This window comes from Lytechinus variegatus, chromosome 10 (assembly GCF_018143015.1).
Source record: "Lytechinus variegatus isolate NC3 chromosome 10, Lvar_3.0, whole genome shotgun sequence".
Classification (NCBI taxonomy): domain Eukaryota; kingdom Metazoa; phylum Echinodermata; class Echinoidea; order Temnopleuroida; family Toxopneustidae; genus Lytechinus; species Lytechinus variegatus.
The window spans coordinates 5,351,413-5,481,675 of NC_054749.1; the positions used below are offsets into that span (position 1 = coordinate 5,351,413).

At 36.0% G+C, this 130,263-nt stretch overlaps 1 protein-coding gene and 4 long non-coding RNA genes across 6 annotated transcripts; 2 read left to right on the forward strand and 3 right to left on the reverse strand.

Moving 5' to 3' along the window:
- Positions 1–378: 378 nt before the first annotated feature.
- LOC121422788 lies at positions 379–17,590 on the reverse strand. 2 transcript variants are annotated; one of them, XR_005971187.1, is made up of 3 exons: positions 17,495–17,590; positions 3,636–4,087; positions 379–695 (listed from the first exon to the last, which is right to left on the reverse strand). It is a non-coding gene; the product is annotated as an uncharacterized LOC121422788 (long non-coding RNA). The 2 variants fall into 2 exon arrangements; XR_005971188.1 differs by lacking the exon at positions 17,495–17,590 and adding an exon at positions 12,814–12,896.
- Positions 17,591–26,412: 8,822 nt separating this feature from the next.
- On the reverse strand, positions 26,413–61,890 carry LOC121423100 (fringe glycosyltransferase-like). The gene is made up of 10 exons (XM_041618389.1): positions 61,400–61,890; positions 53,521–53,569; positions 45,769–45,811; positions 44,867–44,926; positions 34,334–34,481; positions 33,313–33,395; positions 31,960–32,030; positions 30,704–30,798; positions 28,838–28,926; positions 26,413–26,670 (listed from the first exon to the last, which is right to left on the reverse strand). The coding sequence occupies exons 1-10, from the start codon at positions 61,709–61,711 to the stop codon at positions 26,589–26,591; spliced, it is 1,032 nt and encodes a 343-aa protein (XP_041474323.1). The 5' UTR covers positions 61,712–61,890; the 3' UTR covers positions 26,413–26,588.
- Positions 61,891–64,519: 2,629 nt separating this feature from the next.
- Positions 64,520–75,475, forward strand: LOC121423012. Its single transcript, XR_005971220.1, has 3 exons — positions 64,520–64,756; positions 74,148–74,271; positions 75,229–75,475. It is a non-coding gene; the product is annotated as an uncharacterized LOC121423012 (long non-coding RNA).
- A 411-nt stretch (positions 75,476–75,886) lies between these two features.
- On the forward strand, positions 75,887–77,952 carry LOC121422257. The gene is made up of 3 exons (XR_005971140.1): positions 75,887–75,984; positions 76,450–76,751; positions 77,593–77,952. It is a non-coding gene; the product is annotated as an uncharacterized LOC121422257 (long non-coding RNA).
- A 1,449-nt stretch (positions 77,953–79,401) lies between these two features.
- On the reverse strand, positions 79,402–84,748 carry LOC121422805. Its single transcript, XR_005971192.1, has 2 exons — positions 83,580–84,748; positions 79,402–80,490 (listed from the first exon to the last, which is right to left on the reverse strand). It is a non-coding gene; the product is annotated as an uncharacterized LOC121422805 (long non-coding RNA).
- Positions 84,749–130,263: the final 45,515 nt, after the last annotated feature.

Below are 130,263 nucleotides of genomic sequence, written 5' to 3' on the forward strand. Positions count from 1 at the left end.
TAAATACGGAAAATCAGTACTACTTGGGAGCTCTGTCTGTGGTTGTAGGATATTGCAGCGTTGTTGTCTACATGCATGCAACACTCAGAATGAAGGAGTGCATTTTCCGGTGGGGTTCAATATTAAACTTTTTAGCACCATTGTATAAGAAAATTATTCCATTAAATATTGATATATTTGAACTACAAATTCCATACACTAATTTTGTGCATTTTATAATACATCGGCCAGCTATGTTCTTTATCATGAGAGATATTTGGATCAACCAAGTTAATCACCATACATTTAAAGGACAAGTCCACCCCCAAAAAAAACTTGATTTGAATAAAAAGAGAAAAATTCAACAAGCATAACACTGAAAATTTCATCAAAATCGGATGTAAAATAAGACAGTTATGGCATTTTAAAATTTCGCTTTATTTCACAAAACAGTTATATGCACACATTACGAAAATCTCCCGTTTGATTATCGACCGCACTTCGGTCGTATACCCCATTTTTCGTTTGCAAAATCTCAACAACATTTCCAACCGCGATAAACCCATCTTGGCCAGGTAATCCCCTTGTCTCAATTTCACCACCGGTTGGCTCAGCATTGTTCTTGAGGCAGGACATCTTCTATTTGGCGAGAGGCTGCTGAATCCCATCTGGCTTTTCTTGAAGTGGATTGGTCTCGTCAAGATCGGTCCTTAGTCCTGAGATTGAAAATGGAATAGGATTAATGTAACTTCTAAAGGTTTCCATGGCGAAGAAGAATAGTTTAGTAGGTTTTACATTACACCATACATATCTTTCTTTGGGCAAGTATTGGTCCTCAAAAGGACCAACTAATCTCGACTTTTCGACAAGTGTGTTCTTGTCGTCTTCAGGAGAAGATGACGCCAAGAAAGCACACTTGTCAATACGTCAAGATTTATTGACAATCAATCGGCAATCAATTGATGATGATTGCATTTCACAATGTACAATAGGGTAATGGTTCTGACCCTAAAAAAACAGTGCTCTGCAATACAAGCAGGGTCTTTTACATGAAAACAAAGAAACTGAAAACAGCCAAAGCAAGAGATTATGAACTTTCTCTCTCCCTTCAAAGCCAGATTTTAATGAGAATGTAGCCAATGGTGAGTGTGTACGCAAATCAGATGTGCATCAATTTGGTGGATTCACAATTTCAATTTCAATTCAATTTCAATTTATCATTTTTCATTTTCAACAGAAGAACAAAGTAATGTGATCAAAATAGTTACAATGAACTTATACAGATAAAATAAATTCAGGCATGTACAGTATTTGATATTTATCTATAAAACGAAGTAAAGCAAAACAGAATATATATAAGCAAATATCATAACCATTTTAAAATAAAAATTCTGTGAAAATGGAGGGATCCACTAAAAAGCAGTGCTTGTATTGTGTGGACCCCTCTAAATAATTATTTTAGAATTGCCTACGAAGACAGACAAGTTTACAAAACAGAGAACAGCAGAACAAAGAACAAGAAACAATCAAACAATTGAAGCACACACAAAGGATATGAAAATAAAAATGAAAAGAGATAAAGAAAGATAACAGAGATACAATACAGTAAGCCATCTATCGATTACAGAGGACAGACAGAACTTTGGGCGTTGTGGCGTGCGCCTGTAATCCAAGCTACGTGGGGAAGTTACAAATTGATGCCGAGGTTCGAACCCTGGTCACGTCTTTCGGATGGTGACGTTAAAGGTCGGTCCCAGACGTAAATAATCTAATCTGATTGATACACGTCTGACAAAAACTCAAATACACTCACACACTTTGGGGTGGACATCACACGCAGGTGCATGCAGCGCACAGTGCTAGTGTCATGTAGTGTGACTGAGTCTTCAAAAATAAAAACCATATGGCAAGAATTCACCGAAATTGGTCAAAATTTCACGAAGAAATATGCAAGCATATTTTCCGCCCAACACCTGGACCCTAGCGAACAGCATTTATGCAAGTCGGTCAAGCAGCGTCTGCCAGCACTGAAATCATGCATGCACATATATTCAGATTCATTATGACGCCAATTTCATTGCAATAACTCTCTATTCAAATGACTGAGATATCTATATGAAACCGAATGAAATTTGAAAACGAACTTTTTGTGGGGCCAGCTAGTTCAAAGGTAAATGAAATTAAGTATGATACTATGAAATGCTTGCTTCCTGATGTGTGTTGAGGTCTTTTTTTCATATTGTTTCTATTGAAAAGAAATCATGAAAAATCACAATATAAACAATTATTGCACAATTAGAGTGAACTAGCACATCAATGATGTGGAGCTCATCTGGCATCTCGCAAAAAAAATTTAACACAATTTTAATTTCAGCCCAGTTGACAATGTACATAGTGAATGATATTGGTGACATAAATTGAGGATATAGAATTGAAAATGACAAAGAAGCATGTTTTGTGATCTATGAATAAATTTCATGTAAATTAGGCATGAATAACTTTCTAGTCAAAATTTCTTAACTCTGTGTAGAACCTTGGTGAACCTCGTGTAGCTCTCAGATGGAACAAAAATAATCAAAAACAATCAGATGAATATGTAATTTTTGTGAGTTTTGAAAATACATGTACATGTATATCAATAAATTAGCATATTTAATGAATTTCAAAATTCTGTGTTGAAATTTTGTATCACCACCTCGAGCTATCATATAAACAAACAAAATTGAAATTGATCAACAAATGAAGAAAAAACATTTTTGTGATTTATGAATAAATTTTGCATAAATTAGCATAAATAATTTTCCAGACAAAATTTCAAAATTTTGTGTACATGTTTGGTGAACCTCATGCAGCTCTACCAGATGGAAGAAAAAATCAAAATCTGTCAACAAAAAAGAAGAGGCATTTTCTGTGATTTATGAATAAATTTTGCACAAATTAGCATAATTTTCTACTGAAAATTTCAAAATTCTGTGAAGAAGTTTGGTGAACCTCATGAAGTTCTACCAGATGGAAGAAAAAAAAAATCAAATCCGTCAACAAATAAAGAGGCATTTTCTGGGATTTCTGAATAAATTTTGCATAAATTAGCATAAATAATTTTCTACTGAAAATTTCAAAATTCTGTGTAGAACTTTGGTGAATCTTATGAAGTTCTACCAGATGGAAGCAAAAAATTCATAATCGGTCAACAAATAATGAAAAAGAAGCATTTTTTGTGAATTTTGAAAAATGCGCATTAAATGAGCATATTTAATGAATTTCAAAATTCTGTGTAGAAGTTTTGAATCCCCCACCTAGTGCTATCATATAAAGCAAACAGAATTGAAATGGCAAAGTAGCATTTTGAAATTGTGGACGGACGACAGACGACGGACGGCACGGGCCGGGTGAGCTAAAACTCAGAGAAACAAAGAAATAAAAAATAAAAGTAATGAAAGAAAGGTAATTAAGAGAAAGACTCTCGAGTTTCGTATTTGATATTCTAGTAAACCCTAAAGAACACTTTCCTTTAATGTGGACAACCTACAGTTCTTTTATATAACGGATTATGGACTAGAACAGATGAGACAGGGTTGCATTGCAATCCAACCGCATTATAGCAATCATACATTCAACACCCCCAACCATACAGGGCATTTGTGATGTGATCTTACCTCTGCATGATCTGGTACATGGTCCTGGTCCTCGGTCCTGAGTCTCGATCCTGCTCGCAGTCCTGCTCCTTGGCCCTGAACCTTGGTCCTGCTCTCAGTCCTAATCCTTGGTCCTGATCCTCGGTCCTTATCCTTGGTCCTGATGCTCGGTCCTGATCTTCGGTCCTGCTCCTTGGTCCTGATCCTAGTCCTCTGTGCTGATCCTCGGTCCAGCTCCTCGGTCCTGAGTCTTGGACATGATCCTGGATCCTGCTCTCAGTCCTGAACCTCGGTCCTGATCCTTGGTCTGCTCTCAGTCCTAGTCCTTGGTCCTGATCTTCGATTCTGATCCTCAGTCCTGATCTTCAGTTCTGCTCCTCGGTCCTGCTCCAAGGGGCTGGTCCTTGGTCCTGACCCTGCTACTGGGTCCTTATTCTTGGTCCTGATTCTTGACCATGATCCCTGTCCTGATCCTATTCAGAAAATGAATATTAAAAAGAATGCATCCACAAAATATTGCTGAGTCAATAAAGTTTGGCTCACACAACGCGATTGTTGCGATTTGATTTTCAAAGAAATCACAACATTTGATATGAATATTTTAACCAATAAAATCTTAGTGATCCCAGGTCAAAATAGGTATGGGACTACTGAAATCGAAATTCAATGTAGGTCAAGCCTCAATGTAGAAATAAAAGCAAACTCAATTCCAAATTGTAAAGACGTCATCATCGGCTGTGACTCGAAGCCGATTTGGACTTGACTACAACAACAGGGCTTGCCGCAAAGCAAAATTATGATTTCATTATGCCGAACTTCAAATTAAGTAATTTTTCATTTTGGAACTTTCATATTTAACCCAAAATATGATTTATTAAGAAATAATGCATCGGATCTTCGCACAGTGTGAGACGGGCTTAAGACCGTGTGTTTCTCGCTATCATCTCGAGACAACAAATACTGTTTACTGCAAAACATTTACATTGCATTTTGTTGCCATTAACAAGCGGTAGGGCTCTGGCATTCTCACCTGCATTATTAAGCAATTCAGTATAGTCAACAGTGTTGACTTTGAAAAACAACTATTGAATAGTCATTTTTAAAAACACCATTCATATGATAATAAACTACTATGTACATTGGCCCTAAATGACCTTTGACCTTGGTCATGTTCATGAAACTTAGATATAGAGTAATTAAGTTTCACTAAACATCCTGCAATAGTTTCAGGTCACATGAGTCATGTGACCTGAAACTAATGCAGGATGTTTAGTGAAACTTAATTACTCTTATATCTAAGTTTCATGAACTAGATCTATAAACTTTCAAAGTTATGATGGCAATTCAGCAGATACCCCCAACATTGCCAAAGTTTGTAGACCACAAATGATGTTTGACCTTCGTCATGTGACGTGAAACTCAGGCTTGCAAAGGATGTTTGGTGATACTTAATTGCTCTTAAAGGAGAATGAAACCATTGGAAGATAGCTTGTGTGAAAACAGAAAAATCAAAGAAACAGATCAACAAAAGTTTGAGAAAAATCGGACAAATAATGAGAAAGTTATTTGAATATTGCGATCACTAATGCTATGGAGATAGCAAATTGGCAATGCGACAAAGATGTGTGATGTCACTTGTGAACAACTCTCCCCATTACTTTAATAGATATTTCACTTGAATTGCCTCTTTTATCACATCTATCCATAGATCATGTGTTCTTTCTACATGAGGGCATGTATTAAATATTTTTTAAGAATACATCATGGATAAAGAGTTCATATCATCATTAGAAAAAGCAAAAAGAGACATTTTGAGGGTATTTATAGTCCACCAAAGGGAAAGTTGTTCATCAGTGACATCACACATCCTTGTCGCATTGCCAATGGGAGGATCTCCATAGCATTAGTGATTGCAATATTCAAATGCTCATAACTTTCTCATTATTTGTCCGATTTTTCTCAAACTTTCTTTATTCTTATTCTTTGATTTTTCTGTTTCTACACAAGTCTATTTATTCCAAAGGTTTCATTCCCCTTTAAGTCCTTGTTTTATGAACTAGATCTATAAACTTTGAAAGTTATGAATTTCAGAAGCTTAACCCTTGTTAAGATACCAATGTTGATTCCCCCCCAAAGTTCACTGACCAAACTCGGGCAGGATGTTCAGTAATACATGTACTTGATTATCCTTATGTCCAAGTTTCATGAACTGATCATTCAATTTACTTCCTTTGACATTTCAAAAACTTAACCTTGGTTAAGATTTCAATGTTGACGACGCCGCCATTAGAAATGCGGCACCGCGCCTATAGTCTTGCTCTGCTATGCAGCCCGGGGGGGGCCACTTCCATTCATGAGTGGATACCATGCGCGACCATGGAGTCTCGAAAAGCACCCTAAACACGTAATTTCCATATTCTGAAAATGCACCCCTTAACAAGTACTGGCGTGTGAAACCCTACCCTTCATGGGTGTCGATCGGTATTCTTGGTTGGGGGGGATGATTGACACAAATGTTCTTGTGGATGGGGATATTTCAACATTACCCCCACTTAAATCACAAGTTAGGACATTTGGGAGTGGTTGATATGCATGGTGTTCTTGGAAATTTCTTCATTGTTGTAGTGTACTATGTATAATTTTTTTTGAAAATTCAATTTGTGTTACAAGTAAGCCTATTCTAAACTCATACCGAGAAAAAAATGACAAAAATTGACTGGACCATGTACATAGTGATCTGTTTATTGAGCATGATGTATACACAGGGGCGTCGATCCATTTTTCAGATGGGGGGGGGGGCAAAATTATGAATCAACGTTCCAAAGGCGCTCGATCACAAATATATATATATATATATATAAAACTCATGAGAAAGAGACACATATCTCACCTTCACCAACAATGCGAGCGCGAAGCGCGAGCTAAATTTGTTTAGTATGTCATGAAAACAGGAAAAATGTAGCTGTTTAGGTTTGTTTGTAGTAACTCATGAGGGAGGATAAATACATGTATCTCACTAGAGAGCGAGCTGAAATTTCTTTATATTCTGACCTGAAAGCTTGATATTCTAAGTATTTTTGGTACCAATGATTAAGATGGGTATCTAGAAGAAAATTTTGATATTTTGATCTGGAAAAAAGGACACTTTAATGGAAGATACATATCCAACAAAAGATTATTGCGAAATCAAAGTTCTTTTGAGGTTTGGAATTAAAAACGGGACATTATATTCACCTATATAATCATTAAAAGTATGGGTTTTTGGTACATGATGCGAGCGCGAAGCGCGAGCTGAAAATTTTTATATTCCAATCTGAAGAGCAGACATTTTGAGCACGATTTAAAATCAAAATCGAGTTGGTATCTCAATCTCGCTTGCTGATTTCATTGTAGCATTACAATCTTATTTTATTTTTTAGTTGCACATGCGGAATTATGGGGGGGGGGAAATGATATGTTTGCCCCCAATATTTTCATTGGTGGGGCGATCGCCCCCTGCCCCCCCCCCACCCAGGATCGACGCCTCTGTGTATACAACTTCTCTCGTAAATCTAACCTGACTGGCAATATCTTTATTCTTCTTAATGCATGATGATAAAATGCAGATTCGGACCAATTAAGACTAGCACAAATTACAACCTGTGTGGCTTCTCGTGCGCCATCGGGCTTTCCGTCATTCCTTTATTTATCTTGCCACCCTTTTACTCCCGTTTATTTTTCCACCCTTTTGAGTTAATGATTTATTTGAATTAATTTATTCACCACTGGTGGGATGGAACACCCTATCAACAAAAGTTGATTTTCGTTGGGGTCCTTTTATGTCATGTGTTAAAAAATATCAGATACATAAACATTTCATTCTTTTTCATCTTGAACCTCCACCCATCTGTTTAATAGTCCTGAAAAAGAATATTTTTATTTAATAACAATATACACAAATTGCGAGGGAAACAAACTGATTGATGGCATACTATTATCATCATGATCAAACTTTTCATTTTTTCATCATCATTATTATAATTTTTCTACCCTAAATTATTGGGGGGGATGATAATACAGGCCATCCCCCCACTTGAAATATTGGGGGGATATATCCCCCCCATCCCCCCCGTGATCGACACCCATGCTACCCTTAACAAGTATTGGAAACAAAACGATACTCTTGGCAAATATTACCTGAAATGAACTCCTATAAACAAGTACAGGAATGTTTTATTGTTACGGGTCCTTCGGTCGTCGGCTTTTTTTTGGTTTAGTACGACCCCACGTCCTTCTACACCTCGCGCAAATCGGACTCTAAACACGAAGTGTTGGGGCAAAAAGGACATCCTTTATAAAACATTTTAATTTTGTTTTATCATCCCTCCAAATTCGACCCTAAACACGTAATCTTCCTAGCGAAATAACCCTTTTTTCATTATTTTTGTGTTTTTTACACCCTTATCACGTTATGTATGTAACATGCCCTATCGTGAAAAAGACATGATCCTTTTTACGTGTTTTTTTGGTCGCGCATGGTATCCACTCGTCAATGTAAGTGGCCCCCCGGGCTATGCAGGCAAAACAAAAATGAGGTAAACATAATACAGTAGGAAATAGGGGTCCTCTTGCATTATGGGAGAACAATTTTTAATGAAAATATTTATATTGCCTGAAGTGTCTAGTTAATAAGTCTCGATTTCACATTGTCAAATCAGGTTTCAAAATTGCCAATTTTGGCAGACACCTTGAAATGTTCATGAAAAGAAAAACATTTGAAATTTTGTAGTTAATTCATTTGGATGCACCTGGCTCATTCACATAAACTATTTGTTAAAAAGAAGCAAAACTTTGAATATGTCATGACTTTCTTATTTTACATCCGATTTTGATGAAATTTTCAGCATTGTGCTTGTCTGATTTTTCTATATTGATTTAATTCAACATTTTTCTGAGGTGGACTTGACCTTTAAGTGTACTATAAAGTTAAGATTTTGCCTGACACACTTTAAATAGCTAGTAGAATGTTATTTTTCAGTGAAAATACTAATTTTGACATTTCTAATAAATATCTTTTTTAAACACCAAAAAATAATCAATTTCCTATGCATTTAATTGTTTTGTGAATTTGTTTAATATATTTAAATTTAATCTATTGTTTTTTCTATGAACTTTGTCTGGGACCCTTTTGTGATCATGGATGGCATAAATCAAATCCATTTAACCAGCAAAAATAAAAACTATGATTTTTAGTTGAGAACACAATTTGCAATGACTTTGTATATGAAATCACATTTTGAGCAATTTTGTAATTGTTTACACCAGCTCGAAATGGATGTGGATTTGGCCTGAGATAGGATCTCAAAAAGTTGAATTGAAATACACATTTGTTTCTCAGATGGTATCGTCAGAGGGCTTTATATGATCCGGGCTAATAGAATAATAAATGTCAGGAGGGATAAAATGCCTTGACATCAACTCACATTGATCTGCAAAAGGCATAGATCTGCTCTTCCACTTGGGTTTCATGATCCTCTTCTAAGCTCCTTCAGTTTAATAATAATAATCCGCTTTTATAGAGCTTAATACATCGGAACGACGTGTCTAAGCGCTTTACAGATATATTATTACCCCTGTCATCGGATTCAATCAGTCGTTCCCGCACACAACGTGTGCACATCCTCCACTCCCTGGGGAGTATTCCAGTCAGTCGCCGGTGAGGCGCACACAGTACTGGACAAGCTACAATGACTTTCACATCCTACCGGGAACCCATTTAGCACCTGGGTCGAGAGTGGCAAAGTGTGGATTAACGCCTTGCCAAAGGACGCCAGACCGCGGTGGGATTCGAACACACGACCCTCTGTTTACAAGGTGAAAGTCAGAACCACTACACCACGGCTCCTCCTCCTCCACAGTTTCTAGGTACCATACAAAGAAGAAGGAATGGCAAGCAAATCGAACAGATTTTAACCCACTATTAATAACTTATCTTGTTTTTCTACAAAACACTCCATCACTTTAAATGCATTCATGTGTACGTTTAAAAAAAAACGTTTGAAGCGTTTATTTCCAAACCTTATCATTTACTTTTCTTACAGTTATTTCTGTCATATTCATACTCAAATTCACATTCCACTATAATTTCTGTCTAATGTCTTCAAAGCATTCATTTTCCTTGATGCCAAGTCAAGCAGACCTACATGTATACTTAAGCCCTTGTTAGTCCCATTTCTTGTGTTCTGACTGGGATATGCTATAATGTTAGTGAATGGGTTCTCAAACTACGGCCTGTGGGCCAGATCAGGCCCTTGGAACTTCTCGATCCGGCCCGCGAGACTCTGCTGGGTTTTTCAGATAATTTTTAGTCACAACATGAAACATAGCTCAATATGATTACATTGTGTATCCATGTTAGACCTAACCGTAATAAAAGTAATGAAAGTCAAAACATATGAAACTGTTATAAATTTGTTGGATTAAATGCTCCCAAAATAAGGGCAAGATTGCACAAGAGAGCATCTAGGACCCCGACCGCAAGGGTCTTTGCACTTCGCGCACATTTTTTATTTCTAAGTATCCACTTCACCCTGGCCCTTTCAGGTTTACTTGTAGTCTAATCTGGCCCTTCAAAGAAAATGTTTGAGAACCCCTGTGCTAGTGAATGGGTTGACTGATCTCTATTCTACTCTGTATCATTATCAGGGTTCCCACAGAAATTTGAAAACACAATTCCATGACTTTTCCATGACTAAATTGCTGCTTTCCATGACTTGCTTTCTGGCACGGTTTCCAAAATCAGACACGTTATGATGGCCTCCATAACCTCCCCTCACAGCAATCCATTCCACCCACTACCTTACTCATGACATGTACATCTACATGTATTTTCATTGGTATATGGTCTGTTTCTGACCAAGGGTACAGTACCATTTTCGTTTCACCAACATCAAGATTCGAAATTGTCTTGAACACAAACTCATGTAATTTCTTGAACTGACAGATTTCCATGAACTACAGGTGTATTTCCAAATTTTCAGAGCATAGCATGCAGATCTTGTCACAAAAGTGAACTATACAATACATGTAGATGTAAATGTCAAATTTTCTAGGCATATTGAAATTATGATCCTGAATTCACCTTTAAAACTTCCACATAAAAGTCATGGAATTCTGTTTTCAAATTTCTAGAGAAACCCTGAATTATATGAAGATGAAACACTTTACATATGTCACACATGAGCCAACTATTACAAAAGAGTGACATTTAAATTTTGCAATAAAGGTGACATGAAAAAAAGGCTAACAAAGACATCCTCATCCTAAAATTCTCAATATAGTGCTGCATTTCACTCTACATTACAAAAAATGAGGCCATTTGTGATACAACTTGAGGACACCAGCTAAATTAACAAGTGTATTTCTCTATATGCTCCAAAAATAATGAGGATATCTTGAAAATGGACATTTGATGCCTATTTTGGTATTTCATTAAACTTCATTTTCAAGTAATTTTTCCAGAGGACTCATTATTTGATGCTAAAATAGCAAAATTTTGAAACATCTTGTGTAACTAAGAGATTCAGAACCTTTTGAATGTTTGTGTTCTGATAGCCATGCTGGTAGTGCTTGATCAGTTGTGACTTAAATTTATATGTCAACTAATTGCCATGAATGTTGATTAAAATTGTACAAAACTTGAAATTTAAATTCTCTAAAAACAACTAAGAGCGCAAAACTGGTTACAAAATGTTATATATTAACAAGTGGAATGCCTCTGGCCGTCTCACCTGCATCACGCGGTTCAATATAGCAGCAATGCTGACTTTGAATACTACTCTAACTCGCACAAGATGTTCAGTGATACATGGTTACTCTTATGTCCACTTTTTATGAACTAGACCAATAAACTTACAGAGATATGATGGTTATTCACCAAAAAACCCCAACATGGCCAAAGTTCATTGACCTTACATGACCTTTGACCATGATCATGTGACCTGAAACTCAAACAGGATATTCAGTGATACTTGATTACTCTTATGTACAAGTTTCATGAATCAGATCCATAAACTTTCAAAGTTATGATGGTAATTCAACAGATACACCCAATTCGGCCAAAGTTCATTGACCTTTGACCTTGGTCATGTAACCTGAAACGTGCACAGGATGTTCAGTGATACTTGATTACTCTAATGTCCAAGTTTAATGAACTAGCCCAATAAACTTCCAAAGTTATGATGGTAATTCAACTGATACCCCGATTCGGCCAAAGTTCATTGACCCTAATGACCTTTGACCTTAATCATGAGACCTGAAACTTGCACAAAATTTTCAGTGATGCTTGATTACTATTATGTCCAAGTTTCATGAATCAGATCCATAAACTTTCAAAGTTATGATGGGAATTCAACAGATATCCCCAATTCGGCCAAAGTTCATTGACCCTAAATGACCTTTGACCTTGGTCATGTGACGTGAAACTCATGCAGGATGTTCAGTGATACTTGATTAACCTTATGTCCAAGTTTCATGAACTAGGTCCATATATTTTCTAAGTTATGATGACATTTCAAAAACTTAACCACAGGTTAAGATTTCGATGTTGATTCCTCCAACATGGTCTAAGTTCATTGACCCTAAATGACCTTTGACCTTGGTCATGTGACATGAAACTCTAATAGGATGTTCAGTAATACTTGATTAACCTTATGGCCAAGTTTCATGAACTAGGTCCATATACTTTCTAAGTTATGATGTCATTTCAAAAACTTAACCTCAGGTTAAGATTTGATGTTGACGCCGCCGCCGCCGCCGTCGGAAAAGCGGCGCCTATAGTCTCACTTTGCTTCGCAGGTGAGACAAAAATACATTGAAGTATGAGAGAACTTTGTAAGACACGACAAAACGGAAAGCTGCCATAGCCATGAGGTAAATGCAATTCCATGACTTTTCCATGAGTCTTCACAAATTTTCCAAATTCCCTGACTTTCCAGGACCACAAATTTTTCCAGGATTTTCCATGACAGTGGGAACCCTGATTATCAAAAGATCCCCTTTTTCATTTGTTTACCAGTAGCCTGGCAGTTTACTCTGCAGAAAATATGGTCCTTTCTATTCAACATGAGTGTGTATAAATTTTGTTCTTATTTCATTTTGTCACTTGAGACAAACATTAATATTGATCTTGTGGTATAATCATGGGAAAGACTCAACTTACCGTTCCTCCTAATTTAGTAGAAGCCACAACTATCTCCACTTTGGCCTCGTTGAGAGAAGGCTTTGCATTAGTTGTCTTATTTTTTATTTGTCTGAGCGCTATCCCGGCAAAGCATGCCGCCATTTTTTATTCACTTACTTTCCTTATTTCGAGGTCGATTTTCTACGTTCGAAATTGAAAATGGACTAACATTGAATTTCTGAATACAATATGCCTTTAAAAACGTGATTAAATATCGAATACAATAATTTCATTCTGAAGGTCCTACTACAGGCAGAGAAGTCTTACGTGATAGCACAGCTGTTGTTTATCATTTCGTCCCTGGCTCAACGCTCATAATCTGGCCTGTGGAGGTGAAATTGAGACAGCGGGAATTACCTGGCCAAGCGGGGTTGATCAGGCGGGTGTTTCATAAAGCTGTTTGTAAGTTAAGAGCGACTGGTGATCCTGTCTTGCGGTAAATGGTACACACCATTGGCGATGATCACCAGTCGTTTTAAAGCCGCTTTTAACTTACGAACAGCTTTATGAAACGGCCTTTAGGGCTTGGAAATGATCTAAAACACAATTTGGGGTCTAATACCGCAGTTTGCAGTCAGAAAGTGCGCTCTTTCTCAAAACGGGGGTTTGACGTAATGAAATATTTTGATCACTTGAAAATGGAAAAGTTTGAAAATTGACATAATCACTGATCATCCATTAAGACCATATTTTGTTCTTTTGAGAAAATGAAGAATTTGAAAATTGTTTTTGATCCTTTTTCATCATTTTTCTATACAAATTACCTTTGAAAGGATGTAGCAAATTTTTAGGAGTATTAACATTATTTTCTGATGTTAAATTAAATGCCCACGTTCGGTGAAACAAGGCCAGTCGGTAATACCATCACTCACTAAAGGCTCTAAGGCCAGCCTCCTATTCTAGTACAATTCAATGCAATACTAGAGGGCATTGCAACAATGTTTGTCAGGTATTTCTATGTCTCGTTTAAACAATATCAATTTTTACCTCGATGCAGTTAACAATGAAGGCCAAGCTCGAAAAAGTCTGAGAAGGTCCGCTGTACCTAATTTCTCGCCTTTTAGTTATGCCCTATATAATAACAGCACGCAACACTGGTGCCGGTACGACGGTCCCAGACAGTAATAATCGCTGTTGGGCCAGTAACTTTTAAGAAAAAGCCAGATTTACTGGTCTTACATGACCAGTAAAAAAAACTGATACAAATGATACTTTATCCTGTTTTTTAAATTATAAAAATGACTCTGACATCTTAAAAAATGGCTCTCCAAAAGTGAGAAATGGATCACATGAATAATGTTGTGTGTCATGTGTATGTGTGTGTGTGTAAGGGGCCCGGGGAGAAATGGGATACTCACACTCTTGTAACCTGAAAATAATCAGCCAATCAGCAAGCCGTTTTTTTCAGTAAAAATGTGTGCCTAGGCATGCTAGACTTAGCTCAAAACAGATATATCAGCTACTCTAGAGCTCTACAGGTAAGTTATAAACAAGTTTCTTTTTTTTATACCCGTTTAGATACTTTTTCATCGTTTCTTGTGAGTAAAATATTAAGTATATCACATTAGATCTGGTGGGTGTGCAAACTTCTGAAGATGAAATTCTTTGATAAAATACAGGTTAGAAACAGTGACTGCCATTTTAATTTTTTTGTTACTAAGGGGGAGAAATGGGACACACTGTCCCATTTCTCCCCAGCATGTGTAAGTTAATTGTGCAAGTACTGTGAAATAGACATCCTTATTTTAACATCTTTATTGCACACTAAATGATTTTATCAAGTGTATAGTGCTACAAGTTGACCTCATTTTTCTCCCAGAATTTTTAAAGAGCAAACCAGTAAATGATTTCCACACGTAATTTTGTTTTGTTTTTCCTAAAAATAACAGACAATCGAAATGGTAATATTGTCATGGTTGTACACCTGGTTTCTATTACTCTAGACTTTCTCTATTTACAATTTGTAGGTGGACAAGTTGCCTAGAACTTACCTATGAAAAACAAATAAAGGACTAACACCTCTCATGAACAAATGCATTAAGAGTGGTATTGAGGAAGGAAAGTCAATTCGCCATGCTGCGGATGGCAAGTGAAAATCGTGAAGCTCATCTAGCACTTGACTACCAACATCCATGCGTGTTACCCCAAAACATGGAGGATGCACCAGAAACCTATCTACAAAAATATCTTCAAAGATGTTCTACGGTTTGACACCAGCAAGTGTAAAGAATATCGCCTAGGAAATGGCACAGGCAAACAGAGTAGACATGCTGAATTCATGGAAGATTAAAAAGAGTGCAGGTCTTGACTGGTTCACCAACGTCACGCAGGATTAGCCGTTTGCACTCCTGAAGCTACTTGGATCACAAGATCGGCTGTCTTCAATCACCACACTGTAGGGGTGTTTTTTAATAACCTCTAGAGAACCATCAAAGAACATCGCTGCACAGGTCCATGAATCTTCAACCTTGACGAGACAGGTTTCACCACTCTTCAGAAGGTACCAAAGGTGGTGGCTGTTAGGGGAGCAAAGCAAGTCGGCCAAGTTACATCACAAGAGAGAGGAGAACTGGTGAGTTTGTGCCATTGTCTCAGCCACTGCTCAGGCTCTGCCTCCTGTAATTGTGTTCCCAAGGAAGCTCTTTGTGGAGAGAATGCTAAATGGTGGATCCAAGAGATCTTTGGGCAGGAGCAGGGCTTGCCAACTTTTGGGTGGATGTCATCTGACTAACTTGTTTCCTTCTATCATTGATCATATCATCGAACACACCCACCCAACAAAAGAGGATCCAATACTCTTGCTGCAAGATAATCATACAAGCCACATCTCTTTCAAGGCAATGCAACATGCGAAGGAGAATATACCCTTCCACCTCACACCTAACATCGTCTACAACCCCTCAGCTGCAGACAGCTGGATGATGCAACCTACACAAAACCTCTCCTAATTCTTTCAAAATTCATAACAAAATGGCAGACCGACGCTGGGGTAGCAGGGGAGAACTTTTCGTTTTTTGAGGTTCCAGTCTGTGGCTCGATGTCAGGATACTGCCCTCAGTACTCAGTATATAATGCACAGTGGGTATGTGTTGCGGAGGGGACCCCCATTTTTACACTCAAATTTCTGTTCCAAGGCATAGCATTTTTGTCTTAGTGAGGAAAAGAACAAAGAAAGCCGCTCCAAAGCATAGCATTTTCTTCTTATCGAGAAAAAAGAAGAAATCCGCTCCAATGCTTCACATATTTTTCGTTACGCCGTTCCGGTCGCATTGATCTGCTACAGTGAGCTGCAATTTTGCGACCTGTACGACCATCGCCTCTGTGCGAGCACACCCGACGACTGTGCAGCCGGGCTAGCTGCATCATACACGCATGCCTGTTCCATGCATAGGGATGCATACGCACTCACACACTGGCGATCCATTCCAAGGACCCCCGTTTTCACAAACATTTGTAGTTACGAAGCCCGTTCCGATGACCCTCCTTTTCACAATAGCCCGCTCCAAGGCCCCCGTTTGTTGTCTAGCCCGTGGCACACCCTTACCACTTTTTTGGTCGAGTGCCCCCCCCGCCGCGGATACTGCCACTTGTTGGACATTCATCCATATAATCGTGGTAAGTACATAATTTCTGTTTTCACAATTTATTTTGCTAGATATTTTGACCATAATCTACCCTAGTCTCGTGAGTATGGTAAATACACGGTGAGCTCCTGGGCGCCAGCCCCCTTCGCGGGCCGGCGCTCCTAACTGGGTTAATAAAAATGTGTTCGCTTTGCTATGAATTGTTTCGAAGGCAGTTTGTCTAATTTCATGAAAAATGCATCAAAATAAAATTAAAAAACTCTGTCAGGATCCTAGATCTAATCATCAGTAGATATGAAGTTCCTATTCAGGTATATAAGCTAGATGTATATTTATTATGAATAAAAGTGACAGATCTTCTTAGTAAGTTAGCTTTGTCTGACTCTGCTCAGCCTCAATCTTGGCTTAATTGGGCAGTTCTTTGAGCATGATTTTATATAGACCAAAAGCTTCAGTCTCTGTATTTTGGTTGTTCCGCTGAACTGCATTGGCTTATACTATAGTAAAATGTCAGAAATTGTTAAATCCCCAAAAACGACGGTCTTAGATTTTATCTTGAGCAAATGCTTCTAGCTGTTTCGTTGGATCCCCCTCCCCTCCTCCCCAAAAAGTAAAAATAAAAAAATGACACACAAAAAAGAGATTTTTACTAATTTTTTAGCTGTTTCACTCTCACTCAGCTAACTTTTAAGTAATTGAGAGACAAAATAATTGAATACCGTACCGTATATCATGCCCCTATGCAAAACAATTCAAACCCTGTGCCATGGTATACAACTTGTTAGGTAATATAGATCTAGAATCTACATAAAGACGCACTGCATTTTAAAAGCAATGTCAAATTCAGCTTTTCTCTTTCAAGATGTTAAAAAAAATCCTACAGCCAACTTTTGACAAACACTGCCCTCTACGTTGCACATACACTCGCCTACGAAAAAAATGCGGTCCATTCAAAACCCAAAATGGCCAAATCAACCTGCTACATACGACACATTTTGTACTCAAAATATTTCAGCTTACTACACAAATTCATACTTCAGAATCTAAATAGTAAACATCTTGTGACTTGAACTCACTCTGAGGGCAGCGCAATTACTCAATGGGTCATACGTTTGGGGCATTTTCTCAATATCTGTCCACTGAGCGAATTCCTTGACTTCTTCGAAATGAAGAATTGCGGCATATGATATGGTATCTTCAAGATGTGAAATTATATTGGAAAGAAAAATCTATAATAAAAATACAGATTCTGTTTCAATGAGAGTTATGAAACATTGACAAAATGTTTAAAACCACTCATTAAACTCTTACAAAAGAACCAAATTCAATTAGAGAATTTCACCCTGACATTAAGTTTATTGTAAAAATAGCCGAGAAAAAAAAACCTGAAAAATATTTGGTGAAGGTTTGAGGAAAATCCATCAAGATCTATGAAATATTTAGAATTTCAATTTTTCGATTTGAGACATCATATGCGAGCTTCTCGTTCCCAATACATCATGAGGTATATCTATATCGTGTAGTATAAAAAATATATTGATAAACTGTCTTATTCTCAGCAAAAAATCAAAATGGTTTACGCTTTACCTTCAGAAAAATGACCCCTGAAAAAAACAAGTAGATTGTCATCATAAACTATCAAAAATAGAAATTTATGGATTTTGTACTAAGGGTAGCTGTTCATACTATGGCGTCAAAAAAAGGTAAAAATTCTAATAACTGATTCTAATAATAATTTAATCTAATAATCTTTGATGGATTTTTCTCAAACCTTTACCATTTTTTTTAAATCATTTTTTTTCTGGTATTTTTAAAACAAATATTTCTTCAGGGTGAACTTCCTTTTATCCAAAGCCCAAGAAATGTCTTCGGTTGATATTTAGTTTTAGTAAATTTTATCAATAAAAAAAGATATTCAATGATTCACACCCTCACAAAACACATCCCAGTTTCCAGTGGTGTAACTAAATACGGGAGGGGGTGCCCGCACCCCCCCCCCCCCATCCCGGCTCCGGGGAAAAAAGGGAGGGGGACAGAAAGAAAAACATAGTGGGCCGTAGCCACGATTTGCTATGAGGGGTGCGAATTCTAAAGAGTGGACTGGCCGGCCCCGATGGCTTTCCATCGGTTCCGTTACTCCACGGGGGCTGATCCAGCTTTCTACAATACGGGGGGTGGCTTAATTCATCTACATTTTCCCTGATCGGCCGCTTAAAGGACAAGTCCACCCGAACTAAATGTTGATTTTAATAAAAAGAGAAAAATCCATCAAGCATAACATTGAAAATTTCATTAAATTCTGATGTAAAATAAGAAAGTTATGACATTTTAAAGTTTCGCTTAATTTCACAAAACATTTGTAAGCACATCCTGGCTGGTATGCAAATGAGGGAACTGATAACATCATCCACTCACTATTCATTTCGTATTTTATTATATCAAATATGAAATATTCAAATTTTCTCCTTATTGTCAAGTGATACAAAGATTAATTCCTCCCTGAACATGTGGAGTTAGCATTGTTTAACAGGGGCGGATCCAGCCTTCGCCAATAGGGGGGGGGGACAGATTTTTTTCATCCATATTTTCCCCGATCGGCCGCTCAAAGATAATTTTTTTCCTTGTTTCTCTGAAGGCGGTAGTCCTTTAAGTCACTTCATAGCTTTATTCTTTAAATCAACATGAATATATAAATATCATAATCCTTATTTTATAATGCGAGCGCGAAGCGCGAGCAAATTTTTTTGAAATTGTATGCATATTTTTCTAACATGTGAACATTCTAAAAAAAGATGTGCCTGCAATAATTACTACGAACGCGAAGCGCGAGCAGAAATTCATGATTCACGTTTTGAACTGATCGGAAAGGTAGGCCTACCTGTTATTAGGGTGCCAGGTAGAAATGGCAGATGTAAAAATGGCAGAGGTAATAATGGCAAACGTAAAAATGGCAGAGGTAAAAATGGCAGAGGTAAAAATGGCAGAGGTAAAAATGGCAGAAGTAAAAATGGCAGAGGTAAGAACAGCAGAGATATTTTTTTATTTTTAGTATAAATTTTCTAACAGTGTAAAAAATGGCGGAGTTGAAAATGGCAAAGGTAAAGATGGCATAAGCAAAAATGAAAAAGATATGGGGTGCTGGTTTGTTAAAAAGCCGAGAAGAAAAAAGTTTTCACTCTAAAATCAAAGGGGATTTGGTTAAGGGGGAAAATGACTCAAAAAATCATTTCAACTAGGTGAAGTTCTTTTTGGTCAGAAAAAGAATTACAACAAAAATAATAACAATCAGATAATAAACAATGTTTTTTTTAGCATACCAAGAGGGTGCTGCTTATGGTGTACAAAATACCCAACAGCACTTCCGCTTCCAAGGGTTATGACCGCCGTCTTTATCATATTGGATGCAGTGGTAAAGAAGGTTCAGGGTCTTCTTTTATGCAAAGAATCTAAATCAGACGGTCCCCCTCGATCGACCCCAAATTGGTTTACCAGTCAAAGCAAGATCATTATTGATTTTCATAATCAGTTACATATTCAGTGCCAAGCCTGGGAACGCATGCTTATTGTCATTTAAATATTTAAAAAGAATAGTACAGACGACAATCATTCATCACAATTTCAACGTTTAAGCTTTCCTCGCTATGTTCTCTATGTTTTTTCCCATCCCTAACCCTCTCTGTGTCTCCACCTCTCTTATGTCTACTCTTCCCCCTTTTTGTATCGGTAAACCTGGCAAAACTTTAGATATGAAAAAAAAACAGCCAGACGAAAAAAAATATTTGAAAATGATGAATGAGAATAATGCAGTTTCATTTTGCTCCTGATGAATTGAATGAAAAAAATATTTGTCGTTTGATTTCTTTTTAAAAAGCCTTCACGGTACACCTCCAACGAATTCGTAAATAGCATTGTTAGGCCGATAATGACATAATGATATGATGAAATGTCTAACCGTGACACGCACTTCTAATTTGTCGTTTGATTTCTTTTTGAAAAGCTTTCACGGTACACCTCCAACGAATTCGTAAATAGCATTGTTAGGCCAATAATGACATAATGATATGATGAAATGCTTAACCGTGACATGCACTTCTAATTTAATCTATGTACATGCAGGGGCTTTTTGACAATTCATTGCATCGGGGTTTAAGGCTGGCAATATTTTACCTCGAGCTGTCATTTTTACCTCTCCCATTATAAACTCTGCCATTTTACCTCTGCCATTTTACCTCTGCCATTTTTACCTCTGCCATTTTTACCTCTGCCATTATTACCTCTGCCATTTTTACACCGAGCCGTTATTAGGACTGCTTGCAGTTAGCCATTGAAGACGTTACATATTTCAACAATCAAATATAATGCCAGCGCGAAGCGAGAGCTGAAAATTTTTGACATTTACATAAAGAATGGAAAATTTTAATCATTTTTGTAATCATGAACAGGATAGCTATATAACTAAACAACTGATGCGATCGCGAAGCGCGAGCGGAAAAATTCTAGTTTTAGACCTATAGAACGGGACATTCTGTTCATATTTTGTAAATCATGGAAAGGATGAGCAATAGGGGATCTTCCTACATTAATAATGCGAGCGCAAAGCGCGAGCAGAAAATGTTTGTATACGTTTTGAACCGATCGAAAAGTGCCTTTTCAGGACTGCTTGCACTGGTAGCCATGAAGACGTTACACATTTCAACAATCAAATAATGCGAGCGCGAAGCGCGAGCGGAAAAAAACGAGATTTAGACCTGGAACGGGACACTCTATTCATGTTTTGTAAATCATGAAAGGGATGAGAAAGGGGGGATGTTCCAACATTAATAATTCGAGCACAAAGGGCGAGAAGAAAATTTTTGATATTCTGATCTGAAACTGGATAACTGAATGAACATGCGCGCTCGTGTTTCACATTTAGATCTAGAATCTAGGCATTCTAAATACATCTTTTATCATGAAAATAAAAGCGAGCGCGAATCGCGAGCTTAAAATATTTGATATTCCGATCTGAAAAAGGGGGTCAATTTCAGCTTTATATTTCAAACACTATGTAGGAAAATTGTAAGGTGGATATAAATCGCACTTGATAAAGAGCTGATATTTCTCATTATTACTTTGAGTTTGAGACATAGGACCGTGACATCCTTAGGACATGTTATCATATGCAGGCGCGGATTCAGGAGGGGGCCGAGCCGGCCCCGCCCCCCCCCCATTTTTTGGCAACCTGCATAAAATAGTGTACTCTTTAACTTGATAGAAACGATGAAAAACAGAAAGAAAAGTAAGAAAGAGGTATTATACCCATGATGTGTATTTTACAGCCTCGTAACTTTATGGAACACATAAAAATAATAGGTACCTGATATATAAAAAAAATCGCGAGCGCGCAGCGCGAGCGGAAAATGTTAATATACAGACCATAAAACTGACATTCTTACAGGGCACTTATTAATAAATTTGTAAATCACAAAAATTCATGAAAGTTCGATTCCGAGGAGAAATATGATTTGTATATTGACATCCAAGCTGGATAGTCAAGCTCCATGTTGAACAAGATATGTGAATCACCTAACAGACCATTCTCTGCGATTGAGGTATCAAATTAAAGAGTAGGTATTGAACCTTTAAAAAATTTGGTTTTGTTTTTTAAACCCAGAACCCCCCGCCAAATGAGTTTTTTGTATCCTCTTTCTTCAAATTGTTTTTGCTCACTCATGCGTGAATGGGGAATAATCTAAGTAATTCTAAGCTAAGATTCTAAGCTTTACATCGGTAGGTCATTTGTCTATTGTATTTGTGATTAAGTTATGATAAATCATCGCTTAAACTCGGTATCGTTTTTTTCTGGGACACACTTTATAAAATTCCAGCTCGCGCTCAGATTCCATTGAGAGATGGGAAGAGAGAGAGGGGGGGGGGGGGGGAAAAGCAAAAGGAAAGAGTTGTGAAGAGAGATGTACACAATTTTAATTATTTTTTTGGAATGATTTACATTTATATTCTATGTCTTATTGTAAGCGCTGTGATTCTTTTGTGTATAACTCGTATATAAATAACCATTATTATTATTATTATCAAGAAAGAGAAAGGGGGAGATCTAAAGAAGGAAAAGAAAAAATAAGGAGAATGAGAATCACAATCAAGTAGCATTGTTACTGCTCTTTCAAGAAAAAAAATAAACAAACAAAGAAACCGAATAACTTATACAATGGAATAGGCAATTTTATTCATGTCCAAACGGTGACAAATCAAATAATCATGGGATTTGGTATGTTACATTTCATTCTGAAATGGAATGAAAAAAAGGCCATTGAAATACACTGTTCAGTGAAATGAGATTAATCACACATTGAGATTACTAACAGTTTTATCAATATTCGGCAGAAAAGTATAAGATTGCACACAACACAATAAACCAAAATATAAATAGAAGAATCATTCAACAACACGACATTTTTTTTTTTTGGGGGGGGGGCTTTTTAATATGGGAAGATATGTTATGTTATTTGCAAGATACATTGTCTTGGCAAGTCGACTTATTTTCTTTTTAATTTGACTTATACAAATGCCTAGTTTCTGTATCATTTATCTTCAAAATATTTTATGTATATATCATTGAACTTTCTGTGATATTTTTAATATTATACTATTCATTTGATTGTATTTTGTTTATTTTGTTGAACGGAAATAAATAAATCCTAAATCTATAAATCTAGTTACATTTCGTCATGGCAGGTTACGTATACATCATAGAATTCAATTCGATTTTATCAGCAATAGAAAACACTGATTCAAATTATCTAAATAATAATTAGCACATCTTGTCATGACAACATGTAGCCTACAGGGGCTGCAGAACGGTTTTCAAAGTGGGGGGGGGGGGCTGACCATGCAAAACAATAACAATCATATGGTCATTTCTACGTTTTTGCACACAGTTTTGGAAAAAAGTGTAGGGGCTGAAGCCCCCCCCCCCCCGCTTCCGCGGCCCCTGGCCTATGTCCCCTATAATATATAACGTGTCTCACTATGTTGATGCAACAAATTCTTTAAAAGGCAAGATTCAAAATATATTGTAATTTCCTTTAAAAAATAGCACATTAAAGCTACAACGACTGCTGGACATATTCACGAGGAAAGTCACATTATATGTGACATTATCAGTCGGCCGATCTGCCTGATGAGGTGAGAAACACATTTAAAAGTCTGCGGGATAGACCACTCACGAACACACACCCACCATCACACGTCGTCGTCCTACACCCTGTACACGGGCGTTACTGTGAAAAAACAAGTTTTGCCTACACCGTAAAAACTGTGGTGTTAAAACTGACACCAGTTGGTGTTAATAGAGGACCACACCCTGAGGTGTTAAAATTACACCCTAGAGATTGAACATAACACCAAAGAGTGTAAATGTAACAACCATAGGTGTTGTAATAACATAGGTGTAAACCTAACACCACCAATTTAACACCGGTGTAAAAGAACTGGTGTGGTCCTCTATGTACACCGGTTAACACCACAGTTTTTGCTGTGTATTTACATTTGCATGGCGACAGAAACCTATTGCCTACTTATTTATACAAAATGATTATTGCAGTTAATTTATTGAAATGATATTCGCTTAGATTGTTACATAATCTAATTGGTCCACAATACAGATATAATTTTGCAGGCATATTTTTGTATGAAATAAATGTTTGATGACAAAATCTCACTCAAATAAAGAACATCATGATCAAGATCAACGTCTGTTTTTTCCCCTTTAACTTTAAACTAAATCGGCCATTGCATACACGTATCATAAAAGTGGTCCTGTTTTCATTTCAGTAATAATGACTTGCATGAAAAAAGTGACATGAGCAAAATAATACTAAAAAAATTATTACAAAGCAAAAGTAAAATAACAAACCCTTTCACATAGTTATGAATAATTATATTTAGGCCTATATACCAGTATAAAATAAAGGTTTAGACAAGTTCAAGCCCATATGAATGTAAAATATGATATTTAAGTACAAAAAGTAGAATCATAGTTCTTTAAACCATCCCTTAAAAAATTAAAGGCACAACATGAGCAGAATATTCACACTAAGATCTGCAATCCATAAAGGTATTGTTTAACTTTGTGAGCAGCAGATTTAAAAAATTCTCAAATCAAGATGAAACATGTGTACAAGTGCATGTATTAGAACTAATAAACGCTGAAAACAACCATTATTGATAATGAAAAGCTAAAACTACAAGGCAAGCCCGATTTCATAAACAGGCGTCTTATAGATGCCTAAATAGTACACATAAGTGTCTGGGATGAAATTAAGATGGTCTTTCTGGTCACTTTATACTTCAATTTTTAAAGCACTTCATAATTATTTTTGAACGCAATTTTATCTGGGCTTCATTTTTGTAACAAATCATAGACACAGGTGACAAGTGTGACCTTCTAGCTGAGATTTTTTAAAAGTCAAACCAATGTTAACCAATCACTTTAAGAAAACCAAGGGCTTGTTTCGTTAGGCAATTCGAAAATGAATTATTGATTTTTTTTATGGATACCCTGTATAAAACTCGTCTGATCATTGGCTGATATTATCATTCATACACAGTAAAAAACGCTGTTTAAGATTTTTATACAATGCTGTTTACTATATGAACCTTACAGTAATTGTTTTAATAGTTTAAACAAGTGTTTAAATCTTAAACAAAAAATTTAATTTTAATATCTTATCTTCAAGAAATTAAACATGATTGTTTAAACTGTTTAAACAACTACTGTAAGGTTCATATAGTAAACAGCGTGGTATAAAATCTTATACAGCGTTTTTACTGTGTATAATATAGTACCATTTGAGAAGATTATTAGTTTTATTTCATTCGAAGCGTTGGAAATATTGAGTTATGTCAGTGGCTTGAAGCAAAGGTTTAAATCATCGATCGGAGTATTTATAATGTCACTGGATTTAATTTCAGTAACACTATACTGGGGAAACGAATGGAAATCATTAATCATGAATTTACTATCAGTCACTTTTATACTCTTAGGCCTGTATTCCAAACTCGGGTTTAAATTAAACAATTGTGTTAAGTTGTGGTTCAACTATGTAGCATTGGTGGGATGCTAAATTGAACCTCCTTTTCTTAGATTTTTGATGTACATAAATATATTATTCATGAAGGAATTAACAAAAGGCATGGATATCACAGCCGCCAAACCGAACAATAACATTCAGTATTTTAAGAGCTGAAAACCTGTATTTTGGCGAGGAAATCATAAATGAAACAATCAGTATTTTTTCAATTTTCAGCAATGAATACTTAATGTCAGTATTCGTTGGCAGCTCTGAGATATAAATGTAAATTTAGAAGACAACGCGAAATGGATCCTCATATGGAAAGAGAAGCGTTGATAGTCTTTGTGGCTCCAGGATGTTAGCGCTGTCGGTCTGATGGATGACCGTAATGCTATACGGTCTCAAACCTTAAAGGACAAGTCTACCCCAACAAAAAATTATTTGAATAAAAAGAGAAAAATCCAACAATATAACATTGAAACTTTCATCAAAATCGGATGTAAAATAAGAAGGTTATGGCATTTCAAAGTTTCGCTTAATTTCACAAAAACAGTTGTATGCACATCCTGGTCGGTATGCAAATGAGGAGACCGATGACGTCATCCACTCACTATTTCTTTTGCATTTCATTATATGAAATATTCTAAATTTCTCCTCATTGTCAAGTAAAACAGTGATTACCTCCTCCCTATACATGTGGAACTAGCATTGTTTAATACTATATGGTTCAGTCAAGTCGGTCCCTAAAGTCAAATCTTTCAAAAAATGAAACATTGTATAATTCAAACAATAACAAACAAAATAGTGAGTGATGGACATCATCAACTGACTCATTTGCATGTCACTGAGTAGTGCACGTCGCTGTTTTGTGAAAATTAAGCGAAACTTTAAAATGCCATAACTTTCTTATTTTACATCCGATTTTGATGAAATTTTCAGTGTTATGCTAGTTTGATTTTTCTCTATTTATTCAAATCAACATTTTGCTGGGGTTGACTCGACCTTTAACGAACACCGCGCGTATACGACTTCTATAATACAGTAAGTGGTTTGAAATCGTTGGTAAACGGTGTTCGTAAAGGTACTTGTGACCATAGCATTAGTTGGCTGGTGGAGGTTCAGGAATGATTTCTGGGCAGTTTCCGTATCCACGGAAGAAGGTACAATGGAATGATTTGAGTCTATAGCATGAAAGGAAAGATAGGAGACATGCACAGATACGGATTATGAAATATGACTTCATTTGCAAAATTTGCAAATCAATTGTGTTTATTCAATTCATTTTATTAATTTACTAATGAATAAAATTTATCAATAAATAAACAAAATGAAATAAATTCAAACTAAAGTTGAGGACGAATTATTTCTTATTGATTGATGACAATGTCAAGCAATTATGAAATTACGCCAGATTGAAATTTATTTATAAACATTCGAACCTTCATTGAAATAAAGTCAAAGCTTTGTACTTAGTTCAACATGCTATATTTTTATATGGCTTTACAAAGCTTTCTCTATATCATTCTTTATGAGAAAAATCACCATTATAATCCCGCTGCGAATCAATATAGTGCCAAGTCCAAACTGAAGAGAATCCCATATAAAAGGCACTTGATAAATAAACAAGGTCTGACCATAAACCCTCAAATCTTTTTTTTATCACAATATCTTTCAGATGAAAAAAAAATCACTATAGCGAGGACTGTTACTGCCAAAAACTAGTTTATTTATCTCTGACAGTATGCTCGGTTTACCGGGGCGGGTTATATATTTTAAATACAACTAGAACGCCAAATTCTGTGGAAAATTGCAAATTGGCAGCACTGGTCTTCATGCGTTGCGTTCGCATTATTGCACATCCGTAGGCGTGTTTCGTTCGCATTTTTGCACAACCACACATTTCCCATAGACGTCCCCTGTCCCATTGTTTTTCGAACAATTGCATGCCCCAGAGCGTGGCTAGCTCCAATGTATAGCCTGGCATTTTTGTATACCGTACATGTGTACCAATCGATTGATCGCGCGTGCGACATTAGTTTAGCGTTCGAAGGATTATCGCACTTTACAAATTACAGAATCTTTGAGTTTTCCCCAAAAATCAATACATCCTGATCACAGCCGGAAGATCATTGAAAAAGGAGAGGATAAAATCAATAAAACCCTCCTCACAAACAATACCATGGCCAGGTTTATTGTTAGGAGTCTGTGACTCATGGCACGAATGTGAATGAGACCCTAAATTAATGCAACACAAAGGGGGTATACAGGTGAACGCATGAAGAGTTAATTGTGACAAATGGATGCGTGTTAAAATGGCATGAATTCGTTTTTTGAAAATTTTTAAAATTGAGATTAAGTGGGACATAATGCACAAATACATTCTATTATGTTTTAACTATCTATAGTAGATCTTAAAACAGCATGAATTTTTCGGAAGTTTTGATTACATGATTAAAAATACTTGAATTCTACCCGCTTTTCCCCAAAAATTCCTGGGCAGGTTAAGCCCGGGTAGGGTATTTTTAAACACAACTAGTACCCCCAAATTTTGCGGCATATTGCAAATTGGCAACTCAAAAGGTATGCGTGTGTGCTCGATTAATCTTTGTGTGTGACCTATAGATGTGTGTTACATGACATGGATTTCGTTTTTGATAAATGTGTCACGAACACTTTTCAAGTATGTCATAAATGTCAATGAGGTAAAGTGGGATATAATTATGCACATAATAATCCACTATCTACAGTAGATCGTAAAATAGCCTGAATTTTCCCCAAAGTATTGATTATATTACTGTAAAAGCTTGAATTCAATCCTCTATTCGACAAAATGCATTAACAAAATCCCCTAAATGATTTTAAAATCCAAAAAGTCTCAGATGTAAAAAGAAGAAAGTTGGCAATTGAAACTTTCGATTAAATTTACAAAGCAGTTAATGTATAGGCCTATTTACATTTTGGTAGGTGCGTATCTCACAGTTGATGCCCCCTGTTGATATTGCATTTTATTAAATGAAACATTATTTTTCCATTATAATGTGTGAATCACAGTTTATTTCCTCCTTAAAGATATGAAATTTTCATTGTTACAACCTACTGCGATCCAATGAAGAGTCCTACAGAGCATTGGCGTGTGGACGTCATCGAATATTTAATTTGCACATTTCATTTTGAAGGTTCGTAAAATAAGCATTTTAAATGGGATAAAAAAATTACGTGTTTTTCACTCGATTTCGGCGAAATTTTCAGCGTTACACGACTTATATTTTTTCCTTTTATTCGAATGAACTTTTGAATGGGGGTGATTCGAACTTGACCTTTGATCCGAGACCTGAATACTATTCCTACCTGGTAGGGTCATCATTTACCACAGCTGTCATATTGATCACATTGACGCCCTTAAGTCTCAGGTCCTTAAGATCGTAACCGAAGGTAACCTGTATCACATGGAACAAAAAACACAAAAAGAATGCTTTATAGGTCCTCAAAAGATATATATTACCGATGTTACATTAGCCGAAAAATATTCCGTCTGACCTTCGGAACCAGTTCAGAACTTCATTATTCGGCACGCTCACGGCCGGCAAGAGAATGAATTCTGACACTAAAAAAAGGTCTCAGTAGTCAGTACAAAATGGAGGTAGTCTGGGTGCAATTTCTACTATTTAGGATACCTACAAGAATTCCAGTGGGTGATGCCCATGGGGGGGGGGCTTACGCAGTAACACCCCCCCCCCTCTTCCCCCAGGTAAATGCTGAGGGTGGTTCAGCCAGTACCCCCGCTTCCCAGGACCATGGAGAGGGTAGATGCTCGATAAAGTTAAGGTATGTGTCTGTCGGTGTTAAGACCACAGCACACCTTACGACTGTTCGCGATCCGATTTTGGAACAAATCGCATTTTGCTCATTTTCTGAAAAAGTGAATGGAACATATCATTTTATTTCAGGTTAGAATTAATTGAAAGAAAACTAATATAACCATTTTGTAAGATTACAAGCCTTTATTTAAGAGCAAAGGCCAAATTAAATTAAAATCGTAGGCAATCGTATGACTGCTATGGCGTCAACGACTAGATATTAAATTCGCTTTTATTCTAAGAAGGAAGATAGCACAGTCACATATTTGAATACAGGTATTCGTATGATGATTAAGAACATTACACAGTATGTTATTCCAAGTCTCAATATTAGCATCAAATTCTACTACATTTTATTCTGGAATCGGGTCGCAGACCAATCGTAAGGTGTGCGGTCAACTTTAGTGTGTGAAGTGTAGGCTAGGGTGGTGGAGGGGTTGGTGTGCGCTGTGTGTGCGCGCCCTCGAGTGTTGGTATTTTTGTTATATCATTATTAGTATCGTCATTATAGGGAGCGAGATAAACTAGGCAATACGGATATTTGCTTACATGGATTTTTTTTTCGGAGAAGCAATAACAAGTTGTTGATCTAAATATTAATCGGATGCTACTTTCAATCGGCAAGGCAAATTAAAATATTTTGCTTCGATACTTTAGTATTAAAGGGATGGTCCGGGCTAAAAATATTTATATCTTAATACAAACGAGTAGAATTCACTGAGCAAAATGCCGAAAACTTCATCAAAATCGGATAACAAATAAGAAAGTTATTGATGTTTTAAAGTTTAGCAATATTTTGTGAAAATAGTCCTCATGAACATCCATTAGGTGGGCTGATGATGTCACATCTCCACTTTTCGTTTTCTTATGTTATTACATAAAATCATAATTTTTTCATTATTTCATACTTGTGTAAATAATATGTCTCCCTTACCATGCTTACAACGAAATAAGTTACAGCAATGCATATCTAATGCGCTTAATCAGTTGTCAATCCAATTTTTCTAGTTCTTGGAGGTAAACATTAATTTTGAATAAACCTGATTTCAATAAAGTACAAAAGAACAAGTGGAGATGTGACATCATCAGCCCACCTAATGAATATTCATGACGACTGTTTTCACAAAATATTGCTAAACTTTGAAATTCAATGAATTTGTTATTTGTTATCCGCTTCCGATGAAATTTTCGGCATTCCGCTCAGTGAATTCGCCCGGACCATCCCTTTCATCTACCCATTCACTTTGTTGTTAATAGCAATATATTATTTATGTTATTGATAATTATGTTAAACATTGTTATCGAGTTAATTTTTTTTTTTGAATAAACAGGTTAAGACAAAGAATGGAAGAGTTACCTGTTTTTTCTGTTCTCCCACGGGAATATCAGCCATCGTTTGTAAGTGAGAATTGAGGGTACACACTTTGGTTAGTGTCCTGTTCAATAAGGATTCTGTGATCATAAATAAAGGACGACAGAGGTAGAGATAGATAGATAGATAGATAGATAGATAGATAGATAGATAGATGGATGGATGGATGGATGGATAGATAGATAGATAGATAGATAGATAGATAGATAGAGAGGAAGAAAGATAGATAGAGATAGATAGATAGATGATGGATGATAGATAGATAGATAGATGGATGGATGGATGATGGATAGATAGATAGATAGATAGATAGATAGAAAGAAAAATGTAACGGTAAGATGGTAACATGGGAGTCAAGAACATGCAGACGAACATAATCATAGTAATAATAGAAAGTATATCAAATAAAACTTATATTCAACTGTGTAAGAATTATTTAGATCCTACAGCCTCCTTGATAGTTTGTACTAAAATGATAGTGTTCCTCTCACCAACACTGTTAAAAACTGTGGTGTTAAAACTGACACCAATAGAAATAGAAAAAAAGAATAGAAATGGTGTTAATAGAGGACCACACCCTAAGGTGTTAAAATAACACCTTAGAGGTTGAACATAACACCAAAGAGTGTAAATGTAACAACCATAGGTGTTGTAATAACATAGGTGTAAACCTAACACCACCAATTTAACACCGGTGTAAAATAACTGGTGTGGTCCTCTATGTACACCAGTTAACACCACAGTTTTGGCTGTGAAGGAGGTCATAGAAACTTCTTGCTCTACGTTTAGACATCATTTCATAGCTTCTGAACAGGAACAAAACATACGCATAATTATGACCAATGGCTATCTTCAAGAACAGTACCAGATTAATAAAACAATTGTCTTCATCGTTAAAGAATTAGAAAAGAGCACAGTAAACATAAGAAACATACCATATGAACAAATCTGGCCATGTTTAGCTTCCAATATTAATTTCAGCACATAGCTAGAATACGCGGTCCAAGTTAAGCCCGAGTTTAAAATATTCAATACAATTCAATTCAATTTATTCAAATTCCTTTCAATAAAAAAACACAAGATACAATATCAGAGAAATACATATTTGATAAGAAAGCAATCAAACATACATGAATACAAATGAAATTTGGGAGACTGCAAAAGACCGAAAGGTCTTGACGAGGCAGACCCCGAGTGCCATCATGGCCATACATAATGGGTCAGTGAGTCCTAGTACTTACCTACAATGAAGCCAATTGTGACGTCATCGGGTTGACCTATTCTGGCGCATGTTTTCTGAAAGTTTTCTTTACTATATGAGCAGAAAGAAAATCATGATTAAATGATAAATAAAAAGACAACTTTGTAGTCAATCAAAAAGAATCGAACGATATAAGTTAAAACGTGTGCGGTAGCTGGTTTAAGAAATCAGGGCCAAATAGGAAAAGTACAGTATACTACTACTACTACTACTACTACTACTACTACTACTACTACTACTACTACTACTACTACTACTACTACTACTACTACTACTACTACTACTACTACTACTACTACTCCTACTCCTACTACTACTACTACTACTACTACTCCTACTACTACTACTACTACTACTCTTACTGCTACTACTACTACTACTACTACTACTACTCCTACTACTACTACTACTCCTACTCCTACTCCTACTCCTACTACTACTACTACTACTACTACTACTACTACTACTACTACTACTACTACTACTACTACTACTACTACTACTCCTCCTACTACTACTACTACTCCTACTCCTACTACTACTACTACTACTTCTCCTCCTCCTACTACTACTACTCCTACTACTACTACTACTACTACTACTCCTACTACTACTACTACTACTACTACTACTCCTACTCCTACTACTACTACTTCTCCTCCTCCTACTACTACTACTCCTACTACTACTACTACTACTACTACTACTACTCCTACTACTACTACTACTACTACTACTACTACTACTACTACTACTACTACTACTCCTACTACTACTACTACTACTACTACTACTACTCCTACTACTACTACTATACTACTATTACTACTACTTCTACTACTACTACTACGACTACTACTATACTACTATTACTACTACTATACTACTACTACTACTACTACTATACTATTATTACTACTACTACTACTACTATACTACTATTACTACTACTACTACTTCTTCTTCTTCTTCTATTACTACTACTATTACTACTACTACTACTATTTCGACCACTACTACTTCTATTACTACTACCACTGCTGCTGGTACTACTATTCTAATACTACTACTACTACTACTATATTATGATAATGATAATAATAACATTTATCAGTATTATTATTATCATCACAAAAATGATAATGAAGATAACAATGATAATGATAGTAATAATGAATATTATTACGTTTATTATGAATTATTATGAAAAAATAAAGAATCTGGAGACACACCTCTCGAACCAGAATCTTAATGGGAGGGCGCCCCTTTTGACTAAAGCAAACGATGTGACTATGTGCATCATGGTGAATAATTATGTTTTGTTTTAGCATACCTTGCATATATCATCATCTTAGAAATCAACGCCCTGCTATAACAAACCCCTGCGCCGCCAGTTGCAAACCAAAATTGTACTTCCTGAAAATGAGACAGAATGAGAAGGCGAAATAAAATCTGACTTGAAGTAACAGATTATTTGTGCACACATAACAAAGAAGTTTAAACATCAAATATTGATGGGAAATTTGATTGTGATATTTGCGTTGAATACTTTATATTTCTTCACCAATCCTTTTGAAAAAATTATTCAAGATTTGAACAGTCCGGGACTATGGCAAAAAATATTCAACTAAAAAACACAAAAATACAGATACATTAGGTGATTTCAAATTCAGTGTTAACCTTTTGGTGTTGGTGTAAGGTCAATATTAAACGATTATAACACCAAACATAAAATGTAGATTGTCCCGAAAAGTCACTCATTAGTTGTTGAGATGTAAATAATGTGATCTGGATCAGTTTACAGACTCTGAATAAGGTTTGGAGCAAGGGGAAGCAATCCAAATTTCAACACCAACACCAAGGCCAACACCGGACTTGAAGTTCGGTGTAGGAACTTGAAGGCACATTTTGGATCGTCTTTCCTAGCTCCAAAACCTATTCTGAGTTAAAACAAATAATCCAAATCACAATATTGCCAGCTCAACACCATGTCCCTGGTAAGCGGGGGCGCTGCGTGTATCATTATCAATAGGCAACACCCCAGGAATTCTGATTGATGTTTTAAAAAATATATAAATATAAGCAAAATAACCTTTATTTTGTAGTAAAACCCTTTTTTTGCTCGTCAAATTTCTCGGGACAGAAATAACCTAATTTTGTAGTGAAAAAACTTTTTTGGTCAAATGTACATCAGCACCCCCACTAAAAAAATCAGTCCTTGGGACCTGCTCAACACATAGTGAGTGACTTTCCAGGGCCATCTTCATTTTATGTTTGAAATAATCAAGTATCACGGCCCTTTATCTGTTCGAATATATTATTTTCAATCTGGGGTACCTCCTCCAAGCTCTTACCTTCCGTATCGCCGAATCGACGACCACCTTAGGTTTAGGGAGGCTTTCTCGGCCGATGTAATGATCTTGATTATGATCATACTGCCTGAGTAAGTTTACCAAATTCGGTACATTCAAATAGTTGTCGTCATCGACGTGGCATAACCACCTGGAAAAAATGATGATGATAATAATGATGATGATATTGATGATAATAATAATTGAAATAATAATGATGAATGAATAATAAGAAGAATATACATATAATGATAATATGCATGGGCGGAAATTTCTCCTCAAAGGTGGGGGACACACACATACACCCCCAAAAGACTACACAGATATATAAACGCCTTTGAATCATTGAAGCATGTTGATTGCTCATGAACATAACGAAAAAATTGATAAAAGATCAGTTTCAGTTACCAAAATGACACAATACTTGCCTATGATATTTGAAAATCGTATTTTCTGTTTCCAATAAATGTTCATTGAACCGTGAAACGATGAATATTGTTGAAGATACTCTTCCCAAAAATAACTCGTCATATTCGATCATTTTTATTGATAAAAAAGTGTAAAAAATCAAATTATAGCAAATTTGGACTTGTGTTTATTCAACCGTGAAATTTAGCCCAAAAAGTTGTATCGTCTTTTAGAAAGTACCTTTTACAAGCCTTCTGACTATTTTACATGATGAGAATGTGGAATCAGTTCCTATAAAATGGAATCAAAGTCATGATATTTGGCTTGTGACTTTTGAAAAGTGACATTTTTGCCTTCCGACGGTGCTCACTGAAGCATGACGTAAAATACGTCCGTAACATTTACTCAGAGGGTAGCTTATAAAATTACCTACACGCTCATGTAAAAATATATCAAAAACTCGCATTGGTTCGGAAATTATTAACAAGGGGGGACTTACTTTTTTTGTTGTGTATATATATGTAAGCAAGTAAGTAGTGATATACTGCAATATCTAATAGTGCTCGACTGTGTAGGAGCTGAGTATATAAATATAATTTATTGGTTGGATGCTTAACTAAGCTGGTCGTACAGACTGTTTCACCCGAAGGATCATCAGCGACTGATAGTATGAAGAACACAATTTTCTGAGACAGAATAAAGTATATACAGAGCATGTGCATTAGGGTATAACATTGGGTTGACAGAGCATGTAAATATGAATGGGGTTACTGAAGAGGTACATGTGCTTTGTTTATTACATAATATAAGACAGCGCGATCTGAAAACATTAGACATTTCGATCTGGAAAAAATGCGAATCGAAGCATTATAGTCCAGGATAGAAGAGGCGTAACCTTGTTTTTGTATATATACAATATTTTTTGATGGTTTCTTTTCAATTCGAGGGTGCTGATTACGAATCTGAATGATGCCACTCGTGTAACCTTGAGCAATTTCCGCAAATTGGCAAAATCCAATATGGCCACAAAAATATGCAAATTACCCATAAAAATCCTAAAATTGTCCGCACATTTGCTACGAAATGCATGAAATTGTGTGGCAGGAGTGAGATACTCTCTGAAAAATTAATTTTTGACAAAATATTTATTTTCCTCATATTCAAAATGGCCGCCAAAGTCCATTGTATACTCTATTATGTACAATGTAAAGAGGGAAAACTAGCTTTCGCAAAAGTGAGCACTAAACTGCAAAAAATCGCGATGTATGAACGAAGTGATATACGCAAATCATTATTACTAACGAGATATATCATTCATTAAATCATAAATGGGAAGATTTCTGTATTTTGATATCTAAAATGGCCGCCACTGGCCCAAACAGTATTGCGTACAATGGCAATGGGGGCCAAAAAATTCACAAGAGTGATCACTAAAATGCATATTATTAAGATTACACGAGTAACTGTTAACGAAATATATCATTAATATGCCATGTATTGTGATGAATGTTGTATTTTGATTTTCAAAATGGCTGCCAAAGGCCCTAAAAGTATTATGCACACAATGAGAAAGAAGGGCAAAGAAATCACAAGAGTGATCACTAAAATGCATATATATGTGATAAATTAATGGGATACTGTTTAAAAACATATTTTCTAACGAAATATATCATTCAGGTTTAAAGTTTGTGTTAAATACTGTAGTTTTACTTTCAAAATGGCCGCCATAGACATTAACAGTATTATGCACAATGCAAAGTGGAAACCAATATGAGCACCATAAATGCAAGTATTAGTGATCTATGAGTAGAATATTGTCCGAAAGCATCATTTATATTAAGAGATATCATTTATTCTGCCAGTTAGGTGATGAATACTGTTATTGGAAAGTCAAAATGGCCGATACAGTCCCTTATGATATTATGCGCAATGTGAATGGGAACAAATTATTTCAACAGAATTTGGCTTTGCTTGGCCAAATGGTGATGTATGAGTGAAATATCGTCTGAAAACACGATTTATAACAAAATATATCATCTCCTATGTAATTTAGGTGATAAATACTGTATTTCATCATTCAAAATGGCTGCCATATGCCCTTTTTGTGAACATTATTTGTCTACACTCAAATTGTATATTATACGATAAGGGCCTATGGTGGCCATTTTCAATTTAAAAATGCAGTGTTTATCACCTTAAATACACGACATTATGATATATCTTGTTAGAAACCATGGTTTTTGACAACATTTCACCCTTGCATCAGAATTCACAATTATAGGCAATATTTAGAGTCAAACAAAGCCAAATTATGTCAAAATTATATATCCAATGTTACAATGTACATAATACTTTTAGGACCTATGGCAGCCATTTTGGATTTCAAAGTACAGCATTTATTACCTCCACAACCAATATGTGATGTATTTAGTTAGAAATCATGTTTAAGACAATATTTCTACTCGTATATCACAGTCATATGCATTTTATGATTCTCACTCTTGTGAAAATTAGTTTCTCCATTCGCATTGTACATAATAAATATAGGGATTATGGCGGCCATTTTGAATGTCAAATTACAGCATTTATAACATAAATGGCATATTAACAATGATGTTTTTAGTCAGTATTCCACTAGTTTATCTTAATTATATGCATTTTAGTGCTCACTCTTGTCACTTTTTTCCCCCGGCCATTGCCCTTGTACATAATACTCTTTATGCCACTGATCGCCATTTTGAATGTTGAAATACAGTATTTATCACCTAAATTACATAAGATATGATATATTTTGTTATAAATCATGTTTTCAGACGATATTTTACTCATACATCACCATCTGGCCGGCTCTGTGTAAAAATGGCAGAGGTAATAATGGCAGAGGTAATAATGGCAGAGGTAAAAATGGCAGAGGTAATAATGGCAGAGGTAAAAATGGCAGAGATAAAAATGGCAGAGGTAATAATGGCAGAGGTAATAATGGCAGAGGTAAAAATGGCAGAGATAAAAATGGCAGAGGTAATAATGGCAGAGGTAAAATTGGCAGAGGTAATAATGGCAGAGGTAAAAATGGCAGAGGTAATAATGGCAGAGGTAAAAGTGGCAGAGGTAAAAATGGCAGAGGTAATAATGGCAGAGGTAAAATGGCAGAGGTCATAATGGGAGAGGTAAAAATGACAGCTCTAGGTAAAATATGGCCAGCCTCAAACCCGGATGCAATGAATTGTCAAAAAGCCCCCGCATGTACATTAATTAAATTAGAAGTGCATGTCACGGTTAGGCATTTCATCATATCATTGTCTTTATCGGCCTAACAATGCTATTTACGAATTCGTTGGAGGTGTACCGTGGAGGCTTTTTAAAAAGAAATCAAACGACAAATATTTTTTCATTTAATTCATCCGGAGCAAAATGAAACTGCACTATTCTCATTCATCATTTTATAACATTCCTTTTTGTCTAGCTGTTTTTTTATGTCTAAAGTTTGGCCAGGTTTACCGTTGCAAAAAAGGAGGAAGAGTAGACATAAGAGAGGTGGAGAGACAGAGAGGGTTAGGGGTGGGAAAAGAACATAGCGGGAAAAACTTAGATCTTGAAATTGTCACGAATGATTGTGGTTTAATATTATGTCCTTATTTGTAATGTCGTCTGTACTATTCTTTTTAAATATTTGAATGACAATAAGCATGCGTTCCCAGGCTTGGCACTGAATATGTAACTAATTATGAAAATCAATAATAATCTTGACTGGTAAACCAATTTGGGGTCGATCGAGGGGGACCGTCTGGTTCAGATTCTTTGCATAAAAGAAGACCCTGAACCTTCTTTACCATTACATATAACCCTTGGAAGCGGAAGTGCTGTTGGGTATTTTTTACGCCATAAGCAGCAGCACCCTCTTGGTAATTAGCTTGGTATGCTAAAAAAACATTGTTTATTATCTGATTGTTATTATTTTTGTTGTAATTCTTTTTCTGAGTCAAAAGAACTTCACTTAGTTGAAATAATTTTTTAAGTCATTTTCCCCCTTAACCAATTCCCCTTTGATTTTAGAGTGAAAACTTTTTTCTTCTCGGCTTTTTAACAAACCAGCACCCCATATCTCTTTCATTTTTGCTTATGCCATCTTTAACTTTGCCATTTTCAACTCCGCCATTTTTTACACTGTTAGAAAATTTATGCTTAGAAATAAAAAAAAATCCTGCAACAGAGTCTGGAGAACCCCTGTAATCTTACTGCACTGTGTAATCCTACATGCATGCATTTGTATAAACTTACAGAAAATTGGTATTTTGTGCATGTACCCTTACAAATTTATTGTAATAAAACTGTTTTCCCCTATTTTTTAAACATATCTGTTCTGTAAAATTTAAGAAAACTTGTGGAAAACCATCCTGTTATTATAATCTTCAAAATTATTTGTTGTTTTTTCTGTAAAAACCTGTTTTTTTATTTTTCTTCTGTAGAATCTACTGTTTTTTCTAATAGTGTACCTCGGCCACTTTTACCTCTGCTATTGTCACGTCTTCCATTTTTACCTCTTGTCATTTATGCCTCTGCTCTGTTTATATCTGCTGTTCTTACATCTGCTATTTTTACCTCTGCCATTATTACCTCTGCCATTTTTACCTCTGTCATTTTTACCTCTGCCATTTTCTACCTCTGCCATTATTACCTCTGCCATTTTTACTTCTGCCATTTTACCTCAGTATCTGCCATTTTTACCTCTGCCATTATTACCTCTGCCATTTTTACCTGGCACCATCTGGCCAAGCAAAGCCAAATTCTGCTGAAATAATTTGTTCCCATTTACATTGTGCATAATATCTTAAGGGCCTGTAGCGGCCATTTTGACTTTCCAATAACAGTATTTATCACCTAACTGGCAGAATAAATGATATCTCTTAACTGCTTAATAGAAATTATGCTTTCAGACAATATTTTACTCATAGATCACTAATACCTGCATTTATGGTGCTCACTCCTGTGAATATTGGTTTCCCACTTTGCATTGTGCATAATACTGTTAATGTCTCTGGCGGCCATTTTGAAAGTAATAATATAGTATTTAACACACACTTTAAACCTGAATGATATATTTCGTTAGAAAATATGTTTTTAAACAGTATCTCAGTAATTTATCACATATATATGCATTTTTAGTGATTACTCTTGTGATTTCTTTGCCTCACTTTGTCATTGTGGATAATACTTTTAGGGCCTTTGGCAGCCATTTTGAATATCAAAATACAACATTCATCACATACATGACATATTGATAATATATTTCGTTAACAATTATGTTTTTATTCAATATCCCACTCGTTTAATCTTAATAATATGCATTTCTTGTGAATTTTTCGGCCCCCATTGCCATGATTGCCATTGTACGCAATACTGTTTGGGCCAGTGGCTGCCATTTTAGATATCAAAATACAGAAATGTTCCAATTTATGACATAATAAATGATATAGCTCGTTAGTAATGATGATTTGCATATATTATTTCGTTAACACATCGCATTTTTTTGCGGTTTAGTGCTCATTTTTGTGAAAATTGGTTTTCCCTATTTATATATATTGTACATAATAGAGTAGGTCGCATTTCATAAGTTGGGTATGCAAAAAGGGTGGCGTATGAACAATGTTCCACACGGTGCCATGGATAAATTGTTGCTACATCACAGCATCTTGACCAAATTTATTGAGTAAGATCTCATTTTGAAGCTAGAACTATAGGCTAAATATATTACTTTGAATTAGATTAATACAATATCAGGAACAAAAACTATAGCACATTAAGTTTGAAGTAACAGGGGTGGCGGAGCCGGTGGATGCGGTAAATGATAAAATATTAATTAAACCTAATTAACAACTTACTATAATATGTTATATGTCTGTTATCCTCATATTTCTGGGTGTTTCAAAGGAGGGAACAACTAAATGTCAAAGAAATACGATAATTTTGAAAATATGCAGCAATGAAATACATGTGTATGTCAGCTCTGATCTGCAACCTAATGAATTGGTAAACTGGAGAAATTTGGTTAATTATCTTATTTGTAATCCTAATTTTTAGTATAAATGTTGTTTATCATTGCAACAAACATTTCTACCCATGATGTTGTCATTTTGACAAGCATATAAACACAGTGACAGGTATTTTGGTGGCAAAATTGTGAAATTAAATACGGTTAATTAATTAGTATAATTAATATGCGTACAATAATAGATAATTTGGTACAGATTTAATTATTGATGTTTCAAGATTATAACTGCAAAATACTAGGGTGATCCAATGTTGCATTAACTTTTGACACTATTTTGTGTGCAGCAGGTCCAATTTGAGAAAAACGCATTTCAAAATTCACATTTACATTGACGTCTATGTAATAATTAGCTGTTAATTAGTCATTTTAAGGAAAAATAAAGGTATTTGAGATTTTAAAGTTTTCCATTATTTAGAGAATGGTAATAGCTTTAACATATCAAAAAATAAAAATTTTGACAAGTTTTACCCTGTTCGCGAAATTGGACCACCTTATGACATGCGACCAGTATACAATGGACTATGGCGGCCATTTTGAATATCAGGAAAATAAATATTTTGTCAACAATTATTTTTTCAGAGTGTATTTTACTCCTGCCACACGCTTTCATGCATTCCATAGCCAATGTGCGGACAATTTTAGGATTTTCATGGGTAATTTGCATAATTTTGGCGGCCATATTGGATTTTGCCAATTTGCGGAAAATGCTCATGGTTACACGAGTGGCATCATCCAGATTCGTAATCAGCACCCTCGAATTGACAAGAAACCATCAAAAAATATTGTATATATAAAAAAACAAGGTTTGGTCAAGTTTCTATGTGGCCTATCCTGGACTATTACATCGAGCACTGTGTAAGAAAATTCTGAAGTGGATATGGATCGCACTTAATAAATGATGCAGGCGAAAGCGCAAGCTGAATTTCTAATTACTAGTACTATTTTGACCTGCGACCGGGACATTTCAAGAACATTTTGTCATCATATGACTATGACGACTATGTTACTATTCCTCTTCCTAATCATGAGATGAAACTTGTCGAAAATACATTCTGAAAAACGGGACAATATTATTATTAGAAATTCCTGAAAATATTATCTTACTTATTTAATCTAATCAAACTTTTTTGCTCGGTCTCTTCCCTTGCTCAAGCGCTCGCTCAAAACTATACTCGTCCGACATGTTGTGCCCTCTCAAGATTTTGGGGACCATTACGCTCCACCATGGGCGGAAATCCCGGGAGGGGGGGACAAAATAGTATAGAGGACACAATATCAAATGTGCCCCCCTGGGCGATTCCACACTAGAACTTCAAAAATATCATCAACTTCAACATGCTTTCAATAAGTCATAAATAGTGTAATATTTTACCATGATACCTAAATTTTATGAAAATTATAAGTTTTAACCAAAAAGGAAGTCAGATATAGTTTTTTTGGGGGGAAAAATTGAATTTTCAATTGTCAATAATAATTATGCTAAATAAATAGTCAAGTACAAACAATGCCTGAAACGTTTATTGGCAAATCAAGAGAAGATTGTAAATATTGCGGGTCAATGGAATAATGTATCATTGATTGTTCCAAATAATGTCTACAACATTTTCATGATCCATAATAGGGGTAGCCCTGATTTTTCCGAACCTATTTTTGGCAATGTCCCGTACGACACATGAAAATGCAAAAGGATTTCCTGTTATTTAATTTTTGATGGTGCAATTTTACAATATTAGTTTCTCTATCTTTGACCAATGGGTGGTGATCGATTTATCCCGTAAGGATCTAATTACTGCCCTTCATTTTTCAATAATTGTCCTGTTAAAACTTGTCCCGTACGACACAGTATGTGTCGTATATACTGCATTTAATTGGAGGATTTGGATTTGGAAACTATAAATAGTAGGCCTATTTTTATTTAAGTAATTTATTTGACATAAAGTGAAGAGAAAAAGTACTTTTTTATCTCCATAGAAGATGGAATAGATTATTCTAACCATTTTAATTGACTTCATGTAGGTGTATTCTTTTGTGAATCCCTTCAGCTAAACTAGTGATTTTAACTGGTCAGAGCAGGTTAATTTCTTTGTCATTGAGCATGAAAAAAAACCTTTATAATTAATTCACCCTAGCCTGGAAGATGACTTTCTCTTGCATGCTAATGTGAAATTATTATAAAATGTAAAAAAATATATATATTTACCTATCAATCATCTATTTGGACTTCCCTTGATAACCACTAATTTGTTTATATACAGTATTGAAACTCCTTATTTTTTTCAAGTTGTAAACAAAAATCTGGAAAATAAGACAAACCATGTTGTTCAAAAAAAAAATCTCGAAACTAATACAAATCATATGGTTTCATGAAATGCAGAAAGGTTTGAAAATGTAAAATCGCAATTAAAAAAACATTTTGTGGAATTTCAAGTGACAGTAGTGACATATATCATGTATATATACATTTTATATGGGAAATTATAACATTTTAGCCCCATAATTTGCACAAACAAGTTCATTCATTCATTGTTTAAATAGTGTATTGGAAATCATCAATTAATAACTTCAAAATGTTGTGAACCGTTGTACATTTCCCATCATGAAAAAAATTATAATATATTGCTCCCGATTAGATACAACTTGTGGAGGTGGAAAATTGTAACAGACAACTTATGTATTTTCTGTAAAACAACAGAATCTTTTGTTCATGTTGTTTTAGAGTGCCCAAGCGTAAAGCTTTTCTGGAAACGTATTGTGGATTTGATTGATTTAATGTTTAGAAAAAAAATTATATTAAACGAAAAATCATTAATAGTTGGTTTTGATTTCACACACGAAAAGGCAACAGATATAAATATAGTCCTTGTGTATGCTCAATATGCAATCTATTTGATGTATATGATTAATTATTTTCAAGGTAAACCATACAACAGTTGTTCTATATGGCATGTGTTTAAATATGAAATTCTTTTAGACGACATCTCGGATGTTGTCTCTAAGACCCTGGATGGGCCTGGATGTTAATACATGTTAACTTGGCAATTGAATGAATAAAAAACCTCTGATACGAGGAAAAGAAAAAAAATATTGCTCCCGATTGTATATAATGAGATTATTTAATTATATTGTCCTGAATGAACTTATTAAAATAATTTTCATTAAAAGGAAGAATTTAGGGACAGTGCTTTCCTTCTGATTGATAAAAAGTTAATTGTCACTATTCAGGCTGTCCAGTACGGCACGCAAATGTCTGTTCAACACACAAGTGTCCCGTACGACACATTATTTTGTTTATGATACGTTGACACAAATATTCAGCCAAAAGCGGTTTCTAACATAATGAATGTCTTTAGTTTGATAGGATTATCATTATCATCAGCTAAATAAAGTGATCGAAGAAGTCAAAGAGACATAAAGTAAGAAAGTTTGACTTCTATTTAGAGATGTCCCGTACGACACATTTTGAGTGTGCCGTGCGTCACAATGTTCTCGAAAATTGTTATTTGCTTTATTGATTCATGAATGTTCATTTTGCTTTCTTTCACAGATGTGTTTGTTCTTGGGTAATTGAATATCGATTTGAGTTCGGTTTATGAAAATCATCTGTCCAGCTCACAGACTTTAGAGTACAAACTTGAGGTTTCTAAAAAAACCACTTTTCTGTGTCCATACGACATATTACTATTTTAAATCTGTATTATGAATTCAAGTGTTGGTTTTCCTAACACTCTGGTAGTACTTGATGATCACCTTTAGTTGCTGGAATATTTTTTGTTTTTCTTGTCAAAAAAAACCTGTCAAATGTTGTCTAAATGTCCCTTACGACACGTATGGAATCGCCCCTACTATTTTTGGTCTTTTGTGATGAAAAGTAAAGTGTATTTTGGACGAGATGACACCTTACTTTGGGGGTGAACCTTTTTTTTTACTAGTCAATTTTTCCAGCCCCTTGTCCCCCCACCTTTTGGGAGAGATTGCCGCCCCTGTGCGCCACTGACAGATAGCATGTTCCGGCATTATAAAACCATTTGAAATACATATAGCCCCCCTACTTAGTCGACACACAAAGAAAAGATTCCTACCTTTTACCGGTCTCATGGAACATACTGATTATAATTGACAATTTACAGCATAGGATCGGCCTGTTGAAACAATTGAAGAGGAATAAAACATAATTTAATATCGAGGGTGCCGAACGCTCCACAGATGCAGAAATAAAGAATGTTGTTGATTTTCAGATCCTTTGCACAAAAAGCATTACACGCTTATAGTGAGCAACAACAACGGTGAAAATAAAGGGTACTTTTATAGTGAGCTCAATTACGATTATGTGACGATGATACAATAATAATAATAAAGATGGTAATGATAATGGTGACGATATTAGTAATGATAATAATTGGCATTGGTGCACGGCCCCTCCATATTTAAAATATTGCCCATTGAACATAATAGTGACATAGCTCAATCTAAGAAACTTGTATTCTGCGCCCGCTTTATTGTCAAATTCGCTATTAGTGCACCATCTATTTCAAAATTACGAATCTGCAAATGTTTTCGTTTGTTGATTATTTGAAAAGAAGAATGAATAAACTAAACCTGCATATGAAAACAAAAAAAAGAATTATACAATATTAAGGACTAGTCTTCAATAAAGTAATTATATCAAAAGTAATGTATAAAAAGGGAACCTTATCTACAAGCATTCTGCTTCTAAGGTTTCCTCCACTTTTCCGTTTTATGTATACTTAAACATGTATTACTATGTATTGATTAAGAATGCTTGCTATTTATACTTATATAACCTACGTGTGTAATGGTTGTTCAGCTTAGTTATGCAAGATATCAAAGTTTTGTAACATAACGGATTTGTGGAAATAAAACCTAAATGAAATGAAAAATGAATAAATGGGAATTATTCAGAAAAAGATTGATACGTTCGAAATATTTTCCTAAAATATCAGAATGTTATTTTGTGTCTTACATTGCATATCCTTGTCCGCACCCAGTGTTGACTATATGACCATCTGCAAAGAAAGGAAAGCTATATATTTTTAATTGTATTTCCTAAAATTTGAACTGATTTTTTTCGCCGCAAGTTGAACACCTCTGACATTCTCCCATGCATTACGAAATTTAGCAGCAATGCTGACTTTGAACACAACAATAAAATAATAATTATTTACAGAAACACCATTAACATATAAGTTCATTGACACAAAATTATCTTTGACCTTTATCATCATAATGGAGACACATAATTTATAGACACATATATAAAACAAGAAACAATTATGAGTTCATGTAATAACATAAGAAAAAGAAAAGTGGGGATGTGACATCATCAGCCCACCTATATGAATATTCATGAAGACATGCCTAGAACTGTTTCACCGGAATAATGCCAATCCTTAAAATTCAATAACTTCGTTATTTGTTATCCGATATCAAATTTTCAGCATTTTGCTCTGTGAATTTAATTCTATTTATTTAAATATGAATAATTTCAGCCCAGACCATCCTTTTGAATGAATTTAGGGACATGCCACAATATTATGGCTTGCTTTTATTCACCCATGTGGACTGTGACACTGTGTTTTTTATCACTAAACCAATGATGGGGGACAATAGATATCCAGACGCTCTGGATAAATCGTTTTCTCTTTGTTTTTATCCACAGCAGTAGCCTCGTTTATACCTCGGTCACATTTGCTCTACGGTGGCCGTATATACGACGAGACGAAAACAGCCGTTTTACTCAATTTTATTCAAACCACGTATATGAAGCTATTACAAACAAAACAATGTTGAACGGTTTTTTCGAGTCGCCGTACGGCAGCCACAGAGCAAAAGTGACCGAGGTATAATACCTAGGTCACTTCCGGAGTAAAATTTAATTATGCATGGACTAAAATTCCACAGATCTTTCTCCGACCAAAATTAATATTGATTCATTATTATTGCTATTATTATTATTTGTATAATTGTTGTTATTATTATTGTTGTTGTTGTTATTATCATTATTGTTGTTATCATCATTATTATTATCATCATGACTATTATTATTATCATCATTATTTCAAGATACTTCTGGTCGGAGGTATACAGTGCGTATCAAAAAAAAAGTTTACACTTGCTTTACACCGAGCTCTGATTCATATGACATGCAGGCTTAGGCTTGATTTTCATTTTGTTAATCATTTTAAAGCTTGGGAAAAGTGTAGAGAAACAAGTATTAAATGAAAAATGAAAAGTAAACCTACTTTAAATAATAACAAGTGGAATGCCTCTGGCCGTCTCACCTGCATCACGCGGCTCAATATAGCAGCAGTGCTGACTTTGAATACTACTCTAACTCGCACAAGATGTTCAGTGATACATGGTTACTCTTATGTCCACTTTTTATGAACTAGACCAATAAACTTAGAGATATGATGGTTATTCAACAAAAAACCCCAACATGGCCAAAGTTCACTGACCTTACATGACCTTTGACCTTGATCATGTGACCTGAAACTCGCACAAGATGTTCATTGATACTTGATTACTCTTATGTACAAGTTTCATGAATCAGATCCATAAACTTTCAAAGTTATGATGGTAATTCAACAGATACATCCAATTCGGAGAAAGTTCATTGACCTTTGACCTTGGTCATGTGACCTGAAACGCGCACAGGATGTTCAGTGATACTTGATTACTCTAATGTCCAAGTTTAATGAACTAGACCAATAAACTTTCAACGTTATGATGGTAATTCAACAGACACCCCTGATTCGGCCAAAGTTCATTGACCCTAAATGACCTTTGACCTTAAAGGAGAATGAAACCATTGGAACAAGATAGCTTGTGAGAAAACAGAAAAATCAAAGAAACAGATCAACGAAAGTTTGAGAAAAATCGGACAAATAATGAGAAAGTTATGAGCATTTGAATATCGCGATCACTAAGGCTATGGAGATAGCAAATTGGCAATGCGACAAAGATGTGTGATGTCACTTGTGAACAACTCTCCCCATTACTTCAGTATATATTTCACTAGAATTGCCTCTTTTATCACATCTATCCATAAATCATGTGCTCTGTCTACATGAGGGCATGTAATGTAATGCATATTTTTTTAAGAATACATCATGGATAAAGAGTTTGTATCATCATAAGAAAAAGCAAAAAGAGACATTTTGAGGGTAAGCAAAAAGAGACATTTTGAGGGTATTTTATAGTCCACCAAAGGGAAAGTTGTTCATCAGTGACATCACACATCCTTTTTGCATTGCCAATATGAGGATCTCCATAGCATTAGTGATTGCAATATTCAAATGCTCATAACTTTCTCATTATTTGTCCGATTTTTCTCAAACTTTCTTTATTCTTATTCTTTGATTTTTCTGCTTCTACACAAGCCTAATTGTTCCAAAGGTTTCATTCCCCTTTAATCTTTAGACCTGAAACTCGCACAAAATGTTCAGTGATGCTTGATTACTATTATGTTCAAGTTTCATGAATCAGATCCATAAACTTTCAAAGTTATGATGGGAATTCAACAGATATCCCCAATTCGGCCAAAGTTCATTGACCCTAAATGACCTTTGACCTTGGTCATGTGACGTGAAACTCATGCAGGATATTCAGTGATACTTGATTAACCTTATGTCCAAGTTTCATGAACTAGGTCCATATATTTTCTAAGTTATGATGACATTTCAAAAACTTAACCTCAGGTTAAGATTTCGATGTTGATTCCTCCAACATGGTCTAAGTTCATTGACCCTAAATGACCTTTGACCTTGGTCATGTTTCAAAAACTTAACCTCAGGTTAAGATTTGATGTTGACGCCGCCGCCGTCGGAAAAGCGGCGCCTATAGTCTCACTCTGCTTCGCAGGTGAGACAAAAATTGCTGGAGATGTCTGATATAAAATTTTGTTCAGATTCAGTTATGTCCTCAGATCCAGCTGGCACAAAAAGGGTAAAGGTTGTTCAATTCAATTCAATGTTTTATTCAATTCCAATAAAAATCAATACAGAGTATAGAATACAGTAATAACAAATACAATGTGCAATAATAAGGCAAGAAAATGTAAGGTACATGTAAAACAAGTATGAAACAGATACAAATGAGAATAAAGAGATATAATATTGGAATTAGGAGGTCATAAAAACCTATCAAGGTTTGTCGAGATAACCACCCTTTAATACATAAAAAATAAAATAAGCCAAATTGAAATCATGAATTTAGTAAAATGCTCATTTAAAATTAAATTCAATAACTGAAATCATTTGATAATACATGTACATGTAATAATATAAACATAAGTTAAAACACGAATAACCGCACAAACCCAACACATAAACACACAAAGGCAGTAAAAATCCTTGCTTTCACACACTATTGATTAAATATAGTTTCAATTTCCTGCTAAAAGCATTCGTTGAACTGATTGATCTTATTTCTATTGGAAGATTGTTCCAAACAGCTGGAGCATGTTGTCTAAACGAAAATAATACATAATTTTTATTTACAGTCCATAAGTGATATTTATTTTTGTTTCTTGTATTATAATCATGAATATTAACGTTTAAATCAAGCATAGACGATATTGAATTATGGAGTATATTATGTTTATGTTTAAAAATTAATATTGCACAGAAGTAGGAATTGAGTTGATAGATATTTAGAACGTTGAATTTCACGAAAAGTTCTTTAGTGTGGGCCAATCTGTGAGAAAATGAACATATTCGGATAACTCTTTTTTGTAAAATAAACAATCTTTCTAGTTTTGAAGGATATGTATTTGCCCACACTACATTACAATAAGACAAGTAAGGCAAGATTAAGGTATTATACAAAGTTAAAAGAATGTGTTGAGGCAAGAAATCACTAAGTTTGCGGATGATACCGATATTCCTAGATATTTTATTTGTCACATCCATTATATGATTATTCCATGAAAGTCTTTCGTCAATTAAAACGCCTAAAAACTTTGAGCAACTTACACGTTTGATAACTTGATTATTCATTTTAATATTTAATACTTCAATATTATTTACTCTATTATGTCCATGAAATAATATATAGTTCGATTTATCCATATTTAAAGAGAGTTTGTTGTAGTAGAACCATGCGGTTACATGAGGTAATTCTTGATTCAAAACATTATTCAAAGATTGTAGTGAATTATCAGAAACCAAGATATTGGTATCATCCGCAAATAACAAAAATTTCAATTTGTCTGAACATTTTGGTAAATCATTAATAAATATTAAAAATAATAGTGGTCCGAGGATAGATCCTTGGGGCACACCACATAAAACATTTAATGGTTCAGATAAAACATTTTTATAAGATACGTATTGCACACGATTTAATAAATAATTTTGAAACCAACATAATACATGACCCCTAATTCCATAAAACTGTAATTTGTGTAAAAGTATGTTATAGTCAATGCAGTCAAAAGCCTTGCTAAGGTCTAAAAATATTCCGATAGTGTGTAATTTCTTATTTAATGAGTTGATAACATAATCATGTAAGTTAATTAGGGCCATTTCAGTGGAAACATTTTTTAAAAATCCATATTGCACGTCATTTAAAAGAGAGCTGCAGTTAAGAAAATTATATAATCGATTATAAACAATTCTTTCTAAAATCTTTGAAAAATATGGTAGTAGTGAAATGGGACGATAATTAGAGACATCATGTAGGTCACCTTTCTTATATACAGGAATAACTTTTGAGATTTTCATTTTAGAAGGAACTATGGCAGAAGATAGTGATAAATTAAAAATATGACATAAAGGATGCAGAATGAATACAATCACTTTCTTGATAACAACTGGACTTAAATCATCGATACCACAACTACTGCTACATTTTATATTTTTAACAATCTCAACTACTTCATTTTGATTCACTGGTTTAAAAAACAATGATTGCAAACATTTATTGGGCAAGAATTTGGCAAAATCTTTACTACTTGAGCAGTTACCATTTGGGCAGAGACCAATTTTAACAAAAAAATTATTAAAAGTGTTTCCAATATCCTTATTCCCATATATAGTGTTACCATTATAATTAATAAAATCAGGCAGACTCTTCTTTTTGTTACCAAGAACATCTTTAATGATATTCCATGTCTTTTTTAAGTTTCCCTTAGATTCTTGAAATTTATGTTCATAAAAATTTTTACGGGCATTTCTTAACGATTTATTAAGAAAGTTTCTAAATTTGACATACTTTGTTTTAGAAGTATTATTTGGATTCTCACGATATTTCTTGAACAATTGATTCTTTTTGCATATATTTTTCAATAAGACTGAGTCAATCCAAGGTTTCTTCCTCATACCTTTTCCTTTGCCTCTGGAGACTTTCTTAAAAACCTTAGTATACAGAGCACAAAATGTATCTAAAAACAAGTTATAAGCAATTTCAGTATTTTTACAAAACAATATTTGATTCCAATCCATAAAAGCAAGTTTTTCTTTAAATGTAGCAATAGTATTTTCATTAATATTGCAGCGTTCATAAACAATAGCATTTTTAGACAAATTATATTTGTTTGCAATTTGAAATACAGGAAAATGATCTGAGATGTCGTTTACCAGTAGACCAGATGAAACATCAGAATAAAAATTGTTTGTAAAAATATTATCAATTAAAGAAAATGATGATTCAGTAATCCTTGACGGTTTATCTATCAGGGGCAAGAAACTGTAGGCATAAATTACACTTAGAAATCTATTTACAAGTCCACAATTAGAGTATTTCATTAAATCAATGTTAAAATCACCCATAATATATACATATTTACATTCCAAATTAATAAATTTCAAACATTCTTCAAAGTCATCAATAAATTCAGTAACATTTGTAGAAGGTTTTCTATATATTATGCCAACAATTATATTTTTTCTTTGAGGTTGTATTATTTCGATAAAAAGTGATTCATAATTCAATGAGTTATTCAACAAATCAGTTCGAACTATGTAATTAAAAGAATTTGAAATGAAAAGAGCTACTCCTCCACCTTTGCCGTAGTTCCTATCAGAGTGAATAAATGTGTAACCATCCATATTAAATAATAAAGGTGTGGTGTTATTGATCCATGTTTCTGAGAATCCATATATGGAAAAGTTGAAAGACAATGTAGATAGGAAATCACATATAGTATTAAAATTCTTATTTAAACTACGAGAATTAAAATGTAATATAGAAAATCCATTATTCACATCTTTAAAATTATCAATAAAATGATTATCTGAGTAGTATTTACAATTAAAATCAATCTCCAAGTTAAAATCAGAGTTGTCTGTACTGAAATTTGTAAACAAATTATTAAAATCATCAATTCTAAAAGATTTGGGACTCCTAGTATTGCAATTTATATTAATCAGTTCTTCATCATCAATGTGCTTACGAAGTGTTGAAATTTCAATTTGGTTGGCAAAATTGTTACACAATGCTTGAATGTATCTGTTTTATTTCAATTGACTAATAGTGCAATGAAAATTTATGACATTAATGTTTCGCAGGGTAAGTTTGATTTCGCCCTTTACCCTTGAAACAGTGTGAAAACGAGCATTTCTACACAAACAGATTTCTGCGACCTTTACAATAATGGACAGTGCTCACTCAAGTGTAACATTCTGTTAAAACTTTTACATTCATTGGATAGATAAGACCCAAACCCAAGATTATATGTGAAAAAATTACCCACATGTTGTATATATTTTAATTCCCGGGGTTTTTTCAAAGTGTAAATTTTTTTTTGATACGCAGCGTATAGCAGAAACTCTGTCTAGACGGGCCCCCTACTAAAAAAAAAAAAAAAACACAGCCTACGTGTAGTACGCCTAGGTCATGTAGGTCGTGGTAAGATAAATATCTTTGGAATTTCAATCCATACATAATAACTTTGAAACATGTTTTGTATATATGTATGAATATCTTTATGTAGACAGTCATGTATATAATGTGTATATAAATATGAATGTATTTTGCCAATAAATGCTGTATTTCAGGCGCCCAAGGAGGGGGCCAAGACGGCCCCAGCCCTCCCCCTACTTTTTGACAACCTGCAGAAAAAAGTGTACTCTTTACTTTGATAGAAACTACGAAAAACAGGAAGAAAAGTAAGAAAGAGGTATTATACCCATGATGTGTTATTTACAGCCTCGTAACGACCGGCCCGACCCCGAAAGGAAACAAGAAATAGGTGAGGGGAAGAATTGGAAAATAGACTTTAAATATAAAAAAATTTCGCTCGCATTATTTAGTCCGATACTTATCTTTGTTCATGATTATAAAAACTGCTCAGAATTTTCAGTTTTAAGGACATAAATATCAAAAGAATTTAAGCTCGCGCTTCGCGCTCGCATTATAAATCAAGACCACATATTAGATACCTTATCTTGTTTATAACAATAATTAAAAACTAACGTATACTTAAAACGTTTTTAGTTAGGACTACCCCCTGAAAAACCAACCCCCCCAAAAATCAGATCAATCGAGAAAACAAATTGATGAAAATATCTTTCGCCTACCCCCTATTGGCGAAAGCTGGATCCGCCCCTGGTATTTGACTCAACTTTTAAACGGTCCACAGTGAACTTCTATAAAAGACGGAGTACCATGGAAAAATTGAGCCTAATGAAATGAGTTGACCACTTCACGGCGGTATATATACGATTTTTTTATTTCTAAAATACGGGAGAATAAAGCGAGAGTGTTTACTTACTTGTTTTTTCTTGTAAGCTTGAATCATCTACATCAGTGAAAAAATAGATCTGCAAAAGAATGAAAAAAATTATATCAGTCAACTATAACTGCAGAGTATTACACTGACTTTAGCATGGCTACACTGATCAGGAACCCGTTGCAAAAAGAGTTGCGTTAAACGCAAGTCAAAAAATCAATTGCAAGTCCAAAATGAGCGCTGTTGATTGGTTAAAAATCAAGTTGCGCGTGATTTTTAGGGTTGCGTTTGATTGCAACGCTTTCTGCAACGGGCCCCAGGTGTTGAAGAATTCGTTAAAGGACAAGTCTACCCCAACAAAATTTGATTTCAATAAAAAGCAGAATCCAAAAGACAATTGATAAAACAAATTATAAAATGAAATGTAATCCATTGATAACAATACAACGAATTACAAAGTAAAACATAGTAAAACATATACGAAAAGGGGGAATAGTTAAAAGAGGTACAACGTAATGACAATTGTAACTATACTGTGTAAAGGTCATCACTCATGAAGATGATTTCTACACGTTGTCAGAGTGAGAAGTTGACGCAAATGGGTGGGTAATTTTTTATATTCTGAAGAAGCTCTGTGCAAAAATGTTCTATACAATAATTTGAATTTGGTTTCGGTAATGAAAGCATGTTTAAATTTCGGAGGGAGTGCGGAAGAGATTTAAAACCAAACCTGTCTTTCAAATATTCTGGGGGTCATGTTATTCAACACATTATATATATGTTACAGGGGCGGATCCAGCCTTCGCCAATAGGGGGGGGGCGGATTTTTTTTTCAGCCATATTTTCCCCGATCGGCCGCTCGAAGATGATTTTTTTATTTTTTTGAAGGGGCAGTCCTATAGTCACTTCTTAGGTATATTCTTATAAATCAACATAAATATATAATATCCTATATATATATATACATATAAATATAATTTTTGGGGGAAATCTTATATATTTTTCCCTAAAATGTGAACATTCTGGACAGTGTTTGATGTCCTGAAAAAAAAATGTATGCACCTAAATAATTACTACGAACGCGATGCGCGAGCAGAAATGAGCTGATGAAAAAGGTACCTGTTAAAGACTGCATGCACTTAGCCATGAAGACGTTGCATATTTATCTTAATCAAATAACGTCCTAAAGAATTGAAATTCTAAGCACTTTTTATAACTTAAGCCGAATAGGTATATAACTAAACATGCGAGCGGAAAATTTCAAGATTTAGACCTACTGAACGAGACACTTATTCATGTTATGTAAACCATGAAAAGGATGAGTAATTGAGGATATTCCTCACATTAATAATGCGAGCGCAAAGCGCGAGCAGAATTTTTTTATATACGTTTTTAACTGATCGAAAAGGTACCTGTTAAGGACTGCTTGCACTAAGCCATGAAGACTTTACACATTCCTACAATCAAATAATGCGGGCGCGAAGCGCGAGCTGAAAAAAAATCACATTTCTACACAAAAAATTGAAATCTTTAATTATTTTTTTTAAATCGTGAACACGATAGCTATATAACTAAACAATTGATACGAGCGCGAAGCGCGAGCGGAAAAAATCGAGATTTTGACCTAAAAACGAGACACTCTATTAATGATTTGTAAATCATGAAAATGATGAGTAATAGGGGATCTTCCTACATGAATAATGCGAGCACAAAGTGTGAACAGAATTTTTTTTATATTTTTTGATCTGAAACTGGATAATGATTTAAATAGAGAACAAGTTGAGTATCTGAATAAACATGCGCACGTGTTTCATATTTAGACCTAGAATCCAGTCATTCTAAATAATCTATTTTCATTAAAATCAAAGCGAGCGCGAAGCGCGAGCTTAAACTTTTCGATATTCCGATCTGAAAAAAAGAGTCAATTTCATCTTTATATTTCAAGCACCACCTTTTTTTGTCTTGCTAAGCGTGAGATGAAACAAAAGGACAATTTGAATATTAGATTAATATTTTATTCATTAATGCCTAATAAGGGCGCGAAATCTGATGATATTATGACCTGAAAACTGGAAATTTTTGGGGTAATTATAAACAGGATGCATCAGTTTACATATTTTAACATTAATGCGAGCACAAATTGTGAGCCAATTTTTTTTATAAACTATGTAATGTAATTTATATTTTGATCAATAAAGATTGAAAGAAAAAAATAGAAATAAACTATCATGAAAAGGGGACTTTAGAGACATACATAACTCGCCAATCAAAATGCGAGCTTGCAGCGCTAGCTGATACGTTTTGACAATCAGACCTGAAAAGGGATATTTTGAAAACTTTAAGGAATACACGAAAATAATAAGTACCTGATGAATCGAAATTTGCGAGCGCGCATGTTACACAGAAAAGGTTAATATTCAGAGTATAAAACTGACATTTTTACAGAGCACCTTTTATGAATCAATTGTAAATCACATAAAATAATGAAAGTTCGTTTTCCGAGGTGAAATATGTTTTGTCTATTGACTTGACTTGATATTTAAACTCCATATTGAACAAGATATGAGAATCACCCAACAGGCAATGCTAGCACGATCTTTTATTTTACAAGTCATCTTACTCAGTCGTATTCCTCCTCTTCTTCTTTCTCCTCTCTTTTCCCTCCCTTGTTCTCCTTTTTCTTTCTTTCCCCTTTTCCCTTTTTTGCTCCGCCAATGGGGGAGGGGGAAGGCCCCCCTGGATCCGCCTATGTGTTAGGAGTGGGAGACGTACTTTTTGCCATTCATGTAAAGAGTCTGTCAGTCAAGACTGCTATGAATATGGCTCGTAGAAGTATGATCGTATGGGTTAATATCCTATTAGTCCTTTTTGGGGATTTTTCTGCTGTTGTGATAAACAATTTTTGCTGGTAGACTGCTAAATTACATATCCATTATCGAAATGGGGCAATAAAATTCATATATATTAATTTCAGTTCAGACATGTTTACATACTGTCTTCATCTACCTAAATAGCTGACCACTTTGCTAATATTGCTACACAACTTTTCAATGTGAACTATCATCTACATGAATACCAAGATATTTAAAGCTATTTACTTGAGACAGCTGCTGATTTTTAAACTTAATATTCAAAAGAGAACGCCTTTTAAGCATGTTGCCTGTTCCAAGTATACATGGTATAACATGCATACAGTTTTGTCGTAACTGATATTGAAATCATTATTCACCCACTTTACCAAACATTCGAACTCTTTATTTAGGACATTTTCCAAAACTTAAGGATTTTTATGCGAATAATGAATGGCCGTGTCATCTGCATAAAGATGATCTTTGCACTTATGAAAAGAAAAAAAATTATACCATTTATAAAAATGATGAACAACAGTGGTCCCGGTAAAGAAACTTGTGGAACACCTTTCGTATAGTCGACTTTTCGTCTGAATTCAAAGTACATTATTGATACAAGTTCTGATTTTCATGTTAGATAACTAATTTGTGAACCATTGCAATTCTTTACCCTTGTCACCAATAGACTCAAGTTTAGAGATAAGAAGTAATTGATCCACCATGTCAAACGCCGGGGTCAAACGCTTTTTGCAAATCTACGAAAATAGTGCCAACGGAGGAGCCACTTTCTAGTTGTTTACTCCAACGATGTTGTAGGACTAAGCCTGTTCATCGATCAAAGCGCTACTTATGCTGGCAGGGAGGGGTATCGTAGACAGCAAAAAATTCCATGAAAAGACACAAGAATCTAAAATCACTCAAAGTCATAGGCAATCTTCTCCCAATGCTTATACAGTCTATTCTTAAACCCCGGGTCTTAAACGCGATCACTGAACAAGCAGTAACTACATCTTCTGGGAGACTTGCACACACATCTATAACTAGGTTGGCAAAGAAAAACTTACGCACATCAAGACGCGAATATCTTTTCTCTAGCTTTAAGCAATGACTCAGAACTTGTATCATAGTAACCATGCAGATGTTTGTACATGTCATATAGATATTGTACTGCGACTGTGGCTAGTGCGGTTTCAGTGGAGTGTTTTGTGCGAAATCCCGACTGATTTTGGCCCGGATTTTGGCTAAGCAAAGAATGCATCATTAAAGGACAAGTCCACCCCCAATAAAAACTTGATTTGAATAAAAAGAGAAAAATTCAACAAGCATAACACTGAAAATTTCATCAAAATCGGATGTAAAATAAGAAAGTTATGACATTTTAAAGTTTCGCTTCATTTCACAAAACAGTTATATGCACATCTCGGTCGGTATGCAAATGAGGGAACTGATGACATCACTCACTCACTCACTATTTCTTTTGTATTTTATTATATGAATTTTTTTCTCGTCAATGTCATGTGAAATGAAGTTTCATTCCTCACTGAACACATGGAATTACATTATTTTCACATTTTGTGCTTCAGGCAAGGAGGTCATAATCTTCAAATTCGTAAAAATTGAAATATTGTATAATTCAAACAATAAAAAACAAAAGAAATAGTGAGTGAGTGACATCATCGACTCTCTCATTTGGATGTAACTGGCTCGTTCATATAGCTATTTTGTTGAAAATAAGCGAAACTTTGAAATGTCATAACTTTCCTATTTTACATCCAATTTTGATGAAATTTTCAGCATTGTGCTGGTTTGATTTTCTCGATTGATTCAACTCAATATTTTCTGCTGTGGACTTTACCTTTAAATAATTCAGTACTGTCTTTGAACTATTTTTTCCAATTTGTTAGAGCCACAAGGCAACAACAAGATCGACCTGTAATTATTATAATCGAGTTTGTCTTTTTTGTGTATAGGTATTACTTTTGCGGTTTTCCTTCATTCATTCCACAAGGATTTGTAAATCAAATAAGTAAAGGGCTCTATTATTTCAGTTATCGATTCCTTGATAATAAACATAGAAATTCCATCTAAACCAGCTGATTTTTACTTCATAGACATTACATGCGTCAAAAACTCTAGATTGGGATACATATAAAATTCAAATGCCCTATTTGGAGACCTAATATCCTGAGAATCGAGTCTAACGTTCACTTTGTTGTGAGTACTACTAAGTACAGAATAGTGCTTTTTGATTTGCTAAAACACATTTACTACATATAACACAAGGAAATTGTTGTACCGTTTTGAAAAACAGGTGGAAAAAATAACTAAACAAATCAAACGAAAAGACGTTTGAGAATTCAATACAAAGTCATCTTCTTTTCGTGTAAATAAAAACAATCTCACATTATTTTAGTCAAACTGTATATAAATGGAAACAATATTAATCAAATGACAAACAAAACATTGATCTTTCACTCGATTTGAAACACAACTCTTCAATCATGGTAGTTTTTATAATGGCCGTCTTATTTCGTATTCAGGTGCCACGAGCCTAATTACATCAGGGGGGCTAAAGATATTCGTTCGACCCAATCCATTCGAATTCTTTTTCAATTTAATGTTGCTGATTGACAAAAATGTATGAATATGATTCAAAATCTAACACTGATTCTAGAAATGGTAACTACTGAACTTCCTTCGCCCAAATTGGGAAGATAAATAAGTGACTTGGAACCATTTTTTTTTTTACTGGCGGACTAATTAGGGCTATTAGACTGTTTCAGTTGATGAATTTGATCCATTCATAGTTATCTTCATAAATGGCGATTTATTTTTAAAATGAACTGGCTACGGTACCCTTTCCTGGTCAAATATGGAATGTCAGATATATATCCTATCCAATGGTAGTAAACATTCCGCCCTCTAATTTCACATTTATTTTTTATGAATTTTTCAAAAGTGCCATTTTAACACACAAGTCTATGGGGAATGTTTTACGCGCGTGACACCTCTAGAGCCAATTTTAGTGACAATATGAACACCCATATAAAAAAGGGAAGAGTATAACCATTCTGATAATTACCGGCCAGTCTCGATCAAAAACGCTTCATAATTGGTATGAGGCGTAAAGTGGTGAGCGAATTAAGTGATGGAGCATTTTGCTTTAAACGGCGTATTATCAGATTGCCATTGTGCATTTTGCAAGCACCACCCCTATAACCATGGAGACGCGTGATTACTAAAACTTGATTACAGAGGTGTTTATTCTTTTGGGACTATAAGACATATTATGTCTTCATAATTATGGATTTATTTCAACATGTTTACCATAAAATGTCGACCACAGAGGCACATCAGTTACGGGGTTCAGGAATCAACGCCTTCCTGGGTTTCCTAGCTGCAAGTTAGAAGCCAGGTATATAGTTATGGTTATGAGTATAAGTATATCCTTATGTAGGATAGTGTATCCCACAAGGGTCAGTAATTGACCCTTGTCTGTTTGTTGCATACATTAATTCTTATACAAAAGCGTAGAAAATACCATCTGGGCCCCGTTTCACAATGTTCAGCGATGAACAGCAAATCTGAAAGAACACTTCTGATTGGTTCCTGGTTGGTATTTTGAACTAAATGCGCGTGTAACATTGATCTTGATTGGTCAGACTATTTAACGATTGATCGCTAATCTTGGTGTATACAGAGCCCGTATTGTTACGGTGATTTTTCGCATGCTTAGCCCCCCATCCCCTTTCAAAACCGTTCCGCGCGACCCCTGGTGTAATGTATCCAAGCTTGATGAATAACTCTGAGTTTGAATACACCAGGGAGGTAAAAAGAATGGAGTGACGATATTTTTAAACGCATCCTTAAAAAATGCTTATTAATTTTGTCAATACTCCGCACATGCCACACCAACAAATCAAGCTAACACATAACCTGAACTAAAACTATAAAACAACCTAACCTTTAACTAACATATTTGTCAAGTAACAAAAATGACACTACAACAGGCTACAATGCATTGCGACCTGTGCACCTGCCATGTTTCTCTGTTCATTTCAGTTTTGATTTGTACCTCCCTTCTCTCCCTCTTTCTTTTCTTTGCCTCTTTTTCCCCTCCCTTCTATAATTTTCTAAGTACTTATTTTAATGTATCATTAAAATTTATTTTGTTATAATTGTTATTATCATTATTTGAAATACTTTCTCTTATTTTTGTATTCCCATATTCGCTTATTTTGATATTTTGTAGATTACTTGTTTTAAGCTCGTCTTCCGTGTCCGTCTTTTGTTAATTAGGCCTAATATTTAAACTAAGTTTAGGGACTTGCCTTCTATACAAGCTCTACTTTTCTTGGCAAGTTCATCTGCACATTCTTTGTATAGATAAAATAATTGCAACTCACTTTGGTTTGTTAGATTTATCTTGAATATCTGTTATGAAATGTCATTGAACTGTCTGCATTATATTGAAATATGTACCGTTACTTTGTTGAACGGAAAGACAAAGGCTAATATGCAAATAGCTTTCAATTTCTAAAAAAAACTGCAAGAGTACAAAAGCGCACTAACTCCTTTGTTCGCGGCATATTGATTATGATGCCGCCAATTTTATGCAGAAACTGAAAGGTGATTTGTGTTGAAGATCGATAACTGTGATATTTCTATTTTTATTTGAGCACATGCCGAAATGAACATTGCTTATTGTTTCCTTTAATGGGGGAAATGAATGATGAAAGTTTTAAAATGACATAAAACCTGATAATTTTTCATTTTTTAAATAAACTTCAAAATCCCGCAAAAAATATTAAGATTAGTTTGTTGGAATATATTGATTTGTGACGCTACGTGTCAGAACTGCGGCCAGTCGAGTAATTTCAATTCACATTTCGAGAAATATAGCAACATTTATTTTTGCTTTCCTCTGTAAAAGTGAGCAATTTGTCTGCGCACATTATCCGACCAGAAGCAAAAAAACATGTTTCATATGTCATGTCATATACTGTACTATGCTTGTGTCCCCGATTTCTGATCGTATATTATCAACTATACCACATAAGGCACATCCTCACCTCTTCGGGAGCCAATGAATACCATGTATCTAAGATGAGTTGCAGTCTACTGCTGTGATATTTCCGAGTTGTTTTCACTCCAATAAAAACATCTGATATTTCTGTTTTGCTCTCTGTTCCTGGCGGTCTTCGATGGACAGACCTGTTACGATTACAGACCAGGGGCTCTGCCGCGGGGAAGATGACCCTCTTGTAGTCAAAACGGAGATAAATTCCTCGCGTGATGAAACAGATGAAGGCAGCCGATGCAAAATACATCACAACACAGAGAACCTTCCTCGGAGAAGGACGCATCTTCTTGGCATATTCCATTCGAGAGCGATTGCGAAAGAGAAATGTTATCAGCGTAGTTTGGTGATGATGACGACGACGATGATGCTCTCGCTAGCACATGGCAAGCGCCTAAATTTGCTCTTAACCACTGCGAGCATGGTATAAAACATGAACGCTGTACATGACATTGTGTGGTCCGTTTAACGCGGCGTGTTCCCATCACTGAAAAGCAAACCACAGATTAGTATTATAATATCGCTTCCCCGGCACGGTATGAATTAATATCTATTTTTAGTGCCAATTATTTCCTTCATGCTTGAATGACGAGTTCTGTGCAAACAGACCTTGAACCATAATTATAGCACGGTCAATAGATACCCAATTTATGAAAAAGAAGGAGTTTTGTGACATTATTATGTGAATTGATTCATATTTCATTTTTCGAATTGTATGTAAGACATTTTTTTTTTCAAATTGAAAATTCATTTAGATACTATGTTCAAATTATAAACATGATGTTATCATCATAAATAGAATTCAAGTAAGAAAGTGGGATAGTCAATGAATACCTTGATAGGCACTACTTTGGTGCTATATGGGGATCAGAACATACCCTTTCTTATATCTCAAAGCTTACGTAACCTGCATATAATGTCACCTTAATGGTTAACCCAAGGGTATTCTACAAAGAAATGGGGTAGAATGGAGTCGCAATAGCACTCCAAATAAAAGGGGAACAAATAAATTATGCACTTAGTACCTCGATTATATGGATGAAGGTATAATTATTGTAAGACAGAATCCAGACTGAAGGTATTGTGACACAGAATCCGGAAGTGGCTAATGTTTATAACAATCACTTTGTTAATGTGGCGTTAGAAATTGCTGATGAGTCAACAACTGAACATAATGATCATGACTTGTAGCGTCTACTCTGCATGAATACTTTCGATTATCGCCTGTCTCTGAAAGCGATGTCTTGAAAGAGGTTCATAATTTGAAGAATACAAAGTCTGTTGGTTTAGATGGTATTTCAGTATATATAATCAAAGAATCAATTTCAGTTTTAATTCAACCTACTTTCTTGAAAAATAAATCTTTATATGATGGAGTTGTACCTGAGAAATGAAAAGTAGCCAAAATTGTTCCTATTCACAAGAAAGGTGATAAGTTTGATTTTTTTTATTAGTTTTAAATCAGAGAGGGTGTATTTTTTTTTAAGATTAATTTGAAATGGACCAGACAGAATACTGATCCTGGGGAGCGTTTCATGAAAGGACTTGTCGGACGTTTTATCCGACAAGTCCCATTTTATCCGACAGTTACTATAGTAAAAGTGACTCTCAGCCAATCATAATCAAGGAAAGATGTCAGATCTGACAACTTGTCGGACAAAAATATTGATGAAACGCCCCCCAGGAATCGTCAAATGTAGGAATTGATACCGCTTTCGGTAACTCCATCGCTGAACATGAACATTCCTCACTTCTATAGAATTATCTTGCAAAGATGGAAATTCTTTTAATCAGTAGTGTTAATCTGGTCCGAGCTATAGGGGATTATAACAATTAATGAGCAAAAAAATAGAATTAAATAATAAAATTTTGGGGATCCCACCGCACTTAGGGTTTTATTTATACATAATACTACCATCAATCAATGACAGTTAAAAGCCCATCACGATGTTTTATTTCGATGGCTATTGTAATGGTTTTTATCAACGAACGTAGAGGGCTGCAAAACACACGCTTGTCACGCTTGTGTGTTGCTGCCCTGTACGTTCGTTGGTTTTTATATTACAAAAGAAAATAAGGGTAACATATCAAATACCAAGTACAGAGTTATATCAAAATGAGCAAATAAGGTTTGTTGAAATGAAGTGAATAATTTGATGTAGAGGCCAATGACTAGGCCTATTTTATTCATTTAGATGTTATTTTGCGAGGGAGCGTTTAGCGACCGAGCGAGAAAATTTGAATAGTAAAAAGCTTAAATTTTACTTTTTTAGAGCACTTTTCAATTCAATTCGGTTTATGATGAAAGACATTGTAAAACAGTCCGAAGACTGACACATACAAAGTTAACAGAAAAAAGGAAAAATACATTAAATTATATAACTACGAATTAACAAAATATAATAAGAACATAATAGTAAGATTAAATATTGCACTCGAGGTTCAGAATATAATTAAGGGGATAATGCTATATAAAGAGAAAATAGAATGACCGATAAAACACACAAATATTGGGATATGTATTATGTTGATTGATTTCAATGTAAACTGAGGGGGGGACTTGTAAATTATGAAAAAGGAGGTGAAGGGCGAAGGGAAGAAAACAATGTCAAAGTTTTACACACAAATTATATACGAACATGAACAAGGGTTGACATTAAGTTCAATGGCATATAAAAGAGGCACATATCACAGAGCAGCATTCAATAATGCTGTGACATGAGGGATAGTTGAGTTCTTGTATCTCTGAGTTCTGCATCGTGGTAAGTCCAGAAGATGTGCATTACGCAGGGCCGAACATGTGTCGCGAAACAGATTGACGTGTGGGGGGTAACATGTCTCGATGGCGGTGAGATTTGAGAAGACCAAGTCCAAAACTTTAGACTACTTGACTACGTGAATGGACATGATAGAATACTGCATAAATCAATACATACACTGTATATACGCATATAAGCCCTGTTACAACCGATGTCGCAGCAACGCATAATGTCGCAGTTTGCGACATTATGCCAAGAGCGTCCGACGCATAATATGTCGCAGTCAACGCATAATGTCGTAGTTTTCTAACGCATAATGTCACATGTCGCAACGCATAATGTCGCAGCAGGTACGTTCATCCCTCCAACTCAGTGTAAAAAGTGGGCGGAGCTTATTCGGATTTTCGCGCCTAGCAACCTTGTTGACAACGACGAGCCGGATCGTATCATTTTATTCCGTTCCAAAATGTCTGCGATATCAAAATAATTCACTCCAAGAAATCGTTGAATGTTAGCAAGTCAATGAATGCTCATTATTTTCGTTGACAATCCGGGTATCGTAATAAACTGACTTTGGCAAGCAAATGTTGGTAAGTTTTCGATAGTTTGTCCTTTCAATGAGTGGTACAAAATGACTTAGATCTATTTTACGAAAATGATAGTGTAATTTGATTACATTATTTCAAATCCTTATTTTTCATATTTCATAATTTTTTAGATTTTAACAAAGCATAATATTGCATTGGCTAGAAATTTTCCGATCTAATGATGGAAGTATGTTACGTTTTCCATGTATATTTAGGAAGTGTCAGGCCGTCGAAATTAGGTAATTTCTTTGTTATATTTCTAGAAGAACATCTGAGGTTCGAACTACGTTTATTTGTTTGCATGAAAATGGGTTATTTATTAATTTTTCTAATTCAATCTATACATAACAATAAATCTTTGGAGTGTAGCTATCCATGGTGGATTATGTTGTCCGTGACGAGTTTCGTAGTGAAGAGAAAAATCAAGTTCATTTTTTGCACGCGAGCCGCAGAATGATAATATTTAGCATGCGCAGATGTGCTGATCGCCCGGGCTGTCCGGCCCGATTACCCAGTCCCATGCCGATGTAGAGCTGTATTTTCCGTGTACGTTTTTTCTCCTGCGAAGATCACTGTGTAGTTTTCATGCTTAAGTTGGATTATCAATTCGTTAAATCAGTAGTTTGCTGGTAAATAAAAATGCTGTGAATATTTCGGACACGTACATTGTGATTTCATTTTAGAGAATTATTTATTTTTCCCCGAAAATCTAGTCAAACTTTGGTCAAGTTTAGGGAATTATGCCTATATAAACACTACAGTAGCCCTGTGCAGCTCACTCCTAGTACCAATGAGGTCCAAACATTAACATGTATGGACCTCATAGGCGACATTACCCAAAAATATGGGTTAGACAATGCTGTTCTGATTTCCAACCCAAGACTTTGGTAAATGTACGCCTTAATACAAATTGGAGTTACGTGATATGACTTTCATTTGTTTGGGAGACATTAAAAGTATTAATTAAGTAGTTCAAATTAAAATATATTATCATTAAACTTACATTTCAGGCCCTTTTTGTTGATTTTCGGTGAGCGTTCCACACAGCTGCGACGAGTGATCAACTCCGAAGTGATACGCGAACTGGTCAGCTGATCGGTCAGGTGATCGGTAGATTATCTTTTTGTCAGACGTTCATAATTTATGTAAAGCGTATCAATCTTCAGTATCTTGATTCCAAAGTATCAGTATTGCAGATAAATGTCATTATTGATTGGAATCAGTGGCGGATCGGGGGGGGGGGGGTGGGGGTGGGGGTGAGCATTTCTGCCCGATCCCCCTATTGAGATTTGTAGTAAATATTTTGGAATTAAATACGTTGTTCATACTAGTTATGCGACCCCTCCCTTATGATGATCACAGCATTATTTGTAATGGGGATATTTCGTTCATAATCATTCTTGTCTCTTCTTTCTCCTTTTTAGCCTTTTTTTGCTTGTTAAAACCTTTTTTCCTTTTTTTTTTGGGGGGGGGGCTCGCCAAATTTTACGTGGGTCAAAATTACCTTCATTTTTTTAGTGACAATCTTTTTCATTTGTCCAGTTCTACGCGAGACAAAATTACCTTCGATCATTATTATAGTTAAAAACTTTTTTTTATTTTTTATTTATTTATTTATTTTTTTTTTGGGGGGGAGGTTGCCAAATATCACGCGAACGTTTGTCAGCTTTTACTGTTTTATTCGACTTATAATCAAATATTAAATGGGGCTTACCACAGTTTTTTTTAAAGTCAATTCATAAGAATATTCCTCCTCGGGATTTGAGCTTTCTTTCATGAAATATCAATTTTTATCATGATTACCAAAAATACTTAAATTTTTTTATCGGTGTATGCCTATAAAGCTTTAGCTCATGCGTTGCGCCTGCCATATTTTCATGCTGATCAACTTTATGCTTTTAATGAATTCCTAAAAACAATAAATTCTCAGATCATCAATTTTGTCGCAATCGAATAATTCGATTGCGTCTCTCTATCAGTTTTGAATATTCATAAAAAATATCAGCTCGTGCTTTTTGCTCATAATATTTTGATAAGTAAATTCTTCTCTTATATAATCGAGTCGGATAGATAGATAGATAACTAGAGAGAGAGAGTTGGGGGGGGGGTCCCTCAGCTACTTGTCCTCGCTTATTTGTTATTATTTGTTATTATGCTCAAAGTGTGAGAGCTTTGTGTTTTCACATTTTTTTCTTTTTCAACCTTTTTATTGTCTCGGAGCTTCCCTCTATTTCTTTACACTATATTATAATGTAGTCCTGTTTCAATCATTGGCGGCGGAAGCCCCAAATTTTAGGAGGGGACAACCTAAAAAATTTTGACAAGCAAAAAAAAAGGCTCTCAACCCAAACATTTTAGGGGGGACGTAGGAAAATAAATTGACAAGCAAAAAAAAAAGGTCAACAGCAAATTTAGGGGGGAACGTCCCCGCTTCCGCCGCCTATGGTTTCAATTCTTTTTTTGTTCTCATTTCAATGAAAACATCATTATTAAACTGACGTACATGTAGAAGACTTTATTACGAAATTTTGACATTGTTTTGTTTCATTTGTTTGGCTTTCTTTTTTTCTTCTCATCTTCTTTTTCTTCTTACTTTTTCCCTTTCCTTATTTTCTCTTCAGTATTTCATTCAGGTATCCGCCAATTTATACAACACCAAGCATATAGAGGCGGATAATCAGTGAGGGAGCATGACGGTGTGCCGCTCTAAAAAAAAGGAGGAATATTGGAAGAAAAAAAAAAGAAGAAGGGATGGGGAAAAAATAAAGAAAAAAAAAGATGATGATGGCAATGACGATGATGAAAATTATCTTGGTGATGATGATGGTTGTGGTGACGGTTGTGGTGATGATGATGGTGATGCTAATGATAGTGGTGATGATGATGATGACGAGATGTAATTTTGTTATTTTGTCTTTGAAAAAATTAAGTAGTGCAAAGTTGAATTCATTTAAAGTTTATTATGAAAATAGCAGAAAAAAAATTGGTATGCGTTCGAGGAAAATCCATCCCCCACCAATCTTTTTCAAAGGTAAGATTTTTTTTTTGCCCGGGGGGCCACTTCCATTCACGAGTGGATACCATGCGCGACCATGGGGTCTCGAAAAGCACCCTAAACACGTAATTTCCATATTCTGAAAATGCACCCCTTAACAAGTATTGGCGTGTGAAACCCTACCCTTAACAAGTATTGGAAACAAAACGATACTCTTGGCAAATATTCCCTGAAATGAACCCCTAAACAAGTACAGGAATGTTTTATTGTTACGGGTCCTTCGGTCGTCGGCTTTACCTTTATTTGGTTTAGTACGACCCCACCTTCTACACCTCGCGCAAATCGGACTCTAAACACGAAGTGTTGGAGCAAAAAGGACATCCTTTATAAAACATTTTGATTTTGTTTTATCATCCCCGCAAATTAGACCCTAAACACGACGGTTTTCCTAGCGAATTAATAGATACCCTTTTTTCGTTATTTTTTTGTTTTTGACACCCTTATCACGTTACGTAGGTAACGTGCCCTATCGTGAAAAGGACATCCTTTTTACGTTTTTTTTTGGTCGCGCATGGTATCCACTCGTCAATGTAGGCTAAGTGCCCCCCCCCCCGCCCCCCGGGTTTTTTTGTGACGGCGTAGGCCTTTGCAAGCAGCTATTATTATGGTAAAAAAGTAAATGAAATATCAAGAAATACATGATAATGATTTTTATGGTACATTTTAGTAGGCCTATATCAATTCATACTTGTTATCAAAAAGAAAAAAGTGGGTCGTTACGGACCATTAAAAATGGGAAATTTGGGCATTTTATATTTAGGATAGAGCAACTGCTCGTTATAGACGTCACAATAAATCAAGCATTCTAAATTCTATCAACTCCATTTTTTGTCAAATAACACCTTCATCGATATTTTGAAATGATTTTTCTCATATTTTCATCATCTTTTTATCAGGGTGAAATTCCCCTTTAATTTACAAAACAGATTCGCAAACAATATCAAGAGTAGTGGGAGGCAAGGGTGGAAATCTAAGGTAGGGGACCAGGGGCTGGAAAACAGGCAAAAAAAAACAAAAACAAACTAACAAAAAAAAAACAAAAAGGAAGGTTTATCACCCCCAAAAGAAGGTCGTCTCGTCCAAAATACATGTTTTACTTCGATTTAAATGATGTAGGCCTATTTCTTTCCATCATTTATAAAAGAACAAAAATAGTAGGGGGACATTTGATAATGTGCCCCTACTATTTTGGGTTAGGGGGAAGTGTCCCCCTGGGATTTGCGCCCATGTGGGTGGGGGGTGCTGCACCTCCTTTCGGAATCATTATGGAACAGTGTGAATAGTCGCTGTGATTTCGATCTCATACCTATAAAAAAAATAGAACAAAAGAACGCCTTGACCACAGGCCAAAATGCCTAACAATTTTTCCGCGGCATTAACAACTCTCGTAAGGGGCGCTCCATTTATAAATAGAGTTGCATGTGTAGCTGTCTATGGCAACAGAATCCATCGCAGAATTGAAGCCAGAAGCGTGGGAATTTGGCAGAAAATTCAAGAAAAGAACCGGTGAGTACCGATTTAAGAGTAATTATATATTCATTAACATTTATTGAATCATAAGAATAAAGATTTTTTACGGAAAGAAAGCTTAGTTCTAAGCTAGGGCTGCCCAAATGCGCGTGAGTGGAGTCTCAGTTTCTTAACACGGGTAAGTATTGCGGTGTCGCCTAGAGTGGTGCAGCTGTGTAATTTTTGGAATGTCGGCACTCGCTTCACAAACAAGTGCAAACAGTTTATACCACTAAAGACTTGCTGCAGGGGTGAGTTGTGTGGCAATATTTTGGTGAAACTTGACATGTTTAAATTTTGTCTTGTGATTCACTCACACTGGACCTAGGATCTTATTCTTAGTTTAGTTTCTCAATACATGAGGAGTAAGGACTGAGCCTCTGACTGAGGGAAAGGGTTATCACCAAGGGTCTAGATCTGGTATTGAATTTTCTGTTTTGCCCTTTATCTCATTTATTTCGCTCTTTACCTTCTAGAGAGCTTTTCGAAACCAGAATGATCCATTGGAAAGTGAATGGTAGGGGACAAAAACATTCACTTATTCTCTGCAAACAAATGGGTTTTGTCTGTCACTGCTCACACCTACATGTACCTATCCCTTTCTAAAGCTCCCTATTAGGCTAAACTTCGGTTATTAGGCTAAACGCCTCGGTTCTTCCAAACGTGACTCAGCGACAGCTGCGCCGCGCCCTTTGCGCATCAGCACTGATTCTGTTTCTCAGAGGGATACAGTTTTGAAGTCAGCTCATCGTCTTAAGGAGTTTGATAATCTGAAGAGTATTCAGGTTAGGCAAGATCTAACTCCGCTCCAGAGGAAGCAAGAAAAAAACTTGATGGAGGCCTTAAACAAGAGGAAGAAAGAGTCCTTTCAGCAGGGCGACCTGTCTGCAAAGTGGATAAGGAGAAATGGAAGGGTTGTGAACATCGGAAGGTACCAAGCTTCTCCTATGAGATCAGTGCAGGATCCTCGCCAACCCCAGGTGATAGGGCAGCAGGTAGCTCCAGAGCTGGATCTGGCAAGTCGAAAAGACTTCCCGGAGATCAGCAAGTAAATGCATATCCTAGTAGCCTCAAGTGTATATATTCTAATGTAGATACGTTCCTAAATAAAAGGCATGAGTTACAAGTTCTTATTTCTAGTTATCATCCCCATGTTATTGGTTCGACAGAAGTTAAACCAAAGAATTCTCGTTACAATCTATCTTTAGCTGAAATTCAGCTAGATGGTTATGAAGTTTTCCACAACCTACAAGAAGACGGTCGTGGAGTATGTTTATATATATCTTGTTCTTTGAAACCCGAGTTATTTACAGGTTTGTCTGTGTATGGATTTCAGCAGGCTGTGTTTGCTCAGATTCCTTTCTCTGGAAGCACCAAACTTCTAGTCGGTTTAGTTTATCGCAGCCCAAATAGTAATGATCTTGAGAATGAACAACTCTGTTCTACTTTACGTGGGATTGGATCAGGTGGTTTTAAAGATGTTTTGATTTTTGGTGATTTTAATTATCCCGAGATTGATTGGAAGTCTGAAACATGTATTCCTGGTGTAGAACACTCAGCCTTTAAATTTCTTGAAAGCACGAGGGATGCTTTCCTTGTACAGCATCAACAAGAACCAACTAGACACAGACAAGGCCAGCGCTCTAACATCTTAGACTTGGTTTTTACTTGCAGTGAGGATGACATTTCTGAAATTAATACGCTGCAGGCATAGGGAAAAGTGATCATTGCACTCTCATTTTTGATATGAAGATTAAGGGATTTATCTCTTCCATTAGAGACAGCAAGTACCTGTTTAACAAGGCAGACTTTGCAACTATGAGTGATAAGCTACATGATGTACATTGGGAAGCTGAGTTTGCAGATAAGTCTGTTGAGGAATCTTGGCTCTTTTTCAAGCAGAAGTTACATGATGCTGTCGATAGATATACCCCAAAGATTGACTCAAAGAGGCATCAACAAAAGAAACCTTGGATGGATGCAAAGACCCTTGGCCTTGTGCAGGAGAAGCACAGACAGTATAGGAAACTGCGTGATATGCTAAAGGATGTTAATCGTACAAGATACAGTGGAAGGGATATTGATGAACAACGCCAATGTTACGCCCGTTCAAGTAATCAGGCCAGATGGGCATGTAGAAAAGCTGTTCATAATTTTGAGGGACGTATTGCATCTGGATCTAAACAATGCCCTAAAGCTTTTTGGTCCTATGTAAAATCCAAGACCACTGTCCGGGAGTCAGTTGCCAACATTGTCAAACCTGATGGGAGTACCACTACTTCAAACAAGGAAAAGGCTGAAGTTTTGCAGGATGTTTTCACATCAGTTTTTACTCAGGAGAATATGAATGACATGCCAGCTCCCCCTGTGGGTGTTTTTATTGCTCCGTTTGATGACATAGAGATATCTTCCAATGATGTATTCAATCTTCTGTGTAAACTGCAACCAAGTAAAGCTCCTGGGCCTGACCAAATCCATCCACGTGTACTCAAGGAATTAGCTGATGTACTTTGCTTTCCTATTTCCATTCTGTTTCAGAAAAGTGTAGGACAAGGAGTTTTGCCTGAAGATTGGAAGAGTGCTAATGTGACCCCTGTATTCAAAAAGGGTAGCAAATCAGAAGGTAGGAACTACAGGCCTGTAAGTCTGACATGTGTTATTTGTAAGTTACTTGAAAGCTTGATAAGGACACAACTTATTCGTCATCTCCAGGAGAATGAGCTGCTCTCGGTTCATCAGCATGGTTTTATTGCTGGACGTTCTTGTACTACACAGTTTTTAGAAGTTTTGGATGAGTGGACCCGCATTTTGGATGATGGCGGTAGTATAGATGTAGTGTTCATGGATTTTATGAAAGCCTTTGACACTGTCCCCCATCACCGACTTCTTAGTAAACTACAAGCTCTTGGAGTCAAAGGGAAAATGCATGCATGGATTAGTGATTTCCTGCTTGGTAGACGTCAAAGGGTCGTTGTCAGTGGTCAACATTCCCACTGGTCAGAAGTTTGCAGTGGAATACCCCAGGGCAGTGTTCTCGGCCCCATTTTGTTTTTAATGTATGTTAATGATCTCCCAGATATAGTGCAGACTTCAGCCAAACTGTTTGCTGACGATACTAAGTTGTATGTTCGTTCTGATGTTCCAGGGGCCACCGGTAAATTGCAGGATGATTTGACTGAGCTTGAGGCCTGGGCTGAGAAGTGGCAGCTACGTTTTCACCCAGATAAATGTACTGTGTTGAAGATTGGAAGAAGTAGTTCTGACTCTGAGTATCATATGACCAAAGGTTCACAATCGGTTGTTCTACGTGAATGTGAGAGTGAGAGAGATTTAGGAGTTCAGGTAGACTCACGTCTTTCTTTCAAGGAGCACATTTCTAAAGTGGTGTCAAAGTCTAATAGACTGCTTGGTATTATTAGAAGGACTTTTGTACATTTGGATAAGACCTCTATTAAGCTTTTGTTTAAGGGTATTATTCGCCCTATCTTAGAGTATGGCCAGGCTGCGTGGTCACCGTATAAGCTGGGTGAGCAGAGGCGGTTAGAAAGTGTCCAACGTAGAGCTACTAAATTGATTCCAGGTATTAAGCACCTATCATACTCTGAACGTCTTCGCCTCCTGAAATTGCCATCACTCAGTCATCGACGTAAAAGAGGTGACATGATTGATGTGTACAAATATCTGCATGGTTACTATGATTCAAGTTCTGAACTTTTCTATCTGAGACAAGGTGGTAAAACGCGAGGTCATTCCTTAAAGCTAGAGAAAAGATATTCGCGTCTTGATGTGCGTAAGTTTTTCTTTGCTAACCGAGTGATAGATGTGTGGAACAGTCTCCCAGAAGATGTAGTTACTGCTTGTTCAGTGATTGCTTTTAAGAATAGACTGGATAAGCATTGGGAGAAGATTGCCTATGACTTTGAGTAATTTTCGTTTCTTGTGTGTTTCCATGGGATTTTTCACTGTCTACGATACCCCTGCCACCCCTCCATGCCAACATAAGTAGCGCATCTAATTTTGTCTGAAGGAGAGCAACAATAGACATTTCTACTTTGATCGATGAACAGGCTTCGTCCTACAACATCGTTGGAGTAAACTAAACTAAACTAAACTTTACACACCAAGCTTTGGATGCAGAGCAAAGACAAATTAAACTAGCACTCGAAAGGAATTCCATTTTCATTCATATTTTTTACACTTTAATATATAAATGATTATGAAGGTACTGGTCTCGTGCACTATTTGAGACCGTGACATACTTTCAAAAGTATAGTTTATAATCTGATGTTTCCTATTTCATATACTCAGTTACTTGACCATGATTATGAATAAACTAATTTTTCATGCTTTCTTTTTTTTGGGGGGGGGGGTGCATCACATAGAAACTTTCTTTTTTTTGCAATTTTCAGGAACAAAAACAGGCTATCACCTTTTTGTGATTTTTGTCACCCAGACTGTTCTCGGTTATAAATGCAATAAAAATGAAGTACTTTGCTATTAAAAAAATAATAATTCTTGAAATTAGATTCATAGTCTAATTGCACTGTTATTGACCTTATGCAAAGCATTTATGATGATTTTTTTCCCTGTCACATGTAAAACAGTTGACATTGATAGTTGCATGTCTAAATTACCTCAATGATAAAAAAATATGGAGTTGTCAAAGGTAGAAATCATGGTATTAGAGAGCTACATGCTCAAGTGTTTAGCAGTGAATCATTTAAGAATACTGCATGTTTATTTGTACACTATCTCAAATTATACAATGAATACTAAAGTGACAACAAGACCTATCGTCAACATGTTTTTCTCTTCTTTTTTATTTTACAGAGCAGAGGAACCATGCAACATGTTCTATCCAGTGGCCAAATGCAAAAAGAAAGCTTTGCCATCAGGCTATTTATGAGGCAAACTACAACCACATAGCATTGATACCAATTTTGGGAAAACAAAGGTAATAATATTGTTTTAATAATTCTGCTGCAAACTCTTTTTGAGACCATGACATCCAGAGAAATTTTGCGCTTCCTTTCAAAAGTATATATACTTTGTCATGTGATGTTTCATATTTTACATACTCAATTACTTCTACTTAACTCTAACTATATTGATGATATTACAACCCTGTTGACAATGTTCATGAAGAAGACATTTTTCTTCTTTTCTTTTTTAGGGGGTGCTTCAGATAGAAACTTCTAACTTTGGTTAAGTTCACAAACAATACTGTCCACCTTTTTTGCGAATTTTGTCACGAGGACTGTTCTCAGTTATATATTATGCAATGAATTGAATGAAGCACTTTGCTATTAAAAAAAATAATTCTTGATATTAGATTAATATTATAATTGTACTGTAAGTGACTGTATTTAAAACATAGATAACAAATATATCCCTGTCACAAATAGATGAATAGATGACATTGGTAGTTGCATGTCCAAAGTGACAATAAAACCTACCATTAACATTTTTTTCCTATTGTTTGTCTTTTTTTTATTTTGCAGTGCATAGGAACTAAATGCAACATGTTCTTTCCAGTGGCCCAATGCATACAAAATTCCAATTGATAAAGCTTTGCCATCAGGGATTGATGAACCCTGCTACTATGAAAGCTACAATATTATGAAAATAATGATATCAGGCCATTCTTGAGGCAAACTACAACCACATAGCATTGATCGAGTTTATAATGATTCAGTTGCAAAAGTTTAACATGCATCTGTTCTCGTGATACACAGGAAGCCACATCACTTCATTGTGCTTTTGACTTAACAATCAATCTGCATTTTGTCAGAATGGACTTAAAGACCTGAAGAGTATCCTGAAATAAAAATATGAATAACATATTGAAAAGAAATGAAGGTTAATGTCGAGCTTGTCTGTCTAATCTTGGCTCTTTGCATATTTTGAAAAGGAGATTGGACAGCTCTCAATCCACTGATTCTTGACTGCGTTCATCAAGATTACAAGATCATCACTAAATCCTCGAAGATTCCTGCTGATGTTATTCATTTGAACATGAAGGGACTCCCCACCCTGTTCGCCCATCACGCCAAGTCCAGCATGCCACATTCTAAGCCAGGGAATAATGTGGCATTCCAATATATGCATCTTGGGGGTGACAGTTGCCTTCGGGAACTCCTGGCGGAAGAACTGCAGGTACTCATTGATGTTTTGCTCTGTAAATGGTGAGGAAAAAAAAAATTAGGAGTAAGGAAGTAGGCCTATGTTATGATATTTAGGTGAGATAAATACAAAATATTTACTGAAACAGATTACTAAAGAAATATATTTGGCAATGGAATTCTTACCTAGTTCCCGGATCTCCTCATCATTGAGGAAATACCCTGCGTTGAAAGTATTGTGGCACTTGCTATACAGACTGAAAAGCCTGTTGAACTTTTCAGCAACCATCTGAGCTTCTTGAAGTAGATCAGGACAAAGGGAAGATATTGTGTCCGTAATTGAATGAGTTAACTTGTCAATGTTTTGGGACTGTTGAATAAAAGTAAAATACAAAAAGAAAAAAAATAATAATACACTAACAAATGTTTTCGATCTTGCAGGCAGTTTTTAAGCAAGTCAACCCTGTCTTGGAAGAACCTAATTGCTTCCCAAGTTTAGTCAAATAAACGTTCTGGACTTGACAAGAAATGTTGGAACTCAAGCAGTAAGTACACATATTTGAAGTTAAATATTTCTACTAATATCATCATTACAGTAATCTATTGACTCTGGAAATACATGATTTTAGAAGACAAACTTTTTTTAAAAGAAATTATCTTTACTCACCTTCAAGCACTTATGAACATGGTTTCCAACAAAAGCTTTACCATGATACGCCTGCGGATGTACACGTATGCTCTTTAGTGTTTTGTCTAGTGACGCAACTACTGGCCCACTCTCAATAGGGAAGCTTTGTTTAGTTTTGGCAAGCTCTTTTTCCTGAAAAAAAAATGCTATAATATTGAATATTTGATATGTTATATACATTAACTCTTACATTTCAGAAGATATACTCTGAAGTTAGTAGTTTAGAATAATAAACCAATGTGTTGAAAACTGTCTTCTTTAACCAATTCTTCTTCATAATTATTATTTACCACTTCCTTCTTCTCCTGTTCTTTCTCGGCAGCTGTTTCTAGAAGTATTGCAGGCGGATCGGCATCACTGTACAGAAGGCCAATCATACTGTACTGGTCTTTCAGATCTGCTATCTCCCTCTCAAGATCTGTCTTCTTGCTCTGCAGATGGGCATGATGCACTGCCTCTCTAAATTTCTGCCCAGTTTCACAGTCAACATCTCTCTCTCTCTGTCCCAACTTCTCTGCAATCTGGAGGTCAAGATGGTGGCACTCTGTTTCCATCGCTGTGTGATGTTTGAGAAATATCCCGAGAGACATATGCAGTCCCGGGGGACACACCTGTAGTGAGAAGGTAAACAAGTCAACATAAACATAGCTTTTCAAGATAGCTACACAATAACCACCTACTTCCGTTACCAAATAACAATTTATTTTTTTTTGTATGTGTACTCAAAATGTGATTTTCTTTTATTGGTAAGAAATCTAAAAGTGACATTCAATAGTTTTTCATCTAATTACAAACGTTGATCCATACAGACTTACCCTATCTAAAGGAACGTTAAAGATGGGGTTTCTGATCACATTGTTGCATTCCTTTGCAATGGGCTTATTTTTGTATTTTTCCAAGGACTCCTTCATAGTTTGAAGTGTCCTCTGCTGGGGGGGTTGGTCTAGTTGAGGTAGAGTCATCTGTTGCTTGGTAACAGTGCAGAAGAGGCAGCAGTGTTCCTGGGATATGATATAGAAGACATGAAAAACAAAGAAATAGAGTAAACAATTGGACAAGCTTTTAACTGTGGGAATATGAGGGTCAGCACCATCTTAATGTCTGTGAATAAGGTCATTAAACATGATTTTGACAGGATAAAAGAATATCAAGACTTGATGCAGAAAAATAAGAGTAGGTCCATGATAATACTCACCATTTGGGCCTGTCAATCCATATACTCTAGTGAGAAATTCATAATCTCCAAAAAGGAAAATCACAATCTGCTTCCCTCTGTAACCAAACATAAGGAATTTCAATATTTAATTCATTGCATGGCTCCCATTTTCATCAAGACTGTTTATAGAAATACACATTTTGCTTGCAACTATTTAACATAATCTGAGTTGAAAATTAAGAAAAATTAAGACCCCCTCCAGCTTTCGCTGCTAATCCCTTCTCTGTCTCTTTTTTTCTTGTTTCCCAGGAAATTTGAACCTTACCTCCAAGAAGCTGTTGACAAGTCATGGATCTGCCTTGTGATACCATCAAGTCCCACGGTCAGGTTAAAAGGAGAGTCAGGGGCACTGAACACACATATTGAATGTGTGTTTAGAAGGCTATTGGGACGGTCAACATTTGCTACCTGCACCATTAATTTGAAGGAAGTGCCCCCTTTATCACCTCCTATCTTTATCCACACTTGATGTTCTGGGATTTGTCCTCCATGCCATGTTAGCTGATTCAGACTGTTGACAAATCACATGCATTATCTTATTTATCACTGCAATAGGATGCAACATTTGAGAGACATTTAAATTGCATTTCTTCAATTTTATTGTTACTATTTACTTTAGCTTAACATTTTTGTCTCACCTGCGAAGCAAAGTGAGACTATAGGCGCCGCTTTTCCGACGGCGACGGCGACGGCGGCGGCGACGGCGGCGGCGGCGTCAACATCAAATCTTAACCTGAGGTTAAGTTTTTGAAATGATGTCATAACTTAGAAAGTATATGGACCTAGTTAATAAAACTTGGCCATAAGGTTAATCAAGTATTACTGAACATCCTATTAGAGTTTCATGTCACATGACCAAGGTCAAAGGTCATTTAGGGTCAATGAACTTAGACCATGTTGGAGGAATCAACATCGAAATCTTAACCTGAGGTTAAGTTTTTGAAATGTCATCATAACTTAGAAAATATATGGACCTAGTTCATGAAACTTGGACATAAGGTTAATCAAGTATCACTGAACATCCTGCATGAGTTTCACGTCACATGACTGTAGCGGCACAGCTTTGCAAGACGGCCGGTGGCCGCCCACCGTCTTGCGCTGCCCACGTACAAAAAAAAAGACGGGAGTCAAAGAATGACAAGTTCGATGAAGTTAAGCTGTGTATGAGGTTTTATTCTAAATCAAAGTCAAATTACATGCTGGATAATAATAAATGTCGCATCTCTGGGCTGGACGACCGACGACAGACAAAAATCAAACCGACATGGCCTACGGCGGCAAAACAAATCGGGAACGAAAAACTGCCCCTTGTCAACTAAACACTCCCTTTTTATCCCCTTTTTGGTCAAACACCGCGTGGCGAAAAAAGCCTTTCCCCAAGTCGACCCTATCACTTTTGGTGTAATGCGCGAAATTAATCCGCCTATATTATATAAAACGGAACTTAATTATTGTGTACTCCGATTCCAAATTCAAGTTCTTCGGCTTTCCATTATTCTTCCAACTTACGTAACTCTCTTTACCACTCCCCCAACTGCTCTCTCAGTCAATTAATCCTCTTTTGCGACTCTTGTCACTTCAGCCACTCCCACTCACAGCTCACTTCCACCAAGGAATTCACTCCTTGCTTCCACACCTGTTCACATTCTCGCTCTCTCTCTCTCTCTCTCTCTCTAATCACTGAAGAATGCAAGCGAGCCGAAGAACATGAATAAGAAGCAAAGTATTAAATAACTGAAGTTCCAATGGACTTCTATTAGCCCTAAACGCCTAGCAACCCAGTCAGTTTGCCCTCTTTCACTTCCACATTCCAATCGCTAGCCTGGCCCAGAAAAACTAGCAAACGAAATCAACACCTTTAAGGAATGTAAACAATGGAAGAAGGCGAACGAACTTCTTTACCCAAACAAACAAATCTCTATTTTCCATCCCGCTATAACTCTCCCCTACTGAATCGATCTGTTCCATAAGATCGCAAAAAATAAGGAAAAAAAGATTTGTTGATACTGACGGTCGTCCATCCATGACACTTACAATTTTTCATAAACAATATAAACATTTCAACATCGTTCTATATTTATGCCAAATATTGTTCTTTCAAAATCTTCCCTTTTTGGCAAATAAATTGCATGTATATACATTGTACCTGTACCTTCTTCAATTAAAAATAGGATTTGGAGAGCTTCTATCAGGGGAATGTCAACGTATAGGCATTGGGAAGTGGATGACCAAAGCTTCCTGCTGCTTCATCGATGACATCACCCCTTCAAAGATAAACACTCCAGACCCCTGAAAAAATGGATTAAAAGGTTAAGTTACAAATTCAACCTCTAAACATCTATTAAACCTTCATTATACCTCTTATGCACAACTAGTTACGTCAAAATACTACAGGTACATAAACATACATGTACAGTAGTAATAATAGCAATGATACATGTGAAAAGTAAAATTATCCATATCCGTATCTGTATCCACCTTACAAAATGAAAAACCAACAGCAGTAAATCTGGTCATCTTATAAAAAAAACTATAAATAACCTTAGTTAACAAGTGCATGTTTCATGTCCAAAATGATACTAAAAATATTTTGCATCAGCATACTTGTATAATGCCCTAGTAAAAGTGTTTATTAATCAATTGAACATTAATCAATGGATGGGTTGTAATTGTAAACCATGAACAATCAACTTCAGGCATTATCAACCATGAACATGTATCATAAACAGTAAATATTTTGATATTGGACAGCATGCATGCACATGTTAGACCTCGCTCTGCTATGGTTACAAATAATGACGCTTATTCTGAAAGTTACAATTATTTTATGTGTTATACTTTCAGAATCATTACTTTACAGTGTTTTTTTTTGTACAATTCATCCTTTGCTTCCAAACAGATGACATAGTGCACCTCTAGGGTAAACCTCCACATTAAAAAGATAAACAATTGTTTAAAAAAATCCCTTTTTTCATTTGTTCAAATTTTACAAGTCCTATTACATGGACAAAAAAATAACCCAAACATTACTGTTTTCTACCATTTACCAAGACTTTGGGATGATATCAAAACTACCATCAGAGGTGGATATCCCATGCCTCCTCCAGTTCCGTTTGACACCATCCTGCCATCTGATATGTAGTTTTCCTATAAGGACAAATATAATTACATATTTACAGATTAATTAATATCACAAAATATATTAAATAATCCATGTCGGCAAACCAAACTGGGCCAGTCAATCAATAGAACCAAGCAATCATATATAAAACCCATAATCACTGATGTACATCATTCATCCCACAATAATAAAAAAATTAATTAAATCCAAAAATGTGTCTGACAAAAACTTACTATTCTACGTAGGGTACGTAGGTATAGCTTCTTCCCCCTCTCTGTTAGATGCACTCCATCAAGAATATGATGGGGTGCATCCGGCAGGGAACGGTGCTCCCAAACCCAGAACATATCCCTATGTATTTGTATTATGTACCATTCTTTCAAAGTTGAGTCCCCTTCTCCAAAACTTCTCAATATTAGTTATTTACCACCTACTTCCAAATTCATGCTCCTTACCCCACTCCCTACTAATCGTTTCACAAATAATAAAACTGTCATCGTCATAAATAATTGAAGGCGGAGTCCAGCCCAGAGACCCAAGGTAAATTTTTAATTTTTTACTTATTTATTTTTCCAATACAGACTTAGGTAAGTTGTATGGATTAGAATGAATGCCTTTATTTTGTCTTTAAGATCTCATCTGGACGACACTTGTTCCGCCTCTGGTACGCCCACTTGTACGCCCCCATCCGTACTCTGGTTAGACCAGTACTCTCCCCTACTGTTTCTGTAGTTACTCTTTCTGGTACTAAAACATATTCATCCTCGAAAGCTTTTCTAGAATCCTTGTAGCTAGCAATGATTTTCCTTCTCTCATAACCCAAAATCTTCCATATTTTGGTCAACCACATCTGATTCAGAAGGTACTTTCCTTACTAGCCTACGATTCACTATCTTTGGATTACCTCCATTAATAGGTCGGATACGATAAATATCCTCAGTAGGATTTATCCAATCAACATATAATTCATCAAAACAAACATTCTCCAACTTGTGTCTTTTACTAAAAGCACACTTCTTTAAGTAAACAAGAGATCCTATGCCCAGGGGAGGGGGACTTGCAGAGATATTTGCATCAGCTCGGGCCTTATTCCGGGCTGCTAACTTGTCGGTCCTTTCTCTGACAACCTTTTGAGCCCTCTCAACCAACTCGGCTTGTTCTTTAACAAAGTCTTGTTCCCATTCTACATCAGACACACCCAACAAATGATCTAAATACGCTCTTTCCTACCAAACATAAGAGCAAAAGGGCTGACCCTCGTAGTTTCGTGGGGGGTGGTATTGTACATGTAGACGAGATGAGGCAATAATTCAGGCCATCTACGTCTATCACGCTGATCCAGCGATTTGATTAGGCCAAATAAAGTCCTATTGAATCTTTCAGCCTGAGCATTACCCTCAGGATGATATGGTGTTGTACGAGTCTTACGTATACCATAAAGCCTACATAATTCTTTTATCACCTGACCCTCAAAATTACGTCCCTGATCACTATGAATTCTATTTGGAATTCCATACTTTGTGAACCAGTGCTCTTGTAGAGCTTTAGCTACTGTTGAGGCGTGTTGATTTCTACAAGGGATTGCCTGAGCTAATTTCGTATATACATCTGTAATAACAAGTACATCCTCAAATCCTCCCTTACCAGGATCTTACTTAACAAAATCAATAGCAATAATTTCCAATGGACTAAATGCCATTAGATGTCTCATTGGGGTTCTTACCCGAGGCTGCATCTCCTTTGCCTTAGCACATTTAATACATCTTTTAACATAAAATTCTATATCACGAGCCATGCCAGGCCAATAAACTCTTGACCTAGCTAATTGTTCAGTTTTATTTCTACCTTGATGTCCCCATTCATCATGACATCCAACTAAAATACTCTTTACGCAAACACTGTGGGAGTAAAATTTGAAATATATTACCAAATAAAGGATCAAGAACCTTCCTTCCTAATATTCCATCTTTAACAGTAAAATTAGACCATTGATATAACCATTGTTTCAAACTATCCGGTTCTGAAAAACGTGCGGGAAATTCATCCCCCGGTTTCCAGTGCGCACTCCACCGTTCCCACACAAATCTCAGTTCTGGGTCCATTTTCTGCATTTGAATGAGTTGTTCAGGTGAAAAGGAAGGAAACAAATTAGAAAAAGTGGGACCTAACAAATTTTCTTGGTCAGAAACACCAGACTTCGATTGGATTTCATAAAAGGCTTGCTGCAAAGATTGCACAGTTTGTTTCTTTCCAAAATGTTTTTGAAATAGTTCAATAATTTAATATCTTATTTCCCCGAAAAAGAACTTTTTTACGTGCTGCACCTTCCAAATTTGCTCTGATTATGCCGCACTTTTTTGAGTTTCAGAGATTTGATATTGTTCACAAAGATCTATCTCTTCTAACCATTCGGTAAGGGAAATGCCACCTTGTCCAGAAAATCTCTCAAGTTTGGTACTTCAACCACTAGGGGTAAACCTACACCCTTGTAATGCTCCGGTTAAACCGGTTACTAAATCTTCAACTAACTTTTCAGCCATAATTTTACTATGTATATGTGAATACTACTGAAAGGAGATGCAACCTCAACTACGATAAACCTTCAGTTATAACACACTTATTAAATAGTCTACTATCTAACTCTGGGAGAGAAAGGTAACCAATCGAACCAGACGCAGAACCTAGGAAAAAAGGCATTTAGTTAAAATTGTGAAATGTGTAAGTCCAGATCACAATAAACATTGGGGGTCTGACATAAAGGTAAGCACAAAAGACTGCAAATTCTATATAGATTTTCTGAAGATGTATTTTCATGTGTTGCCAAAGAACACTACCAGAATCTAAATTTTTACTAATATTCTGTCTAGTGGGGTATTTGCAGAATTTATTTGTGCTATCTCCTTCAGATCCCAATGCACACTAATGCAAAACAGACATAATAACAAACTGCATAGCTACACACATATCTTAACACATCGTCATGTTGAGAAGATAACGAGTTCATAATATCTTTTCAGATACATTTCAAGCATATCTTATAGTTTGTAATATGAGAGTCTACATTAAATGTGAATGACTGTTCTGGAAAAATCTTAACAAGGGCTTCATTACATACCAGCGACTCCTGCTGCTTCACTCGCCAAGGCTATCGGCTTCCAAACGACAGTGCCAGCTTCCACCGTCGAAGATATCGAAGACAGGGTCTACCACACCACGTCGATGACGAAGATGAAGGGCCGTGTCGAAGCGTTGGTTGGAAGAACGATGTCTCGGAGCTCCTCGATAGCGTCCAACTCCCCGAGCCGGACTAGCGCCTGCGGCCTTCAGTACCTAACCTCAATCCATCCTCATGAGACGACCAAAGGAAAAGCAATCGCCCTGCTGAGTTCCTTTACAGCCCCTTCCAAGACGATTCTCGCGCAGTTAAACGACTCCTCTCACCGCAGTGTAATGTGAAATCACCAGACTTCGTCGGTACCAACTAATCCGGAGGGTTTTAGTGGAAACCAGCTATGCTACCCCGTCAGGTCTATTTGCAGTGGTTTTCACAGGTCCCTCGACTCCTCGCTACATTGCAGCCACGCGTGAGTCCCAGGACGAAGGGTTCTTTCTCCTGAGCTCAACGGCACATGTAAGGTCCCAACGTCGAAAACCCGGGCGATGTGGGGGCTCAATCCAACCCCTGCAGCTGAATTTCTCTCTCCAACGTTAAAGTTAAAATAATATCAATTCACATCCTCGAACAAAAAATAAGCCGGAACCGGTGACATGAAGTGAAGCTCTCCTTGTTGAATTTATCTCAATGTCCGATAAACATTGTGTTTATGCGTAAAACCAGACTGAAGGACTAAAACGTTCCCCGAACATGCTGAAGATGACGGTTGACCGACCCCATCCGTACTACCAATTTTGTAGCGGCACAGCTTTGCAAGACGGCCGGTGGCCGCCCACCGTCTTGCGCTGCCCACGTACAAAAAAAAAGACGGGAGTCAAAGAATGACAAGTTCGATGAAGTTAAGTTGTGTATCAGGTTTTATTCTAAATCAAAGTCAAATTACATGCTGGATAATAATAAATGTCGCATCTCTGGGCTGGACGACCGACGACAGACAAAAATCAAACCGACATGGCCTACGGCGGCAAAACAAATCGGGAACGAAAAACTGCCCCTTGTCAACTAAACACTCCCTTTTTATCCCCTTTTTGGTCAAACACCGCGTGGCGAAAAAAGCCTTTCCCCAAGTCGACCCTATCACTTTTGGTGTAATGCGCGAAATTAATCCGCCTATATTATATAAAACGGAACTTAATTATTGTGTACTCCGATTCCAAATTCAAGTTCTTCGGCTTTCCATTATTCTTCCAACTTACGTAACTCTCTTTACCACTCCCCCAACTGCTCTCTCAGTCAATTAATCCTCTTTTGCGACTCTTGTCACTTCAGCCACTCCCACTCACAGCTCACTTCCACCAAGGAATTCACTCCTTGCTTCCACACCTGTTCACATTCTCGCTCTCTCTCTCTCTCTCTCTCTCTCTCTAATCACTGGAGAATGCAAGCGAGCCGAAGAACATGAATAAGAAGCAAAGTACTAAGATAACTGAAGTTCCAATGGACTTCTATTAGCCCTAAACGCCTAGCAACCCAGTCAGTTTGCCCTCTTTCACTTCCACATTCCAATCGCTAGCCTGGCCCAGAAAAACTAGCAAACGAAATCAACACCTTTAAGGAATGTAAACAATGGAAGAAGGCGAACGAACTTCTTTACCCAAACAAACAAATCTCTATTTTCCATCCCGCTATATGACCAAGGTCAAAGGTCATTTAGGGTCAATGAACTTTGGCGAATTGGGGATATCTGTTGAATTCCCATCATAACTTTGAAAGTTTATGGATCTGATTCATGAAACTTGGACATAATAGTAATCAAGCATCACTGAAAATTTTGTGCAAGTTTCAGGTCTCATGATTAAGGTCAAAGGTCATTTTGGGTCAATGAACTTTGGCCGAATCGGGGGTATCTGTTGAATTACCATCATAACTTTGAAAGTTTATTGGTCTAGTTCATTAAACTTGGACATTAGAGTAATCAAGTATCACTGAACATCCTGTGCGCGTTTCAGGTCACATGACCAAGGTCAAAGGTCAATGAACTTTGGCCGAATTGGGTGTATCTGTTGAATTACCATCATAACTTTGAAAGTTTATGGATCTGATTCATGAAACTTGTACATAAGAGTAATCAAGTATCACTGAACATCCTGTTCGAGTTTCAGGTCAAATGATCAAGGTCAAAGGTCATGTAAGGTCAATGAACTTTGGCCATGTTGGGGTTTTTTGTTGAATAACCATCATATCTCTGTAAGTTTATTGGTCTAGTTCATAAAAAAAGGGAAATAAGAGTAACCATGTATCACTGAACATCTTGTGCGAGTTAGAGTAGTATTCAAAGTGAGCACTGCTGCTATATTGAACCGCGTGATGCAGGTGAGACGGCCAGAGGCATTCCACTTGTTTAAGGTAAAGATGTAGGTATGTACTACTAGTAAACTGATAAGAGGCTTACTCTGCATATTCATCAAGAGTTGAGAACACCTTGTCTGTAAGATTGTTGACAAGTATGAGTGGAGCTTGGCGTATTTCTGTAGTCCCCTCACTTTCATTAGGGAACTGGAAGTATTCCCATTTTCCAGACAGGTTGTTCTGAATGATGGTGTCTTTCAGCGATCTCACCGCTTTCTCATTTGCTGTGGATACTTGCTTCTGCGCAAGCCATCTGTACAGAATGAGAAGTGTAAATGAATAATGAGCAATATGTGACCCAAACCATCTTATTTTGCCTGTGCATTTTATGTTTACTGCCTTTCAAATTTATTTCATCTTTATGTCATGTATATACAAATTTATAATCAACTAAGAATATGTGTATATATTTTTTTATTTTCTGCTTTTACTGAATGATTTTACAGATATGAAATATTTATGTTTTGTTAAGATTAACATTTATGTAACTTAACATGGGTATGATTAAATATTGTTCTTGTATTCTTACTGTTTTAGCTTTCTCAGTTTCGTCCAACTTAGGTGGAAAAAACTTTTAAGTTCCATCAGATCCGCCGTCGGAATTTTGATTGAGACAAATTCCTCCATCATGTGGTTGAGTTGATCTTTCGAATTAAGGTGTTTGAGCTCATCTTTAAGCTGATCTGATGGATGGTTGAAAGCTATTCTTTCTCTCATCTTTTCAAGAAACATTGTTCTACTTCGAAGAGTGGACTTTGAGCATTCTCTGCTGGATTTAGAGGGGGTGGAAACCTTTGTTGCTGTAATTGTCTGTTTTGGAAAAAGCAAATGAATTTATTATTCACTTCAAAAATAGTGAATTTATCAATAGTGATTTATTAGTGAATTTGTATCTGCAGATTATATTTTAACAGATTTAAAGGGGAATCCAACATTTGTCACTAAATGTGTGGGAAAGAAGAAAAATAAGTAGACAGAATGGTGAAATAAATTGGACAGCAATAAAGAAAGTTCTTAAAAATTCAGATCTCAGTGACTGCAAAATTTAATTTGGAAACTGGGTAAGTAAATTATAACAAGGGGCAAGGACATTTTTCCATTAGGCAATGTACTTAATTACCAGGGACTTATGGTTCCCTCTCTATTACCTGTTCCCTTGGGCAGTAATAAAATATTAACCCCATATAGGCCGGGGGGGGGGGGCTTGCTTGCTGACCTTTTACTTTCAAGTCTTGCGCAACTTTTGAGACCAATTTTGCGTCACCCGGGTACGTGGTTCCGAAATTACGTAACATTATGTAAGTGCATTTCAGACCGAAAATTGCTCCAAAACGTTATTTTGTGTGCAAAGTCAATGCAACTTGTGTTTTCAACCAAAATTCATAAATGTATGATTACTTTTAGTTTTGCTGGTCTAAATGTATTTATTTTATGATCACAGAAGAATCCCCAACAAATTTCATTAAAAAAACAGTGAAAAACAAAAGGTTGAAAAACAAAGAAGTACATAAGAAATTGCAAGAAACAATATAATACATAAGAAAATGATTTGATACCGCGATTTTTTTCATGTACACTTGCTAAGAACACCACAAAGAGTTTCTATACCAAAAATCAGTACATTTGGAGCTTTAAGAGGAAAAGGTATGATTTTGCATACTAAATACGCATAAATTAGCATAATCACTTAAAGATAAATTCCAGTTTTGGTAACGATCTCAAAATGACTTTTTACAGAATCTAATATAATGACCACCCAAGTGTCTGTTTGTATGAATAAAAAATATGTGCCAAAGGATTCTGGAAGAAATTGTGTAATTGCTGAGAAATCAGCAAAATAAGTGCGGATTCGGTCACTTCCGTCGGGTCTTTATTCCAGCAATAATAATACACTGTCCCACGTGTGCCTATCTGTGTTGGTGATCTTCAGTGTGAACATTTTTCAGCATAGATTTCAAGATTTCACAAAGTTCAGTTTATATAACTGTACCAGATCTTCATCCTCGATGATATTCTGACAATTAAGCCTGGTTTTACAGACTTTCTCATGAAATCAGTGTTTACTGCAACTACTGGAATTTCTCTTTAACAGCGATTCATGCAGCATGAAATAAATTAACATACAATCTTGCAGCTTATTTCCCAGGCAACCCGCGTGCTAATTCTCGGCGCAATCGCGCGGTCGACGGCCGAGGTCTTAGGGGGAGGGGGGGGGGGGGCTGGGAGGCCCCCGGCCATATGAACTCCCAAAATACCACGGCCTAGAAAGGATTAAACCAGTTACCATATTGTATTATGTCCTCATGAAGGAAAAAAATGTAATTTGAATTAATTCTTTTAATTGCATTTCAGTCATTATTTGTATTAAAGTACTATTTGTATGAAGTACAAATGTAATGCAAGAGTAGTCCTTGCCCTACATTTCTATGACATCCCAAATGAGGTCAATTTGAAGTCTCCATACGAAATTACTACTTTCTACAATAAAAAAAATCACAACTCTTATTGTTAATTTGGTATTCTTCAAAACATTCTTCTATTAAATTGCATGATTTTTCTTGTTCTTCTGTAAACAACTTTTTATTTTGGGATATATTTCCCTTTAACCTTAAAAGGACTACAGGCCCATGATGCCCCCTCCGAAACGCTTCGCGCGATATTTCCGAAACGCAGACTTTTTACGAGGCGATGTCATGCCGAAAAAAGATCATTTTTATGCTTTGTGTATAAAGTCTATGGGAAATGAAATTCATAAAAGGGTGATTATTTTTCATTCTAGTTGCTCTGCTTAATTAATTTGGGGTTTAATTTAGTTGCTAAATGGTCTTTAATAATTTCCATTGAAAAAAGAATGAAAAACGATAAATGAAAAAACAACGAAATACATAACAAATTCTAAAAACAAAGAAATACATAAGGACAAAAATTGGCCTTCGCAATTTTTCTTCATGGGATACATTAAAAAGATGACATCTGTAAAAAAGAAGAAGAAAATTTGAAGTGAAATAGGGTGTTAAATATGCAAATATTGTTCATGAATAAATTTGCGTCTTTTATTCATAAAAAAATGGGGGATTTTCAGAATTTTTATACTAGCTTGTAGTTTATGTGGTGAAGAATGTGCATGCCAAATTTCGGCGCGAACGGCGGCCGAGATCAAGGGGGGGGGGCGTCATGCCTCCCTCCCCGCCCCCCCGTCCTCGCATCTCAAATAGCCAAGTCCTTTTAGGATTAAATCAAAATGTATATTAAATAATAACAATCACTGCATCAATTTTCATTATATGGTTATAATGACTCATTGTTTTATCAAAAAAGAATTATTCTCAGTTGTGCTTGATGAGCAAATGATTCGACCTGACTTTATTATATCAAATTCATTGTATTTTTGAATAATTTTAATGTTAGATTTTGATAATAAATCTAATCTTACTCCATTACTTAATTGGATTATTACTTGTAATATTATTGAAAACCTGATATCATGGCCATATGCACAAAGGGTTGCAAATTGCCCTCCTCAGGGGCGGATCCAGGATTTATTAAGGGGGAGGGGGCATGTTAAAGCAAAAAAAAGGGTCTTTGCTTTTAAGGGGGGGGTCATAGTTCTGTTTAGATGGCATTTTTACATTATAAATATCTTTCTTTTTCTCGGGGGATGGGCACGGGCCGGTTGTGCCCCCAGATCCGCCACTGGGCCTCCTCCTTTTCCAAATCCTCATTTTTGACATTAAGTTTATAAGATTTTGAATAAAAATTCTCGGAAATGCACGTACAGGGTGTATTCATTTTTTGGAAAAAAAAATTAAATCTCTGTGTACTGCCATGGTGTCAGGTTTGATAGTACAGTTGAAAGAAGAGATTGGGTTAAACATACCTTTCCGGATACCTTGAATGTGGCTGTCACGCCATCACTAGATTGAGCCATTTTTTCTTTTATGATGGCAAATCCAATTCGTTCCTTTTCTGATGGGGACAAGAAATCGGTCTCTGTGGGTGTTTTGCAGTAACTATGATCTGACTGGATTATTTCAATGCTGCTTTTGCATATGTGCATGTTAATGGTGGTGTGGTGCATCTTTACGTTGCAATTGAGGCATGTTACATGGAGATCTTTGATCAGTGAATGAATATACTCGGGTGCAGATTGTACTTCCTTGTAGGTGAATGATGTTTGACATGAAGGGCAATTAATTAATTCATTAGTCATACATACAGACTTGATACAATGGAAACAGTAGAAATGATGACATGGAGTGATAAGAGGACAGGTTACGACACAATCACACAAGATACAAGCAAGGAAAGATTCGTTAAAATGAAAACGGCCAGAAAGAGATGATTGTGGCCTAAAACAGTCTCCTTTCATCAAACCATCAAAATGGTCGGAAACTCTTTCTTTATTTGTCTTTGGGCCAAATTTGGGTCTGAACTCACGCTTGATTTTTTTTGGACGCCCCTTTCCGGTAGATGTGATGTATCTTTCACAAGAATCGCATTCTCTTTGGCGTTTGTGTGGGGTCCACTCTGTTATGCTTATTTTCTTTTTCTTAATTAACATCATGTAGCATTGTTTGCAGAAACCATCAGGGTGGACATCAGGCACATCATCTCCCACATCTACGCTCCAAACTTCCAGACATTCATTCTTATACTTGTTCACCGGAAACTTTCTCCCTCTATTCCCGCCATACTTCGTCACCCGATGACCACAAAATCTACACAGGGCCAGTATACACGCCAAATGACCCTCCAAATCCATAGCACACCCTGAGACCCTTGTAATTGACTAGCCAAACATAAAAAAATAGCGATGGAGAAATTCCAAAAAAATCACGAGGTTACAATAAAATATCAACTTAATAACATACCATCAACAGAAATGCACGAAAAAATTGTGAACATACGAAAATAAGGAGAAAAGCAGAGAGATTTGTATGGATGTGTTGTACAAAATGTGATGACCGTCTCTCCCAATTAACAATTAGACAGTGTCTAGGAATTGGACTTTTGTGCATTTATTTGAACATGATAATGATGAATGGTGCCTTGATAGTGACATTTGATACATGAGTAATCCCTTTTTCATACTTAGGTCACATCAGACCCACTTTCATTCCCTTGAAATTCCTTCTAAACAATTGTCGTCATGGGCAGTCACACAATTATTTCTCCAGATGTGATTTGATCCGTTGAAAATTGTAGTACGCCACCAACGTTGAAACTGCGCAAATGCGTTTCGATGGCGCACTCCACTGAGTTGATACATGTCTTATAGGCGGTTCACGTACGTGTGTCGCAGCAAATTGTCAACGCATAATGTCACATGTCGCAACGCATAATGTCACAGCGGTATTTTCTTTAGGACTCGAGCTACAGATAAGATATAAAATATGCTTTCACTTAGTATTTTGAGACACGAGATAGAGAAAGGAATTATTTGGAAATCAGGATTACTCTTTGTATGGATATTTATCGGTTTATTGCCATTTCGTCTACTTCCTTTTCCCCCACCGTCGCATGGTCTGATATCATTTCGACTACTATTAGTTAGTCAACTATCAACATAGTCCAATAACCATTTCGTCTAATTACCATCTCATCTAATAGCCAGTTGGTCTAATAGCCGTTTTGTTTATTATCATTTAGTCTGATTGTAGTTTTTCAATTGGTCCGATATCCACTTTGTCCATTATCATTACGTCTATTACCTTTTGGTCTAATAACCACATGTACTCTCATTTTCGTCCATGTTCCATTTGGTCTAACTTCAGTTGGTTCGCTATCACTTCGTCTAAATCAATTTCTGCTAACAATCATTTGGCATCGTTGCCATGGGTCCAATCACCAATAGGTCCGATCACCTGTTCTAGGACAATTACCCCCCCAGACAATCACCTTCCGGACAACTACCCCCTGACAATTAGCCCCCGAGGACAATTCCCCCCAGTAATTGCTCCCGAGGACAATGATTCCCCAGACAGTTACCCCCCCCCCCCAAAAAAAAAGCAATTCCCTTAATGTGGGGACAATTTCCCCGGAAAATCTCCCCACCTTCTCTCCGGCATCGATGTTAGAATCAAGCGTGACCACCGGGGGGGGGGCACTCGACAAAAAAAGTGGTAGGGGTGTGCCGCGGGCGAGACAAAAAACGGGGTCCTTGGAACGGATCGCCAGCGTGTGAGTGCGTATGCATCCCTATGGAACGGGCATGCGTGCATGATGCAGCTAGCCCGGCGGCACGGCAAAAGGGTGCGCTCGCGCAGAGGCGATGGTCGGACAGCGCTCTGCGGCCGCATTTCACCAAAATTGCAGTTCATTGTAGCAGATCAATGCGACCGGAACGGCGTAACGAAAAATATGTCAAATTTTGGAGCTGATTTCTTTCTTCTTTTTTCTCGATAAGAAGAAAATGCTTTGCTATGGAGCGGCTTTCTTGGTTCTTTTTCTCAACCAGATAAAGATGCTATGCCTTGGAACTGAAATTTGAGTGTAAAAATGGGGGTCCCCTCCGCGGCACATACCCGGCCACTATGCATTATATACTGAGTGCCCCCCCCCCCGGGCGTGAACCATTCGTGAGTCTTAGTCGGTGGCACAGGTTTCAACATATTTAGAATAGTTGTCCACGGAGGTAATTAATTGTCCGGCGGGTAGTTGTCCGGGGGGTAATTGTTCTAGGGGGTAGTTGTCCAGGGGTAGTTGTCCGGGGGAAAATTGTTCTCGATGATAATAGTTCGAGGGTTATTCAGATTTCAGATTCAGATTTTATTTCCAACAGAAATAGCAAATATACAAATCATTTTCATACATTTTAACAAATATTTACAATACATTAATGATAATCATGATAAATAACATATAAAAAAAATAGAAAATATTTTATAGAAAAAATTATAATACTTTGGAAAGAAAAGTATCTGTGGAAATGGGGGATTCACTCAAAAGCATAGCTTGTATAATGTGAACCCCCCTAAAGGAAGAGAATAGAGGAGAGAGAGAGAGAGAGAGAGAGACGCAATGGTTGCTATTTGCCTACGAAGATTTACAGAATAGATGAAAAAGAACAGGATAACTCACAGAACAAGACAAACGAAAAAATAATAAAATAAAACGAAAAAACAAAACAAAACAGGACGACAAAAGTAGAATAAACGTAAAATAGAATCAGGACAAATTACGACCGAAAAGAGAGGATAAAACAAAATGATAAAGACAAAAACATAACTTGAAGTCTGAGAGGAGATGATAACGAGCGGGAATTAGTAATGAAGACCTCGGTAGGATTGAAGTAAGAAGTTTTTCAGTTTTCTTTTAAAAGAATGTATGGAAGGGCTGTTTTTTATGTTAATGTCGAGGGAGTTCCAAAATCTAGGACCATCGAACATAAATGTACTCTTTGCCAATAAAGTTCTAAAACGGGGTAAATGAAATTCGTTAGATTGCCTAGTAGGGTAATTATGAAAAGACCGATTAAGAGGAAACATAGAATCAAATACTCGTGGAAGTGTGTTTTTGTCAAATTTAAACATAAATTGTCCTAAATGAAATAAGTATAGGTCGCTTATCTTCAGCAATTTGCTATAAAAAAATAGTGGGTCAGTGTGTGAACGAAAAGCTGAATTATGAATAACACGAAGGGACTTCTTTTGCAGTAATAACAGTCTATCTAAAATGGTTTGGTGGGTGCTGCCCCAGGCAAGTATCCCATAATTCAAGTAAGGCAAGATCAGGGAAGAATATACATGTAGCATTAAAAGTGATGACGACGAAAAATGATATTTTAGTTTATTGATAATGCTAATATTTCGCGAAATAATCTTACATATACAATCTATGTGGTATTTCCAGGAAAGCTTATTATCAACGGTAACACCGAGAAATTTAATGAATGTGACACTTTCTAAATTAGTGTCATCTAAAACAATGTCCATGGGAAGTGTATCAATGGAATTGCTAAATAGCATATATTTAGTTTTAAGTGGATTAAGAGACAATTTTTTGGATCTTATCCATTGTGTGACTTTTAAAAGTTCATTATTAACAGTATTTACTAAGGTATATGGATTTTTATGGGAATAAAAATATATTAGAATCGTCTGCAAAAAGAATGAACGAAAGGATATCAGATGATTTACAAAAGTCATTAATATAAATGATAAATAATAAAGGGCCTAACAGACTGCCTTGCGGGACTCCACAATTAATGTATTGCATGTTGGATGCATGACCATTCAAAGATACAAATTGACGTCTGTCGGACAAGTAGCTTCTGAACCACTCCAAGGCCTTCCCTCGCACACCATAATGAGAAAGTTTATGTAATAAGATATCATGGTTAATGGTGTCGAAGGCCTTGGAGAAGTCCAGAAAAATGCCGACTAAATGTGAGCAATTATCAAAAGCGTGGGCCACTTTATCAACGAAATTCAATAGTGCATGTTCTGTGTTGTGTTTTTCTCTAAATCCAAACTGAAAGTTAGAAAAAATATTGTGAGATTTAAAAAAATCAATTGTTTTGCTATAAACCACTTTTTCTAAAATTTTTGACAAGGATGATAATAAAGAAATTGGGCGATAATTACTGACACTTAATAACTTGTCACCCTTTTTGTACAATGGAATGACCTTGGCAATTTTCATGCGATCAGGGACTTGACCGGAGGTTAGAGAAAGGTTAAAAATATACGTCAAAGGATCGACAATTTCAGATATTATACTTTTTAAAATAAAGTTATTGACATCATCATAACCAGGACTTTTTTATTATGCAAATTAGATACAACATCAGTAATATCTTTTTTGGTTACACTTCGTAATTCCGAAGCTTCGTAATTCCGAAGGTTCTTTATTCCGAAGGTTCGTAATTCCGAAACACGTAAATTGCCTATACCTCGATGTTCGTTAATCCGAAAACGAAAAAGGGTTCGTTGTTCCGAAGGTTCGTTAATCCGAAAACGAAATAAGGTTCGTTGTTCCGAAGGTTCGTTGATCCGAAAACGAAAAAAGGTTCGTTGTTCCGAAGGTTCGTTGATCCGAAAACGAAATAAGGTTCGTTTTTCCGAAGGTTCGTTAATCCGAAAACGAAATAAGGTTCGTTTTTCCGAAGGTTCGTTAATCCGAAAACTAAATAAGGTTCGTTAATCCGAAAACAAAATAAGGTTCGTTAATCCGAAAACAAAATAAGGTTCGTTAATCCGAAAAATGAAAACCGGGAAAGCAGAGGCAGAGGCAAGGGGGGGGGGGGGGACACTTTTGCCGTTCAATTATTATGAGGATGGGAAGGCAAGGGCGGCCGAGCGAATTTTCGTTGGGGGTAAAGCAAAAAATGAAACTCATACGTCAAAATGGGCACTTTGGTGATATTTTCACCTTAAGATTATCATCTGCTTGAAGTCATTGTGTGTTTGATAGTGATTAAGTAGAGAAAAACTTTTTTGAAGTGACTTCTTATTATGGCAAAATGTATATTTAGGCTTTATTTTTCGGGAGAGAGTATAATGAGCGAGCGGCTTGGTAAAACAAATTCAAAGGTGAAGTGTTGTATAACGTTTTTTGTAGTCAATTATTCTTAAAATGGCATTATTGCGAGGTGTTGCGAGCGTGAATCACAAGCTAAAACTTTAGGTTATTTCAATAAAAAATGAAAATTAGTTTTTAAAAAGATGTGCATCTAACTAAAAAATTAACACGAGCGCAAAACGCGAGCTTAAACATACTGACCAGAAAAGGAATCTGTTAAAGAAAGCATGCATTTAGTGACCTTTTTAGGATGCATATTTCACCAATGAGAGTGCGAAGCGCAAGCTGAAAATTTTCAATATTCCAGCCTGAAAACTTAATGTAACTTGTATACTTTAAAAAGAGTATCTTATTTCGAAAAAAAACATGAAAAACGGCATATTTATTTTTGAAAAAGGAACTTTCCCATTTTGGAAAATATTAATTCCCCTGCTTTTTATTTCATTTTTGATGCCTCCTGCCTCCCTCCCGGCGGATCCAACTTTCGTCAAATATAGGGGGGGGACAATTTTTTTAGCCATATTTTCCTTGATCGGCAGTTTAAAGTTGATTTTTGTTTGTTTCTTTGAAAGGGTAGTCCTAACAGTCAATAATTAGCTTTATCCTTATAAAATAAAGTAAATATGTAATAACATGATAAACCCTTTTTAAATAATGCGAGCGCGAGCTATATATTTTTGTTAATATGATGGGCAATATGTTTGTGATCTTCAAAGCGAGATGCCTATGTAACTAAATTTAAACTGCTAGCAAGAAGCGCGAACAGAATTTTTAAATATATAAGCTCTGACCTGATCTAAAGGGGACATTTTAAGAACTTTTTGCAGTTAGCCATGAAGACGATGCGTGTTTTAACCAATGGCGGCGGAACGTATTTTTTTTTTGGGGGGGGGGCAAAGCAAAAAAAGGGGCCAATAGGGGCAATTTGGTGCAAACGGATATTGTGTAAAGAGGTTGTGTGTTTTGTAGTAACTAAATTAAGCACAATTTTTTAAGTGATCACTAAAGTTATATATTTACGTTTCATTTCTGCGAGCGTAGAGAGCAAGCGGTTTGGGGGAAAAAGTCAAATCTGAAGATGTAAAATTCACCTTTTTGGTCAATTACTGTTAAAAGGGCATCCTTGTGAGATGTTGCGAGCGAATCACGTGCTCAAACTTTTGGAAATTTCATGTGGGCCTAGAATGATATTGATACAGATATTATTTACCCAGGGAAGCCACTTCAGTTCTGAAAACTATTCTCCCAGCTATTATTATTTTTTTTACAAGAATGCTTAGAATTTCCAGTTTTCAGGTTGGAAAATCGGAAAAATTTGGCTCACGTTTCTCGCTCGCATCAAGTATTGTTTATTGAGGAACTCATTCTATTCCTGGTTACAAAAAAGAAGTATGAAATGTCCAGTTTTCAGGTTGGAATATCACAAATTTTAAGCTTGCGGTTCGCGCTCTCATTATTTAGTTCGTGAGATATATATTCTATTCATGAGTTACTAAATGCAGTCCTTAAAAGATTACTTTCTGAAGCCTGTTGCATAAAACTTTTTACCTGAGAAAACTCTGGTAAAAAATGAAAACTAAGGTTAGTCTGATTTCCGCCATTGACTTTAGCACAGGGCAAAAACTTTTTGTAAAAACAACCTGAGTTTTCTCAGGTAAAAAGTTTCATGCAACGGGCCCCAGGTCAGTATATAAACAAATTACAGCTCGCCCTCGCATTAATTCTTTAGAAAGATACACATCTTTCTCACGATTACAAAAAATACTCCGAATGCTCACTTCACGTCTTGTTACATGAAATGTCTACTAGTTTGAGCTTGCGATTCGCTTTCAACATCTCACAAGGATCATTATTAGTATTATTTTTATTTTTATTACCAGCAGAAGCTGTTATTAAAAATGACATCCCCTCCAATACAAATCCTATTATCTAGAGGTTGCTCGCACGCTTCCAACACACTTGATCCCCTGCATCTTTAATTAAACCATTTGCTTATAGGCAGTAATTGCTCAGATAAAATCGAAATTAGCCTATGCTTGATCAGGGCGCCTATATTCTTAATGAAATACATGCTTTGGCCCCAACACACGCATGTATCATCGATCGTTATTACTATCATTGCATAATATCGTGTAATCTTGTAATGACAACATCGTTTTTGTTACCAAAATGAATTATTTTCATTTTCGGAAATACGAACCTCATTTAATTTTCGGATTAACGAACCTTATTTCGTTTTCGGATTAACGAACCTTATTTCGTTTTCGGATTAACGAACCTTATTTCGTTTTCGGATTAACGAACCTTATTTCGTTTTCGGATTAACGAACCTTCGGAATTACGAACCTTATTTTGTTTTCGGATTAACGAACCTTCGGAATTACGAACCTTATTTCGTTTTCGGATTGACGAACCTTCGGAATTACGAACCTTATTTCGTTTTCGGATTGACGAACCTTCGGAATTACGAACCTTCGGAATTACGAACCTTCGGAAATACGAACCTTCGGAATAACCGAACCTTCGGAATTACGAAGCTTCGGAATTACGAATGTATGCGTCTTTTTTGACTACGGGAGTGAAAAATATTGAACTAGAATTAGGTGTACATAGGTAATCATGAAAGTGTTTTGTTGAAGGGGGGATGTCTCGAGCTAGGTTCCTATAGATGAAAAATAGTCATTAAAAATATTAGCTATATTTTCAGGATCTCCAATAATATCACCGTTAGACCTAATTTTAGTTATATCGGACTTGTTACTGGATAAATTCATGGCTTGTTTAAGAACTTTCCATGTGTTTTGAATGTCGTGTTTATACAGAATTATTTGATCAGTAAAATATCTTTTCTTTGCCAAACGTATTGTTTTAGTTAACGTATTCTTATATGCGGTGTATTTAGTTTTTGCATGAAGAGTACCTTTAAGTTTGGAATTATAATATAAACTGTTTTTTCTGTTGATTGAACGCAAAAGTGCTTTGGATTTCCAAGGAAGTCTCGGTAATTTTTTGTAGTTAGTTTGTTTATCTTTTACTTTTGGAATATGCTTGTCTAATTCACTGTTAAAAATATTCAGAAAGTTATTGAAGCATGTGTTTACATCGTTATTGTTATAAATAGGCGACCAGTCAACAGATTCTAACAAAACACCCAATCTTGCAAGATTCTCGGGAGTAGGTCTCCGCCTTGATGGCTTGGAAGGATTAATACACGAATTTTTAAGGGGAAAATGTGACATAATGGGAAAATGATCTGTCAGATCGGATAGTATTATTTCAGAATCAGGAGACGGCATGATGTTACAAAATATGTTATCAATAAGGGTTGCAGAGCGATCTGCAATGCGAGTGGGTTTTGATATTAATGGCAAATATGAAGAAGTAAAAAATGTTTCAAGAAATTCATGGGCAGTATTGTTGCTGTCATGCTTCAATATATCGATATTAAAATCTCCTAATATAAAAACATCTTTGTTCACCAACAATGGATTTCTAACTAAGTTAGAAAGATAAAGTAAAAAACCATTGTGGTTGGAATTTGGTGGTCTATATATAACACCTACAATTATATTTTTGGAATTTAGGACATTGATTTCGATAAAAAGTGACTCTATATATTCATTCATAGTAGTGATTTCGTCATGAATTTTGTATTCATAATTGTGGGAAACATATAACGCAACACCACCGCCATGTCTATCTTTCCTGTTATTAAAAACGAAATCATATTGATCTAATGCAAATGGAATATTGGATTCATCAGTTAACCAAGTTTCTGTAAGTCCAATAATGGAAAACGAATGTCTAGATGAATTATTGTCTAAAAGCAGTTGGAACTCTTCGAAATGTTTATTTATGCTTCTTATGTTTAAATGTAATAAAGAAAAAATATCTTTGGAGAATTGTTTACTAGTGTTTTTGAATTGAAGTTCAGTGATGTATTCTGATGAAGGATTGCGAATTAAGTCATGATCAGTGTGAAAATCTAGAAGTTCTGATGATGCATTGATGTTGTTTGCTACAAAGTGGTTGTACGCCAAATTAGCCTGAGGGTTGCCATTTGAATTAATCTCATTTCAGTCTCCTTTCTTCACACAAACAAAAGCAAACAAAATTGTTTGTTATATTTGTAATCAATTTGTTTAATTATTGTTTTACTCTTGGGAGAGTGCGGTCACCGACACCTCAAAACAAACAACACAGTCGTTCTCAAATTAACAACACCTCGAAAACATAATGTAACAACTGGCATCTAACTCAGCTTGCATGCTGATTTGAATTACTCAGACTATTCTAGTAATCGTCATGATTACACATTCTAAAAAACATTGCTCTCGTGTATAACATGTAAATGGTTGCATATTCATGAAACATCAATATTTGAAATCTTAGTGATCGTATGTCAATTACACTGAACGATTACGTATGAATTTCCTTCATAATTAGAATAATGAAACGATAATCAAGTATTTATGAATTATCGAATCTTAGAAATTGAGTTATCATTCAACTTGATAACTAAGATTTTGCTTGCGTACTGCAAGCAAAACCATGGACCTTGAGATAGGCGAAAACAGAGCTAAACCAAATAAGGAAAATTCTCTGAAATTCCTATCCGACCCCATTAAGGCGATCGAGCGAACAAAGAAAATAGCTCCAAGGTCATCCTACATTTTTCACTAACCCTATCTGATTTTGGTAAGGAAATAAATTTTTGACCACCTAAAAATATGGTTTTATAAATCTCTGTGTTAAGGGAAAAAATATGCTACTTCCCTGTATGGTGTGATGACCGCGAATGAAAGCTAACCCGAAATCTCCCTTCCACCTAACATAGCAACAATAGCATGTTGCGTAATCACATGCAATTCAACATTCCCCCTCAAATGAGATAACAATTCTCTTTCTATACAATGCTAAGAGAATTTTACAATCTCATTTCAGTCTCCTTTCTTCACACAAACAAAAGCAAACAAAATTGTTTGTTATATTTGTAATCAATTTGTTTAATTATTGTTTTACTCTTGGGAGAGTGCGGTCACCGACACCTCAAAAACAAATATTGCGAGGTAAAAGACCGAATGGCGGATCAAAATTAGTAATTACACTAACTAGTAGTAACTATAGTATTAACATATTTGTACGTCAATGTTGTACATTTTGAACTTCCAAACTATTAAAAGTACAACCGTGAAAGTATTTACTCTTTGTCTTTACGCATGAAAAAACAGGATAAGGCGAATGTGACGAAAGATACCATTTCAGCACAATGAAAATTAAAAGAAAATTATCCCATACAAACAAAATCAGTACGAAAGAGCTGGACCTTTAACATATGATTAAAACGTTATAATTCAGAGATTCATTGCTCTTGCAACGGATAATTTGCTGGAAATGGAATCTTTTACGTATGTGCCCTATGCCGTGCAAAACATCTCTAATTAACGAAGCTTGAAACGGCTTCCGATGCTCCGCCAGCTCGTGCGTTCCGAGTGTGGAAAGATATAGAAGACGAAGATCAGACGCAGATGCGTCCTGGCCCCCTTTATCTGCTACCAGCTGAGCTAATTCTGAAGACGTTGCCGGTTCTTTTTGATGATTTTGATTTAGTTAGGCTTCAACGAGATTAATTAACAGCCGATTTGATAATAGAGCTATCAGTAGGAGGTGGTAAGGTATCGGCCAGAGTGTGTGACCATCGTATACTATGGCGGTGTCGATCGGAGAAATTCTTGCTGCGGATTTCGCCAAGTGTTGAACGTATAAGACTAGATGTACTGGCCTCACGGGAAATGTTTGTAGATCATGTTGGTTTGTGAGTAACTTCCAACGCTTCCAGTCACTCCAGTACTTGCCCATAGTAGCAGGTGCCTTGGACTTCAAAACGGAATCTTGTGGAGAGGACGTTAACTCAAGAAGATACATGTTGGTTGTAATCTTTGTGTCTGAAGAACTGATTCGGCCCATGTTCCGGAGATAAGAACATTATTCTGAAAAAGAAATGGCAGTAAATGAAGTTGCAAATCGGGACAATTTTCTGACAAGACTAAATGGCGGACGTGTATTACCGCTCTCATTGCTTTCTTTGATACCAAAGACAAAGGATTACACAGCTTAAGAGTTGAAAATAATTTGCAACATGTATTGCTGCCGAATTATCGATCAAGGTGTGGAAGACAATTGCTCGAACTATAAATGATGTAGTTTCGCCGATTTGGCTATACTTTGGCTATAATTATTGTTTAATTTATCAAACGAATTTCAAAGATAATGCCGTAGGTCATAGAATAAAAAACACTGATTATCAAAGTCCAATCTTTGACTCTGAATATCAGCATATAATGCATATAATATATCGCAATTGTGATCCGAATTATGTAATTCAGTTCGTCAACAATACAACTACATAAGTCTTCATGACGTCAATCTTTGTATAAGCATATGCCGCTCATGGGTTAAAATCCATAACTGTCTTTGTATAAGATCCATTACTATTTTGTATAAGCATGTGCCGCTCATGGGCTAAAATCCATAACTATCTTTGTATAAGATCAATTACTATTTTGTATAAGCATGTGCCGCTCATGGGCTAAAATCCAAAACTGTCTTTGTATAAGATCCATTACTATTTTGTATAAACATGTGCCGCTCATGGGCTAAAATCCATAACTGTCTTTGTATAAGATCCATTACTATTTTGTATAAGCATATGCCGCTCATGGGCTAAAATCAATAACTGTCTTTGTATAAGCATGTGCCGCTCATGGGCTAAAAATCCAAAACTGTCTTTGTATAAGATCCATTACTAAATTGTATAAACATGTGCCGCTCATGGGCTAAAATCCATAACTGTCTTTGTATAAGATCCATTACTATTTTGTATAAGCATATGCCGCTCATGGGCTAAAATCAATAACTGTCTTTGTATAAAATCCATTACTATAAGCATGTGCCGCTCATGGGCTAAAATCCAAAACTGTCTTTGTATAAGATCCATTACTATTTTGTATAAGCATGTGCCGCTCATGGGCTAAAAATCCAAAACTGTCTTTGTATAAGATCCATTACTATAAGCATGTGCCGCTCATGGGCTAAAATCCAAAACTGTCTTTGTATAAGATCCATAATTATTTTGTATAAGCATGTGCCACTCATGGACTAAGCATGTGCCGCTCATGGGCAAATAATGTGCCGCTCATGGGCAAATAATGTGCCGCTCGTGGGCAAATAATGTGCCGCTCATGGGCTAAGATCTTTAACTGTCTCTAATAGGCATGGTATACTTTGAGTGCGAAATATTTGTAATTCTGAAAATCAAATCAATCATATACCATACAAAATGATATAGTGTTTGATTCTGTCTCTCATGGATCCGAAATTTACAAATAGTAAACGTATCATGCAATCGTAAAAAGTAGGACCGCTAAACAAACGCATGTCTGGTTTGTACCCAATAACCTGCCCTCTGCGTAGTATGCGTAAATCTTGAATGGTAGGCAGCACGATATGTGCTGACAAAAAATTCCGAAAATGACCGAAGTCTGGCGAAAGGACTGGCCAAAAGGCAGTCTAGGGCCATTGAGACACTATGACAGTCCCAGATGACAGTACCGATAGTAATCCGATAAAGGTTTTTGTGTCTGAACCTTCAAAATTAATTCAAATTACATATTGTCACTCGTGGACAAGAGGAGTGGACTCATGCCACTGGAAAGTCATATCTCAAAACGAATAATTTGAAAAATAGGACCGTTAAACAAACGCTTGCCTGATTTTTACCCAATATTCTGCCCTCTGCGTAGTATGCGTAAAACTTGAATGGTAGGCAGCACGCCAACAAAAATTTCCGAAAATGACCGAAGTCTGGCGAAAAGACTGATCAAAAGGCAGCCTATGGCCATTGACGCACAATGACAGTACCGATTGTAATCGTAAATTTTTTGGTGTCTGAACCTTCAAAAATAATTCAAATTAATTCAAATTACATATTGTCGCTCGTGGACAATAGGAGTGGACTCATGCCATTGGAAAGTCATATCTCAAAACGATTAATTTGAAAAGTAGTGGACCGTTAAATAAACGCTTGTCTGGTAGTATGCGTACAGTAAATCTTGAATGGTAGGCAGCACGATGTGTGCTAACAAACTTTCGAAAATGACCGATGTTTGGCGAAAGGATTGGTCAAAAAAAGCTTTCCGGCCCAGTCTTGCGGGAAACACTCAGCAGGTTTGCAACTGGAAAACGTGGTAATTGTGAATTAGAATGTGATGCAAACATATCTACCGAAAGTGGACCGAAACGTCTATCGATAATGACGAATAATTTACGATTTAAAGACCAATCATCTGCCCGCTGGTTTGAATCGCGGGAAGCCATTCTGGCTCGAAAGTAACATTGAATTCCAGACATGTGCAAAAAATATGTAGTGCTAGCACTGAAATTATTCTGCACGAATTTTGGCTGTCGGAATACCATTTGAACTAATGACCAGAGACCCGTAACCCGAAACGCTAGCGACTGATTATACTAGCATGCTGAGGTAGCAGAAAGAAAAAGACTAGATGGATGCCCATTGACGGAATCCAAGTTTTTGTGCCAAAATTCAAGTTCGACCTTATTACCTGCGGACGACAAAAACTACACCTGACCAGGAATCACGTGACTCCACAGTCCTGCGCATGCATTGAGAAAAGCCTGGCGATGGACCCAATTGATTCGATTTCTAAAATCAGTGCGTGCAGCGCAGTTTCTCGAACAGATCTAGACAAATTGGTTGGGGGCAGCCAAAAGATGATTTGATGGAACCTGTGTTTTCTGTATCTTTTTTCTCTGGTAGGGAGAATTGCATAGAAACTGTATAAATCAGCAAGCCTAACCATTGACCCGATTGTCAGATTGTTTGGAGATAAAAAAAGGCTTTTAGACTCGCTGACTTTAAGTCCCGACAAGGCAAAATCTTTTCGAACAATCTGACTTGCAGCGAGAGCAGATACCCTATACCCTACTTGATGGCCCATAGAACACCATCTTGTGATTAATGGCATAAGCATTTTCGTGAAACAATGACTAGCTGTATATAAAGACCTTTTGAATGGTAAAACAGAAAATGCAAAGTAACGGGTGCCAAACTCCCTAAATTCCCATCTAAAACCTAAGAACATCTACATCTGATGCACTCACACTAAGATTCCAAATCGAAAGTTAAGAAAAAGAAATTACGTGAAAACATGTCCGCCAAAATTCAGTTCTTCGTATTTGAACTTATATGTGTGAATTGATATACGTGTCTTAAGTCTACCACAAGTCAAAGTTTCTTTCCTTCCGATACCATGAACGGATTAACATTAGTGGTGGAGAAAAATACTATTTTATACTTCCCGTTTCTAGGAGATTTTAGATAGCTTTTACAACGAAATCTGTGTGATTTAGGCTAGAGGATATATCTGTTATTTTTCAAATACGCCCTAGGTGTTAGGGTCAATCATGTTAATTGAACGGGTAACATAACCGTGATTTCAGATGTCTTTCAAAAATGTCGGTGAATTGAAATGATCATACCAGTATTGTTTACATCGTTTCAAATGGCCTACAACCCCGACAAATTCTGAATTCAACATGGAAGAATTAATCTCGTACTCTTTTCCAAACGAAAAACAAGTATTTTCGGTACTTATCTTTTCAATCTTATGGTTTGTTTCCTCCTTGAAGAGCATCTCCGCTTCTCTGAGAACACTGGAACTTTCCGTTATAGATTAAATTTCGTGAGTTCTTCGATTTTTCCACACCCATCTTCGTTGTGATCGAATTGGCGCTGGCAGCCCATTTTCGTAAATGATTTAGAGGTTGTCTTATAGCACCCTTCACTGCAGCGTCGAGCTGCATGCTGGATTCTTCAGATAAATCGCTTTTCAGCTTTTCCAATTTAGAACCTAGTACTATAGCAACGAAGTCCAGATTCACCAACGATTCATTTGAGTTAGAGTTACTGCATTCGGGTTGTGCATTTGTATCCATAATGTAGTTGAGAGCGAAAAAAAAATATGCTACTTCCCTGTATGGTGTGATGACCGCGAATGAAAGCTAACCCGAAATCTCCCTTCCACCCAACATAGCAACAATAGCATGTTGCGTAATCACATGCAATTCAACATTCCCCTCAAATGAGATAACAATTCTCTTTCTATACAATGCTAAGAGAATTTTACATTATGTGTATTTAAATTAATGGAGAGGTCATCATTACTCAAGGAATAAAACGGCATATCAGTTAAAGTATTCACGGAAGTACAGTTAGTGTCTCAACATTCACTACTACTTTCGGCATTGAGTTGGTAAAAGAAGAGTAATTAAAATAAAAGGTCCTGTGTGGGAACAAATAAGTAACAGAGATAAATAGAAACACGAACACATAAAAACAAATAACGAATTCATAAAAGTTCGAGAGAGGGCAGCATTTAGCAGAAATCTTCGTAGGCAGAGCGGACGAACGCGTCAGAGAGCAAAGATGGTAAACATACATCATTGATAATTACTGGAGAGATGCCCAAAGAAAAAAATCAATGTAAGAAATGCAAATGATGAAAAATAACGATAACCCCATACAGGTTGGCAAATAACAAGATTAAGCATATCAATATAAGCAAAATCCATATTGTGGACATGAAAAGAGGCGACAATAATTTTTGCCACGTACAATTGAAAATAGATAAAATTGTTGCTGTTGCTAATTTTGGTAAAGACATGCAAACAGGCAATTTTCTCTGAAAAAATATACACCAGAGCAATAAATACATAACAAAGGAGAGTACGCTATACCAGGCCGATCAATACCAGTCAGCCAGTCTAGATGTTAAAATTCATGAAAACACAAGAGAAAATTGGCAATGAGCATTTTAAAAGCTTCCATGAAAGCAATGAAAAATACAAGAGCGTCGCTTAGCCAAAGACAAGCTATACTTAAACCGGTCAGGGTCGAACATTCACATTTGAATAAAGCAATCTCAATTGAGTCAAAGTATGTTTAGAGAATGCATTATTATGACAAAATCGGGAAAAGGCGTGTAACAAATGTACGATTAGAAACATGCATCAAAGTATTGAACAATGAATAACAAAAAAAAAACGGAGATAAAAAAAGTCGAGGAATACCCATACTAACCAGGGTCTGGTATTCACATATGAACAAGGTACTTTCATGCTCATTAGGAATGGCATTGTTGTTCTTTTTTGTAAATGAATGTGGTAAAAGGTTACAAGCAAAATTATGCAACGATCGCTTGACCAACGATCGCTTGTCTGGGGGTAATTGTCCGGGGTTAATTGTCCTTGGGGGTAATTGTCCTGGGGGTAATTGTCCTCAGGGGGTAATTGTCAGGGGGTAATTGTCCTCAGGGGGTAGTTGTCCGGAAGGGTGATCGTCCGGGGGGGGTAATTGTCCTAGAACGGGTAATTGGACCTATTGGTGATTGGACCCATGACAATGATACCAAATGCTTGTTAGCGGAAATGGGTTTAGACAAAGTGATAGCGAAGCAACTGAAGTTAGAACAAATGGAACATAGACGAAAATGAGAGTACACCAAGTGGTTATTATACCAATTGGCTAATATATATTAAAAGGTAATAGACGTAATGATATTGGACAAGGTGGATAATGGACCAACTGAAAAAATACAATTAGACGAAATAATGATATAAAAAACGGCTATTAGACCAACTGGCTATTAGACGAGATGGTATTTAGACGAAATGGTTATTGGACTATGTTGATAGTTGACTAATGGTAGACGAAATGATATCAGACCATGCGATAGTGGGGAAAAAGGCAGAAGACGAAATGGCAATAAACCGATAAATATCCATACAAAGAGTGATCCTGATTTCCAAATAATTCCTTTCTTTCTCGTGTCTCAAAATACTAAGTGAAAGCATATTTTATATCTTATCTGTAGCTCGATTCCTAAAGAAAATACCGCTGTGACATTATGCGTTGCGACATGTGACATTATGCGTTGACAATTTGCTGCGACATCATGCGTTGCGACATGTGACAGTCCCGACCTTTCGTTTGAGGACGCGGACGCTTATTTACAACGGTCGTTGACTTTGGAAGGGACTTTTTGGGCCCGTCATCATGGTCGTAAAACTCAGTCCTGCAATGCAAATTGTGTGACATGAGTTTTTTTTTTCGTTTCGCATCTGCGACGGAAACATTCAATATGCGTTTCGTGTGCAAAATTCTGGTTGCTACTATGGTAACAGCGATTTATCCGATTGAGGACGACTTTCCAAAGCCACATTTGACTCCTCCTAGAGCTCGAGAGGCCGCCCGGGGGCCCACTTCCATTGATTAGTGGATACCAGTAGCGACCACCCGTAAAAGGGGACAGAGTGGGCAGGTACGTTACGTATATAGGCCTATGTAACGTTATAAGGGTGTCAAAACGATGTTTAAAATGCTGAAATATTAAGGGATATATATTCAATACTTGTAGGGTTTCACAAGCCAAATACTTGTTAAGAGATGCATTTTCATAATCTGGAAAAGAATTGCTTCCCTTGTTTAGCATGTTTAGGGTACTTTTCGAAACCCCATGGTCGTGCCTGGTATCCACTCATCAATGGAAGTGGTCCCCCCCGGAATTTGAATCTAATCCCCATTTCTGGGGAATGTAAAACATAATGCCCCTCACATCGTGTGCGAGAGGCATATCGTTTGTGTATAAGGAGTAAACAAAAGAAACAAAAGAAACAAAAGGAAACGAGTTCAAAGGTATCGCATATGATGTGTACATATCAACGCATGCGAAATGTTCGGCTGGAGAGGTTGATCTTATCCATGAAATCAATTGCCAGTGATCCACCAATAATCCACATTAAATGTAATATCGATTCGATGGACTGTAATGATCTATATTTAAGCCTTCATTCAGTAAGTTTTTCCTCACTCAATATGTTCTCGATTTGTTTGAAAAACCACTTTCTTCTCCATGTCATAAATCTATTTTAGGTCCTGCATTTTGAATATCTCCAGCCATCAGTCGTAATATACATGCATGTATGCGGTACGGGTGTCGCGGAAAGGGATTTTGCACACGAAAAGCAGATTTGTAGGGCCTGTAACCCCCCTGTTACACAAAGCTTAGCATTGATCGTAGAGCAGTTTTCTACGTTTGATTCTATTGACTGTAATGCACAATCAATCTTAAAAATCAAGTGTATGATTAAGCGTTAACTTTTGTGTTAGGGGACCCTAATACTAGCGTCCGTGATGATTGCGAAAGGTCCCAATTATGCGTTAGAAAACTACGACATTATGCGTTGACTGCGACATTATGCGTCGGACGCTCTTGGCATAATGTCGCAAACTGCGACATTATGCGTTGCTGCGACATTATGCGTTAGTGCGACATTATCGGTTGTAACAAGCCCTACATATCATTTGTCCCTTTTGGGTTTTTTTTGGGGGGGGCTTCAGTCCCCAAAGCCCCCCCCCCCCCCCCCCATTCATGCAAGTTAGCAAAATTGCCCAAAGTTGCAAAGCTGAATAGGATCCCAGAGGAACACGAATGAAGAAAAAAAAAACTTCATGGGAAAGAACATTTCTAGGTTGGTATTGAGCTTATGGGATTGTCAAATCGGCCGGCAGGTTATGGGTCGAAAATCTAAAAAGGAAACAAAATGAGTGAATGAAGACGTGACCATGCATGGTGATTTGACTGCGTACTTTATTAAAGGGGAAGTTCACTCTGAAGAAAACTTTGTTGTGAAAATAGCAGAAAACATAGTAAAAAATATTGGTGAAGGTTTGAAGAAAATCCGTTAAAGAGTAAGAAAATTATTAGAGTTCAAAATTTTGGATTTGTGACGTCATAAACGAGCAGCTGCCCCATGTGTTATGTAATATAAAATGTATGAATTTCAAATTTTGTATGGTTCCTGATGACTTAATTTTGTTTTCTTTTCATGATCGGGTATGAAATGATTTGTCTATTGATATACAAAAGTTACAGTGAAAACCATTTTCAATTTTCTGAGAAAATGATATTTCATTGATTTTTTACCATTCGCTATGTAGGAATGCTGCTCGCATATGACGTCACAAATCAAATAATTGAAATTCTAATAACTTTTTAATTATTTGATGAATTTTTCTCAAACCTTCGGCAATATTTTTATTATTTTTTCTGCTATTTTTACAATAAACTTTTTGTCAGGGTGAACTTCCCCTTTAATTTTCTACGTTATGTACACTGCACTTCTCCGTCCCTCCTTTCTTCTCCCCTCACCCCCTCTCTCTCCCTAATGCCATAAAACAAAATGTTTCTCACATGATCCATCAGTTAGTTTTTTTCGTGAAGTGCACAAAAATTGTTTGTATTTATTTTTAAACAAAAGTTCTATATATCATTACGACCCAGTGTGTTTTTATTGTGTAATGAAACTTAGTTGGGTGCTTGTCTTTTGTACAAGCTTTGATTTTTTCGGCAAGACCCTCCGTTTTTGTTTAAATACAAATGTCATCAGGTACGACCTTGTTATGTTATATTTATCATAATCATGTTGTGAAGCGGAAATCAATATATCAAATCATATCAAACGCAATAACGAAACTTGGATTGAGAGGTCTTCTGATGATTTCTGAAATAACGCTCACAGCTCTGTGTTTAATGAATCATATCGCATGGAATTAAGTCAGTTGTATAAAAAAAATCGAATTTACGATTATAAGAAATTGTATAGAATAGGATTTAGTCATTTTCACATTATACTCAATTAAAGCGCCAGGAACATTTTTTGTGGGACACGCTGTAGTGTATATACACTATTTGGTGCGGTGTACTTTTAATATTAGGGGAAGGAGGGGTAACTTGAGCATAGGGGCAAGTTGAGCCACCAGCCCCAGGCCAATAATGAATGAGTCAGACATTGTGGTGTGAAATAGATAAGTGCTTTATAAACACACACGTCTTTAAATATAATAAATACATGATAGCAACATTATTAGTCCAGGTATGGATCTTCGTTCTTGTCATAGTCTTTTATATGATGGATGCATAATAAATGTGTGGATACAAAATTATCGCACTAAGTTCGGACTGGGTTAAGTTGAGCCAAACAGCATGAGGCAAGTTGAGCCATGGTAATTCCTATCAGGCGCGTACGCAAGGGGGGGGTTCGGGGGTTCAAACCCCCCCCCCTCTTTTTTTTTTTTTTTTTTTTTTTTTTTTTGCTTGTCTCCCCAGAGGTCGGTTTGGTCAAGGAGTTATCGGGCAAGAGCCTGATAACTCCTTGGTCTGGTTACGGACAGTTCCCCTACCCAATAATGTATATGACAGCAATAATGAAGAGAATCTCATGTTTCCGACGAAAAACAGAAAAAATTTCCGCTCGCTTCGCTCGCTCCATTTTATTATATCTTTTATTTCCGCATGTCGCCGACATGATCACGGTATCGCCATTAACAAGGCCATACATGATTATCATGATGTATACTTATGAATACAATTGAACCAAGTCAAATACATACGTTTTCTTCCAAAAATATGTTTTACCAATATGAAAACCAAAATGACGGAAAACGCTAAAATGTCGGTTAGCTCGCTCCGCTCGCTCGTAATAATTTATGAAATTCCATAAGTATCTAGTCTCCTGTTCAAGGCCGTATTATGAGTGTTACGAATAGAAGGACATGTAGCATCGACTAATACTTGATTTACTAACAAACTATTGACAAGAAATGTATGTTTTGACGGGAAAACGCGAAAATTTCGGCTCGCTCACTCCGCTCGCTCGTAATCATTTATGAAATTTCTTAAGTTTCTAGTCTCTTGATCAAGGGCATATCATGAGACTTACGAGCAGAAGGACATGTATCATCAACTAATATGTAATCATAACCAACAAGCTATTGAGAAGAATTGTATGTTTTGACGGAAAAACGCAAACATTTCGGCTCGCTCGCTCCGCTTGCTCGTAATTATTCATGACATTTCTCAAGTTTCTAGTGTTCTGATCAAGGCCATATCCAGGCGCGTAGCCAGGGGGGCGGTCGCCCCCCAAAAAAAGTCCCCAAAAAGAAAAAAAGAAGGGAAAAAAGGAGAGGAGAAAAGGAAAAGGGAAGGAAGGAAAGGGAAGAAAGGTAGCTTTGTGTTTTTTCTATTTATTCTTTATTTTTTTCTCAAAAGAGAAACTCCTTCACTCTTCTTGCTTTAAATTCATATATGAATTTTGCTTCCGCGCTGCGCGCGGTTAAATGACAATACTGAAGTTCTCCATTGTTCCCCCACCTTTTCTCTAACCCTGTTTCTCCACCTCAGCTATGTGCTTCTTGGCAGTTAAAGTTAAAATCGTATACATTAGGGCATGAATTTGAGTAAGGTTAGGCCGAAGTAAATGTATGAAGTTATCTTTTTTTTCAATTGATCGCGCAACTTCTGGTCTGGTCGGCTCCGAGCGGGTAAAATCTTTATATCAGTTTCTGCCGTCACCTCCATAAAGTCAGCTTCTCCCGCTTTCCAGCTCATTACTATAAACAACCATAATTTGGAGGCAAACAGGTTCCTAATTTTAAAAAGAGGAAGGTATGGAATTCGTGTCGTATTAAATAAAAAAGTACAATATTTTTTCATCAAATTATATTAAACTTCATGTCATTTCCCTTTATACATTCATCTCCTGTCCTGTTTTGCGCCCTCAGTTTGAAATTTTGAATGACACTTAAGTTTCTTTATATTCAAAATGAAGCGCTTCAGGATAAGTCAAAAAAATTAATCATCCTTTATTATATAGATAGATAATTTCAATAAATCACAGAAGTTTCAACTTTATGCGCACTATTTTCCTCGTAATGAAGTTCAGTAATCTTAGAAAATCAGTTGAATTAGAGACGATTGGGTATTAGAGATATCTACATTTGATGAAACGTCCGCCCTTTGAAATTTCAGAGTTTCATTGCTCATCGCGGGGAGGAATATCTTCCTCTACCAATCTTCTCCTCTGTTTTGCGAGTTAAAAATATGCACTGATGCTAAATTGTTTGTAATCAAATCTGATCTTTCCAAAGAAAGTTTCAATATATCTTTGAGAATACCCTTTTCTCGGGACCCTTTTATGGCAAGAAAAATTGATAAATCACTTTAGCTTCCGCGCTTCGCGCGGAGTTATTATCATTTTAATTTCCTCCATTGTATACCTCTTTTGTGCGTTTACAATCACTTTTGAAAACAAGGTTCAAAATCGCAATATAGTCAACCGAATTGGAGGTACTAGAGACAAGAGAAACGGCTCCTTTTCATTTTAATTTATGAAACACTAAAAGCTTCGCGCTTCGCGCGGGAGGGGGAAACTCCCCCTCCCTGCACCCACCCCCTGTAAGTGTTGGCACGCTTCGCGTGCATTTACCGCCCCCTCCAAAATGAAATCCTGGCTACGCGGTTGGCCAAATCATGAGTGCTACGATCCGAAGGACATGTAGCATCGACTATGATACCAACAAACTATTGACAAAAAGGTTATGTTTTCAACGCAAAAACGAGAACATTTCTGCTCGCTCACGGGTCATGACCGCACTGTTACATACCCATCCCCACTTAAATGTTATTGTCTTATTTGCAGCGCTGAAAAAAAAGAAAAAAAAATCATCACCTCCCCCCCCCCACCCGCTCATCACTTTTTAGAGACTGGGCGGGAGATTTAAAAAAAAAATCAGCTCGAACCCCCCCCCCCTTTCAAAAATCCTGCGTACGCGCCTGATTCCTATGGTAATGTATCTTAAAAAACAAACAAACCATAAAAATCGATTGAAATGCTGGCTGAAAGGAGCAAATTTACGTGACTGCTCTTATCCTTTTAAAGGATGTTAGTATTTATAGAGAATTAGCAAGTGAAACGACTTTAAACAAAAAATTGACATGCTAGTTCTCCCCTCATACATTTTGTACATAGTTTTTGTGGCTCAACTTACCCCATATATGGGGCAAGTTGAGCCATTTGACATCGTTTTTTCAAAGGTCACGATGACTTTCAGAGTAGGGATAGAAAGTTATATATAGGTGGAAAATATTTCAGAAGAATCAAATTTCAAGGCAAGGTACTTATTTCGACAAGATTATTAATCATATCAATTCTAACATGCAAAAAGCAAAAACTGTCACAACTTTATCCCGCCTTCCCCATACTGTTTCTTAAAAGAGCACACAAACAAAATAATAATTCTTGTTGTGGCCGTGTGCTCATTATTGGAAAATCTGAAGTACATAAAGTGGTTGTAAACAAAGTCCTAGATCATTGTGAAAACCAATTCAGGTAAATCTACTCTTTTTATATAAATATTAACAGTATAATGCACTCAAAATTCAAAAGTTCAGAGCGAAATATGATACATTAATATTATGTCTGAGTTTACAACCAAAGCAAAGAAACGTTGAAAATCGTTCAGTTTTTCCCGAGATGAGAATTGCGAGTAAGTGATATGCAGTAGACATGGTAGTGCAAGGCATAATCCAACAAGTAAAGTCCAACATGTCCAACACTAGCGTACCTAAGGGGGGGGGCAGGGGGCAGACTGCCCCCCCCCTGACGAGTCACAAGCAAAAAAAAAGAAGCGAAAAAAAGGAAAGAAAGAAGAAAAGAGGGAAAAGGAAAGAGAGAAAAAAGGGGAAGGGAATAAAAAAGGAATGGTGTTAAGAGAAAGGGGAAAACAAATCTGACTGTCGGGAAAAATGATAAACTGTCGAGCAAACGGGGCTGTTCCAACTGATTTTTTTTAGTTCCACCATCTTTGTCGGTAAATGTCAATTTAACTTTTATCGGTAAATTGTGACTTTTACGCAATACGACTTTAAGAATTGTCTGAGCATGGACTGGGCTGACCGGGGACAGGAAAAGGGTATAGAACAACTTTTAGGTAATATAATTATAACAATACAAATTTCGCTCGCGCTACGCGCTCGCATCAATTTTTTAGTTGGGTAGTACTGGGTACCTAAGATAAATGTTTAGTTTTCATGTTAAAATATCAAAACTCGCACTTCGCGCTCGCGTCAATTGATTAGTTAGAAACCAATTTGTTCATGGTTGCTGAAAGTGCTTATAATATCCAGTTCTTAAGTCGGAATATCAAAAGTTTTAGCTCGCGCTTTGCGCCCGAACAACTGTTTAGATACCCATCTCATAAAACTGCTTAGAATCTCTAGTGTCCGCTTAAAGAATATCAAAATTTTTAGCTTGTGCTTCGCGCTCGCATAATTTATTAAGGAAGATACACATCCTATTCATAGTTAAGTGAATAAAATGTATCGTTTTGGGCTTAAATTTTTAAGGAAATTTCAGCTCGCGCTTCACGCTCGCATCAGTTAATTATTCAGTTAGAAACCAATTTTTTCATGGTTACTAAAAGTGCTTAGAATGTCCAGTTCTTAAGTTGGAATATTAAAAGTTTTAGCTCGCACTTTCGCCCGCACGATTCTTTAGATACCCATCTTGTAAAACTGATTAGAATGTCTATAGTGTCCATTTAGGAATATCAAAAAAATTTAGCTCGCGCTTCGCGCTGGCATAATTTATTAGGGAAGATATCCGTCCTATTAATAGTTTAGTGCATAAAAATGCATCGTTTTACTTCAAAATATTAGAAAATTTCAACTCGCAATTATTATTTATATATAATTTTAGTGTAAATTGTTAAGCACGTGCAATTGAAAGTGAAGACTTTTTTGGGGGGATGGGGCTTGTCAATTTTTTGTAAAGGAAATGTCCCCCTTGAAAATCCTGGGTCTGCCCCTAGGTTTGATATAGATGAGTACTGTTCGTCGGACGTCAGTAATCGGTACTGATATCTGTCGGGTAAAGGCCTAGCTATACCACTGCTTACACATTCCTCTGGTTATTACCGCCCCTCTTTCTCTGTACCTGATCCCTTCGTTCGCCTATCTATCTTTTCCAATTTCAATTCCCTCAACCTTCTGACATTCCTGCCAGTGAGTGAGTGATTTTCCCCATATCTAGGGATATATCATATTTATTCTTATTTTTTTATGAGTGAATGGATGCATTTATTTTTGTTTTAACTTTGTATATGGAAATAAAACAAATGCAAATCAATACATGAATACAACTGATTTCAATGTCAAATACCACTTTCATAATTTCTCCAAATGAGCAGAATTGGAAACAAAATGTAATCACCTTCAAAGAGGAATAAAAGAAGTATTTTAATATAAACATTGCAATTACCACTTGATTATAAATATATCGATCACAATCCAATATATTTCATTATCTGGAAAGAAAAAAATAAAAAAATAATTTCGACAATCGCCCGTCAGCAAATATCAGTAGTAGCAAGATCGCAACTGTTTTATTGGGCATCCCATGGGTAACCTTTCCCACCTTCAGTGCCACTTCCAGACCTACACATCCAAACGTGTATGGGGGGGGGGGCTGCAAAATGCGGGGCCACGAGGACTACGAGGTACCCAAATAGTATCCTCGTGTATAGATAATTTGATGACCGAATGTATGATTTCTGCAAGTTTCATATCATGTGAAAAGGCTAATAAATAATAATTGAAAAAAAAATGTTCGTTCGCTTCGCTCGCTAGTGAAATTAAAAACTGTGAAATTGATATTTGGGTAATGATTATCATCCCCTTGAAAAAATGTACCTATACGTCCATGCATACTACCCCCTCCCCCCAATTGCTAATTTTTGTCGATTGCCCCCCCCCCCTGACGAAATATGCCAGGTACGCCACTGATGTCCAAGAAGCAATTCGGTATAGTGTGCATGTGACAGGCACACTGGTCTCTTTTATAGCAATACCAAATAATGTATACTGACAATATCCATATAGTATTTTGGTAAAAAGTTTATTTCTTTCATAAAAAAAATTAAAGATGACCGTCATTTTTAATGGTCATCTGCAATAAAAACGTATAAATTCATTCAATAGACACTTTAGGTAATATTTTTTATGGTTGAAACTTTTTCTGCAACGATTCACCGGAAAGCTATTTCCGACTCAACTATTTCGGGACCGTCTGTAAAAAATGTGATGATGATTATATTCCACTTTGTCCGTTTATACTCATATGAACTTCTGTCTTGCAGTGGGTTGAAAATTTTACTTACACGACTAGGCCAATTCATTTGGTGTAACAGCCATAGGCGGCGGAAGCGGGGGGGATGGGGGGATGTGTCCTCCCTAAATTTTACGTGGGGGGACGGTCTCCCCCCTAATTTTTTTTATATCCTTTTTTTTTGCTTGTCAATTTTTTTCTGCGTCCCCCCTAAATTCACGTGGACCCCCTGAAACGTGTGTTGTCCCCCCCCTAAAACTTAGGTTGATGACTTTTTTTTTTTTTTGCTTGTCAAAAATTTGGGTTAGCCACACCTAAAATTTAGGTTCATAACCTTTTTGGGGGGCGCTTGTCCAATTTTTTTACAAAATTTCAGGTGGACACCCCCTAATTTTTTTGGCTTCCGCCGCCAATGGTAACAGCTAGGTTCTGTAAACCATTGGAACAATAACCTTTTCAGGTCTAATTGTCAAAACTCATTGCCCTGCGTGCTCGCATTTTATAATAATAATAATAATAGCTGTATTTATAAAGCGCCTTTTGCCTGAGGATACAAAGCGCTGCTATTATTACCCCGGCTTTAGCTCGAGCTACCATCACCGGCCCTCAGGGCATGCAAGGAATTATGCCTGCCGGTTACCAATTCACCTCACCTGGGTCGAGTGCAGCACAGTGCGGATAAATTTCTTGCGGAAGGAAAACACGCCATGGATAGGAGTCGAACCCACGACCCAGTGTTTGAAAGGCAAGAGTCAGAACCACTAGACCACGACGCACCCGTCTTTATGTATTCTGTATACTTCTATATTCATTCTAAAAAAAAAAAACTACTTGAAATTCTCTTTTCATATGATCATTAATAGTTAAAATATTCATTCCCACGAGCATCCTGTTCACGATTACAAAAGGTGTTAAAATGTTCTGTTTTCAGGCCTGAAAATATATTAGAAGATCGCACTCTTATTAGGCCAGTTAATTGATGAAAAACATATCCTTTTCATTAATTCCTACGACTAGTTGTAGATCGGAATATCAAACAATTTCATATAACATGCACTTCGAGCTCGCATCATTTATTTATTTATGTATTATTATTATTATTAATTTATTGGTATATGTGCACATAAAAATTGACCAGCGGCACAAGCTGAAAGGGTCAATTGACAAAAATTCATTAAGGACAGTATACAGATATAACAAAGCAAATTCATAAAAACATAATTACAATAATCTACGTCAAAACTTATCTTCAAATAAAATATGTATCTCATCAATAGAAGTTTGAGAAGAGTGAAAGAGAAGAAGAAGAAGAGAGGGAAATGAGAGTAATGGAAAGAAAGAGAGGGAGAGAGGGGGTATGTCCTCCAAATAGAAAGAGAAAATTGATTGAAGTATAGAGAGAAAAGAAAATTAGAAAGTGGTGAAGAAGAGGAGGGTGACATGAAGAACATAGAAGCCAAAATACTGTAAATTATGATTGACACTACATAAAGATATTAATATCATATATAAGATACAAAATGGTTTATATATAAAAAATAGATTCAATGTAATAATAAATAGTATAATACATTTTAGCAAGACAATAACTGTAATCATTTCAAATTTTCCATCATTGAAAAAGTGTGATCTTTTTTCCTGTTAAATTTCCCTTTTCAGATCGGAATATCAAAATTTCTCAGCTGGCTCGCGCTCGCATAATTTATCTATAGGAAGATACTTATCGTTTATCATGATTTCGAAGGGAAATGTAGATAAAGTTATTTTTCCGCCCCTCGCAATTGGCGATTGTATGAAAACGTGAAATTGAAAATGATTTTAATTTCATGTAACAGAAAAGGTAGGTGGAAAGATTACATCACGAGCCCAATTATGACGGCGTACGTCTAACTGTTTTCACAATGCTAAATTGAAAATTCAATAACTTTGTTATTATCAGATTATGCCATTTTTGGAGACACTGCCTTTTTTTTTTTTGCTTGTCAAATTGCTCAGAAGCAAAATGACCCTAAATTTTCTGTGCACTTTTTTTTTTTGGTTGTCAAATTTACATCAGCACCCTTATACCATGGTCTCACATTTGTTCTACGGCGGCCGTAAGGCGAGTCGAAACCAGCCGTTTTAACATTTTTTTGTACCAGCTACATGTCGGTGGTTATAATAAAAATGAATAAAACGACTGTTTCCAACTCGCCGTACGGCCGCCGTAGAGCAAATGTGACCATGGTATTTAGTCAAAATATCGTTCCCAGGGCCCTAGTGGTTATCATACATAAAAAGTTTCCTTGTTTTATTGACTATGATTATATCAAGATGTATGTAACAAAACTTATTGTAAATGATTGTTGGAAATGGACAATAAATGAAATGAGCTAACTTAATCTGTTCCCACTAACGCGATATATGTAAATTATATGCAACACGGATGCCGTCAGTTGTATTGTCTTAAATTGAGCACCTTTCGTCGGGACAGAGTTGAGTGTTTAAAATATTCACCTAAAATCACTTTAAGATATTACTAAATCTAGTTCCCTTATGGGCTTTTATAGCTTTCATTTGTCAAATTTAAAAAAATGTAAAATTCAAACAATAAAAAAAACAAAGAAACAGTGAGGTATACCCCCAACATTACCCCAGTTTGTTGATCAAATGACATTTGACCTTGTCATGTGACCTGAAACTCGCACAGGATGTTCAAGGATACTTGATTGCTCTTATGTGCAAGTTTCATGGACTAGATCCGTAAGCAAAATCATGGCTTCTGACTAGAGATATAAAGGTCATGTCCATCCCGGACAAATGTTGATTTGAATCAATAGAGAAAAATCAAACAAGCCTAACGCCGAAAATTTCATCAAAATCGAATGTAAAATAAGAAAGTTATAATATTTTTAAGTTTCGTTTTTTTTTCACAAAACAGTCATATGCACAACTCAGTGATATGCAAATGAGAGGGTTAATAATAAAATAAACGCAAATAACCCAATGAGAGTCGCTGACGTTCCTCACTCAATGTTGCTTTTTTGTTTTATTGTTTGATTATACAATATTTCATTTTTTTTATACAGATTTGACAATATGAGCCAACTTTACTGATCAATAAAATGTTAATTCCACATGTTCAGGGAGGAATAAAACTTTGTTCTACATGACATGAGGAGGAAGTTAGAATATTTCATATAATGAAATATAAAAGAAATAGTGAGTGGGTGACATCATCAGTTTATTTTTGCATACCGACAAGAATGTAAATATAATTTTTTTGGGAAATTAAGCAACACTTTCTTTATTTTACATCCGATTTTGAAGAAATTGTGTTGTGTTGTGCATGTTTGATTTTTCTCCTTTTTTTTTAAATTCAAATAAACTTTTTGTTGGGGTGTCCTTTAACAATTATGAACTTAAAAATACAAATAGCTTTCTTGCACAAAGCTCTCTCTCGACATATATTTCATATATGTGGTGCAGAATGAAAGAAAATGTATAAAGCCAGAGGAATTGCGTTATACCGCCATCATCGTCGGCTAATGATAAGTTTTTCAGAGTTCTCTTTGGAGCCAATTTCCTTAATATTCTAAATAAATTTAATAATATTCCCCGAACATTTCCATCGAAAAATATAAATTCTAGCACCCACAAATATTGTGCCAACGGCTGCCAAAAATTAATTAATATAACTTATATACACACACATATATATAAATAGAGGGGGGGGGGGCAAGTAAAACAAGTGCATAGATTTGTCACCTATTCAATGGTATTTCTAGATCACGCGAACGACTTGCAAAGGAGACTAATGACGTGGAGGGGGGGGGGGTGCGAAAATAATTGAAGATTTCTCTGAATGTCTTGTGAGCAATCCAAGTCTTAAGTCACAAACACTGCTCTTGTCATGTTCGGTCCATTAGGGGGAACTATACCTTTCCTTAAAGGTCAAGTCCACCTCAGAAAAATGTTGATTTGAATCAATAGAGAAAAATCAGACAAGCACAATGCTGAAACTTTCATTAAAATCGGATGTAAAATAAGAAAGTTATGACATTTCAAATTTTCGCTTATTTTCAACAAAATAGTTATATGAACGAGCCAGTTACATCCAAATGAGAGAGTCGATGATGTCACTCACTCACTATTTCTCTTGTTTTTTATTTTTTGAATTATACAATATTTCATTTTTTACGAATTTGACGATTAGGACCTCCTTGCCTGAAGCACAAAATGTTAAAATAATGGAATTACACGTGTTCAGAGAGGAATGAAACTTCATTTCACATGACAATGACAAGAAAATAACAATATTTCATATAATAAAATACAAAAGAAATAGTGAGTGAGTGATGTCATCAACTCTCTCATTTGGATGTAACTGGCTCGTTCATATATAAGTATTTTGTTGAAAATAAGCGAAACTTTAAAATGCCATAACTTTCTTATTTTACATCCGATTTTGATGAAATTTTCAGCATTGTGCTTGTCTGATTTTTCTCTATTGATTCAAATCAACATTTTTCTGAGGTGGACTTGACCTTTAAGGAAAGGTATAGTTCCCCCTAATGGACCGAACATGACAAGAGCAGTGTTTGTGACTTAAGACTTGGATTGCTCACAAGACATTCAGAGAAATCTTCAATTATTTTCGCACATGTGTTGTGCTTGTTGAATTTTTCTCTTTTAATTCAAATCAAGTTTTTGTTGGGGTGAACTTGTCCTTTAAGTCTAACGAAGGGGGAGAGATTGGCAAGACCCCCCCCCTGCCCAGTGACCCTTAGTCAAGATAGGTGAGAGGCAAGTTACTTTTTTTTTGGGGGGGATCCCAAAAGCCCAGGGAGACTCACTAAAGTTGCGCCCCCTCCTGACCCCTTCCCGGCGACAATCCACTTCAGTAGCCAGCCAACATTAGTTGGCTGTACATTAATTTGCAATATCGAAAATCCAAGGCATCAATCAAAAGCCCCCCTCGATTAGTACAGAGTTGTGATCAGCGTTTGGGGGGTAGTGTAACGTAACTTTTTGAGAGGGAAAATTAGCTTCCCCCCTCACAACGGCTAAAGTTGACGAGGGTAGATTGGCACAAAAGGATAACAAAAATAGAGGTACACAATTTTCATTACCTATATCATTATCATAATTGTTTTTATAATCAGCATAATTCATCATCACCACAACTATTGTCATCACAATTATCATGAACATGATCATCATCATTATCATCATCATTATCATCATCATCATCATCATCACCATCATCATCACCATCATCATCATCACCACCACCATAACAACAAACACAACGACAAATAACCAATGAACACTCAAGCGTCAGTGTTTTCAAATCACATAAAAAAATCAACTTTATTATTGCCATAATCATTTTTGACTGCATATCGATTTCACATCATTTTATTCTGATCTTTTTTTAATAACAAATTCACCTAAGCTAGTAATTCCCATTGTAGCTAATGACAACCCTCTTCAACATCCAACAAAAATTGAAGGATAATTGATATTACAACCATTAAAATTTATGGAAAAGTTATCATCAATGTGAGATTTTATGTAAAAGGACCTAGATATACAGTTTCCCTATGTCCTGTATTAGCTGATGTTACAATCAGGAATCTTGAATATGCTCATATAGTAAAAACCCATACAGTAAATTATCATACAATGCAATATTATTTGGCACTCAAGTAAAAAATTAAAATGTTATCCAACTAATCACAATATCATAGTAATAGATTCATTTTAACTCAATATATAATTGCAAGTATTGTAACGATGATCTCATTATGTTTGACGTTAATATAAACCATTAATCACTCAAACGCATCTCCTTTCTCATGTCAAATGCTATTTGATATGCTGTCAAATCTGCATTCATGACAACTTCTCTGCAAAATGAACTATGCCTATCCGTAAAAAACTACATTTCCTACTTTCTTAAATATGTTAACATGTAAACAGGTCCATTGAAAGGGTTATGAATTAGGGGCTTCGGTCCCCTCTCTTCAACTTCTCTTGACCATCCCATTGGGTTATCACAACACCAGTGTCCCGTAACACAAAGGTAAGCAATTAATTGTACGCTTGATTTTTACAATTGATTGTACATTGTAGTCAATGGAATCAATTGTAGATAAATGTTATATGATCATTGCTAAGCTTTGTGTTATGGGCACCTGGATGGTTGTTCATTAATTCTATCACTCTTTGGTGTTATGTTAAATTCAAGGGTGTAATTTTAACACTATAAGGGTGTGGTGTGGTACTCCAAGCATATCCACTGGTGTCAGATTTAACATTAACACCCAGATTTATACAGTGTTGATCAGTTTGTTTAGTGCTTAATAATGCAGCATAAGATTTTATGGATTTTTATCATGGAACAGGGGCCCATTGCAGAAAGAGTTGCAATCAAACGCAACTCTAAAAATCATGCACAACTGGATTTTTAACCAATTAACAGCGCGCATTTTGGACTTGCGATAGATTTTTTGACTTGCGTTTAAACGCAACTCTTTCTGCAACGGACCCCAGATAGGAAAGCTATCAAGTACTGAATTCTGACTGACCTACAATTTCACAATCATTTCATATAAGTCAAGTGCGGCACAATCAGAATGAATAAGAAATCCTTGTTAACCCTTTGCGCACTGATGTTGCAATTTTGCACATTCGTACAATTAAAGTCAACTATTAGTTTTGTTCCCTAACTTCAAATTAGATAAGCTAACAAAATGCAACAGTTCTTGGATAACATCTATATAATAATAATAAGTATAAATGGAGCAATATGGACAGCTTGAATTAAAGGAGAAAAAAAAACATGGAAACAATCGTCATTATTATCCCCCAAAATTAAGTCAGCGTGCAAAGAGTTAAGGCAACAGACCGATGGCCCTTATTAAAAGCAATAGATTAATGATCTCTAAGAAAAGCAATTTAAAATCATGATGATGATCAGCCGATCCTTGAAGAACATGAAACTTCTTTTGAAATCCATTTAATTTCGCCTCTGCCATGTATATACCACTGCTCATCAAAACCCCTTGAATATGGATATGCATAAGAAAAGAAATACACAAGTCATTTAGTGATAGATGCAATTCTAAAAATTGTGGGAAAAAAAATCGGAGAGACATTTGTTGATTATAAAACTTTCCATTTTGTTACCATCTTTTAAAATTCATGTCAAGAAAATACCACGATTAGTTCTTTTTACAGTCATTTGTATATGAACATGAATTTCAATTTCTCCAATAGTTGTTTAGTACTTTTCATTTCCCTTTTTATCAGCATTAAACATTAGTAGTACAAGGGTGATTCAATTTACAGTAGTGATTTCTCTTAAAACTGAATAGGAAAATGCAAAATGCTAGAATATAAAAACATATAGAAAAATGCTTAAAACTACAAACCAAACATATCATGAGTCAGTTATGTGTAATGTACAATGGATAAAGAGTGAAATACCTAAGAATATCTCTTTAAAATGCAAATTTATTAATAAAATAGCAGGCAATTTGAGTTAAGTGATATTAGATGACTTTTCTCATTGAGAACGAAATAGATTAAAGGGGAAGTTCACCCTGGCAAAAAGTTTATTGTAAAAATAGCAGAAAAAATAATAAAAAATATTGACGAAGGTTTGAGAAAAATTCATCAAATAATTAAAAAGTTATTAGAATTTCAATTATTTGATTTGTGACGTCATATGCGAGCAGCATTCCTACATGGCGAATGGTAAAAAATCAATGAAATGTCATTTTCTCAGAAAATTGAAAATGGTGTTTACTGTACCTTTTGTATATCAATAGACAAATCATTTCACACCCGATCATGAATAGAAAACAAAATTAAGTCACCAGCAACCATATAAAATTTGAAATTCATGCATTTTATATTACATAACACACGGGGCAGCTGCTCGTTTATGACGTCACAAATCCAAAACTTTGAACTCTAATAACTTTCTTATTCTTTAACGGATTTTCCTCAAACCTTCACCAATATTTTTTACTATTTTTTCTGCTATTTTTACAACAAAGTTTTCTTCAGGGTGGACTTCCCCTTTAAAGGGGAAGTTCACCCTGAAGAAAACTTTGTTAAAATAGCAGAAAAAAATAGTAAAAAATATTGGTGAAGGTTTGAGGAAAATCCGTTAAAGAGTAAGAAAGTTATTAGAGTTCAAAGTTTTGGATTTGTGACGTCATAAACGAGCAGCTGCCCCATGTGTTATGTAATATAAAATGCATGAATTTCAAATTTTGTATGGTTCCTGAAGACTTAATTTTGTTTTCTATTCATGATCGGGCGTGAAATGATTTGTTTATTGAAATACAAAAGGTACAGTGAAAACCATTGTCAATTTTCTGAGAAAATGACATTTCATTGATTTTTTACCATTCGCTATGTAGGAATGCTGCTCGCATATGACGTCACAAATCATATAATTGAAATTCTAATAACTTTTTAATTATTTGATTAATTTTCTCAAACCTTCGTCAATATTTTTAATTTATTTGTTCTGCTATATTTACCATAAACTTTTTGTCTGGGTGAACTTCCCCTTTAACTGCATTTTCTCACAGGGTAATGTTTTGAGTTGCAATACACCTTTTTCCAACAATGTAAAAACTTCAATTTTGTGAAACTCTGCCGATTTTACAACTTAAATAATTTTTTATTAAAGATAGTAGTATGAAGCATGATTCTTGGAATTTGAACCACAAATGCAAGACATCGCTATTCTTAGATGCTCTCAGTTGTTATGCATAATGAAAAGGGTAAATACCATACATAACTATAAGTATATGGAACGCACACAATAAATGTCTTTGGAATATTAAACACATTAAACATTTGAACAAACATAGAGAAAAGTGATGTCAAAGATAACAAAATTTTTAAAGACAGAGATATTTTTATAAAGGAACATGTCGAAGGAACTTGCTTATGATAACACTTACGATTCAACATTTTGTAATACCAAAGAAAGACTGGCAATCAATGTTGGCAATACACAGTGATTTCAGGTGATCCAAAAAAGTATTTAAGTTTCAAGATATCCAATCTGATATTATTTGGTATTATTAAACAATATATGTAAATCTGATTTCACCAATGGTAACGCATTAGTATACAACTTTATACACACACTATCGAGGGCATTTATCAGAATTACATGCACGAGGTAGCTTTGGAACTGTTCTCAAATGCATGAGGCAGAGCCTAGTGCATTTGGACTCTTTCAAATCTAACAAGTGTGTGTAATTATGCTACTGCCCGAGCAAAATGATGTGTATTATGTGTTTAATAAGATTGTGATGTAGATCCTTGCTATTTGATAAAACATCCTCATCTCAAAACTCAAACAAAATTAGTCATAAATACCGGCCATAAGCACTTATCCTGTTAGTTTAACTGAATGACCGGTCACATGATCAATTTCAGCCAATCAGCTGATTGGGATCCACATCCCCATTTTATAAAGAAGAATACCAATGATGCAAGGACGACATGTGTAGACTCTTTATCCCTGTAATATGGAAGAGATTGGAATGTTTTGTTACATCTCTGTATAAAACAAGTATTATCACATGAATCTATAAGTCTATATCCCAGGTATACAGCTATAAGCAAAAACATATTTTGAGATAGTATAATCTATTTTCAAGTGATCCTGATTACAGTATATTGAAGCACCGACTCCTTGTCACATTTTATGCCTTCAACGTCCATAAAATTCATTTCTTGACATCTTAATACAAACACTCTAAATTGTAGGAGTTTGAAATAAATCAAGTTTGGCTGTGAGTACTGACAAGTTAAAATCCCCTAATCAGAATTTTATTTGAATCCTTGAGTTGCATTCTGAGATCTCAAACGATTTCAAACTCAAATCTTCCAGCTTTAAATTGAAATCTTTCCATCCAATATTCAGCTGGTCCCTCACCACATCCTATCTGGATATATTTCAAATCCACAAAATTTAAGAGTGTAGAATGCATATATAACAATGAGTTATGATATGTCCAGCATATCTTTGCATTATGTAAAGTAGTGTCTATATTACAAGCTTTCACGACTGATAAATTATCTTTTTGGTTGCACATACATGTATGTTCTGAACAGCGAACCAACGCTATCAAAGACAATTGATGTTTTTGTACATAATTATTACTACCAAGATTATCATTATTATCAGTATCATTATTACTATAATCATTATCTGCAATATTATTAGTTTTATTTTTATCATCAATAGCATTATCATTATCATTGTTGTATCAGTATCATAACTGCTACTATCATTTCCTATAATATTAGAAGTAGTAGTATCGTAACTATATATACTTTTTCCTATCTTCATCATTATAATCTTTACGCGTTTATGATAAAATCATGAATCATGATTGTGATCATCATTTTTTAATATTTAACTATCATAATCATCATCATCGATTGCTATTATTGTTATCACCATCGACATTTTTATTATTATTATTAATAAATTATTAGTTAAACTACTTGTACAAAAATTTCCTACAGTGCAATTCTAGCGTGAATAACTAGAACATAGCACCATGGTATGAGAGCATTGTAATGATAAAAGAATGTAAACAACAGTATTAAAAGCAAAAAAAAAACAACCATCAACTTCCAATCATGCATTAACATAGACAAGGCTCATAATAACAATAATAACAGACATTTACATAGCGCCATCAATCTAGAAATATTCTATTCCGAGGTGCGTTGTTATTATCATTATTACCCTGGCTATAGCTTGAGCTGCCTTTCGGTACCCATGCATTCAAGGAATTAATCTTGCCGGGTACCCAATCACCTCACCTGGGTTGAGTGCAGCACGATGTGGATACATTTCTTGCTGTCGGAAATCACACCATGGCTGGGATTCGAACCCATGACCCTGTTTCAACGTAAGAAGACTAATCCACTGGGCCACAACGCTCCACATCATAAAATTAGCCTTTCAATTTTCTGAAACAGACTGTTCAAATTTCAGACCCATGATTACCTTTGTGTATAAAGGCCACCACACACCTCACGATTGGTCTGCGACCTTATTTTGGAATAAGACCTTACAGATTTTATGCTAATACCGAGACATATGGAATACCTTCATGCGTAATGTTCAAAATCCTTATACGAACAGCTATATTCAAATCTGTAACCATGTCATCACACTTACTGCAACAAAAGCAAATTCAATATCTACTCGTACTGACGTCGGAAGAATCGTACGATTGGCTATGATTTAAAAACTAATCTTGCTTTTACTCCAAAACAAAGGCTTGTGATCACCTATAATTGTTATATTAGTATCCTTTCAGTTAATTTCAACCTCAAATAACGAGATGCTTTTCATTCATACTTTCAGAAAATGAGCAAAATGCAATTTGTTCCAAAATCGGATCGTGGAACAGTGGTAAAGTGTGTGTGTGGGCCTTAATTCAACTAAAACAGGTTTCTGGATTACGAAATAGAGGGAGCTCTCATGTAATTATGTTAAGACATGATTGAAGGTATCGATAGAAATAGAAAGTCACAAAATTTCAAAACATAATTCTTTGAGTAAAAAATATTAATATATTCATTCCTTGATATATATCAAGCAAGATCAAAAGAACGTGTAGGAATGCTCAAGAATCATTCCTTTTGAAAAGCTCATCACTACCATTTGTCATAACAACTTTTCATTTAAAATGTATAAAATTAACATATATATATAACATTATTTGACAATATCTCTTTGGTTAAATGAATACATAATGCTGAATAGTAAACAATTTGAATAAAAAAGCTACATGTATGCAACACAGGAAATAGAAAGGACTAATCTACAAAATCTCAAAATGATTTCACCCCCAAATATACTTTTCCGTGATTATACCATAACATATAAAGGAGAAAACTTAATCTGTCCAATCTCAATTTGGTGTTAACCTCATGATATAGCTGCCTAAGGCCTTGATTGAGGGTTCACGGCACCACTGTTAGAATAAGCTGGCAGAAGTGACATACTGAAATTCTTAATAGGTGTATACTAAATGATTATGTACGAAAGAATCTTATTTTATATTGATTAGACATCTTAGAGGGACCTCTAGCAAGATCTAATGAAAGATTCACTTTTAACTTCCTTGAAGAGATGAACAAATACTAGAGGAGGCCTAATGGCCCGAATTTACAAAGGTGGTTTTGAAAACCCACGGTTGAGTCCATGGTTTATGCAGATTTCCTGTATAAATTACGCTTAATTTAGCGCGTATCGGGCGCGTGTATAAAACATGTCCAATGCTGATGCGCACTTTTGTCACAGTGCACCAAATTGACGCCTGTTACCATGGTTAGATACGCTATTTTATTCATGAGTCCTTTGTTTGAAGAGTGGACTCATGAATAAAATAGCGTTGATAACCACGGCAACAGGCGTCAATTTGGCGCACTGTGACAAAAGCGCGCATCAGGAGTGGATATTTTTCATACACGCGCCCAATACGCGCTAAATTTAGAGTAATTTATACATGAAATTTGCATTAACCATGGACTCAACCGTGGGTTTTCAAAACCACCTTTGTGAATTCGGGCCAATGAGTCGATGTCAGCATGGTTGTTGGAAAGAAAAATAATCTATGAAACTATTTTTTTTCTAACCAGGTCCAACAGCTTACTCCATTCTGAAACATTTTAATATGGAGCAATAGCAAGCCTTCAAAAAGGAATTAGTACAAAACAACACCACACAAATAACTATCTAAACTACTCGAGTACAAAAATATTATAACTTTCATCTGTAATATATACTTTCATCTGCATATAAACCTTTGTTTTCTGTCAACCTCTACTGCTCACACACACTCACACACCCACACAATAGCTTTGAGGCTTGAGACCCAAGACTCACATTCAAATTAACGTTGTAAGTTTATCTGTAAGAAAATTTCTAGTCATGTAATCGTGAGTCCAAGTATCTTTTATTCATAAAATAAAAACAGTACGGGAGGAAAGTAAAAATGTAAATCACCACTTCTACCAACCCATCCAAATCAAACTTGTGATCCTATTCCTAATCAAACCATTTTCCAGTACTCAAGCTTTATACTGACTTACAAAGTCATACATGTTGCTCCAGAGTAATATTTGGTGGGTAACCTCGAATAAACTGTATTTATTCACCACTGACCCTTCAAAGATCTCCATGGGAGATAATTACGAAATCAGACCAATGCCAATTATCTTGGAAGACTTTCTGCCTCTATCAGAACAGAGGAATTTGACATAATCAATGACCTTTACTTCTATTCAAGAAAAAAAACCATCTTAATCAAACTTGGCCCTATGGCCTGTATTCTGAAGTCGGGTTTAACTTAGACCATGGTCTAAAATATGGAAAGCCAAACGTTTCAAAATTTGTTTAATCAAATTCTGGTCTAAAGTTGTGGTTAAACTATGGAAAGCCAAAATTGACATGTATCTGTAACGCTACAAGTTCAATTTGTCAGCTCATTTGACACTCAAATCATTCATACCTGACTGGGAATAACTAATGAATGAGTTCTTCTCTTCATCATTAAAACACGAGGAAAGCGCCAAGTAAAGATAGGGAACATGTAATGGCAATGCAATTTCGCTATTTTTGGCTTTC

Excerpts from the sequence above, each read along its gene's own strand:
- LOC121423100 (XM_041618389.1), bottom strand. The coding sequence starts at position 61,711 with ATGGAATATGCCAAGAAGATGCGTCCTTCTCCGAGGAAGGTTCTCTGT. Across the intron at positions 32,031-33,312 it reads AAGATGATGATATATGCAAG|TAAAGAAAACTTTCAGAAAA; the intron begins GTATGCTAAAAC and ends CTGCTCATATAG. Across the intron at positions 28,927-30,703 it reads TGGGAGAACAGAAAAAACAG|GTTACCTTCGGTTACGATCT; the intron begins GTAACTCTTCCA and ends CATGTGATACAG.